The sequence below is a fragment of the Ornithorhynchus anatinus genome, chromosome 12, assembly GCF_004115215.2.
Source record: "Ornithorhynchus anatinus isolate Pmale09 chromosome 12, mOrnAna1.pri.v4, whole genome shotgun sequence".
Lineage (NCBI taxonomy): Eukaryota > Metazoa > Chordata > Mammalia > Monotremata > Ornithorhynchidae > Ornithorhynchus > Ornithorhynchus anatinus.
The window spans coordinates 1,611,655-1,717,189 of record NC_041739.1 but is presented as its reverse complement, the minus strand read 5'-3'; the positions used below and the strand labels follow the sequence as shown (position 1 = coordinate 1,717,189).

Genomic DNA, 105,535 nt, shown 5'->3' with positions numbered 1-105,535 from the left:
CACGTGGGATACTCTGTCCAAACTGATTAGCTCGCGTCTAGAGGAGCAGCGTTGGCTCCGTGAAAAGAGCCCGGGCCTGGGAGTCCGAGGTCATGGGTTCCGATCCCGGCTCCGCCACTCGTCAGCTGTGTGACTTTGGGCAAATCGCTTCACTTCTCTGTGCCTCAGTTCTCTCGTCTGTAAAATGGCGATTAAAACTGAGCCCCACGCGGGACAACCTGATCCCCCCCCCCGGCGCTTAGCACAGTGCTCTGCGCAGAATAACAATAATAATAATAATAATGTTGGTATTCGTTAAGGGCTTACTACGTGCCGGGCGCTATTCTAAGCGCTGGGGTCGATACAGGGTCATCGGGTTGTCCCACATGAGGCTCACAGTTAATCCCCATTTTACAGATGAGGTAATTGAGGCACAAAGAAGGGACTTGCTCCCAGTCACACAGCTGACGAGTGGCAGAGCCGGGATTCGAACTCATGACCTCTGACTCCCAAGCCCGGGCTCTTTCCACTGAGCCGCGCTGCCTCTCTAAGTAAGCGCTTAACAGATGCCACCATCGTTCTTATTATTATTCTCATCCCAGTGCTTGGCCCACAGTACACGCTCACACGCCGCAAGAAAAATGTAAGGAGATGAGAGACACAGTTCCTGTCTCACCTGGGGTTCCCAGTCTAAGGGGGAGGAGAAGAGGCCCCGAATCTCCCATTTTACAGACGAGGGAACTGGGGCCCGGAAGTTAGGTGACTTGTCCAAGGTCACACGGCAAGCGAGCGACAGCACTGGGAGAAGCAGCGTGGCTCAGTGGAAAGAGCCCGGGCTTGGGAGTCCGAGGTCATGAGGTCGAATCCCGGCTCTGCCACTTGTCAGCTGGGTGACTGCGGGCGAGTCACTTCACTTCTCCGGGCCTCAGTGACCTCATCTGGAAAATGGGGATGAAGACCGTGAGCCTCACGGGGGACAAGCCGATTCCCCTGCGTCTCCCCCAGCGCTTAGAACAGTGCTCTAGAGGCACACAGTAAGCGCCTAACAAATACCAACATTACTATTATTAGACGTCAGAGAGGCCCGTGCTCCTTCCGATCCCCCAATCCACACCCGCTTCCTCGCGGGGCCCGCCGGCCAGATAAATCCCTCCCACGGAACGAGCCCGTCCGACCTCAACCGAGTCACGGGGGGCAGTCGACCGACGGGTCCGCCGAACGCCGACGGGGCGCGAAGCCCTGAGCGGAGCGCTGGGGGAAGTGACGACGGGCGCACGGGTCCCTGCCTCCGGGGAGCCTACGGTCCGACGGGGCCCGGGCCGTCCCCGGCGCGGAGGAGCAGCCCGGACCGATCCGGGCACGGCGGGGGATCGCGGCTAAACGCGCCATGTCGCGCAGAAGATCAGCTGATCGATCGCGTCTATTGACCTTTCCCTTCCAGGATATTCGTTCAGCGCTTACTGTAGGTACTAAGCGCCGGGGTGGACGCAAGCTCGTCTGGTCGGACACAGTCCATCTCTCACGGGAGGCCGGCCGTCTTAATCTCCACTGTACAGAAGAGGGAACGGAGGCCCAGACAAGTGACTCGCCCAAGGTCACGCAGCACGGAACCATGATTAGAACCCAGGTCCTTCTGCCTCCCAGGGGTGTGCTTACTCTGTGCAGAGCGCTGTACTGAGCACTCGGAAGAGAGCACCTAGGGAAGCAGCGTGGCTCCGTGGAAAGAGCCCGGGCTTGGGAGTCAGGGGTCGTGGGTTCGACTCCCTGCTCCGCCACTTGTCAGCTGGGGGACTGTGGGCGAGTCACTTCACTGCTCTGCGCCTCAGTGACCTCATCTGGAAAATGGGGATTAACTGTGAGCCTCACGTGGGACGACCTGATGACCCTGCATCTCCCCCAGCGCTTAGAACAGTGCTGGGCACATAGTAAGCGCCGAACAAATACCAACATTATTAAGAGTATAACTAAGTTGGTAACGATAATGTTGGTATTTGTTCGGCGCTTACTATGTGCCCAGCACTGTTCTAAGCGCTAGGGTAGACGCAGGGGAATCAGGTCGTCCCGCGTGGGGCTCGCAGTCTTCATCCCTATTTTCCAGATGAAGTAACTGAGGCACCGAGAAGTGACTTGCCCGAAGTCACACAGCTGACAAGTGGCCGATCCGGGATTCGAACCCATGACCTCTGACTCCGAAGCCCGGGCTCTTTCCACTGAGCCACGGTAAATTACAGATTCCCCGCCCGCGGCAGGTTTACATTCTAGAGACGGACATTTATAGGAATAAAGAGACGACGGATAGGGACCTAAGTGCCGGGGGGCCGAGGGAGGGGTGAATAAAGGGGGCAAGACGGACGCGGAAGGGAGTGGGAGAAGAAATGAGGGAATAGTTGGGGAAGGTCTTTTTGGAGGAGAGGGGCTTCAAAGCTCGGGATCGGAGCAGGTGCGGCGCCTAACTCCCGCGAGAAGCGGCACGGCTTAGACGTTAGAGCCCGGGTCTGGGAGCCGGGAATAATAATCCCGGCTCTGCCGCTTGTCTGCCGTGTGACCCTAGGCAAGTCTCTTCGCTTCCCCGGGCCTCAGTTACCTCTGGTGTAAAATAATAATAATAATAATAATGTTAGTATTCGTTAAGCGCTTCCTATGTGCCAAGCACCGTTCTAAGCGCTGGGGGAGATACAAGGCAATCGGGCTGTCCCACGTAGGGCTCAGAGACTTCATCCCCATTTTACAGATGAGGGAACTGAGGCACAGAGAAGTTAAGTGAAAATAATGATGGTATCTGTTAGGTGCTTACTATGGGCAAAGCACTGTTCTAAGCGCAGGGGTTAAAACAGTAATAATAATGCTGGTATTTGTTAAGCGCTTACTACGTGCCCAGCACTGTTCTAAGCGCTGGGGTACATGCAGGGGAATGAGGTTGTCCCACGTGAGGCTCCCAGTCTTCATCCCCATTTTACAGATGAGGGAACTGAGCCACAGAGAAGTGAAGTGACTGGCCCACAGTCCCGCAGCTGACGGGTGGCGGAGCCGGGATTCGAACCCATGACCTCTGACTCCCCAGCCCGGGCTCTTGCCACCGAGCCACGCTGCTTCTCACAAATGGGGATCGAGACCGTGACGCCCCGTGGGGCAGGGACTGTGTCCAACCTGATTTGCTCGTATCCCTCTCGGCGCTTAGTAAGTGCTTAACAGACGGCATGATGATGATGATGATTATTATCATCATCATCATCATCATCATCAACTGCCTCGACTGGAAGGTCGAAAAAGGTCCGGGAAAATGGGAGCCTGTTGATACTCTGATAATAATCGGTCCAGTGATTACCCTCAATTTAACTCTTTTAAACCACGGCGGATCCGGCCACCGGTCTCTCCGCTGACTTCTTCGTTTTACACTTTCCAGGTGCTTTAACGCAGGCCGGGCACCAGGTGGGCGCTCAGTAAATACCCTTACGACCCGTCCAGTTGGGTGCCCGGCACGGCGCTCTGCCCGCAGCACGCCGTGCGGTGCCGTCCGTGCGGAAAGGAGAGGGGCCCCGGGAGAATTCCTCCTTCCCAAAACCGGTCTGCGATCCAGATCTGAAAGGACTTTGGTAAACAGGGGAGAAAAGTAGATGCTTTTTTCTCTATCTTTGTTCCTGGGGCTGCTGCCGCTTTGCAATATTTACCTACTTGGGTGCCTCAGAGGGCCGAGAAAGAAAGGCAAAAGGTCTTTTAGGACGCTACCTGTCGTTCAGAAGCCAGGAAATGGCAGCTTTGAATCCGGTTCTCCCCGTTACCGCCGTCTTCCGACAGCCACGGGTTGCCTCCGACCTGTCTTTGCAAAACCCGCCCGGGGAAGCTCTCTGCCCCGAAGAGATCTTAGTTTTCCTTCGCCGCCGCGGAGGAGCATCTCGAAAACGTCGCTAGGACCGCTCCTTACCCCCCTTCCTCGTCGGCCTTTTGCAATTCTGGCTTCTTTTCCCATCCCCGGCGGGGATCTGATATTCGATTTTCTAGGTTGATAGTTAAACTTCTCAAAGGCCGGCGACCGGCGGAGGACGCCCGCTACTTCTGAAGGGCCGCCGCCTGACTTCTGACGGAGCGGCCCGCGCCGCGCGCCGCCGTCGCTCACCGATTACAAGGCCGCCCCGGACTTCGGCACGGGCGGCTCGGTCCGAAGTTGCCCCTAGACAAAACAGCTCCGGCCTCGACCTTTAACCTCCCGGGGTTCACCGGGGGGGGCGGGGGGGGAAGAGATGAATAAAACAGAAGGGTGAAGTCACATTTCCGACCCTCTCCTTTCCGTTCCGGGGAAAGTGACGGGAAGGGGAGGAGGCTGTGGACTTGGGGCCGGGGGAGAAATAAAAAATCGGAAGGGGGGAAGTGGTCGGAAGCGGCGCCGGGCCGGGGTTAATAATAATAATAATAATGTTGGTATTTGTTAAGCGCTTACTATGTGCAGAGCACTGTTCCAAGCGCTGGGGTAGACATTGGGGAATCGGGTTGTCCCACATAGGGGGGTCACAGTCTTCATCCCCATTTTCCAGATGAGGTCACTGAGGCCCAGAGAAGGTAAGTGACTCGCCCACAGTCCCACAGCTGACAAGCGGCAGAGCCGGGATTCGAACTCATGACCTCTGACCCCAAAGCCCGGGCTCTTTCCACTGAGCCACGCTGCTTCTCTTGGGGTTCTGATCCCAAGATGGGGGGGAAGCAGCGGGGCTCAGCGGAAAGAGCCCGGGCTTGGGAGGCAGAGGTCACGGGTTCGAATCCCGGCTCGGCCACCTGGCAGCTGCCTGCGGGCGAGTCACTTCGCTTCCCCGGGCCTCAGTGACCTCATCTGGAAAATGGGGGTGAAGACTGGGAGCCTCACGCGGGACAACCTGACGACCCCGGACCTCCCCCAGCGCTTAGGACAGCGCTCTGCCCGTCGTAAGCGCTTAAGAGATGCCGACAATATTAATCCTGACTCCGCCTTCCGTTGCGTGAACTTGGGCCAGGGCACTTTGGGGACGTCATAGCCCTTGGAGACATTTCTGGAACCGCATTCATTCACTCGGTGGAATTTACTGAGCGCTTACTCCGTGCAGAGCACTGTGCCAAGCAGAGACCGTCCCTGCCCGACGACGGGCTCACCGTCTATTTATTCGTATCGGCGCCCGTCTCCCCCTCTAGACTGTAAGCTGGTTGTCGAACAGCAAAAGCATCAGTTATATTGTTGACCGCACTCTCCCGAGCGCTTAGTACTACTGACGTTGGTCTTCGTTAAGCGCTTACTATGTGCGGAGCACCGTTCTGAGCGCTGGGGGAGATACGGGGTCATCAGGTTGCCCCACGTGGGGCCCACGGTAAATCCCCGTTTTCCAGGTGAAGTAACTGAGGCCCAGAGAAGTGACTGGCCCACAGTCACCCGGCTGACAAGTGGCGGAGCCGGCATTCGAACCCGTGACCTTGACTCCCAAGCCTTTCCACTGAGCCAGGCGTGGCACTTAAGCGCTTACTATGGGCAAAGCTCTGATCTAAGCGCCGCTCTGCACCCAGGAAGAGCTCAAAAAAAACCAACTGAGTCTCGGTTTCCTCATCTGCAGAACGCGGGTCCGTTCCCCCTCCCGCTTAGACGGCGAATCCCACGTTGGACAGAGACGGCGTCCGATTTATCACGCGTCGCCGTCGGTGGTATTTATTGAGCACCTACTCTATTCGGCGCTAGGGAAAGAGGGAGTGGGGTGCCCGTCTACAAGTGACCTTCCCCGGTGCTTGGCCCAGTGTGGGCGCGTAACAACTTACCACGATTCCTATTATTTTTACGCCCACAGGGGCAACTCGCTTTTCAACCGGCCCGTTATCGGGCGGGGGTCGTCTCTGCTGCCGGACTGGACGCTCCAAGCGCTGCGTACAGTGCTCCGCACATAGTAAGCGCTCAATAAATACGACGGGAGGAACCAACGACCCAGTTGGGGGGCTCCTCTGGGCCACATCCCCGCCCCCATCCCCTTTGCAGGCCCCACGGTACTTCTGTCCATACTTGTAATTTTATTTGTCTTAAGAAATATCCTATCGGAGAAGCGGCGTGGCTCAGTGGAAAGAGCCCGGGCACGGGAGTCCGAGGTCATGGGTTCGAATCCCGGCTCTGCCGCTTGTCAGTTGGGTGACTGTGGGCGAGTCACTTCCCTTCTCTGGGCCTCAGTGACCTCATCTGTCAAATGGGGATGAAGACTCTTGAGCCTCACGGGGGGGGCCACCCCATTACCCCGAATCTCCCCAGCGCTTAGAACAGTGCTCGGCACATAGTAAACGCTTAACAAATACCAACATTATTATTAAGTCACTTCACTTCTCTGGGCCTCAGTCCCCTCATCTGCAAAATGGGGATGAAGACTGTGAGCCTCACGTGGGACAACCCGATCACCCTGGATCTCCCCCAGCGCTTAGAACAGTGCTCGGCACATAGTAAGCGCTTAGCAAATACCAACATTATTATTAAAGAAACCACGAGACCCCAGTGCCGCCCCGGCCCCGAGTTCTCCGTTCTGAGAGAACCAACGGGCGAGAAGCAGTGCGGTCTCGTGGAAGGGGCAACGGTCTGGGAGTCAGAAGGTCCTGGGTTCTAATCCCGGCTCCGCCACCTGTCTGCTGCGTGGCCCTGGACCAGTCACTTCACGTCTTACGCTTCCATTTGTTCTAGCGGGGCTTAGTGGAAAGAGCCCGGGCTTGGGGGTCAGAGGACACGGGTTCCAATCCCGGCCCCGCCACTTGTCTGCCGTGTGACCTCGGGCAAGCTGCTTCACTCGTCTGGGCCTCGGTCACCTCATCTGTCAAATGGGGATGAAGCCTGGGAGCCCCACGTGGGACAACCTGATGACCCTGGATCTCCCCCAGCGCTTAGAACAGTGCTTGGCACATAGTAAGCGCTTAACAAACACCACCATTCTATGACTCTACTCTCCCAAGCGCTTAGTACAGTGCTCCACGCCCAGTGAGCCATCACTAGAGAAGCAGCGCGGTTTAGTGGCAAGAGCCCAGGCTTGGGAGTCAGAGGAGGTGGGTTCTAATCCCGCCTCCGCCACTTGTCTGCTGTGTGACCTTGGGCAAGCCACTTCACTTCTCTGGGCCTCAATGACCTCACCTGTCAAATGGGGATTTAAGACTCCGAGCCCCAGGGAGGACAACCTGATTACCTCGTAGCTTCCCCAGCACTTACAGCAGGGATGGTTTCTATGTTGCTGAACTGTACTTTCCGAGCGCCTAGTACGGTTCTCTGCCCACAATACGTGTTCAATAAATACGACGGAATGAATGAATAAACAGTGCTTGGCATAGAGTAAGCGCTTAACAAATACCACCATCATGATTAAGCAGCAGCAGAGGAGCAGCGTGGATCAGTGCAAAGAGCCCGGGCTTGGGAGTCAGAGATCATGGGTTCAAATCCCGTCTCCGCCACTTGTCAGCTTTGGGACTTTGGGCAAGTCACTTCACTTTTCTGGGCCTCAGTGACCTCAACTGGAAAATGGGGACTAAGACTGTGAGCCCCACACACGGGACAATCTCATCACTTTGTATCCCCCCCCCCCGGCACGTAGAACAGTGCTCTGCACAGAGTAAGCACTTAACAAATACCATCATTATTATTATTATCATTGTATCTCCCTCAGCGCTTAGAACAGTGCTGGGCACATGGTAAGCGCTCACCATCTCCATCATCGTTATTACGGTGCTCTCCCAAGAGCTTAGTAGAGTGCTCTGCGCCCAGTGAGCTCTCCCAGAAGAGGAGGGACAGCCTGACTTTGGTGGGCCTCAATTAATAATAATAATGTTGGTATCTGTTAAGCGCTTACTATGTGCCGAGCACTGTTCTAAGCAGCTGGGGGGGGATACAAGGTGATCAGGTTGTCCCACGTGGGGCTCACGGTCTTCATCCCCATTTGACAGATGAGGGAACTCAGTTCCCTGAGCTGAATGGGGATGAAGACGACAGTTGAATTCACGGTTGAATCCACAAGAAGCAGCGTGGCTCGGTGGAAAGAGCCCGGGCTTGGGAGTCAGAGGTCTTGGCTCAGTGGAAAGAGCACGGGCTTTGGAGTCAGGGCTCATGAGTTCGAATCCCAGCTCCGCCACTTGTCGGCTGGGTGACCGTGGGCGAGTCACTTCACTTCTCTGTGCCTCAGTTCCCTCATCTGTAAAATGGGGATGAAGACCGTGAGCCCCACGTGGGACGACCCGATTCCCCTATGTCTACCCCAGCGCTCAGAACAGTGCTCGGCACATAGTAAGCGCTTAACAGATACCAACATTATTATTATAGGTCTTGGGTTCGAATTCCGGCTCCGCCACTCGTCTGCCGTGTGACTTCGGGCGAGTCACTTCACTTCTCTGGGCCTCAGTGACCTATTCTGTCAAATGGGGATTAAAAGTGTGAGCCCACGTGGGGCAACCTGATCACCTTCTATCCCCCAGCGCTTAGAACCTGGCACATAATAACCGCCTAACAAACATCATCATTATGATCACTATTGAATGCCAGGTGGGACGGGGCCCGATGAGCGTGGCTCTCCCCCTGCCCAGCCCTTAGCACGCTGCCCGGCCTGCAGGAAATGCTTCAAAACTCCCCGTAGGGGTGTGTGTGTGTGTGTGCGCGCATGGAAAAGGGGGGGTGGCACCGAGTGGGGCCTGTGGGCGAGTGGGGCCTATAGGTGAGGCGGATCTGTGGGCAAGTGGGGCCTGAGGGAGAGTCGGGCCTGTGGGCAAGTGGGGCCTGAGGATGAAGTGGGCCTGTGGGCGAGTCGAGCTTGTGGGCAAGCGGGGCCTGAGGGCAAGCGGGGCCTGAGGGCACATGGGGTCCGAGAGCAAGTCGATTAGACCGTGCGCCCGTCAAAGGGCGGGGACCGTCTCTATCTGTTGCCCACTTGTCCATTCCAAGCGCTTAGTCCAGTGCTCTGCACAGAGTAAGCGCTCAATAAATACTACCGAACGAAGTGTGGCCTGTGGGCAAATGTGGCCTGAGGGCGAGTGGGGCCTGTAGGCAAGGTGGGCACGTGGGCAAGTGGGGCCTGTGGGCGAGTGGGGCCTGTGGGCGAGTGGGGCCTGTGGGCAAGGCAGGCATGTGGGCTGGTGGGGCCTGTGAGCAAGTGGGGCCTGAGGGAGAGTCGGGCTTGTGGGTGAGTGGGGCCTGTGGGCGAGTGGGGGTTGAGGGCCAGTGGGGCCTGAGGGCCAGTTGGGCCAGATGGTCCTGTGGGCAAGTGGGGCCTGAGAGAGAGGAGGGCTTGTGGGCAAGGTGGGCCCGTGGGCAAGTGGGGGCTGAGGGCAAGTTGGGCCTGAGGGAGAGGAGGGCTTGTGGGCAAGGTGGGCCTGTGGGCAAGTGGGGGCCGAGGGCAAGTTGGGCCTGAGGGAGAGGAGAGCCTGTGGGCCAGCGGGGCCCGTGGGCAAGATGGGTCTGTGGGCGAGTGGGGCCTGAGGGTGAGTGGGGGCTGAGGGCAAGTGGGGCCTGAGGGAGAGTCGGGCTTGTGGGCAAGGTGGGCCTGTGGGCAAGTGGGGCCTGAGGGAGAGTCGGGCCTGTGGGTGAGTGGGGCCTGTGGGCGAGTGGGGGGTGAGGGCCAGTTGGGCCAGATGGTCCTGTGGGCAAGTGGGGCCTGAGAGAGAGGAGGGCTTGTGGGCAAGGTGGGCCTGTGGGCAAGTGGGGGCTGAGGGCAAGTTGGGCCTGAGGGAGAGGAGAGCCTGTGGGCCAGCGGGGCCCGTGGGCAAGATGGGTCTGTGGGCGAGTGGGGCCTGAGGGTGAGTGGGGGCTGAGGGCAAGTGGGGCCTGAGGGAGAGTCGGGCTTGTGGGCAAGGTGGGCCTGTGGGCAAGTGGGGCCTGAGGGAGAGTCGGGCCTGTGGGTGAGTGGGGCCTGTGGGCGAGTGGGGGGTGAGGGCCAGTTGGGCCAGATGGTCCTGTGGGCAAGTGGGGCCTGAGAGAGAGGAGGGCTTGTGGGCAAGGTGGGCCTGTGGGCAAGTGGGGGCTGAGGGCAAGTTGGGCCTGAGGGAGAGGAGAGCCTGTGGGCCAGCGGGGCCCGTGGGCAAGATGGGTCTGTGGGCGAGTGGGGCCTGAGGGTGAGTGGGGGCTGAGGGCAAGTGGGGCCTGAGGGAGAGTCGGGCTTGTGGGCAAGGTGGGCCTGTGGGCAAGTGGGGCCTGAGGGAGAGTCGGGCCTGTGGGTGAGTGGGGCCTGTGGGCGAGTGGGGGGTGAGGGCCAGTTGGGCCAGATGGTCCTGTGGGCAAGTGGGGCCTGAGAGAGAGGAGGGCTTGTGGGCAAGGTGGGCCTGTGGGCAAGTGGGGGCTGAGGGCAAGTTGGGCCTGAGGGAGAGGAGGGCTTGTGGGCAAGGTGGGCCTGTGGGCAAGTGGGGGCCGAGGCCAAGTTGGGCCTGAGGGAGAGGAGGGCCTGTGGCCCAGTGGGGCCTGTGGCCCAGTGGGGCCCGAGGGCAAGATGGGTCTGTGGGCACAAGTGGGGCCTGAGGGCGCGCAGAGGCCTGTGGGAGCTCCGACGGCCGCGGCTCGGGGCGCGCGGCGCCAGGGGGCGGGGCCTCGCGCTCCCCGCGCGCCCATTGGCCGGCCGACGCGTCCGTCACACCGGGGGGGGGGGGGAGGGAGGGAGGGAGGGAAAGGAGGGAGGGAGGGAAGGAAAGGAGGGAGGGAGGGAAAGGAGGGAGGGAGGGAGGGAAGCGTCCGACGGCTCGGCTCGGCCCGACCCGCCTCCGCCTCGGGACAATGTCACCCGGCCCGGCCCGGCCCGCCATGGCCCGACACCGGGGGGGGGGGGGGGAGGAGAGGGGAGAGAGGGGAGGGGGAGGGGCCGCCACCCCGGGGGGGGGAAAACCACCCGCCCGTCCGCCAGGGGGCGCCACCCCACCCCCACTTCCGGGTGGGGAGGGGGCTTTAAATGCCATCTTGCCGCAGTTCCCGGACGGGAGGTCAACCCGGCACCCCCCCCCTCCTTTAGTCACGGGACCCCCCCCCCTCCCCCTCCCCCTCCCCCAAATCCAGAAAAAGCACGAAACGTCAAGAGGCGGAGGGCCTTCCCCTCCGCCCCCCCCCCCCCCCCGACCGCGGCCAGTCCCGTCTCCCCGCCGCCCTGCCCGTCCCCCGCGCAGTGCTCCGCACAGAGTCGGCGCTCCAGACGCCTGCCAGATTGCAAAAGTGCAAACACACCGAGCTCCCCCCCTCCAAACCCGCATCCCCTCGCCCGGACGCCCCGGCAACTTGCAAAAACCCAAAGGAAAACGAGCAGTCCCGTGCAGGGGGGGGGGGGGGGGGAGACACATCCCGGAGGGGAGGGGGGGTGCGGTATTACCTGGGGGGGAGGGGGGGCTCTCGCGGCCGCCGGCAGGTGAGGGGGGGGAGGGGGGAGGGGAGGGGGGAGGGGGGTTGCTCGGGAACCTTCCCGGGGAAGAGTCGCGGGAGCAAAACTAAAAGTTCCTCCCTCGGCCGGCCCCAGCACAGTCCAGATCGAAAGCAAAACAAGAAGAGGAAACTGTGCAGCGCTGAGACTGGAAATCCCCCCCCCCCCCCCCTCCTCCTCTTCCTCCTCCCCCTCCCCCCCCCCCCCCCGGCCTGTTTGCGCGACCAGTTGAGCCGGAGGTGGGGGGGGGAGGGGAGAGGGCGGGGGAGCGTCGGGGGCGGGGCCTGGAGCGTCGGGGGGCGGGGCCTCGGCACGTCGGGGGGCGGGGCCGGACGTCGGCCGAGGGAGGGGGGCGGAAGCCGTCGCGGACGCCCATTGGCCGAGCCGCGGGGTGACGTCACTTCTCGGAAGCGTCGGGGGCGGGGTCGCGCACGCCGGGGGGCGGGGTCGCGCGCGTCGGGGCGGGGTCGCGCGCGTCGGGGGGCGGGGTCGCGCGCGTCGGGGGGCGGGGTCGCGCACGCCGGGCGGGCGGGGCCGACGTCGGCCGCCAGCGAGGGGCGGAAGCCCCCGCGGCCGCTCATTGGCCGGGCCGCCGCTGACGTCACGGCTCGGAGACGCCGATTTCCTTTTCACCTTCCCGCCCCCGCCCGGCAGGTGGCGCCTGCGCGGACGAGCCCCTGGGGCCTACTTAGTGAGCGCCCGCTGGGGGCGGGGCGCTGGACTGAGCGCTTGGAAGGCGATAATAATACGGCAATCATAAAGGGACGCCAACCCTGCCCACCCCGGGATCGCAGTCTTGGGGGGGAGGTGGAGACAGGCTGGGTGACCTTGGACCAGTCATTTCCCTTCCTCTGGGCCTCAGTCTTCCCCATCTGTCAAATGGGGATGAAGCCTGGGCGCCCCCACGGGGGACCACCTCATCACCTTGTATCTCCCCCCGCGCTTAGAACAGGGCTTGGCACAGAGTGCGCGCTTAACCAACACCCACAGACTTCGAAATAAATCAACAGGCATCAATATAAAGCAATAGAATTAATAATAATAATAATAATAATGGTATTTGTTAAGCGCTTACTATTGTTAAAGACTTCAAAATAAGCGGGCATCAATATAAAGCAATAGAATTCATGATAATAATAATGATGACGATGGTATTTGTTAAGCGCTTGCTGTTGTTAAAGACTTCAAAATAAACAGGCATCAATATAAATCGATTGAATTAATAATAATAATAATAATAATAATAATAATGGTATTTGTGAAGCACTTACTAGGTGCCAAGCACCGTTCTAAGCGCTGGGGGTAGATACAAGGTAAGTCCCACTTGGGGCTCACAGCCTTCATCCCCATTTTGCAGAGGAGGTCACTGAGGCCCAGAGAAGTGAAGCGACTGGCCCACAGTCACCCAGCTGACGAGTGGCGGAGCCGGGATTCGAACTCACGACCTCTGACTCCCAGGCCCGGGCTCCTGCCACGGAGCCACGCTGTTTCTCAAATACTGTACCTCTACAATGTCTATATAGGTACAGATTTAATATTCTCGTCATTTTATTAATGATGTGTGTATATATCTATAATTCTATTCATTTATACTGATGGTATCGATGCGTGGCTCCGTGGCAAGAGCCCGGGCCTGGGAGTCAGAGGTCGTGAGTTCGAATCCCGGCTCCGCCACTCGTCAGCTGGGTGACTCTGGGCGAGTCACCTCACTTCTCTGTGCCTCAGTTGCCTCATCTGTAAAATGGGGCTGAAGACCGGGAGCCCCACGAGGGACGACCTGATTCCCCTGTGTCTCCCCCAGCGCTTAGAACGGTGCTCGGCACCTAGTGAGCGCTTAACGAATACCAACATCATCATTCTTATTATTACTTTTGCTTTGTTTCCCGTCTCCCCCTTCTAGACCGTGAGCCCGTCGTTGGGCGGGGATGGTCTCTGTCCGTTGCCCAATTGTCCATTCCAAGCGCTTAGTACGGTGCTCCGCACACAGTAAGCGCTCAATAAACGAATGAATGAGTTCGTCGTCAAGTTCGTGTATGGTTGTACTGTCCTCTCCCAAGCGCTTAGTCCGGTGCTTTGCACACACTGAGCTCTCAAGGAATACGAGTGAAAGAACGAATTCGTCCTTAGGCTCGTTTACGGTTGTATTGTCCTCTCCCAGGCACTTAGTACAGTGATTTGCACTCATTAAGCGCTCAATAAATAGGGTTGCATGAATGAATGAATGAATGTTAGTCCTTAAGTCTGTTCATGATTGTATTGTATTGTGCTTTGCACACAGTAAGCGCTCAATAAATACGATTGAAAGAACGAATCTTCCCCTCTTCCAAGCCCTCCTGAGAGCTCACCTCCTCCGGGAGGCCTTCCCAGACTGAGCCTTCCCTTTCCCTCTGCCTCTCCTCCCCTCCCCATCCCCCCTCTCCCTCCCTCTGCCCTTCCCCCTCCCCCTCCCCACAGCACCTGTGCAGATTTGTATATATTATTTATTATTCTATTTATTTTATGCATGATGTGTCTCTATCTACGATTCTATTTATAATAATGCTGCTATCTGTTAAGCGCTTACTCTGTGCCGAGCACTGTTCTAAGCGCTGGGGGAGAGACAGGGGGATCAGGTTGTCCCACTTGAGGCTCCCGGTTAATCTCCATTTTACAGATGAGGTCACTGAGGCCCAGAGAAGTCAAGTGACAGTCACCCAGCTGACAAGTGGCAGAGTCGGGATTTGAACTCATGACCTCTGACTCCCAAGCCCGGGCGCTTTCCACTGAGCCACGCTGCTTCTCTATCTATTTATCTATTTTGATGGCATTAATGCCTGTCTCCCCCTTTTAGACTGTGAGCCCGTCGTTGGGCAGGGAGGGTCTCCATCAGCTGACCGATTGTACTTCCCAAGCGCTTAGTACAGTGCTCTGCACACAGTAGCGCTCAATAAATGCGATGGAATGAATGAACGAGTCAGTCCCTAGGTTCGTTGACGGTTGCATTGTTTGTCCTCTCCCAAGCGCTTAGTACAGTGCTCTGCACACCGTAAGGGCTCGATCAATAGGATTGAAAGAATAAATAATAATAATGTTGGTATCTGTTAAGCGCTTACTATGTGCCGAGCACTGTTCTAAGCGCCGGGGGAGATCCGGGGTCATCAGGTCGTCCCACGTGAGGCTCCCAGTCTTCATCCCCATTTGACAGATGAGGGAACTGAGGGCCCAGAGAAGGGAAGTGACTTAATAATAATAATAATAATGTTGGTATCTGTTGGTATTTGTTAAGCGCTTCCTATGTGCCGAGCACCGTTCTAAGCGCTGGGGTAGACACAGGGGAATCAGGTGGTCCCACGTGGGGCTCCCAGTCTTCATCCCCATTTGACAGATGAGGGAACTGAGGCCCAGAGAAGTGAAATGACTTGCCCACAGTCACCCAGCTGACGAGCGGCAGAGCCGGGATTCGAACCCATGACCCCTGACTCCAAAGCCCGTGCTCTTTCCACTGAGCCATGCTTAAGCGCTTACTAGGTGCAGAGCGCTGGGGGAGATCCAGGGTGATCGGGTTGTCCCTCGTGAGGCTCCCAGTCTTCATCCCCATTTGACAGAGGAGGTCACTGAGGCCCAGAGAAGGGAAACGACTTGCCCACAGTCCCACAGCTGACGAGGGGCAGAGCCGGGATTCGAACCCGTGACCTCTGACTCCCAGGCCCGGGCTTTTTCCACTGAGCCACGCTGCTTCCCTATAAATGCGGGACAGGGACTGTGTAACCACCCCAGCGTTTAGCACAGGGTCCGGCCCAGAGTAAGCGACGCCTTTCTCGATTCTATTTAGTTGCCATTGTTTTTACGAGATGTTCTTCCCCTCGACTCTATTTATTGCCATCGTCGTGCTTGTCCGTCGTAAGCCCGTCTCTATCTGTCGCCGACTTGTTCATTCCAAGCGCTTAGTCCAGTGCTCTGCACATAGGAAGCGCTCAATAAATACGATTGAATAAATACTATTGAATGTATCCGCAGCCGGGGTTGCAGGCTGCCGTGGAAGGGCCGCAGCCGGAAGAAGAGGAAAAACAAAAGTGAAAAGATGCAATCGGAGAAACTGAAAGTGAAGCTGGAAACTCAGGAAGCCACCAAGGGGCCCAAACCCCACTCCCAGCGCTTAATAATAATGTTGGTATTTGTTAAGCGCTTACTACGTTCAGAGCCCTGTTCTAAGCGCTGGGGGAGATCCAGGGCCATCAGGTTGTCCCTCGTGAGGCTCCCGGTCTTCATCCCCATTTGACAGATGAGGTCACTGAGGCCCAGAGAAGGGAAGTGACTCGCCCACAGTCACCCAGCTGACGAGGGGGAGAGTCGGGATTCGAACCCGTGACCTCTGACTCCCCAACCCCGGGCTCTCGCCACTGAGCCACGCTGCTTCTCAGTGCCTGGCACGGAGTCACCCCTTGATAGACACCGTTATCATTACTCCTCATCTGGAGACGAGGGATCGAATAGCTGTTGTTAATAATAATAATGATGGCATTTGTTAAGCGCTTACTATGTGCCGAGCACTGTCCTAAGCGCTGGGGGAGATCCAGGGTCATCAGGTGGTCCCACGTGGGGCTCCCGGTCTTCATCCCCATTTTACAGAGGAGGCCACTGAGGCCCAGAGAAGTGAAGTGACTCGCCCACAGTCACACCGCTGACAGGGGGTAGAGGTAGGATTCGAACCCACGACCTCGGACTCCCCAGCCCGGGCTCTTTCCACTGAGCCACGCAGTGCTGGGGAAAGTGCAATACAGCAATAAAGAGTGATAATCCCTGCCCACAGCAATCTCACTGTCGATGGGGGGAGGCAAAAAATACAGTACAATACAAAGAAACGGACATCGATATCCAGAAATTCATTCATTCAATCGTATTTATTGAGCGCTTACTATGTGCAGAACACTGGACTAAGCGTTTGAAATAAAATTACAGATGCACGCGTAAGTGCTGTGTCTGCATAGATGTGTCTGTTTATAATAATAATAATAATAATAATGTTGGTATTTGTTAAGCGCTTACTATGTGCCGAGCGCTGTTCTGAGCCCTGGGGTAGACGCCGGGGAATCAGGTGGTCCCAGTCTTCATCCCCATTTGACAGACGAGGGAACTGAGGCGCCGAGAAGTGAAGTGACTTGCCCACCGTCACCCAGCTGACGAGTGGCCGAGCCGGGATTCGAACCCATGACCTCTGACTCCCAAGCCCGGGCTCGTTCCACTGAGCCACGCTGCTTCTCTATTCAGTTTACGGTTATACCGTTCTCTCCCAAGCGCTTAGTACAGTGCTTTGCACACAGTAAGCGCTCCATAAATAGGATTGAATGAATAAGTGAATTATTTTCATAATTAACCTTGGGGAACCCCTCCTCCCTAAATAGGGGGAAGCGAGTCCCCCTGCGTCCTCCGGCAAGGCTAAGCGGGTGAGGGGGGTAACTACTTAGAACGGTGCTCAGCACATAGTGAGCGCTTTACAAATACCAACATTATTATCAGAAACAACACTTTTACGGCAAAGTGGATGGAGCGCAGGCCTGGGAGTCGGAAGGCCCTGGGTTCTAATCCCAGCAACGCCACTTGTCTGCTGCGTGACCTTGGACGTGTCATTTCACTTCTCTGGGTCTCGTCGGGACAGCAGCGTGGCTCGGTGGAAAGAGCCCGAGCTTGGGAGGCAGAGGTCCCGGGTTCAAATCCCGGCTCCGCCAACTGCCAGCTGTGTGACTTTGGGCGAGTCACTTTTCTGTGCCTCAGTTCCCTCATCTGTAAATTGGGGATGAAGACGGCGAGCCCCCCATGGGACAACCTGATGGCCTTGCACTGCTTAGAACAGTGCTTGGCACAGAGTAAGCGCTTAACAAATGCCAATATCATTCTTATTATCATCTGTAAAGTGGGGATGGAGCCCACCTGGGGCGGGGACCGAGTCCAACCCCATCTGCTCATCCCCATCCCAGCGTGGCCCGCAGTGAGCGCTTAACAAATACCGTGCTTATTATCATTTATTGTTATTAAGGCTTTGGATCCGCAAAATGCCCGCTGGGGTTTGGCGGGGGCGGTGTTTTTTGTTCTTCGGGATATAAAATAGTAATTATACGGGGCCGGTTTGCCAGGCTAAGGCTCTTTTAGTGCCCCGAGGTTACATCCTGTCAAAAACCAGAGGGGTTGCCCTGTCCTTCATTCATTCATTCATCCGGTCGTATTTACTGAGCGCTTACTACGTGCGGAGCGCTGTACTAAGCGCTTGGAATGGACAATTCGGCAACGGAGAGAAGCCCTGCCCAATAAAGGGCTCATCTCCGCATCCCCGGACGGGTCACGCGTTCAAAAAGCCGTGGCTGGAATCTTGCCGCTTCCGCGACGGGCCGTGGGAAGAACCCGGAGATCGGGGAAGTGGTTGGCTATGCGATAAACAGATACATGAAGACATAAATAATAAATAAAATGCCCCGGGAGGCTCAGAGGCCCGCCGAGGAGGAGCTGGATTTTTTTTAAATAACATTTTTCGCCGTTAAAATCATCCTCTTCAAATCTGGCGCTTCACCAAATACCTTCTGCGGTGCGTCGAGAAGCTAGACGGCTTTGGATGGAAAATGGGGTGTCGGGACCCGGGCCTTAGCTACTAGGGAAGCACGGTGGCCTAGTGGGAAGAGCAAGGGCCTGGGAGTCGGAGGACCTGGGTTCTAATCCCTGCACCGCCCCGGGCTTGCTGCGTGCCGCTTAACTTCTGTGTGCCTCAGTGTCCTTACCTGCAAAACGGGGATTCAATATCGGCTCTCCCTCCTGCTTAATTCATAATAACGTTGGTATTTGTTAAGCGCTTACTATGTGCCCAGCACTGTTCTAAGGTGACGAGGTTGTCCCCCCCGTGGGGCTCCCAATCTTCATCCCCATTTGACGGATGAGGGAACTGAGGCCCGGAGAAGTGAAGTGACTTGCCCAAGGTCACACAGCAGACAAGCGGCGGAACCGGGATTAGAACCCATGACCTCTGACTCCACTCTGACTCTACCACTCTGACTCAGAGAAGCAACGTGGCTCAGTGGCAAGAGCCCGGGCTTGGGAGGCAGAGGTCATGGGTTCGAATCCCAGCTCCGCCACCTGTCGGCTGGGTGACTGTGGGCGAGTCACTTCACTTCTCTGGGCCTCAGTTCCCTCATCTGTAAAATGGGGATTAACTGTGAGCCTCACGTGGGACGACCCGGTGACCCTGGATCTACCCCAGCGCTGAGAACAGTGTTCGGCACATAGTAAGCATTTAACAAATAGCATTATTATACAAGCAAATTGAGATGGACAGCGTCCCTGTCCTGCCACATAGTAAGCACTTAACAAATATATACCATTATTATCATTATTATTATTATTAGGTGCCAGACACTGTACTAAGCTCTGGGGTGGAGACAAGCAAATCGGGTTGGAGCCAGTCCCTGTCCCAGGTGGGGCTCACGGTCTCCAACCCCATTTGACAGATGAGGTCACTGAGGCCCAGAGAATTCAATAGTATTTATTGAGCACTTACTATGTGCAGAGCTCTGTACTAAGCGCTTGGAATGAACAAGTCGGCAACAGATAGAGACGGTCCCTGCCGTTTGACGGGCGCACGGTCTAATCGTTACAGTCTAATCGAAGAAGTAAAGTGAAGTAAGAGAAGTAAAGTGACTTGCCCAAGGTCACACAGCTGACGAGTGGCGGAACCGGGATTAGAACCCATGACCTCTGACTCCCAAACCCTTGCTTTATCCACTAAACCATGCTGCTTTTGCTTTTCTTGTACCCAAGAGCAGACAAGTGGCGGGTGCCTTTTCCCTCTCCCTCTCGGCTACAGAAGGAGTCTGAGGAGCATGGCTTAGTGGAAAGAGCCCGGGCTTGGGAGTCAGAGGTCATGGGTTCTAAATCCGCTCCGCCACTCGTCTGCTGTGTGACTTCAGGGCAGTGACTTGTGACTTTAGGGCAGTCACTTCACTTCTCTGGGCCTCAAATACCCCATCTGTAAAATGGGGATGAAGACTGCGAGCCCCACGTGGGACAACTTGATCACCTTGAGAAGCAGCGTGGCTCAGTGGAAAGAGCCCGGGCTGGGGAGTCAGAGGTCATGGGTTCGAATCCCAACTCTGCCACTTGTCAGCTGTGGGACTGTGGGCAAGTCACTTCACTTCTCTGTGCCTCCGTTCCCTCATCTGTAAAATGGGGATGATGATTGTGAGTCTCACGTGGGACAACCTGGTTACCCTGTATCTCCCCCAGCGCTTAGAACAGTGCTCTGCACCTAGTAAGCGCTTAACAAATACCACATTATTATTCCCTGGGCCTCAGTGACCTCATCTGTCCAATGGGGATGAAGACTGGGAGCCCCACGTGGGACAACCTGATGACCCTGTATCTCCCCCAGCGCTTAGAACAGTGCTTGACACATAGTAAGCGCTTAACAAGTACCGACATTATCATTCTCTGGGCCTCAGTTCCCTCATCTGTAAAATGGGGATGAAGACTGGGAGCCTCTCATGGGACAACCTGATGACCCTGTATCTCCCCCAGCGCTTAGAACAGTGCTCTGCACATAGTCAGCGCTTAACAAATACCAACATTATTATTATTATTATTATTATTATTACAGGCCCTTTCCAGGGGGACACAGGTAAGAACTACAAGTCCCAGAATGCCGCGGGCCCCCCGCGCTGCGCATGCGCCCTAGCGGTTGTGCCTGCTCTAAACAGAAATAGTAAAGCCCAGCTGCAGTTTCCTGGTCAGTTTGAGGTAGAAGGAGGGGCCTGACAGTGCCCTCAGTCAGTCCTATTTATTGAGCGCTTACTGTGTGCAGAGCACTGTGCTAAGCGCTTGGGAGAGGACAATACAACAATATAAAACTCATTCCCTGCCCACAGTGAGCTTACAGTCCAGAGACCCAGGAGGGTTGTCCCTTTACCTGAAAGTGTCCAAGTCCCCCTCCTGTTCATTCAATCGTATTTATTGAGCGCTTACTGTGTGCAGAGCACTGTACTAAGCACTTAGGAGAGTACAATATGACAATAAACAGACACATTCCCTGCCCATAATGAGGTTAGTCCAGAGTCCCAGGAGGTTTGTTTGTTTCTTTACCTAAAAGTGTCCACGTCCCCCTCCAGTTCATTCACTCATTCAATCGTATTTATTGAGCACTTACTGTGTGCAGAGCACTGTACTAAGCGCTTAGGAGAGGATGATATGACAATAGACAGACACATTCCCTGCCCATAATGAGCTTAGTCTAGAGGCCCGGGAGGTTTGTTTGTTTCTTTACCTAAAAGTGTCCAAGTCCCCCTCCAGTTCATTCACTCATTCAATTGTATTTATTGAGCACTTACTGTGTGCACAGCACTGTACTAAGCGCTTGGGAGAGGACAATATGACAATAAACGGACACATTCACAGCCCATAATGGGAGGGTTGTTTCTCTCTTTATCTAAAAGTGTCCAAGTCCCCCTCCAGTACATTCACTCATTCAGTCATCTTTATTGAGCGCTTACTGTGTGCTGAGCACTGTACTAAGCGCTTGGGAGAGGACAATATAACAATACATCAGACACATTTCCTGCCCACAATAAGCTTACAGTGCAGAGGCCCAGGAGGGTTGTCTCTTTACCTAAAAGTGTCCCAAGTCCCCCTCCAGTTCATTCACTCATTCAATCGTATTTATTGAGCGCCTACTGTGTGTAGAGCACTGTACTAAGCGCTTAGGAGAGGATAATATGACAATAGAGAGACCCATTCCCTGCCCACAACGAGTTTACAGTCCAGAGGCCCAGGAGGGTTGTTTCTCTCTTTACCTAAAAGTGTCCAAGTCCCCCTCCAGTTCATTCACTCATTCAGTCGTATTTACTGAGTGCTTACTGTGTGCAGAGCACTGTACTAAGCGCTTGGGAGAGTACAATCCATCAACAGAGACAGTGCTTGCCCACAGCAGACTCACAGTCTCGAAGGGGGGAGTGAAATATGATGGCCAGTTCTGCCTGAACTGGACCACAAAAATACAGTCACTGGAAAGCTGCAGGACCTTCTGTCTAGACCCTGGACCTGGGAGTCAGAAGGACCTGGGTTCTAATCCCGGCTCCGCCAATTCTCTGCTGTGTGACCTTGCGCAAGTCACTTTACTTCTCTGTGCCTCAGTGATCTCCTCTGTAAACTGGAGATTAAGACTGTGAGCCCCATGTGGGCCAGGGACTGGGTCCAACCTGATTAGCTTGTATCTACCCCAGCGCTTAGAACAGTGCTTGACACAAAGTAAGTACTTAACCAACACTATTATTATTATTATTATTTCATGTCTGTCTCATTTATGCCATCTGTAAAACGGGGACTAAGATTGCGAGTCCTGTATGGGTCCAAAATGATTATCTTGTATCTACCCCAGCTCTTAGCACAGTGCCTGGCACAAGTGTTAAATTCAACAAATAAAACAAAAAGAAAACCACTGTCCCGCAAGGTTCGGTCTCAAAGAGATAAAAACGTCTTTCCCCATTTTCCAGAGGAGGAAATCGAGGCCGGGGGAAGTTAAACGACTTGCCCAAGGTCCCCGAGCATGACGGGAGTAGATCTGGAACTAGAACTCAGGTCTCCTGACTGCCTGCCCCATGTCTTTCCACCAGGCCACAGTCCATCCGTCCTGCTTCCCTCTTCTCCCCTGCAGCCAGTGGCCTCGGTCTCTGTTTCCTCATCTGTCGAATGGGTCTAATAATCCCCACTTCTCCCTGCCTCTCGGGCACACTGTGAGAATAAAATGAGATCATCGATGACCCAGCCCTGGGGAAAAGTCAAAGCACCGGACGGAGGCAAGGTGTTATTATCTCGATGAGCTTTTTATCTGTCCAAGAAAACGTTCCGCTTTTTCGCATTAGCATGAACTCATTTTTGTACCGAGTGCCCTTTGTGTGGGGTTGGGAGGACGTGTGGCCTGCTCTTCACGCTCTCCTGCCCACCACTCCTGTCACCTCTCCCCAACAACTTCCTAATGGTATCTTGCACAGGACTTAAGCGCCTAGTACAGTGCTCTGCACACAGTAAGCGCTCAATAAATACGAGTGAATGAACCGACGATCAACTGCATCAGGGGGCTGTGGCTTCAGTTCCCCCTTCCCCCCACTCTCGGGCAGCTGTGGCATCAGATTTGACCTTGGCATTCGTGATACAATAACAAAGGTCAGAGACTTGTTTGTGTCAACTGCGTTACCAGGAAGCAAACGCACCTAGTTTTTTCCCCACTTGATAATTCTAAAAAATAATTACGATATTTGCTAAGCGCTTCCCGTGTGCCAAGCACCGTCCCAAGTGCTGGGGTAGATACAAGGTAGTCGGGCTGGACACAGTCCCTGTCCCACATGGGGCTCACAATCTTAATCCCCATTTTACAGATGAGGGAACTGAGGCACCGAGAAGTGAAGTGACTTACCCACAGTCACACAGCTGACGTGGCAGATGCGGGATAATAATAATAATGTTGGTATTTGTTAAGCGCTTACTACGTTCAGAGCACTGTTCTAAGCGCCGGGGTAGATGTAGGGTCATCAGGTTGTCCCACATGAGGCTCACAGTTAATCCCCATTTTACAGATGAGGGAACTGAGGCCCAGAGCAGTGAAGTGACTTGCCCACAGTCACACGGCTGACAAGTGGCAGATGCGGGATTCGAACCCTTGACCGCCGACTCTCAAACCCGTGCTCTTGCCACTAGGCCATGCTGCTTCTTGCCTCCCAGTTCCCCCCAGCTCACTCTCTTTACCTCTTCCAAACAACCTACTAACGGTATCTTGCTCAGGACTTAAGTACAGTGTGCTGCACACAGTGAGCGCTCAATAAATACCACTACTTGGTTGACTCACCCTTTTCCAGCCTATTGTGGTATCTGTTAAGTGCTTACTAGGGGCCAAGCACTGTACTAAGCATTAGGTTGATACAAAAGAATGAGGTCGGACACAATGCTTGTCCCACACCAGTCTCAGTGGAAAGGAGGACAGGTTTTTAATTCCCTTACGGATGAGGAAACCGAGGCACAGAGAAGGTAAATCACGGGTCAAGGGTTCTAATCCTGGATCCGCCACTTGTCTGCCGTGTGACCTTGGGTAAGTCACTTCACACCTCTGGGCCTCAGTGACCTCATCTAGAGAAGCAGGGTGGCTCAGTGGAAAGAGCGCGGGCTTGGGAGTCCGAGGTCGTGGGTTCTAATCCCAGCTCTGCCGCTTGTCAGCTGTGTGACTTTGGGCAAGTCACTTCACTTTTCTATGCCTCAGTTACCTCAACTGTAAAATGGGGATTAAAAACTGTGAGCCCCACGTGGGACAACCTGATCACCTTGTATCCCTCCAGCGCTTAGAACGGTGCTTTGCACAGAGTAAGCGCTTAACAAATACCATCATTATTATTAAAATGGGGACTGAGACTGTGAGCCCCAGGGGGAACAGGGACTGTGTCCAACTAGAGTAATTTGTATCTACCCCAGCACTTAATATAGTGCCTGGAACATAGTAAGCACTTAGATACCATAATGATGATTATTATTATTGTGATATTTGTTAAGCACTTACTATGTGCCCAGCACTGTTCTAAGCTCTGGGGTAATAATAATAATAATAATAATGTTGGTATTTGTTAAGTGCTTACTATGTGCCCAGCACTGTTCTAAGCACTGGGGTAGATACAGGGTCATCAGGTTGTCCCATACTGGGCTCACAGTCTTCATCCCATTTGACAGATGAGGTCACTGAGGCCCGGAGAAGTGAAGTGACTTGCCCACAGTCACAGAACTGACAAGTGGGAAGCAGCGTGGCTCAGTGGAAAAGAGCCTGGGCTTCGGAGTCAGAGGTCATGAGTTCGACTCCCGGCTCTGCCACTTGTCAGCTGGGTGACTGTGGGCAAGTCACTTCACTTCTCTGTGCCTCAGTAAACCTCATCCGTAAAATGCGGATTAACTGTGAGCCCCACGTGGGACAACCTGATTCCCCTCTGTCTACCCCAGCGCTTAGAACAGTGCTCTGCACATAGTAAGCGCTTAACAAATCCCAACATTATTACATTATTAAGTGGCAGAGCTGGGGATTCGAACCCATGACCTCAGACTCCCAAGCCCGGACTCTTTCCACCGAGCCACGCTGCTGTCCTCCGACTCCCAGACCTGCGGACTTTCTCACCACAGGGAAAATTCCTCACCATTCATTCATTCAATCGTATTTAATGTTAAGCGTATTTGTTAAGCGCTTACTATGTGCCGAGCACTGTTCTAAGCGCTGGGGTAGACCCTGCGCTTATTGAGCGCTTACTATGTGCAGAGCACTGCAGACCCTGGAGACTGACTTTCACCCTCCTGGGAAGTTGCTTTGGCGACCAGCCTCCGGGTCCCCTCTTCCCCGGCGGCCTCCGGCCTCCCGCCATAGCGGAGAAGCAGCAGCGAGCGGCCCAGTGGGTAGAGCACGGGCCGAGGACTCAGAAAGACCTGGGTTCTAATCCCTGCTCTGCCTCTTGTCTGTTGTGTGTCCTCGGGTGAGTCACTTCGCTGTGCCCCGGTCACCTCATCTGTGAAAGAGCGATTTACAACGGTCAGCCCCACGTGGGACGTGGATGGTGTCCATCCTCATTAGTTTAGGGCTCAGTACAGTGCTTGGCACAGAGTGAGTGCTTAACAAATGCCATAAAAAATAACAATAACGCACAGCACACGTCCACCTTGGGCGGAACTCTCTTCCGGCGTTCCTCCTCGCCCAATTCTTGAAATAATTCATAGTCCCTGTTCTGCAGGCCTTTCCGATCTAAAGGAGGTTTAATGGAGCCACAATTCCAACGCTGTTGATAAACACTTAGTACAGTGCTCTGCACATAGTAAGCACTCAATAAATACCGATCACTGGTTGATCTAATCTTTTTCTTTCGGTTCAAAGTGCTCGAGACGAGATAGCTCCGCAGGCTGCGTGGAACTCTTTTAGACCGCGAGCCCGCCGTTGGGCAGGGACCGTCGCTATCTGTTGCCGAAAGCGCTTAGTACGGTGCCCTGCACCCAGTGAGCACTGGATAAATATGACTGAATGCTGCTTCTTTTCATAGTCTCTACTTCCTCCTCTTCCTCAGCGGTTCATTCACTCAGCGGGTATTTACTGAGTGCTTACTGCGTGCAGAGCATTGCAGTAAGCACTTGGGAGAAAGGAATACGGTAATGTCGTGAGTTCGACTCCCGGCTCTGCCACTCGTCAGCTGTGTGACTGTGGGCAAGTCACTTCACTTCTCTGGGCCTCGGTTCCCTCATCTGGAAAATGGGGATTAAGACTGTGAGCCCCACGTGGGACAACCTGATTCCTCTGTGTCTATCCCAGCGCTTAGAACAGTGCTCGGCACATAGTAAGCGCTTAACAAATACCAACATTATTATTATTATTATTATTATTAATAAACAGACACGTTCCACGCCCCAAATGACCTTAGAGCCTAGAGGGGGAAGACAGACATTAATAGAAATAAATAAATGACAGATATGGACGGAAGGGCTGTGGAGCTGAGAGCAGGGGGTAAATAAAGGCAGCGAGGCAGGGCGACGCAGAAGGGAGGGGGAGAAGAGGAAAGGAGGGCGCAGTCAGGGAAGGCTTCTTGGAGGAGGTGGGTCTTCAGTAAGGATTTGGAGGAGGGGGAGGGGAACCGTCTGTGGGATTTGAGGAGGGAGGGAGACGTTTCAGGCCAGAGAGGGGACGAGGGCGAGGGTTCGATGGCGAGAGAGAGGAGATGGAGGGACTGTGAGGAGGTTGGCGTGGCCGGGGGTGGAGGAGGAGAGCAGCCAGGTGAGGTGGGAGGGGGCGACCCGATGGACGGCTTCAAAGCCGACGGTGAGGAATCTTTGTTTGGCTCCGTGGAAAGAGCCCGGGCTTTGGAGTCAGAGGTCATGGGTTCGAATCCCGGCTCCGCCACTTGTCAGCTGGGTGACTGTGGGCGAGTCACTTCACTTCTCTGGGCCTCAGTGACCTCATCTGTAAAATGGAGATTAAGCCTGTGAGCCCCACGTGGGGCAACCCGATTCCCCTGGGTCCCCCCCAGCGCTTAGAACAGTGCTCGGCACATAGTAAGCGCTTAACAAATACCAACATTATTATTATTATTATTGTTTGAAGTGGCTGGGCCACCCCCTCCCGGCAGCAAGGCTTAGTGGATAGACCAACGGGCCTGGAAGTCAGAAGGACCTGGGTTCTAATCCCAGCATTGCCCCGGCATGACTCAGTGGAAAGAGCCCGGGCTTGGGAGGCAGTGGTCATGGGTTCGAATCCCGGCTCCGCCACTTGTCAGCTGGGTGACTGTGGGCGAGTCACTTCACTTCTCTGGGCCTCAGTTACCTCATCCGGTCATATGGGGATGAAGACTGGGAGCCCCACGGGGGACAACCTCATTACCTTGTATCTAACCAGCGCTTTGAACAGTGCTTTGCACATAGTAAGCGCTTAAATACCATTATTAACTTATGTCCACATCCGTCACTGATTTATTTCTATTACTGTCTGCCTCCACCTCTAGACTGTAAGCTCATTGTAGGCAGGGGATGCGTCTCATATTATTGTAGAACAAGCGCTTAAACCCTAGTACTTGCTCTTTCAAGTGCTCAGTACAGGGCTCCGCACACAGTAAGCGCTCACTAAATACGATTGACTGACTAACCCAAAGTCTGCACACTTTGCACGGCCTTTGGTATTCAATAAAATGTTTCCAGTCTTGATGACAGTCTTAGAGAAGCAGCTTGGCTCAGTGGAAAGAGGCCGGGTTTGGGAGTTAGAGGTCATTCATTCATTCATTCGTATTTATTGAGCGCTCACTCTGTGCAGAGCCCTGTACTAAGCGCTTGGAATGGACAAATCGGTAACAGATAGAGACAGTCCCTGCCCTTTGATGGGCTTACGGGTTTCCGTCTGTCTGTCTCCCCCGATTAGACTGTAAGCCCGTCAGAGGGCAGGGACCGTCTCTATCTGTTGCTGACTTGTTCATTCCAAGCGCTTAGTACAGTGCTCTGCACATAGTAAGCGCTCAATAAATACTATCGAATGAATGAAAAACAATTGCAATAAATAGAATCAAGGGGCTGTCCATCTCATTAACAAAATAGCGTGGCTCAGTGGCAAGAGCCTGGGCTTGGGAGTCAGAGGTCATGGGTTCGACTCCCAGCTCTGTCACTTGTCAGCTGTGTGACTGTGGGCAAGTCACTTCTCTGCCCACTTGTTCATTCCAAGCGCTTAGTACAGTGCTCTGCACATAGTAAGTGCTCAATAAATGCTATTGAATGAATAAACTTCTCTGGGCCTCAGTTACCTCATCTGTAAAATGGGAATGAAGACTGTGAGCCTCACGTGGGACAACCCGATGACCCTGCATCTCCCCCAGCGCTTAGAACAGTGCTCTGCACATAGGAAGCGCTTAAGAAATGCCAACATTAAAATAAATAGGGTAATATTCTAGTGTATTTTCCCAAGCGCTTAGGACAGTGCTCCGCACATAGTGAGCACTCAAGAGAGGCAATTGAATGAATGAATGAACGAACGAATGAATGAAGAATAAATGAACGAACGAATGAATGAAGAATGAATGACTGAACGAACGGGGAGGGGGTTGGGGGTGCGGCCTGCCATTTCGGCGCCCGCTCGTCTCCCATTGGCCCGCTGCCCTTGGCCCCTCCCCCGGCCCGCTCCCATTGGTCCCCTCTCATTAGCCTATCCCGCTCCCTCCCATTGGCCCCTTCCCCGAGCCCAGCCCGACTTCAGCCGAGCGCCTCCCCGAGGCCAACCCGAACCCTGCCCGAGTTCAGCCGAGCGCCGCCCGAGTTCAGCCGAGCGCCTCCCCGAGGCCAACCCGAACCCTGCCCGAGTTCAGCCGAGCGCCGCCCGAGTTCAGCCGAGCGCCTCCCCGAGGCCAACCCGAACCCTGCCCGAGTTCAGCCGAGCGCCTCCCCGAGGCCAACCCGATCCCCGAGCCTCTCCGCGAGCGCCCCCTCGAGTCCAGCCCGCGTCCAGCCCCACCTTCAGGCCCGTCTCCCCCTCTAGACGGTGGGCTCGTTGTGGGCAGGGAACGGGTCTTCCCACTCCCTTATTCTGTCCTCTTCCAATAATAAAATAATAATGTTGGTATTTGTTAAGCACTTACTATGTGCAGAGCACTGTTCTAAGCCCTGGGGGGAGATCCAGGGTCATCAGGTTGTCCCACTTGAGGCTCACAGTTAATCCCCATTTTACAGATGAGGTCACTGAGGCTCAGAGAAGTGAAGTGACTTGCCCAAAGTCACACAGCTGGCAAGTGGCAGAGCTGGGATTAGAACCCATGACCTCTGACTCCCAAGCCCGGGATCTTTCCACAGAGCCACGCTGCTTCTACGCTTTTAGACAAATGATGAGGATAAGAATAATTATTTATTCATTCAATCGTATTTACTGAGCGCTTACTATGTACAGAGCACTAACAATGGTATTTGTTAAGCGCTGTGTGCCAAGCACTGTTCTAAGTGCTGGAGGGGGGCAATACAAGGTCATCAAGTTGTAATAATAATAATAATGTTGGTATTTGTTAAGCGCTTACTATGTGCAGAGCACTGTTCTAAGCACTGGGTGAGATACAGGGTAGTCAGGTGGTCCCACGTGGGGCTCAGTTTTAATCCCCATTTTACATATGAACTGAGGCCCAGAGAAGTGAAGTGAGTTGCCCAAAGTCACACAGCTGATGAGTGGTGGTCGGAATTAGAACCCACGACCTACGAGATGTTCTTCCCCTCGCCTCTATTTATCGCCATCGTTCTCGTCCGTCCGTCTCCCCCGATCAGACCGTAAGCCCGTCAAACGGCAGGGACCGTCTCTATCTGTTGCCGACTTGTTCATCCCAAGCGCTTAGTACAGTGCTCTGCACATAGTAAGCGCTCAATAAATACTATTGAATGAATGAATGAATGACTCCCAAGCCCGGGCTCTTTCCACTGAGTTACGCTGCTTCAGGATAGAGGATACTAGATAAATGCATTAGGAGAGGCAGCAATAAGTCCACGGGCCGTTTTGGCGTCCAACTCCGGAACAGCGTTGTTCTCTAGGTGATTAAATCCCACAGAAAAGCCGGGCCAAGGTTCCTGATTAGAGCAAGGGAGTAATAATAATAATAACAGTGGTATTTGTTAAGTGCTTACTATGTGCCAGGCACTGTACTAAGCGCCGGGGTGGATACAAGCAAATCGGGTTGGACGCTGGCCCTGTCCCGCGTGGGACTCACAGTCTTAACAGTCACAGATTCACAGTCACAGAGAAGCAGTGCGGCTTAGTGGAAAGAGCCCAGGCTTGGGAGCCAGAGGTCATGGGTTCTAATCCTGCCTCCACCACTCGTCAGCTGTGCGAGTTTGGGCAGGTCACTTCGCTTCTCTGGGCCTCGGTTCCCTCATCGGTAAAATGGGGATGAAGCCTGCCAGCCCCGTGGGACAACCTGATGACCTTGCAACCCCCCCCAGTGCTTAGTACGGTGCTTGGCACATAGTAAGCGCTGAACAAATACCATCGTTATTATTATTACTCATCCCCATTTTACAGAGGAGGGAACCGAGGCCCAGAGAAGGGAAGTCACTTGCCGAAGGTCACGCAGCAGACAAGGGGCAGATCTAGTGGATTTATTTCCCGGTGGCTGGAGGACGTTAGCCCAGGTTTGGGCGGACGTCTAGAAATGGTGGTCCCCTCCGCCTCCGGGGTGAAACCGGACTCCCCCAGACCCCCAGGCCCCCCGGCATCAGCACAGGCCACGAGCACCGCAAACAGACCCCACACCCCACCCCAGCCCGGAGGGCCGCAGAGGCCGCTGCGAAACTCCCCTCGCTGGGAACGGGGGAATTGGCCGTTTCCAATCCAGCACCTGACCTGGAGGTCAGAGAGAACTCCAAATGATCCGGCTAGAAAACCGCTGGCTTAAACTTCCGTTGTAAGTTTATTTTATCTTTAAGACATACAATAGGGAGATGGATCATTTTCACTGTAAAAAAAAACCAAGACAACAAGGGATCACGATAATAAACCTTGGGATTTTTCCTCAGTTACCCGTTGACGTTTAAATTGGATTCATTTGGAGGTCGCTAGGCTGGAAACCCTTTCCTGACTTCAAAGGCGGAGTTGTTTTCTCTCCAGATCGCTCACCTAGAGCAACGGGGACCGTGTCCCACCGGTCGGGGCGGTCTGCACCCCGGCGTACAGCACAGTGCTTAGCACGGGGCCGGCGCTCAATAAATGGCAGGGCCGACGCGAGTGGGTGATCCGTGACGGGAAGCTCCAGGATAAACCGGAGGTATCCCTTCCAGGGGGAAGGGGTGCGAGGGGCGTCTTTTTGTTTCTGGTGGCTGTGAATAACCCTCCCTTGAAAGTTATTTTAAAATCTTACCCGGGGCCCGGGGCTGTGAGCGTCGGAGGCACTTTCCGGGTTTCTCCCTCGGGTCTGAGGCTTGAAGAGGGAACCGTCTGCGGTCTCGCTCGAAGCACCTGAGCTATTCCGAGGCCACGACCCGAGCCCTTCTCTCCGCTCGCTGGGAGCATGTGTGGGTTGAGGCCTGTTGGCCGAGGTAGGAGGCCACAGGGCTCCTGGACCCAAGAGATTCCCCTTATCTCCACTGCAAACCCCGAGGGCCGGCGGCTATTTTCCGGCTGGTTGCCTGGCTAATCTGCTCCGGACGGTGACCTTTCTGAGGGTCATCCTTAGGTTTTCTGCTAGCCCGCCCCCGGCCCCTCAACCCATCCTACACAGCGCCCATCCTCCTGAACTGCACGGCCGGGCGGTGCCAAGCACTGAGCTCTCCCAAGCGCTTACTACAGTGCTCTGCAACTGACCAATCATCTCTACCGCACGGTTATTGGGTACAGAGCACTATCCTAAGCCCTGGGGAGAGCACGATAGAGTTGGTAGACGCGTTACCCGCCCACGATGAGCTTAAAGTCAACTCTGTCTGCACCCAGTAAGCACTCAAAAGATACGACCGATCAATTGATTGATAGAGGGCCAACTCAGGGCAACTCCACCTAGGCTGCCTGATGATGGGCAGCTGACATTCATTTGCTACCAGACGCAATTTCCGTTCTTTACCCGACGCCGACATCAACCGGATCCCAGACCCTAGAAGAACGCTCCGCGGGCCGCCCGGTCTGAAAACGGCATCCGGTTAAGTGACCCGATTCCTCCCAAACAGCTCCCAAAGCCAGTCGGGGGAAGCCAGCCCTCTGGCCTCTGTCAGCACCATCCGTCCGGCAGCGAGACTTCCCGGTAAACGCCAACCCCGACCCCGTTTTAATAAACCGGTTCCACGACTTTAAAAGGCAGAAAAGCCCGCGCCTCCTCATCCTTCCAAAATTCCTTGAAAACAATTCCCGACTCTGTACCACAGACGGGGCTCGGCTCTAGACCGGCGGATGAGAAGCGGGGACGATGGGATCGTCCTCAGGCCCCGAGCCGTTTCCTTTCTACGCTCCAACCGGTCCCGACGGGTGAGGTTTTCGACTGCCAGACATCGCGTCCGTGAGGTAGCTACAGGGTGGTTCTATCGCTCGTGTCAGGGTACTCTTGGGGGGAGATGAAGGGGAGAAGGGGAGAGAGGAGGGGAGGCCCAGAATTTAGTAGCAAAGGGACGCAGCAGCAGTCATCCCCGCCCCTGCCTCCTGAGCCCCGGGGGGACGACGGGGGTCAGTAAGGAAAGTAGAGCTCCTTGGTGAGCATGGACACGATGCACGGAATCTGCTTCTTTGCGTTGAACGTGGCGTCCAGGGAATACGACTCGAACTCGGTGGCCACCTTCCGGTTCACGCGGGTGAGGATGTGGAGGAGCTCCAGGGTGTGAGCGTGTTGCTTGAGCATCGCGCACAGCGCCTGGATGAACCAGGAGCCGTTCATGGAGTTACGCCAAGAATAGTAGCCTAGGAGACACAAGGGTTGGGACGGGAAGTCACGTCGGCCCCGGCCGGCTCTCCCCCGTCCATCGATCGACGGTACTTCCCGGGCGCAGAGCACCGTGCTAAGCGCTGGTGCAGAGTCGGTAGACGTGCTTCCTGCCCAGAAGGAGCTTACAGTCTAGACAGGCCTTCAAATAAATTATGGCTATGGACAAAAGAGCTGGGGGATTGAGAGTGGGGTGAATAAAATCCAAATACCAGGGCGATGCAGAATGGGGAGGGAATAGGGAGACCCTGAACGAGAGTGTGAGGAGCCTCGTCAGCTGTAGAGAAGCAGCGCGGCCTAATGGATAGAGCCCGGGCCTCGGAGTCACAAGGACGTGAGTTCCAAACCCAGCTCCGCCCCGTGTCTGCCGAGTGGCCTTGGGCAAATCACTTCACTTCTCTGGACTTTAGTTACCTCTTCTGTGAAATGGGGATTGAGACCGGGAGCCCCATGTACTGTGTCCAGCCTGATTAGCGTGTATCTACCCGTGTCTGGCACATAGTAAACGCTTAACAAACACCATTAAAAAAAAATATATATATATATATATACACACACATATGTGTATATATGTATACATATATATGTGTATATATACATATATATAATATATATAGTATACAATATATGTATATACACACATATATGTGTGTGTGTATAATATATAATAAATTATATATAATACTGATGTATATATATACGTATAGCTATTTACTGAACTATGGATAAGGTAATCCCTGCCCGGTATCCATTTACACTCTTCTTACCATCGGCTTTAAAGCAGTCGATCACCTCGCTCCCTCCTACCTCACCCCGCTGCTCTCCTACTACAGCCCAGCCTGCACACTTCGCTCCTCTAATGCCAACCTTCTCACTGTACGTTGATCTCATCTATCTTGCTGCTGGGGAAACTGTGAGCTCCACCTGGGACAAGGGACCTGATTTGTTGTAACCCCCCCCCCCAGCGCTTAGTACAGTCCCCGGCACAGAGTAAGTGCTTAACAAATACCCCAATTATTATTATTGTCCCGGGGATATTATTAGCCCCAGCCGACCCAGAAGTACGCTCTGAGCGGCACGCAGGTCACGTGACAGAACGTAATGCCGTCCTCGGATCTTTGTGTGGAAACCCTGCAGAAGTTAGAGGCCTGGCCTGGGGGTTCTGACCCGCCCCCTGGCACCCGAGCCGTCGTGGCCCCGTCCCGCGTCACCATGAACCCAGGCACCATTTCTGAGTGGCCCAAGGCTGAGCGTTGCAAGTAAATACACCAGACTAAAAAGTCCCCGGTGCTGCCTCTGAGCCGGGTGGGGACTCTGCTGAAGGAAACCAGACGTCTGTTCCTCCAATCCAGTGCTCCAAGAGGACATAATAATAATAATAAGGGTATTTATTAAGTGCTTACTGTGTGCCAGGCCTTGTACTAAGCCCTGGGGTGGATACAAGCAAATCCAGCTGGACAGAGTCCACGTCCCACACGGGGCTCACATCCTTCATCCCCGCCTTCCGGATGAGGCGACTGAGGCCCAGAAAAGTGAAGTGGCTTGCCCGAGGACACACAGCAGGCCCGTGGAGGAGCCGGGATCAGAACCCAGGTCCTTAGGTCTCCCGGGCCCGGGCTCTAGCCACTCACTAACCCACGCTGCTTCTCCAGGACCGGAGGGGGTTCGGCGGCATCTTACCGGGGGCCGTAGAATACGCGTACAGGAAGTCGGCCTCGACGGGGATTTTCTGCTCCGATCCGTCGTCTGCGCTGGAGCTGTCCGCCTCGACGCCGCTGTCCAACTCGGTGCCCCGACAGGCCTGAGGAGATCACGAACCCCCCCTCGGCGTTACCTTTCCAGACACCGCACCGGTGCCTCTTGGGGAGGGAGGAGAAGTGGCCGTTGAATCCCCTTAGCTCGCTGTGTGTCTGTTTTACTGTACTCTCCCCAGTGCTTAATCCAGTGCTCTGCACCCAGTAAGCGCTCAGTAACTGAGATTGACTGACTGCCTGGGAAACCAGATTTCTGGAAGACGCGGTGAACAACTGAGATGACGTTACGCTTCATTTAGGACTCCGTTCCCTGGAGGTTCAGGTCGGGAACTGAGCCCCCTCCCGAGAGGGAAACGGGGAGAGGGGCTTTGTCTGCAGGGAAGGACCCAGACGCAGCGAACCTCGGTCGGCGAATGCTGTTTCAGTGTTCATCCAGGACTTACTAAGTGTCAAGCACTGTGATGGACTCTAGGATAGATACGAGACAGATCGGACAGTGACCCCTGTCCAATATGGGGTTACCAGGAAGAGAGGGTAACGATAATAATAATATGTCTGCTAATTCCGTTGAACTGTACTCTTGCAAGCACCTAGTACAGTGATCCGACGTAGTGGCCACTCAGTAAATATCACCGACTGATTCTCTGTGCCTCAGCTACTCCATCTATAAAATAGGATTAAGACGGTCAGCCCCGTGTGGGACACGGCCTGTGCCCAAATTAATAATAATAATAATAATAACAATTCTAATGGTATTTGTTAGGTGCTTACTATGTGCCGGGCATTGTATTAAGCGCTGGGGGGGATACAAGCAAATCAAGTTGGACGCAGTCCCCGTCTCACGTAGGGATCACCGTCTCAATCCCCGTTTTACAGATGAGGTAACTGAGGGCCAGAGAAGTCAGGTGACTTGTCCAAGGTCACAGAGCAGACCAGTGGTAGAGCCAGGATTAGGACCCATGACCTTCTGACTCCCAGGCCTGCGGTCTATCAGCTACACCATGCTGCTTCTTTAAACCTGATAAACTTGCATCTATGCCAGCACTTACCCCAGTGCTCGGCACATAGTAAGCGCTTAACAAATACCATTTAAAAAAAAAAAAAAAAAGCAGAGCGGCTGGCCCCAGGTCACACAGCAGGCAATTGGCAGCGCCGGGATCCGAACCCGGGTCTTCTTTGCTCTTAGCTCCGAGACGGACAGGAGGCAGGTGACCCTCGGGGAGAAGGGAGGACAACAGAGAAGCCCCCGCCGAGAGAGGGAGCCGGGAAGCGCGGAGCTGAGCGGGCCGCACCTGGACGATGAAGAGTTTGGGCTTCCCCACCAGACTTCGGCAGTTGTCCCCTCGGAAGAGGCTCGCTAAGCTCTTCAGCTCCAGAGAGCCGTCGGTCCCGAAAATCACTCCTTCTTCCCCGTGGCTTAGCAGCACACACACAAAACTGCTCCTCTTGCTGTGGTCCTCGTGGGCAACTGGAGAGGCAGAAACGGGAACTTAGCTCGACTGTAAGCTCGCGGTGGGCAGGGAACGTGCCTGTTTATGGTTACACACCAAGCGCCTGGTACGGTGCTCTGCACCCAGTAAGCGCTCAATAAATACGACTCAATGAATAGCTACACAGTTTCTCTACAATGGCACCCCGGCACAGAGCAGGATGGCGTAGTGGATGGAGCACGGGCCTGGCAGACAGAAGGTAATGGGTTCTAATCCCGCCTCTGCCACCTGCCTGCTGGGTGACCTTGGGCAAGTCACTTCACTTCCCTGGGCCTCAGTTCCCTCCTCTGTAAAATGGGGATGAAGACTGGGAGCCTCACGTGGGACGACCCGATGACCCTGGATCTCCCCCAGCGCTTAGAGCAGTGCTCTGCACATAGTAAGTGCTTAACAAATACCAACGTCATCATTATTATTATTCTTACGTGGGACGGGGGCTGTGTCCAACCCGATTTGCTTGTGTCCACCCCAGTGCTTCCCGTCTCAGGGTGGCACCTGGTGAGTTTCCAGTCCGCTACCCGTCCCGACTACGGGAGGGAGAGCCCGGCGGAGGCCAGTGGCTAGCGAGTGGCCGGCCACCGGCTACAAGTCCAATCTCCCCGGTGCCGGGCCGCGGCGGCGCGGGAGAGAGTCGGGGGTGGAGCCTCGAGTTTATTGCGCGGAAGCCTGCGACAGTAAACCGCTTCCCTATTTTTTAATCAAGACAAATCTCTGGATCCACTACCCGAACGATGGCAGATGGAGGTGGGACGTTCCGGGAGAGATGCGTCCATGGCGTCGCTATGGGTCGGGCACGGCTCGACAGCGTAAGACAACCACAACGACCCCAGTGCTTAGTGCAGTGCTGGGCACATAGTAAGTGCTCAACGAAGTCCACAATTTTTATTATTATCACAAGCTCGGGGACACAGGTGAGGCAGTGTGGCCTGATGGAAAGGGCCCAAGGGGGAGAGCCAGGAGACCCAGATTCTAGTTCCAGCCGGGCCACCGGCCTGCCGTGTGGACAAGCCCCTTCACCCCTCTGGGCTTCCGTTTCCTCCTCCGTAAAAACGGGTAGAAGATACCTTTACGCTCTCCCTCTTCGGCTGCAAGCCCGTGTGGGACAGAGATCGTGTCTGATCTGCTTCCGCTACATCCATCCGGTGCTTAGTACAGCCCTCGGCACATATTAAGCGCCCATCAATTACCACAGTTATTATTACTATTATTGTTATTATGAGCACAAAGAGGAGGGATGTCTAACTCTATCGGGCTCTCCCAAGCGCTTGGTACGGAGCTCTGCAAAAAGTAGGCGCTCAGTATATAGTAACCACTGAGGATGAGTTCAAGGTCCCCATAAAAACGAACCAAAAACCAACCAGAGAACTTAGACGAGGATGAAGCTAACCTATCCCCGGACACGATGAGGATAGGGATGGGGTCAAAAAACTTCTATTTGCTTCAAACCTAAGCAATCCAAGATTTAAGATCAGTGGTGTCTTTTTCATTTTAATAGTATTTAAACAATTATCACGTGCCAGGAACCGTACTAAGAGCTGGGAAAGACACGAGCTAATCAGGTTGGACACGGTCCACGTCCCACTTGGGGCTGCTCACAGTCTGTAAAATGGGGATTGAGACTGAGCCCTATGTGGGACAGGGATTGTGTCCCACCTGATTTCATGTATCTACTCCAGTGCTTAGAACAATACTTGGCCTATACTGAGCGCTTAATAAATACAAACATCATCATCATAAATAATCACTATTTTACAGATAAGGACAGAGAGAAGTTAAGTGACTGGGCCAGGGTCACACAGCGGAGCGGTCCTCTGACTCCCAGGCCCAGGCTCCACGCAACCTTTCCCGGCAGGCCAAGATCCCTCTTTCCTCTGGGGAATTCCGACTTACCGGAGGTGAGTAACTCCAGAATCTCACGCCTTTTCAGGTCGTTTTTACACCTGACTTCGTATTTCAGCTTCTTGAAAGTGTCTCTGAGGCTGGCGGCGTCCACGTCTGTGCCGGACCGACAGCCCATTCCTGGAGACAGAGGAGGAGCGCTTTAATCTGCGCGTTCCGAGCGACTGATCGATCAATCGGTAGTACTTAATGGGCGCTTACTATGTGGAGAACACCGTATTAAGCGTATGGGAGAGTACGTTATAACAGAATTAGCAGACAGGCTCCCTGCCCAGTCTGAAGATTCCTCGACTCTTTTAGTAAGCTCCTTGTGGCCGGGGAGTCATGTCTACCAACTCTTTGGAACTGTATTCTCCCGACTGCTCAGTACAGGGCTCTGCAGATAATAATAATAATGTTGGTATCTGTTAAGCGCTTACTATGTGCAGAGCACTGTTCTAAGCGCTGGGGGAGACGCAGGGGAATCAGGTTGTCCCACATGGGGCTCCCGGTCTTAGTCCCCATTTTACAGATGAGGTAACTGAGGCACAGAGAAGTTAAGTGAGTCGCCCACAGTCACACAGTTGACAAGTGGCAGAGCTGGGATTCGAACTCATGACCTCGGACTCCAAAGCCCATGCTCTTTCCACTGAGCCACGCTGCTTCTCTAGGAAGCAGATAGGAAGTACTCAATAAATACCATCGACTGATTGATTATAGGCTAACTTAAGAGATTTCAGGTAAGTCGCTGAGTGCCCAAAGAGTCATTCACTCATTTAATCGTATTTATTGAACGCTTACTGTGTGCAGAGCACTGTACTAAGTGCTTGGGAGAGGACAATACAGCAGTAAGTGACAATCCCTTGCCCACGACGAGCTCAAAGCCGCGACCGGGAGGGAGGGCGGGGGGGACGGACATCAGCGGCAGCAGAGGAGCGGAGTGTGCGGGCCGGGCCGGGCCGGAGAAGGAGAGGAGGGAGGTGAAGTGGGAGGGGGCCGGGGAATGGACAGCTTTCAAACTTTTGAGAAGCTTTTGTTTGATATGGAGGTGGATGGGCAACCACTGGAGTTTTTTTTGAGAATAATGATGTTGGTATTTGTTAAGCGCTTGCTATGTGCCGAGCACTGTTCTAAGCGCTGGGGCAGACGCAGGGGAATCCGGTTGTCCCCCGTGAGGCTCACAGTTAATCCCCGTTTTCCAGTTGAGGTCACTGAGGCCCAGAGAAGTGAAGTGACCTGTCCACAGTCACCCAGCTGACAAGCGGCAGAGCGGGATTCGAACCCATGACCTCTGACTCCCAAGCCCGGGCTCTTTCCACTGAGCCGTGCTGCTTCTCTAAGGGTGACGTGTCCTGAACCCTTCTGTAGAAAAATGATCCGGCCAGCAGAATGAAATGTGGACTGGAGCTGGGGGAGATGGGAGGCTGGGAGGTCCAAATGCTATTGCAGGGGTCACTGCGAAATCCTCAAAAATGGCAACAGGCCCCTTCCCCACCCTGACGCAGCGCTCAGTAGAATGCCTGGCATATGGTAGCGTGGCTCAGTGGAAAGGGCCCGGGTTTTGGAGTCCGGGGTCATGAGTTCGAATCCCGGCTCTGCCACTTGTCAGCTGGGTGACTGTGGGCGAGTCACTTCACTTCTCTGGGCCTCGGTTCCCTCTGTAAAATGGGGATGAAGACTGTGAGCCCCACGTGGGACAACCTGATTCCCCTGCGTCTACCCCAGCGCTTAGAACAGTGCTCGGCACATAGTAAGCGTTTAACAAATACCAACATCATTATTCTATAGTAGGTTCTTAACAAGTACCCTATTAAAAAAAAGTCTGCTCAAGGGAGCTTTTCTCCGTCGGCGGAATTCCCGGTGATAAAAGCTGCCCAACTACGCCCCGTTGAGTGACCGGGAGAGTTCGATCATTTCCTCTGCCAGGAACCTCTGGGGTTTTAAAAGAAGAATGGCGAAAAACCAAAACTTACTTGTGTCTGGGTGGAAGTTCTTGTTGTTGATGATTAAACATATCCCCATGTTTGGGTAATCCATCCTGTACCTGTCGTCCAGCGAGGCTGAGGACCCCAGGAACTGCTTCCCGGGCACCTTCCTGGAGGAATAATAGTAATAATTAATATTATTAAGTGTTGTTAAGAGCTTACTACATGCCAGGCACTCTCCTAAGCACGGGGGCAGATACAAATTAATCAGGTTGGACACAGTTCCTGTCCCGCACGGGGCTCACACTCTCAATCCCCGTTTTTACAGATGAGGTAACCGAGGCCCGGAGAAGTGGAACGACTTGTTCAAGGTCACACACAGCAGACGCGTGGCGGAGCGGGGATTAGAACCCGGGTCCCCCTGACTCCCGGGCCCGCGCTCGGTCCACTAAACCACGTTGCTTCTCTGGAGGAACCAAACGGAGAGGTGAGACTCCCCTTCCTGGCTTTCCGCTGAATGAATTTCCTACCGTGGCTTCACAAGCCACAAGCGATGCAGACTTTCTGACCGGGCCAAGGAATGCAGAAAAGGCGAAGCACGGATTAGTCTTCACGTCCAGGCCACGGGTGTGAGCGGGGAGACGGACACTCTGGTTGGACCCTGCGCCCCTGACCACCCCCAAAGCGGGCCAAAAACCGTTTCTCCCGGCACACGGCCACTGTGGGAAGAATGGCCCTGAACCGCCTAAGTTCCTTGTGGGCAGGGAACGTGTCTACCAATTCTGTTATAAATAAATTTTGGTATTTGTTAAGCGCTTACTATGTGCAAAGCGCTGCTCTAAGCGCTGGGGGGATACAAGGTGATCGGGTTGTCCCGCGTGGGGCTCACGGTCTTCATCCCCATTTTACAGATGAGGGAACTGAGGCTCAGAGAAGTGAAGTACTTGCCCACAGTCACCCAGCTGGCAAGCGGCGGAGCCGGGATTAGAACCCATGTCCTCTGACTCCCAATAATAATAATAATGTTGGCATTTGTTAAGCGCTTACTAAGTGCAGAGCACTGTTCTAAGCGCTGGGGGAGATAGAGGGTCCCACATGAGGCTCACAATTAATCCCCATTTTACAGATGAGGGAACTGAGGCCCAGAGAAGTCAAGTGACTTGCCCCCAGTCACCCAGCTGACAAGCGGCAGAGCCGGGATTTGAACCCATGACCTCTGACGCCCAAGCCCGGGCTCTTTCTACTGAGCCACGCTGCTTTTCAGTTTCCATCCCCATTTTACAGATGAGGTCACTGAGGCACAGAGTAAGTGCTTAACAAATACCCCAGTAATTACTATTATCACCTCACCCGTCAAATGGGGCTGGAGACTGTGAGCCCCAGGTGGGACGGGGCCGTGCCCGACCCCATTTGCCTGTATCCACCCCAGCGCTTATTACAGTGCCTGGCACAAAGTAAGCGCTTAACAAACACCTCAGTTATTATTATAGAACGGCCAGGTGGATAATAATAATAATAATAATAATGTTGGTATTTGTTAAGCGCTTACTCTGTGCAGAGCACTGTTCTAAGCGCTGGGGTAGACACAGGGGAATCAGGTTGTCCCACATGGGGCTCACAGTCTTCATCCCCATTTTACAGATGAGGGAACTGAGGCCCAGAAAAGTGAAGCGACCCGCCCACGGTCACCCAGCTGACGAGTGGCAGAGCCGGGAGTCGAACCCATGACCTCTGACTCCCAAGCCCGGGCTCTTTCCACTGAGCCAGGCTGCTTCTCAGTTTCCATCCCCATTTTACAGATGAGGTCACTGAGGCACAGAGTAAGCGCTTAGCAAATACCCCAGGCTCAGCCACAAACACCCATCGCCGACTCAACTGCCGGGCTCTGTGGCGCGGAGAGAACGCATAACCCATTCGCTCCCCCTCTGGAGGGGAGACGGGGAGGAGGGGGAACGGGAGCGAAACGAAGCCCTTACCCCTGTGAGCTGTGGAAGGATTTTGAGTCGACCATCACCTCGCCCGACGCCGCTCCTCCCTCCACCTGGGGGGCCGCCATGATTGCCTTGGCGCCGGCCGGAACCTGCGTGGAGAGAAAGGCGAGGCGGAGATAGGGCTCGAAAGCCAGATTTTGCACTTTATGGTTAAAAGGACGAGGAGCGGCATGGCTTTGTGTTTAGAACCCGGGCCCGGGAGCCAGAGGGACCCGAGTTCTAATCCCAGCTCCACCACTTGTCTGCTGAGGGACCCGGGGCAAGTCGCCACTTCTCCGGGCCTCAGTTCCCTCATCTGAAAAATGGGGATTGAGACCGCGAGCCCCATGCGGGTCAGGGATTGCGTCCAATCCGGTCAGCCCGGATCTACCCCAGTGCCCGGTACAGTGTTTCGCCCACAGTAAGTGCTCGATACGACTGAATGAACACAGTAATAATAATAATAATAATGATACTAATCACAGTATTTGTTAAGCGCTTACTATGTGCCAAGCACCGTTCTGAGCGCTAGGGTCGAGGCGAGGCATTCAGGTTGCCCCACGTGGGGCTCACAGTCTCGATCCCCATTTTACAGATGAGGCCACTGAGGCCCAGAGAAGTGAAGTGACTTGTCCGAGGCCACCCAGCTGACAAGTGGCAGAGCTGGGATTCGAACCCACGACCTCTGACTCCCAAGCCGGTGCTTTTCCCACTAAGCCACGCTGCTTCCCTACAGACGCCACGGTCGCTATTATTGTCATTATTATAATTATCATTACTCACCGAGGGCCGAACCCCGGAGCGGGCGTCGTCCCGGTGAGCGTGGCTACCAGCAGACGGACGGGCAAAGGCCGGTCACCCCCGAGAGCGCCACGCACGCCGGTTTTGATGTTTTCGGCTATCTTGATTTATTGGGTGCGCGCCCAGGAGCGGGGAGGGGGTGGGAGGAGGGCTGGCAACCAAGGATTGGGAATTCTCGATTGCCCCAGAGGTCGCCCAGCGGCGGGTCCGGCGCCCAGAGGGGCGCCGGCCGCTCCCGGAGAGGGCACGGCGGCTACAGTGCTCGCCCGGGGCCTCCGGGAGCATCGCCTCGTCTCCGTTAGCTAATGCGATGAGCTCATTCCCTGCCAGGCCGCCTCGGTGCTCATCGGAGCAGGTGATCTCACCCCGTCCTGGAGAAACAGGGATTCTCCAGGACCGTTGCCTAGGGAACGGGGAGTCAGGCTTTTGGAATGGCTCCCAATAACTTAGAGCCCCGAGGGAGCTTATCGAACGAAAAAGGAAACCTCAAAAAACAACAAAGAAACTAAGCCCGGTGACTCCCGTTTCCACACCTTTGTCCCAAGACCAACAGAGAAATCTAGGTGTGCCTCAGTTCCCTCATCGGGGAAGCAGCGTGGCTCCGTGGAAAGAGCCCGGGCCTCGGAGTCCGAGGTCATGGGTTCGACTCCCGGCTCTGCCACTTGTCAGCTGGGTGACCGTGGGCGAGTCACTTCGCTGCTCTGGGCCTCAGTGACCTCATCGGTAAAATGGGGATTAACTGTCAGCCTCACGTGGGACAACCTGCTCATTCAATAGTATTTATTGAGCACTTACTATGTGCAGAGCACTGTACTAAGCGCTTGGAATGGGCTGGTCAGTGACCGACCGAGGATTAGAAAAACCGGGAACAGTCCAACCAGACAGGGCTGTGGGAAGAGACGGCCGGGATAATAATGTTGGTATTTGTTAAGCGCTTACTATGTGCAGAGCACTGTTCTAAGCGCTGGGGTAGACGCAGGGGAATCAGGTTGTCCCACGTGGGGCTCACCGTCTTAATCCCCATTTTAATAATGATAATAACAATAATGTTGGTATTTGTTAAGCGCTTACTATGTGCAGAGCACTGTTCTAAGCGCTGGGGTAGATATAGGGTAATCAGGTTGTCCCACGTGAGGCTCACTATCTTAATCTCCATTTTACAGATGAGGGAAATGAGGCACAGAGAAGTGAAGTGACTTGCCCACGGTCACCCAGCTGACAAGTGGCAGAGCCGGCATTCGAACCCATGACCTCTGACTCCCAAGCCCGGGCTCTTTCCACTGAGCCGCGCTGCTTCTGGAGATGGAGGTACAGTGAGAAGGCTAACACAGAGAAGCAGCGTGGGGCTCACGGTCCTATTTCCCATTTTACAGTTGAGGGAACTGAGGCCCAGAAAAGTGAAGTGACTCGTCCAAGGTCACGAGGCACACAAGTGACAGAGCCGGGATCATTCATTTATTCAATAGTATTTATAATAATAATAATAGTGTTGGTATTTGTTAAGCGCTTACTATGTGCAGAGCACTGTTCTAAGCGCTGGGGTAGACATAGGGGAATCAGGTTGTCCCACGTGGGGCTCACAGTCTTAATCCCCATATTACAGATGAGGGAACTGAGGCACAGAGAAGTTAAGTGACTTGCCCACAGTCGCACAGCCGACAAGTGGCAGAGCTGGGATTCGAACTCATGAGCCCTGACTCCAAAGCCCGTGCTCTTTCCACTGAGCCACGATCTTGATGGTACTGACAGCCGACCACTTGTTTTGTTGCCCGTCTCCCCCTTTTAAACTGTGAGCCCGTCGTTGGGCAGGGAGGGTCTCTATCTGTTGCCAAACTGGACAGTCCAAGCGCTTAGTACAGTGCTCTGCACACAGTCAGCGCTCAATAAATACGACTGAACCAACTGAATGCATGAATCCCGGCTCCTTCGCCTCTGCTGGGGGACCTTGGGCAAGTCTCCTCACTTCTCTGGGCCTCAGTTCCCTCCTCTGCACAATGGGGATTCAATTTAAGATGGGTTTGGGAGTCAGAGGTCATAGGTTCTAATCCCAGCTCTGACACTTATCAGCTGTGTGACCTTAGGCAAGTCATTTAACTTCTCTGGGCCCTCAGTTCCCTCTTCTGCACAATGGGGATTCGAACGGCAGGGACCGTCTCTATCTGTCGCCGACTTGTCCATTCCAAGCGCTTAGTACAGTGCTCTGCACATAGTAAGCGCTCGATAAATACTACTGAATGCATTTAACATGGGCTTGGGAGTCAGAGGTCATAGGTTCTAATCCCAGCTCTGACACTTATCAGCTGTGTGACCTTAGGCAAGTCATTTAACTTCTCTTATCAAATCCCACAATTAATATTATTACTAGGGTCGCTTGGGAAATTTAGCAGAAGCCCAAGACGGGTTTTCTGCCCTCAAGGAGCTTCCACTTTATTTCCAGTTGGAAGGCGAGCCTAGGATAGATAAAATTTATCGAGGTGGACGGATGTTGGTGAGCTCCTCTGCCCTCTCCCTCACTGGACATGGGTAAAGATCGCCCGCGGCCCTGGATTTTTTGGTATGGCATTAAGAAATTAGATCAGAACCCAGATCCCTTGACTTTTAGGCCCGTGCCCTTTCCACTGGGCCACGCGTGGTGTCGGCACTGTTTTCCTCCTCTATTCGTGTCATTTTCCTAACGGTATTTGTTAAGCCCTATGTTCATTCATTCAATAGTATTTATTGAGCGCTTACTATGTGCAGAGCACTGTACTAAGCGCTCGGAATGGACAATGCGGCAACAGATGGAGACAATCCCTGCCCAGTGACGGACTGGGGCACGGTACTGAGTGCTGGGGTAGATACAAGATAATCAGTCCGTGTCCTAATCGGGTTCACCGTCTTAATCCCCATTTTACAGACGAGGTAACTGAGGCCCAGAGAAGTGAAGTGACTTGCCCAAGGTCACACAGCAGACACGTGGCGGAGCCGGGATTAGAACCCAGGTCCTTTTGACTCCCAGGCTCGGGCTCTATCCAATAGGCCAAGCTGATTCTCCCTGTGGATGCCCTGCTATTAGCAGCAATTGGCAATTTTAAAAATTATTTTTAATGGCGCTCATTAAGCTGGCACTATGTGGCAAGCACTGTCCTAAGCGTTGAGGAAGATAGGAGTTATTCCGGTTGGACGCGGTTCCTGTCCCTTATGGGGCTCTCAGTCTGAGTAGGAGGGAGAGCAGGCACTGAATCCGGATGAGGAAACTGAGGCCCAGAAAAGTTAAGGGACTTTCCCAAGGTCATACAGGAAAGCGAATCGACAGAGCCGGGCTAATAATAATAATAATAATAATTATAATGTTGGTATTTGTTAAGCGCTTACTATGTGCCGAGCACTGTTCTAAGCGCTGGGGTAGACACAGGGGAATCAGGTTGTCCCACGTGGGGCTCACAGTCTTCATCCCCATTTTACAGATGAGGGAACGGAGGCACGGAGAAGTGAAGTGACTCGCCCACAGTCGCACAGCCGACGAGTGGCGGAGCTGGGATTCGAACTCATGAGCCCTGACTCCAAAGCCCGTGCTCTTTCCACTGAGCCACGGGGATTAGAACCCAGATCCTCTGACTCCCAGGCCCAAGCTCTTTCCTCCTCCATTTGTGGCGCTTTCTTCAACTCTGCTCAACCCCCCCCGCCCGAGTCCACAGTCTTTCAACCCCGACCTGCAGCGTGGCTCCGTGGAAAGAGCCCGGGCTTGGGAGTCAGAGGTCGTGGGTTCTAATCCCCACTCTGCCACTTGTCAGCTGTGTGACCTTGCGCAAGTCACTTCACTTCTCCGTGCCTCAGTTCCCTCATCTGTAAAATGCAGCGTGGCTCAGTGGAAAGAGCACGGGCTTGGGAGTCCGAGGTCATGAGTTCGAATCCCGGCTCCGCCACCTGTCAGCTGGGTGACTGTGGGCAAGTCACTTCACTTCTCGGTGCCTCAGTTACCGCATCAGTAAAATGGGGATGAAGACTGGGAGCCCCACGGGGGACAACCTGATCCCCCTGTGTCTACCCCAGGGCTTAGAACAGTGCTTGGCACACAGTAAGCGCTCAACAGATACCAGCATTATCATTATTATTATTACTATGTGCAGAGCACTGTCCTCAGCGCTTGGAATGTACAATTCTCTGGGCCTCAGTTACCTCATCTGTAAAATGGGGATAAAGACTGTGAGCCCTATAATAGTAATAATGATAATTATTTGTTATTAATAATGTTATTTGTTAAGCATTATGTGCCATGCACTGTTCTAAGCGCTGGGGTGGATACCAGGTCATCAGGTTGTCCCACGTAGGGCTCACAGTCTTCATCCCCATTTTACAGAGGAGGGGACTGAGGCACCGAGAAGTGAAGTGACTTGCCCCCAGGTCACCCAGCTGACAAGAAGCGGAGCCGGGATTAGAACCCACGACCTCTGACTCCCCAGCCGGGCCTCTTTCCACTGAACCGCGCTGCTTCTCGTGGTATTTGCTAAGCGCTTACTAGGTGCCGAGCACTGAGCGCTGGGCTAGATACAAGGTGATGAGGTTGTCCCACGTGGGGCTCACAGACTTCATCCCCATTTTACAGATGGGGTAATTGAGGCCCTATATAATAATAATACTTATGGTACTCGTTAAGCGGTTCGTGCCAAGCCTTGGGGTGGACAGGGTTGGACCCAGACCCTGAACCCCATGGGGCTCACACTCTTACCCCCATTTTCCAGATGAGGAATCTCAGTCCCAGAGAAGCGAAGTGACTTGCCCAAGGTCACACAGCAGACAAGTGACGGAGCCGGGGATCGGAACCCATGACCTCTGACTCCCGGGCCCAGGCTCTAGCCACTCCAGGCTGCTTCTAGGGACTGTGTCCAACCTGACTAACTTGTATCTGCCCCAGCGCTCGGTACAGTGCTTGGCGCACAGTAAGCGCAGTGTCTGGCACATAGTAAGCGCTTAACAAGTACCATTATTATTGTTGCCTCTCCCAACCGCCCGCCGCCCTGCAGTTGTGGGTTAAGAACACCTGTTTCCCAGGGTGAGCGGGAGGGGAAAAGGGGAATACCGAGGGGAAACCCGGGAACCACAGACCCACTATTTTTATCTTTAATTTTTTTTAATGCCACGCGGTAAGCACTTACTACGTCCAGGGACTGTACTAAGCACTGGGGAAGATACAAGACCCACTATTTTTATTTTTTATTTTTTTTAATGGCATGTGGTAAGCGCTTACTACGTCCAGGCACTATACTAAGCACTGGGGTAGATATAAGAAACCCGACACGGGCCCTCTGTTTTCCTTTTTAATTTTTTTTAATGGCATGTGGTAAGCACTTACTATGTCCGGGCACTGTACTAAGCACTGGGGTAGATACAAGACCCACTATTTTTCTTTTTAATTTTTTTTAATGGCATGCGGTAAGCACTTACTATGTCCGGGCACTGTACTAAGCACTGGGGTAGATACAAGACCCACTATTTTTCTTTTTAATTTTTTTTAATGGCATGCGGTAAGCACTTACTATGTCCAGGCACCGTACTAAGCACTGGGAAGATACAAGACCCGCTATTTTTATTTTTTATTTTTTTTCATGGCATGTGGTAAGCGCTTACTATGTCCAGGCACTGTACTAAGCACTGGGGTAGATACAAGAAACCTGACACAGACTCACTCTTTTCCTTTTTAATCTTTTTTAATGGCATGCGGTAAGCACTTACTACGTCCAGGCACCGCACTAAGCACTGGGAAAGATACAAGACCCACTATTTTTCTTTTTAATTTTTTTTAATGGCATGTGGTAAGCGCTTACTATGCCCTGGCACCGTACTAAGCACTGGGAAAGATACAAGACCCACTATTTTTATTTTTTATCATGGCATGTGGTAAGCGCTTACTATGTCCAGGCACTGTACTAAGCACTGGGGTAGATAAAAGAAACTCGACACAGACCCACTATTTTTCCTTTTAATGGCATGTGTTAAGCACTTACTATGTCCAGGCACTGGACTAAGCGCTGGGGTAGATACAAGAAACTTGACACAGACCCACTATTTTTCTTTTTAATGGCATGTGTTAAGCACTTACTATGTCCAGGCACTGGACTAAGCGCTGGGGTAGATACAAGAAACCCAGAAACCACAGACCTACTATTTTTAATTTTTTTTAATGGCATGCGGTAAGCACTTACTACGTCCAGGCACTGTACTAAGCACCGGGGTAGATACAAGATAATGGGGTGGGACCCTGTCCCCTGTCCCGCATGGAGCTCACATTTTAGGGACGAGGAAACTGAGGCCCAGAGAAGCCAAGTGACTTGCCCAAGGTCACATAGCAGAGAAGTGGCGGAGCAGGGGAAGACCGCGAGCCCGTCGTCGGGCAGGGACGGTCTCTCTCTGTGGCCGGATTGTCCATTCCAAGCGCTTAGTACAGTGCTCTGCACATAGTAAGCCCTCAGTAAATACTATTGAATGAATGAATGAGCGTATGAATTAGAACCCATGACCTTCTGACTCCCAGGCCCAGGTTCTATCCACTGGGCCGTGCTGCTTTTCACCTCATAAGTGTGGTATTTGTTAAGCGCTCACTATGTGCCAGACGCTGTACTAAGCGCCGGGGTGGATACGAGGAAATCGGGTTGGACACAGTCCTCTTCTTCCGCTTCAGCGCCGCCGCCGTCAGCCATGATGAGACAGCCGGAAACCATAATAACGGTGGTATGTTTTAAGCACTTACTATGTGCAAAGCACTGTTCTAAGCGCTGGGGGATGCAAGGTATTCCATTCCATTCATTCAATGGTATTTATTGAGCGCTTACTATGTGCAGAGCACTGTACTAAGCGCTTGGAATGAACAGGTCGGCAACAGATAATCAGGTTGTCCCCCGTGGGGCTCACAGGCTTCATCCCCATTTTACAGATGAGGGAACTGAGGACCAGAGAAGTGAAGTGACTCGCCCACAGTCACACAGCTGGCAAGCGGCGGAGCTGGGATTCGAACTCATGACCTCTGACTCCCAAGCCCGGGTGAAGCAGGGTGGCTCAGTGGAAAGAGCCCGGGCGTGGGTTCTAATCCCCACTTCGCCGCTTGTCAACTGTGTGACTTTGGGCATGTCACTTCACTGGGCCTCAGTGACCTCATCTGCAAAATGGGGATGAAGACCGTGAGCCTCACTGGGGACAACCCGATCACCTTGTATCCTCCCCAGCGCTTAGAACAGTGCTTGGCACATAGTAAGCGCTTAAATACCAACATTATTATCATAATAGTACTCACGCAGGGATTTGTTAACTGGAAGCAGCATGGCCCAGGGGACTAGTGGATTGAGCTCGGGCCTGGGGGGGGCGGCGGTCAAAAGGACCTGGGTTCTAATCCTGCCCCTGGGTCAAAAGGACCTGGGTTCTAATCCTGATCCTGACTCTCCCTTTCTCCCTCCCGGCTTTCCAGGCTCCTGCTCTCATCCATCTTCTGCCCATCTTCCCCCCACTCATCTCCCCGTTTTCCCAATCCCGTTACGGAGCAAGGGACGGGGAGTGGGAAGACCTGGGTTCTCGGCCCGGTTTCACAGAGAAGCAGCGTGGCTCGGTGGAAAGAGCCCGGGCTTGGGAGTCAGGGGTCATGGGTTCGAATCCCGCCTCCGCCGCCTGTCAGCTGGGTGACTGTGGGCGAGTCACTTCACTTCTCTGGGCCTCAGTTCCCTCATCGGGAAAATGGGGGTGAAGACTGTGAGCCCCACACGGGACAAGCTGATGACCCTGGATCTCCCCCAGCGCTTAGAACGGCGCTCTGCACATAGTAAGCGCTTAACAAATACCAACGTTATTATCCGTGCCTCAGTTTCCCTATCTGTAAAATGAAGACACGCCCCCCCCCCCCCCCCCCCCGGGCTATTGGCTTTTCCCCTGAGACTGAGGCAGGGGGATCTGACCCGGCTCTGCCACTTGTCAGCTGTGTGACTGTGGGCAAGTCACTTCACTTCTCTGGGCCTCAGTTACCTCACGCTGCAGAGAAGCAGCGTGGCTCAGTGGAAAGAGCACGGGCTTTGGAGTCCGAGGTCATGAGTTCGAATCCCGGCTCGGCCACTTGTCAGCCGTGTGACTGTGGGCAAGTCACTTCACTTCTCTGGGCCTCAGTCACCTCATCTGTAAAATGGGGATTAAGACTGTGAGCCCCATGTGGGACAACCTGATTACCTTGTATCTACCCCAGCGCTCAGAACAGTGCTCGGCACATAGTAAGCGCTTAACAAATACCAACATTATTATTACTATTATTCATCTGTCAAATGGGGATGAAGATTGTGAGCCTCCCGTGGGACAACCTGATGACCCTGTATCTCCCCCAGCGCTTAGAACAGTGCTCTGCACATAGGAAGCGCTTCACAAATACCAACATTATTATTATTATTTGATCTATCCCAGGGTTTGGCACGCGGTGAGCCGTTAAATAACGGTATTTGTTAAGCGCTTGGGTGTCAGGCCCTGTTTGATCAATCCTATTCTGTTTGCCGAGGTGTGTACCAAGTGTTTGGGAGCGTACCATATAACGATAAACGGATCCATTCCCGGCCCACAAAGAGCCCTAAACGCTGAGGTACACAACAAGCTGACACGGAGTATACTGTCTTAAATCCCCATTTTCCCGATGGGGGTCACTGAGGCCCAGAGAAGCGAAGCGACTTGCCCCAGGAGCCAAGATGCATAATAATAATAATGTTGGTATTTGTTAAGCGCTAACTATGTGCAGAGCACTAACAATAATAATGTCGGTATTTGTTAAGCGCTTACTATGTGCCGAGCGCTGTTCTAAGCGCTGGGGGAGACACAGGGGAATCAGGTGGTCCCACGTGGGGCTCCCAGTCTTCATCCCCATTTTCCAGATGAGGGGACTGAGGCACAGAGAAGTGAAGTGACTTGCCCACGGTCACCCAGCTGACGAGTGGCAGAGCTGGGATTCGAACTCATGTGCAGAGCACTGTTAATAATAATAATAATAATGTTGGTATTTATTAAGCGCTGACTATGTGCAGAGCACTGTTCCAAGCGCTGGGGGAGATACAGCCACGTGAGGCTCCCCGTCTTCATCCCCATTTTCCAGATGAGGGAACTGAGGCCCAGAGAAGTGACTTGCCCACAGCTGCCATGGGGCAGAGGCGGGATTCGAACCCATGACCTGTGACTCTCCAGCCGGGGCTCCTGCCACTGAGCCACGCTGCTTCTCCTTTGTGCGGCTATGGCACCCAAAGGGCGCCGCATTCACTCAGAAGACGGTATTTATTGAGCGCTGACGGGGTGCAGAGCACTGTACTAAGCGCTGGGGAAGCAGCGTGGCTCAGTGGCAAGAGCTTAGGGCTTAGGAGTCAGAGGTCGTGGGTTCGAATCCCGGCTCGGCCGCTCGTCAGCTGGGTGACCGTGGGCAAGTCACTTCACTTCTCTGGGCCTCCGTTGCCTCATCTGGAAAATGGGGATGAAGACTGGGAGCTCCACGTGGGACCTGATGACCCTGTAATAATAACAATAATAATAATGTTGGTATTTGTTAAGCGCTTACTATGTGCCCAGCACTGTTCTAAGCGCTGGGGTGGATACAGGGGAATCAGGTTGTCCCCCGTGGGGCTCCCAGTCTTCATCCCCATTTTACAGATGAGGGAACTGAGGCCCAGAGAAGTGAAGTGACTCGCCCACAGTCACCCAGCCGACAAGGGGCAGAGCCGGGATTGGAACTCATGAGCCCTGACTCCAAAGCCCGTGCTCTTTCCACTGAGCCACGCTGCTTCTCTGTATCTCCCCCAGCGCTTAGAACAGTGCTCGGCACGTAGTAAGCGCTTAACAGATAGCAACATTACATTACAATTGAGCAGGAAGAGAGGCAGCGTCGGGGCCCGGGGGGCTGCAGGGGGGGTGGGGGGATGGGGGAGGGGGGAGCCAGGACACTCACCGTGCTAAGGGGCTACTTCCAGTCCACTCCGGGCTAGTTCAGAATCCAGTCCGGGTCTGCTAAGGGGCCACTTGCAGTCCACTCCGGGCCAGTTCCGAATCCACTCCGGGTCCACTTGCAGTCCACTCCGGGTCAGCTCCGAGTCCAATCCGGATCCGCTTCGAATCCGCTCCGGGGTCGCTAAGGGGCCGCTGCGAGTCCACTCCGGGCTAGTTCAGAATCCAGTCCGGGTCCTCTGAGGGACCACTTCCAGTCCAGCTCGGGTCAGTTCCGAGTCCAATCCGGATCCGCTTCGAGTCCGCTCCGGGTCAGTACCGAGTCCAGTCCGGGTCCGCTTTGAATCCGCTCCGGGTTCGCTAAGGGGCCGCTGCGAGTCCACTCCGGGCCAGTTCCGAATCCACTCCGGGTCCGCTAAGGGACCACCTCGAGTCCACTCCGGGTCAGTTCCGAGTCCAATCCGGGTCCACTTGGAATCCGCTCCGGGACCGCTAAGGGGCCACTTCCAGTCCACTCCGGGCCAGGTCCGAATCCACTCCGGGTCTTCCAAGGGACCACTTCGAGTCCACTCCGGATCAGTTCCGAGTCCAATCCGGATCCGCTTCGAATCCGCTCCGGGTCCTCTTTGAGTCCACTCCGGATGAGCTCCGAATCCGCTGGGAGTCCGCGCCGGCTCAGCACCGAGTCCGCTCGGAATCCGCTCCAGGTCCGTTTGGAGTCCGCTCCGGGTCCGCCCTCCCGCTCCAAGCTCCGTGGCCGCGGTGGGAGGGGGAGAGTGAGGCCCGCGGCGCAAGCCCCGCCCCTTCTCCCGCCCAACCCACCAATCCCCGCCCATCCTCACCAAGCCCCACCCCCACCCACCAATCCCCGTGCCGTTCCCCTCCCAGCCCCGCCCCGCCCACCAATCCCCGCCCGTCCTCACTAAGCCCCGCCCCTTCTCTCCCAACCCCGCCCCTGCCCACCAACCCCCCGCCCACTTTCACTAAGCCCCGCCCCTCCCCGCCCCCTGTCGACTCAACCTTCTCCCCTTCTCCCTCCCCTGTCCATCAATCCCCGCCCATCCTCACCAAGCCCCGCCCCTCCCCGCCCCGCCCCCAATCCCCGTGCCGTTCCCCTCCCAGCCCCGCCTCCCGACCACCAATCCCCGCCCCGTCTCCCTCCCAACCCCTGCCCACCAAGCCCCTGCCCACCAAGCCCCCGCCCATCCCGCCCCGTCCACCAATCCCCGTCCACTCCCCACCAAGCCCCGCCCCGTCTCCCTCCCAAGCCCTGTCCATCAATCCCCGCCCATCCTCATGAAGCCCCGCCCCTTCCCCGTCCCACCAATCCCCGCCCATCCTCACCAAGCCCCGCCCCCCGTCCACCAATCTCGCCCCTTCTCCCTCCCAAATCCACCAATCCCCGTCCCGTCCCCAGCCCCGCCCCTTCCCCAGCCCTTCCCGTCCCACCAATCACCGCCCATCCTCACCAAGCCCCGCCCCTCCCCCGCCCACCAATCCCCGCCCCTTCCCCCTCCCAACCCCTCCCGGTCCCACCAATCGCCGTCCAGCCCCACCAAGCCCCGCCCCCTTTCCCGCCCGCGGCGCGCGCGCCCCCGACCGGAAGTGGCGGTTGGTTTGGGCGCCAAAAGCGAGGCGAGGGGCGTCGTGGCCTGAGGCGGCGGCCGCCATCTTGCCGCCTCTCTCGCCCTTCCCGCCCACCATTCCTTCATTCAGTTCTAATCCCACCTCCGCCGCTTGTCAGTTGTGTGACCTTGGGCAAGTCACTTCCCTTCCCTGGGCCTCAGTGACCTCATCTGTAAAATGGGGATGAAGACTGGGCGCCTTCACGTGGGACACCCTGATGACCCTCTATCTCCCCCAGCTCTTAGAACAGTGCTTGGCACATAGTAAGCACTTAATAAATTCGATTCGATTCGATTCGATAAATTCGATTAGACCGTAAGCCCGTCAAACGGCAGGGACCGTCTCTATCTGTTGCCGACTTGTTCATTCCAAGCGCTTAGTACAGTGCTCTGCACCTAGGAAGCGCTCAATAAATACTATTGAATGAATGAATGAATGAATGAATGCCATAATAATAATAATTATTATTATTTAGCTTAGCTGGGCCTCAGTTCCCTCTTCCGAGAAGCAGCGTGGCTCAGTGGAAAGAGCCCGGGCTTGGGAGTCAGAGGTCATGAGTTCGAATCCCGGCTCTGCCACCTGTCAGCTGGGTGACTGTGGGCGAGTCACTTCACTTCTCTGGGCCTCAATTACCTCATCTGTAAAATGGGGATCAAGACTGTGAGCCTCCCGTGGGACAACCCGATTCCCCTGTATCTCCCCCAGCGCTTAACACAGTGCTCGGCGCACAGTAAGCGCTTCACAAATACCAACATTATTATCATTCACTTCTCTGTGCCTCCGTTCCCTCATCTGTAAAATGGGGATGAAGACTGTGAGCCCCACGTGGGACAACCTGATTCCCCTGTGTCTACCCCAGTGCTTAGAACAGTGCTCGGCACATAGTGAGCGCTTAACAAATACCAACGTTATTATTATTATTAATAAGCAAAATAAATAGGGTGATGAAGATCTATACAGTCGAGCGGACGAGCACGGTGCCGAGGGGATGGGAAGGGAGAGGGGGAGGAGGAGAGGGAGATGGGGGGAAAAGAGGGTTTAGCTGCGGAGAGGTGAAGGCGGGCGGTAGAGGGAATGGAGGGAGAAGAAGAGTTCAGTCTGGGAAGGCCTCTCGGAGGAGGTGAGTTTTAAGTAGGGTTTCGAAGAGGGGAAGAGGATCGGTCCGGCGGAGGCGAGGAGGGAGGGCGTCCCGGGACCGCGGGAGGCCGCGGCCCGGGGGCCGACGGCGGGACGGGCGAGACCGGGGGACGGCGAGGAGGTGGGCGGCGGAGGAGCGGGGCGGGCGGGGCGGGCGGTGGAAAGAGAGAAGGGAGGAGAGGTGGGAAGGGGCCAGGTGACGGAGGGCCTCGAAGCCCAGAGTGTGAAGTTTTTGTTCCGTGCGGAGGTCGATAGGCGACCACCGGAGGTGTTTGAGAAGGGGAGCGACGGGCCCGGATCGTTTCCGCGGGAAGATGAGCCGGGCGACGGAATTCTTCTCATAGCGTCGCCAGGCTTGAAATGCCATCTCTGCCTGCGAATGGGGAGCTCAACACCCGGCTAATGCGGGATTTTAAAGAGTCGAGAATCACTGCGGACCGAGTACGGAGAGGAATCTCTGAGCGGCTGCCGTCCGAGAATGTCGGTCACGTCTCTTACTACAACCGGGACGACGGGGCAGGCCGATTCAACGGGACTTTTGGCCAGTGGCTGACATTCTCGCTCCAAATGGCAGGCGGGGGAATGTGACAGGGCAGAACCCAAACACCAGCCGCTCCGTCCTCTCCCAGATCCTGCAACGCAACACGCCCGCTCCTCGAACTCCACACCCGACGACCCTGTCGGTGGCCCTCGCTGGCCAAAGACGCGTGAGAGCCACGCCGTCCACCTCTGGCCGTGAGCTCTAAGCTTTGGAGTACCTGCTGTGCGCGGAGCACTGTACTAAGTGCTCCGGGAGAGTTGCCGGAGACATTCCCTGCCCACCACAAGTGTCATCTGTAAAATGGGGATTCATCTGGAAATGGAAACGAGTGGCAAATTGGGGATTCGAACGCAGGTCCTCTGATTCATTCATTCATGCATGGATTCATTCATACGTTCATTCAACAGTATTTATTGAGCACTGACTATGTGCAGAGCACTGGACTAAGCGCTTGGAATAGACAGTTCGGCAACAGATAGAGACAATAATAATAATAATAATGTTGGTATTTGTTAAGCGCTTACTATGTGCCGAGCACTGTTCTAAGCGCTGGGGTAGACATAGGGGAATCAGGTTGTCCCACGTGGGGCTCACAGTCTTAATCCCCATTTTACAGATGAGGGAACTGAGGCACAGAGAAGTGAAGTGACTTGCCCACAGTCACACAGCCGGCAAGTGGCAGAGCTGGGATTCGAACTCATGAGCCCTGACTCCAAAGCCCGTGCTCTTTCCACTGAGCCACGCTGCTTCTCGATAGTGCTTGGCATAAAGTAAATATTTAACAAATACCACCATTATTAATATTATCATCAGGAGGCTCCGAGAGCTGTTCACAGTCAGTGACTTCTCTCCACAGAACCCTGCCCGTAGTAATAATAATGTAAATAATGTTGGTATTTGTTAAGCGCTTCCTATGTGCAGAGCACCGTTCTAAGCGCTGGGGGAGATCCAGGGTCATCGGGTCGTCCCACGTGAGGCTCCCGGTCTTCATCCCCATTTTACAGATGAGGTCACTGAGGCCCAGAGAAGTGAAGTGACTCGCCCACGGTCACCCAGCTGACAAGTGGCCGAGCCGGGAGTCGAACTCATGACCTCTGACTCCGAAGCCCAGGCTGTTTCCACTGATATTCAGTTATTGGCTTTTCTTGATCACTTACCGTAAAAAGAACACCGTGCTACATTCATTCAATAGTATTTATCGAGCGCTTACCGTGTGCAGAGCACTGTACTAAGCGCTGGGGAGAGGGCAATACATTGTACAACAGAAAGCGCTCAATAAATATGATGGAATGAATGAATAAATTCCCTGCCCACGATGGGCGTAGAGGCTAGAGGAGACTGGAGAGGAGCTGTGCTGCGGCCTTGAACGCGCTCACACAGGCTGGCGGGGCACTGGGCGGTTGCAGGAGGTTGAAAGGGCCCCGCTGCCCATGCCTTCATTAATTAATTAATGTTGGTATTTGTTAAGCTCTTACGACTACTGCTAATAATGTTGGTATTTGTTAAGCGCTTACTATGTGCAGAGCACTGTTCTGAGAAAGCGGCGTGGCTCAGGGGAAGGAGCCCGGGCTTGGGAGTCAGAGGCCATGGGTTCGAATCCCGGCTCGGCCACTTGTCAGCTGGGTGACTTTGGGCAGGTCACGTCACTTCTCGGTGCCTCCGTGACCTCATCTGTAAAATGGGGATGAAGACTGTGAGCCCCACGTGGGACCACCTGATTCCCCTGTGTCTACCCCAGCGCTTAGAACAGTGCTCGGCACACAGTAAGCGCTTAACAAATACCAACATCATTATTATTATTAACATTATTACTAAGCGCTGGGGGAGAGACAGGGTCATCAGGTTGTCCCCCGTGAGGCTCACAGTCTTCATTCCCATTTTACAGATGAGGTCACTGAGGCCCAGAGAAGTGAAGTGACTTGCCCAAAGTCACCCAGCTGACAGGGGGCAGAGCCAGGATTAGAACCCGTGACCTCTGAGTCCTAAGCCCAGACTCTTTCCTCTCGGCCACGCTGCTTCTCTAAGCACTGTTCTAAACGCTGGGGTAGATACAAGGTCATCAGGTTGTCCCCCGTGAGGCTCACAGTCTTCATCCCCATTTTACAGATGAGGTCACTGAGGCCCAGAGAAGTGAAGTGACTCGCCCACAGTCACCCAGCTGACAAGTGGCAGAGCCGGGATTCGAACCCATGACCTCTGCCTCCCAAGCCCGGGCTCTTTCCACTGAGCCACGCTGAATAATTAATAATAATAATAATAATAATGTTGGTATTTGTTAAGCGCTTACTATGTGCCGAGCACTGTTCTAAGCGCTGGGGGAGACATAGGGGAATCAGGTCGTCCCACGTGGGGCTCACGGTCTTAATCCCCATTTTACAGATGAGGGAACTGAGGCACAGAGAAGTGAAGTGACTCGCCCACAGTCGCACAGCCGCCAAGTGGCGGAGCTGGGATTCGAACTCATGAGCCCTGATTCCAAAGCCCGTGCTCTTTTCCACTGAGCCACGCTGCTTCTCTACAGTATTGTGAAGTGCTTACCTTGTGGCAAGCACTGCTCTAAGCGCTGGGGTCGGTACAAGTTAATAATAATAACGTCGGTATTTGTTAAACGCATACTATGTGCAGAGCACTGTTCTAAGCGCTGGGGTAGATACAGGGTGATCAGGTCGTCCCACGTGAGGCTCCCGGTCTTCATCCCCATTTTACAGTTGAGGGAACTGAGGCCCAGAGAAGTGAAGTGACTCGCCCACAGTCACAGAGCTGACGAGTGGCAGAGCCGGGATTCGAACTCATGACGTCGGACAGCGTCCCGGCACCTCCCCGAGCACCCGTTTCCTTTCCGTCCAGGTTGTCCGGGACCGGCTCCCCGAAGCCCGGGAACCACGATTTGGGCCTTCGATGACTCGGGAACCGACGGCCGGGAAGTGGGAAGAGAAACTGAAACGCATCGAAAAGCGAGCGGGCCACTATGAAAGGAATCCGCTGGGCTCCGCGTACAAACCGAGATTGGCCAGACCGGAGGATCCCGCCTCCGTCTGGAAGCTCTTCCGTCGCCAAGCGCAGGCTTTTCAATTTGTCAAAACCTGCAGAGAGGTAAGCCTTCTAGAGGCGTTTTCCACGTAAATAAAGGCTTCGCTCAACCCCTACCCCCACCCTTAGCCCCACAGCACTTACCTACCTATCGACCCTACTTACTGTTGGTATCTGTTAAGCGCTTACTATGTGCCGAGCACTGTTCTAAGCGCTGGGGGAGATACGGGGTCATCCGGCTGTCCCCCGTGAGGCTCGCAGTCTTCATCCCCATTTTACAGACGAGGCAACTGAGGCCCAGAGACGTGAAGTGACTCGCCCACGGTCACCCGGCTGACAAGTGGCCGAGCCGGGATTCGAACCCATGACCTCCGCCTCCCAAGCCCGGCCTCTTGCCACTGAGCCACGCCGCTTCTCTAACTTCTCTGTGCCTCAGTTACTTCATCTGTAAAATGAGGATTAAAACTGTGAGCCCCACGTGGGACGACCTGATCACCCGCGCTTAGAACGGTGCTTTGCACACAGTAGGCGCTTAACGAGTACTTACAGCTCACCCCCTCCGAGAGGCCTTCCCAGACTGAGCTCCCCTTTTCCCTCTGCTCCCTCTACCCCCCACTTCACCTCTCCGCAGCTAAACCCTCTTCTCCCCCTTTCCCTCTGCTCCTCCCCCTCTCCCGTCCCATCCCCTCGGCACTGTGCTCGTCCGCTCGACTGCACATATCTTCATCACCCTATTTATTTTGTTAATGAGATGTACATCACCCCGATTCTATTTAGTTGCCATCGGTTTTTATGAGATGTTCTTCCCCTCGACTCTACTCATCGCCCTTGTTCTCGTCTGTCCGTCTCCTCCGATTAGACCGTGAGCCCGTCAAAAGGCAGGGACTGTCTCTATCTGTTGCCGATTTGTCCATTCCAAGCGCTTAGTACAGTGCTCTGCACATAGTAAAGTAAGCGCTCAATAAATACTAGTGAATGAATGACATTTATATTAACGTCCATCTCCTCCTCTACATTCTCTAGACTGTAAGCTCCTTGTGGATACCTTCACAACGTCACAAGAAACCTCCCTCCCCTTACTCTCCAACCTGCTTACCCTGTTGTATTTGTCAAGTAAGCGCTTAACAGATACCAACGTTATTAAGATTATCATCCAAACGGCCACCACGTCGATCCAAGCACTTCTCCCCTCCCGCCTTGATGACTCTATCGGCCTCCTCGCTGACCTCCCCGCCTCCCGTCTTTCCCCTCTCCGGTCCACACTTCACTCTGCTGCCCGGATCGTTTTCCTACAAAAACGTTCATTCGTTCATTCAATAGTATTTATCGAGTAATGTTGGTATTTGTTAAGCGCTTACTATGTGCCGAGCACTGTTCTAAGCGCTGGGGTAGACGTAGGGGAATCAGGTTGTCCCACGTGGGGCTCACAGTCTTCATCCCCATTTTACAGATGAGGGAACTGAGGCAGAGAGAAGTTAAGTGACTCGCCCACAGTCACCCAGCCGACAAGGGGCAGAGCTGGGATTCGAACTCGTGAGCCCTGACTCCAAAGCCCGTGCTCTTTCCACTGAGCCACGCTGCTTCCCTATTCCCCCTTCCCTATCGAGTGCTTACTATTCATTCAATAGTATTTATTGAGCGCTTACTATGTGCAGAGCACTGGACTAAGCGCTTGGAATGGACAATTCGACGAGAGATAGAGACAATCCCTGCCCATCTGATAGGCTCACGGTCTAATCGGGGGAGACAGACAAAAACAATAGCAATAAATAGAATCAAGGGGATGGACACCTCATTAACCAAATAAATAGGGTAATAAAAATATAGACAAATGAGCAAATGAGCACAGTGCTGGGGGGAGGGGAAAGGAAAGGGGGAGGAGCAGAGGGAAACGGGGTAAAAGCTTTGCCCACTTTTAGACAGTTTCCAAGCTAGGCACGGACGGGGTCGGACCGTGTTTCCCCGCTCCTCAGGAACCTCCGGTGGTCGCCCGTCAAACAAAAATTCCTCACCGTCGGCTTCAAAACATTCAGTCACCTTTCCCCCCTCCTCCCTGACATCGCTATTCTCCCAGGCCACACACTTTGCTCCCCTAATGCTAACCTTCTCACTGCACCCCGATCTCGCCTGTCCCGCCACCGACCTCTTGCCCACGTCCCGCCACTGGCCTGGAATTTCCTCCCTCCTCATATCTGACGGACAATGACTCTTCCCCCCCCGCTTCAAAGCCTTATCGAAGGTCCACCTCCTCCAAGAGGCCTTCCCTGACTAAACCCTCCCTTCCTTTTCTCCCACTCCCTGCTGCGTCACCCTGACTTGGCTCCCTCCCGGCCCCACGGCACTGACGTACGTATCTGCAATTTATTTATATTAATGTCTGTCTCTTCCTCCAGACTGTAAGCTCACTGTGGGCAGGGAATGTGCCAGTTTATTGTTACATTGTACTCTCCCAAGCAATTAGCGCTGTGCTTTGCACACACTGCCGGGCAGGGATCGTCTCTCTCTGATGCTGAATTGTCCATTCCAAGCGCTCAGTCCAGTGCTCTGCACCCAGTAAGCGCTCAGTATATAGGATTGAATGAATGAATAAATATGATTGAATAAATAGAGAGGCAGGGCTCTCTCTTGCAGACCAACTTACACATCCCAGAAGCAGAATTGGGAGCCTCTTAGTTCATGGCTGGGTCCATTCGGATCTCCACTGATAATAATAATAATAATGTTGGTATTAGTTAAGTGCTTCCTAGGTGCAGAGCACCGTTCTAAGCGCTGGGGGAGAGACAGGGTATTCAGGTTGTCCCACGTGAGGCTCACTGATGAGTTTTGAATATCTGATGACCTCCTGGGCCGGGCGGAAGACACGCCTTCATTTTTCCACAGCATCCTCTCCCCCACCCACCCTGAAAACACAGTGGAGACTCAATCAGTGGTGTCGATTGGGCATTTACGGTGTGCAGAGCACTGTATTAAGTGCCTGGGAGAGTACAGTGTAACAGAGTTGGTAGACATGCCCCCTGCGCGCATTGAGCTTCCAGTAGATCTAGAGAAGGGCCCGTAATCGGGGAGCTGGAATCAGAGAAGCCAGGGAGATGCAGTGCTTCTGATTTTCTCTCCTCTCGGAGCACTGCCTATAATTCAGTTTTCTATTGATCCAGTCGGCCATTCTTTGGGAGCAGTGGCCAAATAAAGGACCGGCAGAGGTAGCGCGGAGCTGGAAATCAGCTTCTGGGGACTTGGGGAAATGGGATTTGCGTTTTATGCACAATTTGGAACCCGCTTTTTGCCCCTGCCAAGGCCGTCCACGTGTTCGCTCTTGAAGACAGCGTGGGCGACGGACACCGGATTTACCTGGTGACAACGTACTCTGAGCTCTGGCATTACTACAAGGCCCGGTAAGAACTGTGGGACAGTCGGTAGTATTTTTGGAGCGCTTACTGTGTGCAGAGCCCTGTCCTAAGCGCTTGGGAGGGCACAGTACAACAATAAAAAGGCACATTCTCTGTCCACAGTGAGTTTAGGGTCTAGAAAGCATAACCAGTGGTCTGAATGCCCCTTTCGCTGTATTCTGATTCCATCTGCCGGGGGCCCCTAAAACTCTGGGCCGGGGGAAGGAAGGAAGGCCATGCAGGCAGAAGTGACCCCCCCCCCCCCCCCCCCCGACTCTTGAGCACCCCCTCTTCTGCGGACCCTAATTCTCCCGAGGGCCGTTTTCTCAGGCCTAACGAGGCAGCGCCTTAACCACTGAGCTTGAGGAGCGGCGTTAGCGAAACCTGAGGAGTGAAGAGGATGCCCCTGTCCGAAGGGAAATCCGAGGAGCTCCTCTGTTTCTGAAATGGGCGTTAGAGGCGGCGACTGATCCTCCAGGGAGTTGGCACTGGCTACTGCCTCACGATGAGGGGGCGGACGCTTTGTCCCATCAGATAGCCCACTCTTATCGCACAGTGGCAGCAAACTAAAACAAATGCTTTAGTCAGCGAGTGGTCAAAAAAAAATTCCGTGACGCCATCATTCAATAAATCTTTTCAAAAATCTCTAAAGAGTTGTTCATACTTGAAGAAGACAACTATCTATCCAGCGAGGGAGATAGATTTAGGTACATGGAAAATCATAAAATTGTATTTATATAGACATATATATAATTTTGTGTGTCTATATATGTGTCTCTATATGTGTATATGGAGAGAGAGAGATATACGTTACAGTGGCCTCAGGCAGGGCCGTAGATATCTGCTTGTTCTCTATAAAATCTCCTACCTAGAAGCCTCCGACTCGCACTTGAAAATTTGGCCACCTTGATCCTATTGTTGTTTTAGAATCATACACTTCGCGCAGCCTAGTTGGGCTATTTGACCACCACGACTCCATCTTGGAATTTTTGTGACTTAGGAAAAATAAGAAATTTCTCATGCACTGCTATGAGGTTATTCCTGAGAACACCGTGTGCAAACTTTATTTCGATCTGGAGTTTGATAAAGCGGCCAATCCGGGAGCAGACGGGCCGAAGATGGTGGCCCAGCTAATAGAGGTAAGACTCCGGTCGTTATCTTCCTCCTGCTTCTCAGCCCCTGCTCTTCTCTTCCTCTGCCTCCCGCCGGCAGCTCCTGGAGGAGGCCGGAGATGAAACGGCTGTCATTTTTTGTTTTGCTTTTTTTCAATGGTATCTGTTAAGCGCTGATGTGTTTCGAGCGTTGTTCTGAGTCAGCTGTGTGACTGTGGGCAAGTCACTTCACTTCTCTGTGCCTCAGTGACCTCATCTGTAAAATGGGGATTAACTGGGAGCCTCCCGTGGGACAACCCGATGACCCTGTATCTCCCCCAGCGCTTAGAACGGTGCTCTGCACATAGTAAGCGCTTAACAGATACCAACATTATTACGAGGTTGGAAACGGTCCTGTCCCACACAGGATTCACAGTCTAAGTGCTGCTCTTTTACAGTTGAGGAAAGTGAGGCCCAGAGACGTGAAGCGACTTGCCCACAGGGCAAGCACGGGGCAGATATGGGATTAAAACCCAGGTCCTCTGAGCCCTAGGCCTGTGCTCTGTCCACTAGGCCACACCACTCCCCGTTTTGTCCATTTTGCTGCATCGGAGGAGGGTTGGCCATCGGGATGGTGGGGTGCCTCACAAGAGGCCTAACACTGAGGTGTGGGCCGGGGGCGGCCCACCGTGGCTTTCACTGGGCTCTCGCTGCCCTCATTGCCTCGGGCAGTTGATAATAATAATAATGTTGGTATTTGTTAAGCGCTTCTTATGTGCAGAGCACTGTTCTAAGCGCTGGGGGAGATCCAGGGTCATCAGGTGGTCCCACGTGAGGCTCCCAGTCTTCATTCCCATTTTACAGTCGAGAGTTAGGGAGCAGCCCTTTGCTGGACCAGCCCCCCTCGCCCCCGACCCCGAACGGAGGCCAAAAGGGACCACTTTGCCGCCTCGAAACGGAAGCCTCTTTCCTCCTCCTGAAGATTAGGCGACTGCCATTTTCCCAAGCCTCCGCCTTGTGAGGATTTCATTCATTCAGTAGTATTTACTGAACGCTTACTCTGTGCAGAGCACCGGACTAAGCGCTTGGAACGGACAAATTCAGCAACAGATAGAGGCCACCCCTGCCCAGTGACGGGCTTACAGTCTAATCGGCCCGCCTGCACCCCTGTGACCCAGCTGATTGCTGTTCCGTTCATTCATTCAACAGTATTTATTGAGCGCTTACTATGTGCAGAGCACCGTACTCAGCGCTTGGAATGGACAATTCGACGACAGACAGAGACCATCCCCGCCTAATGACGGGCTCACAGTCTAATGGGGGGAGACAGACGGACAAAAACAAGGCAGCGTCATCGCGATACATAGAATCAAGGGGATGGACACCTCTTTGACAAACTAAATAGGGTCATAAAAATATATACAAATGAGCAAATGAGCAGAGTGCTGAGGGGAGGGGGAAGGGAGAGGGAGCAGAGGAAAAGGGGGCTTAGCTGAGGGGAGGGGAAGGGGGAGCAGAGAGGGAGCAGAGGGAAAAGGGGAAGCTCAGTCTGGGAAGGCCTCCTGGAGGAGGTGAGCTCTCAGTAGGGCTTTGAAGAGGGGAAGAGAGTGGGTTCAGTTCCGAGACAAGTCCACCCCCTCTCGACCCCCACGAGGGGAGGGGGCGAGCGGGGCGGAACCCCAACGGCTTCCTAAAGAGAGCGTTTTCGTCCTTTCTCTAAATTCCCTGGGAGAGGCCCTTTCTAACTTGGGAAGACCCTCCGGAGATCTTACCACCTAAACCCCGTGAAATCTGCTTCCCACTCTGGGCTGTCCTACGGTCCTAAACTGTCCGAGGCAGGACTGGGGGCGGCTGGGAGAGGAGGCGTCGACTGAAGAGAGCGACGTTTTTGTCCTCGGCTCCGGGGAGCTTCAATCTGAAGGCCTCCCGCCGCACTGCCGCGTCTTGCAGCCCCGCGTGCGGTAAGAGTGATTGATGGCAGTGGAAAAAAAGCAAACTTCCCCCCGGAGCGCTCTCCTCCCTGGCGATCTGGGCCCTAGTTCCTGCCTGATTCATTCAATAGTACTTATTGAGCGCTTACTATGTGCAGGGCACTGTACTAAGCGCTTGGAATGGACAGTTCGGCAACAGATTGAGATCATCCCTGCCTAATGACGGGCTCACAGTCTAATCGGGGGAGACGGACAAAAACGATACCAACAGAACTGGCCTGGGCCGGTCCGGAGCGGCTGCCCCCGGAGGCTCGGGTGTCAAGCGCTTAGTACAGTGCTCTGCACACAGTAAGCGCTCAGTAAATACCCTTGAATGAATGAATAGCGGGCCTCTTGAAGAATCATCTCACCCGTCCCACGCAGCCCCACTTCCTCCTCATCCGGAGTGAGAAGACGGTGATCGGCCTGCTGTTTCTGAGCCCTGCTAGAAATATTTTTCTATCAGAGAGGAAGCCAGGTCATTACAGAAGGGATGAGGACCTCCCCGCCTATCTCCTCGCCGGTCTGTCGGTCAGTCAATCAGCGTGGCTTAGTGAAAAGAGCCCGGGCTTGGGAGTCAGAGGTCGTGGGTTCTAATCCCGCCACCGCCACTTGTCTGCTGTGTGACCTTGGGCAAATCACTGCACTTCTCGGTGCCCCAGTTCCCTCATCTGGAAAACGGGGATTAAGACTGTGAGCCTCACGTGCGGCAACCTGAATCCACCCCAACGCTTAGAACAGTGCTTGGCACATAGTAAGCGCTTAACAAATACCCACATTTTTATTTTTATTATTACTGCTAAGCACTTGGGAGAGCACTTATGTCCATATCTGTCATTTATTTCTATTAATGCCTGTCTCCCCCTCTAGACTGTAAGCTCGTCGGGAGCAGGGAATGGGTCTGTTCTATTGTACTCTTCCAAGTGCTCAGTCGTTAATTGAGCGCTTACTGTGTGCAGAGCACTGTCCTGAGCACTGGGGAGAGTACAGAAAAACAATAGAACAGACACATTCTCTGCCCCCAACGAGTTTACCGTCAGTCTAGCAGCGGCAGGGAAGAGAGTCAGGGCGGGGACTCGTTTACTGCACGGAAGGAGGGGATCGTCAACCGCTTCTGTATTTTTCCCAAGAAAACTCTCCGGATCCACTTACCAGATCGATTGCAGATGGAGAGCGGGGCCGTCCGAGAGAGATGTGTCCACGGCCGTCTCTGTGGGTCAGACACGACTCGACAGTATAAGGCAACGACAGTTTAGGGTTAGGCACGGCCACCGTCCCGGACGGCCGTCCCCGCCACATCCCCATTTTGCAGCGTCTGCTTGCTGTGTGACCTTGGGCAAGTCATTTTGCTGTGCCTCAGTTCCCTCCTCTGTAAAATGGGGATAAGAGCGTGAGCCCCATGTGGGGCAGGGACTGGGTCCAACCTGATTAACTTGAATCTACCCCAGTGCTTAGATCAGCGCTTGGCCCAGAGGGAATCCTTACGAAGAACCATAATTATAACAAGTACCATACGCACGTCCTTGGCCTGTCGGCTTTTCTCCAAGTCGTTTCCCTTCGGCGTGGCCCGCTTCGAGTGTGTGCCGCCGGACGAAATCATCAGGTGAATCTGTGAGGGAGAGAGGGGTGTTTTAAAGGGCGTAGAATCGGGGGGCAGGAAACCGAGTTTCCTAAACACTCCGTAGTTAAGTAGCAAATCAAAACCGACGGGCGAATCTCCAACCGCCCCGAGACCCGTCGACTTGCCGTGCCAGGAGAGACGTCCGACGGGAAAGCCGTTGGAATGCCTTTGCCTTTCCCAGCATGTTTCTAGAGCACTGCAGGAATCATTTGGGGTGCCTTGTTCCGCTGAAGACGTTTTAAACCTGGACTCCAGCACCGATGAGAAGTTTAGCCGCCATCTGATATTTCAGCTCCGCGACGTGGCCTTCAAAGACAACGTTCATGTCGGTGAGGAGGGGTCGAGCGCACCTACGTGCTTCCATGGGCAGGGCCAGAAGAAGCTGGCAACGGGTGGCCCCCTTTGGGCTTGCTCCCTCCACCCTCCGCCCGCCCTTCCCCTTTTGACCCGGGCGGAGGGCGGAGCCGTTTTAGGGGGCGTTCCTCAGGGTCAGGCTCCCCCACGATAATAATATTATCAATAACAAAACGGCTCCCCCGTTTCGTCCCCCGTTGTCCTGCCTGGACACCCCTGCCTTTTGGCCCCATTCTGTGCCAGCTGTCAATCAATGAGTCATATTTAGTGAGCGCTTACTGTGTGCAGAGCGTTGTACTGTGTGCTTGGGAGAGTCAACAGTGAGCAGACACATTCCCGGCCCACAGCAGGCTTGCAGCCGCCTCGGGCCTCGACGGAAAAGGGTGCCGTAGATTGTGCCGGGGGGCGGCTGCTGGACCCCAGAGTTCCCACCTCATCCCAGCTGCCTGGAGGGAGGTCTCGTCCCCCTTCCCCCTCCATCCATCCTTCCACCCCTTCCCCCGTCCGTCATCCCCCCCACCTGATCCTTCCCGTCCCCCGGGACTTCCACCCCACCGGTTTCCTACCCCGCAAGCAGTCTTGGGCAGATAGGGGGAGGACCAGCCCCATTTCAGCCCTTGGCCACGACCTTAAACTGGGTTGGACTGCATCCGGCCCCATTTGCTGGAATCCAAGCGCTTAGTACAGCGCCTGGCCCATAGTAAGTGCTTAACAGACGCCGCAATAACTATTAAACCCCCTTGGTCCCCAGTCCCACCTTCTCACTCCCCTTCTCCATCTTGCCTTCCTGAACGATGATGATAAATAATAATAATGTTGGTATTTGTTGAGCGCTTACTATGTGCAGAGCACTGTTCTAAGCGCTGGGGTAGACACGGGAATCAGGATGTCCCTCGTGGGGCTAATAATGATGATGATGATGGTGGGGTGCAGAGGGGGAGTACGGGGGGGCATGTTCCTGACCCATCGATTTGCCCAAAGTGTAGACTATCCCTGCTGCCAGGAGTGATGATGACGATGATGGTATATGTTAAGCGCTTACTATGTGTAAAGCACTGTTCCAAGCGTGGGGGGGAGTCAAGGTGATCAGGTTGTCCCCCGTGGGGCTCACGGTCTTCATCCCCATTTTACAGATGAGGGAACTGAAGCACAGAGAAGTGAAGTGACTTGCCCAAAGTCACACGGCTGGCAAGCGGCAGAGCCGGGATTAGAACCCACGACCTCTGACTCCCAAGCCCGGGCTCTTTCCACTGAGCCACGCTGCTTCTCAGGAGGCGCCGGACTGGGCCCAAACAGGGTATTGGCAGAGATTTCTTACTACTGCCAGCTTCTGTCTTTTATTCCCAGACACTGAACAACAAAAAAAAATCCTCTTTTCAGTTTTTTAATTATAAGGTGATGCCTGGTGATCTAGTACTGACTGATTAAAACCCTTTACTTTCATTTCTTAACTGCCTTCCCTTTTAAAAGAAAAGCATTTGTTGACTCAGTTATTGGAGTTGGCGAACCCTTGTTCATTCATTCATTCATTCATTCAATAGTATTTCTTGAGCGCTTACTATGTGCAGAGCACTGGACTAAGCGCTTGGAATGAACAAGTCGGCGACAGATAGAGACGGTCCCTGCCGTTTGACGGGCTTACGGTCTGATCGGGGGAGACGGACGGACGAGAACGATGGCGATGAATAGAGTTGAGGGGAAGGACGTCTTGTAAAAACCGATGGCAACTAAATAGAATCGAGGCGATGTACATGTCATTAACAAAGTAAATAGGGTATTGGAAATATATACAGTCGAGCGGACGAGTACGGTGCCGAGGGGATGGGAAGGCAGAGGGGGAGGAGCGGAGGGAGATGGGGGGAAAAGAGGGTTAAGCTGCGGAGAGGCGAAGGGGGGGCGGTAGAGGGAGTGGAGGGAGAAGGGGAGCTCGGTCCGGGAAGGCCTCTCGGAGGAGGTGAGTTTGAAGTAGGGTTTCGAAGAGGGGAAGAGGATCGGTCCGGCGGAGGCGAGGAGGGAGGGCGTCCCGGGGGCCGACGGCGGGACGGGCGAGACCGGGGGACGGCGAGGAGGCGGGCGGCGGAGGAGCGGAGCGGGCGGGGCGGGCGGGAGAAAGAGAGAAGGGAGGAGAGGTGGGAAGGGGCGAGGTGACGGAGAGCCTCGAAGCCTAGAGCGAGGAGTTTCGGTTCGGAGCGGAGGTCGACAGGCGACCACCGGAGGTGTTTGAGAAGGGGAGCGACGGGCCCGGATCGTTTCCGCGGGAAGATGAGCCGGGCGGCCGAGCGAAGGATAGACCGGAGCGGGGCGAGAGAGGAGGAAGGGAGGTCGGAGAGGAGGCCGACACGGCGGTCTAGCCGGGATATGACGAGAGCCCGTAGCGGTGAGGTAGCCGTCCGGGTGGAGAGGAGAGGGCGGATCTTGGCGATATTGTTCCGCAGGTGAAGTTAAGGGGATAGAGGCCGCAGGCCGAAACTGCAAATGCCGTCAACGGACAGGTCGGGGCCGGGAGGGTTCGTCTTATGTTCTTCCACCTGTCCCGCGGTTTGCCCCGTGCGCTTACACTGGGGGAGAAATCGGTGCGGCTTTGTCATGGCTACATTTTCACTGCGCCCAGAGATTTGCACAAAGCCAAGGAACGGTGGTAATTAGGCAGTCATCTAATCTACTAGGTTGTAAACGCCTCCAGGGCAGGAGCTGTGTTGTAATAATAATAATTAATTATGGTATTTAAGCGCTTAACTATGTGCCGGGCATTGTACTAAGCGCTGGGGTGGAGACAAGCAGCGTGGCTCAGTGGAAAGAGCCTGGGCTTCGGAGTCAGAGGTCACGGGTTCTAATCCCGGCTCTGCCGCTTGTCAGCTGTGCGACTCTGGGCAAGTCACTTCGCTTCTCTGTGCCTCAGTTCCCTCATCTGTAAAATGGGGATTAAGACTGTGAGCCCCAGGTGGGACGACCTGATTCCCCTGTGTCTACCCCAGCGCTTAGAACAGTGCTCTGCACATAGTAAGCGCTTAACAGATACCAACATTATTATTATTACAAGGAGATCGGGTTGGACACAGTCCCTGTCATGTGGGGCTCATGGTCTCAATCCCCATTTTACAGATGAGGGAACTGAGGCCCAGAGAAGTGAAGTGACTTGCCCAAGGTCACCCAGCTGACAGGTGGCAGAGCTGGGATTAGAACCCATGACCTCTGACTCCCAAGCCCGGGCTCTTTCCACTGAGCCATGCTGCTTCTAATATCATAATAACGATTATGGTATTTATTAAGCGCTCTCTGCGCCAAGCACTGTGGTACGTTTCCAAGGACCCACTTGAGAGCTCTATACGGGATCGATAGGTGCACGCTCGAATTTCAGATGAAGTGCAGTTAGGGAAGTGGAAATAAAGAGTTTTACCGGCAGCACATGGGACGGGAATAAACGGGGTGTGTCAAGGACCGGACTCCCCCCAGAACCAACTCGGCCTGGGTGTGCATCGTCATCATCATCATCATCATCATAATAATAATGTTGCTATTTGTTAAGGCTTACTATGTGCCGAGCACTGTTCTAAGCGCTGGGGGAGATCCAGGGTCATCAGGTTGTCCCACGTGAGGCTCCCGGTCTTCATCCCCATTTTACAGATGAGGTCACTGAGGCACAGAGAAGCGAAATGACTCGCCCACAGTCCCACAGCTGACAAGGGGCAGAGTCGGGATCCGAACCCATGACCTGTGACTCCCAAGCCCGGGCTCTTTCCACTGAGCCACGCTGCTTCCTAGGCGTGCTCGGCGAGTGCCGACGGCTACGTTGACCAGGCCTGCGTCCGTGGGAATGAAGGGGTGGCCGACTCCGGCCCCGCCGCCCCGGGCTTCCACCGCCCCCACGGAGGAGAAACGGTCAGCCCCGTCGGCCGCGGGGCCGTGGTCGGACCTAAACGATCGAGGAGACCTCCTGTTTCATTTCGGCCTGGCAGAGCGATCCCCAAAACTCAGGACTTCCCAAGACTTGAGGGGGTCTGGGCGGAGCCAGGCTCGAGCGGGAGCGGTGCTCTGCAGGGAAAAAAAAGCAGCAGAATCTGCTGTTTAATGATAATTGTGGCATATGCTAAGCGCTTACTATGTGTCAAGTGGCAGTGCGGTGCTAGGCGCTTAGTACAGTGCTCCGCACACAGCAAGCGCTTAATAAATACCATTGAATGAATATGCCAGGCACCGAGCTAAGCACTGGTGGGGGAATACAAGCGGTTGGGGTTGGACCCAATCCCTGTCCCACGTGGGGCTCACAGTCTAAATCCCCATTTTACCGATGAGAGAACTGAGGTCCAGAGAATTCATTCATTCAGTAGTATTTATGGAGCACTTACTATGTGCAGAGCACTGAACTGAGCGCTTGGAAGGTACGATTCGGCAACAGGTAGAGACCATCCCTGCCCGATTCATTCGATCGTATCGATTGGGCGCTTACTATGTGCAGAGCACTGAACTGAGCGCTTGGAAGGTACGATTCGGCAACTGATTGAGAACATCCCTGCCCAATTCAATCGATCGTATCGATTGAGCGCTTACTATGTGCAGAGCACTGAACTGAGCGCTTGGAAGGTACGATTCGGCAACAGGTAGAGACCATCCCTGCCCGATTCATTCGATCGTATCGATTGAGCGCTTACTATGTGCAGAGCACTGAACTGAGCGCTTGGAAGGTACGATTCGGCAACTGATAGAGACCATCCCTTGCCCGGTGACGGGCTCGAGTGAAGTGACTCGGCCGAGGCCACCCAGCAGACAAGTGGCCGAGGCAGGATGACTCTGACTCCCAGGCCCGCGCTCTATCCACTAGGCCACACTGCTTCTCTTTATGCCGACCAGGTTCTAGCCTCCTCTCCAGCCCCAGCCGGTGCGGGGTTGGCAATTTAAGGGCTCTGTGAGACAATAAACTCTAAACAATAAACCCTCGACTGCCTGCCTGCTTTGGGAGAGAGCGGGGTGCCAGGCCACGTTCGCGGCCTCCTCTGCGTCGCCTCCGTCCACCCCACCCCACCCCACCCCGTTCTGCTGTAGAACAGCAGGAGAGTCAAACTGAAATCCTTTTTGAGTCACATCTCCTCCACTCCCCCCCGCCCCCCGGCACGTTTTCTGTTTTCAGCCAGGCCACGGACGGACTCTTAAACCCTGCCACCTCTCTCTCCCCAGGACGCTTCGTGCGAGCGGCTTTGCGGCCCGCCCCGCCGCCCCTCGAGGAGCAGCCCCGTGCCGGGACCCCAGCCGGCCCGGCCCCCTCCTCCTCGGCCGGCGACGTGGCGGAGGAACCGGGGCCCTCGGGCCAGGGCGGGAGAGACCTTTCCCGCTTCCTGGTGGACGGCAAAGCCGGAGGCCAGCAGCTGTTCGTGGACCTGGGTGAGGGAGGGAGGGGCGCCGGTTCCCACCAAGAAGATGGCCAAGCGCGGGTGAAGTTCGAGACGGACAGATGGGCGCGGTGGGTCAGGACCAGCCAGCTCACGCTCGGCCCTCTTCTTCCTCCTCCACCCACCCGCCCAGCCCTGTGCCTCCCTGAGGTCCTGGTGGCCAGCCAGTCTTATTTACTGACCACTTGCTGTGTGCAAAACGCTGAAGTAAGCACTTGGAGGGTACAGAGTCGTTAGACACGTTTCCCGTCCACAAGGAGATCACGGTCCAGAGGGGGAGGCAGGCGTAACGAAAAGAGGGGTGCGTACGTAAGTGCTGGGAGGCCGAGGGAGGGGTGAATTAGGGGGACAAATCTAAAGGCAGAGGTGACACAGGAGGGAGAGGGGACTCTCCAAGCGCTTAGTACGGTGCTCTGCACATAGTAAGCGCTCAATAAATACTATTGAATGAATGGATGAAAGGGGAGATGAGGGCTTAGTCGGGCAAGGTCTTTTGGAGAAAATGTGAAAGCTCGGGAAGGTGGGGAGAGTGATGGTCTGTCAGCTACGAAGGGGGAGGGAATTCCGGGCCAGAGGGAGGATGTGGGCGAGGAGTAGGAGGTGAGAGAGTAGGAGGTGAGACGGGCAAGCACGAGGTCGGCGTTAGAGGAGCAACGTAAACATGGTGGATTGTAGTGGTGGAGAAGCTGCGTGGCGCAGTGGAAAGAGCACGGGCTTTGGAGTCAGGGCTCATGAGTTCGAATCCCAGCTCTGCCACTTGTCAGCTGTGTGACTGTGGGCAAGTCACTTAACTTCTCTGTGCCTCAGTTCCCTCATCTGTAAAATGGGGATTAAGACTGTGAGCCCCACGTGGGACAACCTGATTCCCCTGTGTTTACCCCAGCGCTTAGAACAGTGCTCTGCACATAGTAAGCGCTTAACAAATACCAACATTAGTAGGAAATCAATCAATTGTATCTATTGAGCACTTACTGTGTGCAGAGCGCCGTACTAAGCACTTGGGAGGGTACGACATAAGGAAATCAGAGAACTGGCTCGGGGGCCACGTACCTGTGAGTGACAGGAAGATCAGTAAGATTGCTGCTGACCTGACCCGGACAGTCCGGCCCCCAGGTCCCCACGGAGCCCGGAGCGGGGTCCTCGTGCCGGGAAGCCGGGCACCGAACCGAGCACGGGACCGGACCCGGGCCGGCCAGGCCCGTGACAGGAGGGGAGGGGTCAGGATTTATCAGCAAAGTTCCCCCAGGGAGAGGTAAGTGGAAAACGCTCACTCGACCGACTCTGTCCGCAGGAGTTTATACAAGGAACAGAAACTTCCGGCTGTACAAGTCATCCAAACGAGGAAAGAGCGTGACTTTGGAAGTAGCTGAAGATAACAGATTTTTTCCGACCCAACCGAAAAATGTTTCTGAAGAAGAAAGATATTTCCTCAGTTCCCTGGTCAGCAACATCAGGTAAAAGGGACCCCCAGGCCCCAGAATGCAACTTTTTTCCTCGAATACCGCATCGGCCTCCGCTGACCTCCCTGCCTCCAGCCTCTCCCCACTCCAGTCCTTCACTCTGCTGGACAGATCCTTTTTCTAAAAAAAAAAAAAATTCCCGCGTCCATCTCCTCGTGCCTCAAGTGCCCTCCCACGGTTGCCCGTCCATCTCCACATCAAGCAGAAACTCCTTACCATCAGACTCAAAGCCCTCGATGAGCTCTCTCCCCCTACTTATCCTCGCTCCTCTCCCACTCGCAACCCAACAAATAATGCTATTTGTTAAGTGCTTACTATGGGCCGAGCACTGTTCTAAACGCTGGGGTAGATATAAGGTGATCAGGTTGTTCCACGTGGGGCTCACAGTCTTAATCCCCCTTTTCCAGATGAGGGAACTGAGGGCCAGAGAAGTGAAGCGACTTACCCAAAGTCACACAGCTGATAAAAGCGGTGGAGCTGGGATTAGAAGCCACGACCTCTGACTCCCAAGCTCGGGCTCTTTCCACTGAGCTACGCTGCTTCTCTGCCTAATATCTACCCACTCCTCATCCTTCACTTTCACCTTTTTTCCTCCTGCCTGGACCTCCCTCCCCGACCTATTTGACAGACCAGCACTCTTCCCCATTTTCAAAGACCAACTGAAATCCTGTCTCCTCCAGGAAGCCCCCCCGACTAAGGTCTTATCTCTACCTTATTTTCCCTCCTTACTGCCTCATCCCCATTTCTACCCTCCCAGCACATGCACTGCTAAACTGTGAACTACTGGAGAGCAGGGATGGTGCCTACCAAAGCTACTCTTCCAAGCACGCAGCCCTACCCCCAGTAAACCGATTGATTGATTGATTGCTCGCTGGTGACTAAACTGTAAGGCCTGAGTGATTACTCACTGGCCAAAGAAAATGACCCCCGGATAAAAAAAAAGAAAACCCATCCATTTTTAGAAGCCACCTGGCCTATTTGAGTCAGGAGACTTTGGGGCTGGGAGTCAGAGACTTGGGTTCGAGTTTCAGTTCTATCAGTGTCCTGCTGGGTGACCTAAGCAAGTCACTTAACCTCTGTGGGTCTCAGGGAGAAAATAACAGTAATAATAATGATGGTGTTAAGCGCTTACCATGCTGTCAGTGCGCTGGGGTAGATACAAACTAATCAGGTTGGACACATTCCCTGGGCTCACACTCAAGTTAACTTGAGGCCCAGAGAAGTGAGCTGACTTGCCCAAAGTCACACAGCGAAGTGGTGGACTCGGAATTAGAACCCAGGTCCTCTGACTCCCAAACCCAGGCTCTATCCCGTAGGCCACATAGGAATGAAGAAAATAATTTCTATTCCTCCTTCCCTTGTTCTCTCCCCCCTCCCTCCCTTCTTTCCTTCCTCCTCCGCCTCCCTGGGCATGGTGAGGGCAAAGGGTGATCGCTGGCACGGAAGGGTCAGTGTGGCAGATTAGACTACACAGATCCACGATTATTAATTCAAATCTACTGATGCAAGAATCACTCGGGTCCGCGGAAGATGCCACATCCTTTATCAGGGAAGGGACTGAAAACCCTAGGGGTCACCTCAGCCCTTGTTTCTACCCCAGCCCTTTACACACTGATTAGCCCAGAGTGAGCGCTCAGTAAATCCCACCCGGGCGTAATCCCCCCACTTGGGGGAAGCCCTGACTGTTAGGGGTAACGGAGTGCCAAGTGCTGAGCGGTTTGGAGGGCACTCACATTCCCGGTCTGCCTGGGCGTGCTTTTGGGCTGGATGCTGGCATATCCTGCCTTTTTTCTTTTTTTCCCATCCCATTCTCTCTCTCAGGTTCTCAGAGACTTTACGAGTTCTAACCTGCGACCCCCCTGAGGATAAGGAGCGGAAAACTCCCCACCGGACCAGTTCCGGCCCTCCCGGTACCTTCGACTCTGCCCCTTCTCCTGACCCTTAGACGCCCCCGCCCCAAAACGACGAGATCCTGCCCCCAAACCGTCCGAGGTGGCGCACTGTGCCCCGTCTTCCGATTTTTTAATCGGTCCCAAATCGGAAAAGTACCGCAGCGCGCCTTTCCCTCTGGCTGGATCGGGGAAGCCGGAGCTAACGTCCAGCCCCGTACCGGCGCCCGGCCTTTGACCGGAGCCGGGCAGGGCCGGTGGAGTGATGCTTTCCCTGCCTCGGGCCCGGGGGTTGGGCGGGCGGGGGCGTGATCCGGGCAGTGGAACGGCAGAGAGGGGAAGACCGGCCTAGGGAAGCAGGGGAGACCTGGGGGGGGTAAAATGATTACCCGGAGCCCTTAGTGGCTGTGGCCGTTCCTCCTCTGTCCCCCGCAGCAGCCACCGTGGGAGGCTCTTGTGCTTCACCGTATCCGGAACTTGATGAGTTTGTCCTTTCTCTGGTGGATAAAGGCGGCGTGAAAGGCGGTAACTACGAGGGTGGGGCCGACCTGGCCGGGGACGGGGTCGGGAGGGGGAAGCAATGACTGATAATAGTAATAATTAAATGCTTAGTGCAGCGCTCTGCCCACGGCACTCAATAAATACGACTGAATAAAGGAATACTAATTAAGTACTTAGTACAGTACTCCGCACGTAGGAAGCGCTCAATAAATGACCGAATGAATATTACGGTATTTGTTAAGTGCTTACTGTGTGCCAAGCACTGTTCTGAGCACTGAGGTAGAGACAAGTTAGGTTGGATAGAGAACCTGTCCCACATGGGGCTCTCACTCTTAATCCCCATTTTACAGGTGAGGTCACTGAGGCCCAGAGGAGTGAAGTGACAAACTCAGGCAGCGGCCAAATGGCAGAGCTGGGATTAGAACGCAGGTCCTTGTTCATTCATTCATTCAACAGTATTTATTGAGCGCTTACTATGTGCAGAGCACTGTACTGAGCGCTTGGAATGAACATGTCGGCAACAGATAGAGACGGTCCCCGCCGTCTGACGGGCTTACGGTCTAATCGGGGGAGACGGACGGACGAGAACGATGGCAACTCCCAGGCCCGGGCTCTAGCCACTGAGCCACGCCGCTGGCCGTCCGGAAGGGAAGAGCAGATCGTCGGGCAGGGTGGGTCTGGTCCAGCCTGGGGGGAATCATTTTGCCCTTCGGTCTCCCCTTCAGGAATTCGACGTTGGAATTATTTTTTCCCCGAAGAGTTACTGGTGTACGACATCTCTAGATACCGCTGGTGTGCCAACGTCGGAAGAGCCCACAAAAGCAATAATATCATGTGAGTGGCGGGTCGACGCGGGCATTTAACTCGTTGGAACTATCCCAACTCATTTTCAGTGAACAACTCTGGTAGGGTGATGTGCCATCCAGAGGTGAGATCGAAGGAATCCTGGTAGGAGATATCGTAGAGTGATGGGGGCAGGGATGGTGCCTATCAAATGTTTCGTTTAGCGGATAGAGTAGAGGCCCGGGAGTCAGTGCGGCCCCGAACCTTCACGCTTCTGTTTAACTCGGAAGGATTCTGGTGGACCTGAAAAACGAGATCTGGTACCAAAAATGCCACGACCCCGTGTGCAGAGCGGAGAACTTCAAGTCCGAAGGTGCGTGGGCCCTTCTCGGGCTTCGGCCGTTCGGCAGTCAGGGGGCCGGGGTCCACCGGCGCGGCAACTGAAGGCCGGACGCGCTCCTGTGTTCGGTACAGGCTCCCCGCTGCCCGCCGCCGTCTGCCTCCCGTTCCTCTTCAGAGAGGTAGGTGCCGGCGCGGGCCTAGAGGGAGCCGGGCGAATCCCGCCGGGATGACGGGGGGCGACCGGGGATGGGACCCCCCTGCCCTAACCTCACTCAGCAAATGCTTCGTATGCCAACGGGGGCGTGGCCTTTTCAGACCTCTGCCGACCCAGACGCTCCGGGGGACGGTGGCCGGGCTGGAGCCGGAGGGAGGGTCCGGGGTCCGGCGCGGGCACGGCTCTCTCTGAGCCGGATCCGGGCCCCGGCTGAGGAAGTCGGGGACCGGGCGTCCGTCTGCAGCGGGGCTGGCGGAAGCCACCGGGAGGGCCCGTGGCTCTGGGCGGCGGCGGGGTCGGGGGGAAGGGGCGGGCCCCGGCGGCCCCCGTCGCCTCTGACTTCCGTCCGAACGAATGGCCTCTCGAGGAAGAGGAAGATGTCGGGTTAACCCTGGCGGAGAGTCGGCGGCCCGGAGGGAGGGCGACGCCGCCCGCCGCGGACTGGGACGTGAGCGACGAAGCGTCCCTGCTGGAGGCCGCCGCCGCCGCCGAGTCGGCCGCGGCGGCCCAGAGCGGCTCGCCGCCGCCCGCCTGCCACGCCGGAGCGGGAGAGCTCCCCGACGCCGTCCTGGTCGCGGCGCTGCAGGAGCACGAGGCTCGGTCCCACTAGCCGTCCGGCCACAGGCGGCCCACCACAGGACCCGGAGGCGCTCGGACCGGCCCCCGGCTCACGGCGAGGGGAAGGGGAGTCGCCCCTGACTGCCTGCCCTTCGGGGGCTCGAGGCTGGTCTTCTTGGGCGACCCCCGACCCTCTCAGTGAGCTCTGACTGGCAGGAAGAGGGTGCTGGGGGACCCCTTTAGCGCGTTCACTGGGGTAGTTTCCACCGGAGGGGAAACTCGGGGCCAGCCGGGGTCCAGTTGGCCCAGGACCTAAGGGTTGTATGAAAGGGCCGCCCTGCCCTGCCCTTTCCCTCAGGTCTCTCCCGGCCCCCGGCCCCGCCCGAGGTCCGTCCGAAGGCAGGTCGTGGTGCCGGGGGTTTTCAGCCCAGGAGAGCAATGAGAAAGGTTACACTTTATTTATATCCACTCTACACACACCATACACGCTCGGCACGTGACCCGCTTGCTGGCTAAAGTGTTTTTAACACAGAATAAAGCGACGCGTGGATTTACGCAGCAACGTACTCAACCGCGTCCGCCTCGTCCCGGTCGGTGAGCCGCTTTAAGCGTCTGTTGATGTTCTGCAAGTGGTTTTCGGCCTTGAGGACGCTTCTGGATTCCACCAGGAGAGCCGGCAGGCTGGAGGGCCCATACTGGGGAAGAGAAGAAACCAGTTCTGGCAGCAGTGGGAGCACCCAGGAGGACCTGGGTTCTAATCCCGGCCCCGCCACTTGTCTGCTGTGTGAACCTGGGCAAGTCACTGAACTTTTCTGGACCTCGGTTACCTCATCTGTAAAATGGGGATTAAGACTTACGAGCCCCAAGGGGGACGGGGACACTATTCAGCCCTATTAGCTTGTATCCACCCCAGCGCTTAGTACAGTGCCTGGCACATAATAAGCGCTTAACAAATACCACAATTATTATTTAGCTACAACTGAACACACTCTCCCCCGCTCCTGCCAGCCGGACTTCAGCGAGGGCCGGAGGTCTATTTTGAATTTTTTATGGTGCTTTTAAGCACTTACTACGTGCCAAGCACAGTACTAAGCCCTGGGGTAAATAATAACAATAATAATAACGTTGGTATTTATTAAGCGCTTACTATGTGCAGAGCACTGTTCTAAGATCTGGGTTATGCAGGGTAATCAGGTTGTCCCACATCAGGCTCACAGTCTTAATCCCCATTTTACAGATGAGGTAACCGAGGCACAGGGAATTGACCTGTCCGAGGTCAAACGGCAGGCAAGCGGCAGAGCCGGCATCAGAACCCCTAACCTTCTGACTCTCGGGCCCGTGTTCTATCCACTAAGCACAGAGCTATGTACTGAGCGCTTGGGCAAGGACAATAGGTTTCGAAGGCCGTCGCTTCGGCTCCCGGGAAAGCGTCCCGACGGTCGAACCGACTTCTCGCTCTCCCTCGCCATGAGATCGGCCCCCCGTGAGGATCGGCGTAGCCACCCCCCCGACACCTCCCCCGGCACCCTTAACGAAGCTGTTATTTCCCCAGAAGGAGAACCCCGCCTACCCAGTCGGTGTGGGGATCATCCCCTCTGGTCCTCCCGCCCCCCAGCCCCCGCACCGTTTCCTTCTGCGCCGGATTCCTCTCCCTGAAATCCAAACACCGGTGCCGCAGCTGCTTTAGGTCGGCCAGGAAGTCGGCGGCCCGGGCCAGGGAGGCCTTGCGCTGGCTCAGCTCGGCGTGCTCCCGGCGGAGGCGGCTCAGCTGGGGCTGCGTCCTTCCACAGACACGGGGACGAGGCGGTGAGGGGGCACGCGAGGGCCCACGGGGTCTCCGTGCCCCTTGGAAGGCGGCCACGGGCACCCCGCCTCTGGGAATGCCGGGGACGGGGAGATGGAGGAGGTAGGCCCGCCCCCACCCCGGGGTCTCCCTCACCTCACCGCGCGTACCGCGCGCCTTACCGTATGAGCTCCTCTCGGACCTCCAGCAGACGCTTCCGTTTCTGGTTGATGTCTGCGACGACCTAGGCCAACCACCCGGGAGGAGGAGAGGTCGAGGCGGGGAACGCCACCCGGGGAACGGCTCTCCTCCCCTCCTAGGCCGCTCGCCGCGGGGCCGGACTCTCGGGCGGCAGAAATCCCCAACCCCTTTCTCCCGCCCTCGGGTCGGGCCCCGAAACACCACCATCTCACTGCGCGCGGAGAGAGACGCGGTTGAGCCGTTTGGCCCCTTTCCCTCTCCGCTCGGTCTCCCCTCTGATGCTGCCGCGGTCTCTCCCGTCCACCTCATCCCCAGACCCCTCGGGCCTCCCCGGGAGGGTTACGTGGCCAGTAGGACCGGAGCATCGGTTCTGCCCAACAGAATGCCGAACATTCGCCCTAACTGGGAGGACCGGGGAGACGTCCTTCCACAGTCAGGCAGTCAATCGTATATATCGAGCCCTTACTATGTGCAGAGCACTGTACTGAGCGCTTGGGAGAGTCCAATATAACAGTAAGCCACATTCCCTGCCCACAACGGGCTTATAGTTCTACTGAGGTTCTTTGCTCTGCCCTGCCAGCTCAGGGCAGCACCAAACTGGGCAAGCAGGGGGTTGGGGCTGTCCACGCCACCCCCACCGCTCAAGGGGACGTGGTGCCCGTCGGGGGCCGGGTCGGCCGAACCAATCCTCCATCCCTTGAGACCGTCGAGGATACTTTGAAAGGGCAAATCTTCCTCTACTTCCCAACTCCTAAACGGTGGTTTCGGTCATCTGTGCGGAGAATGGTACTGCCCGTCGTCCTCTCCCAAATGCTTCGGGCAGTGCTCTGCACACAGGGAGTGCTCCCTCAGTCGAGGGAATTTATCGAGGGCTTACATCAACTGACTGACTGAAAAAATGAGGCACACGAGCACCCGCCTGGAATAACAAAAGCCCTTTACCTTGGCATTTCTTCTTTTCAAATTGGTCAGGTCCTGGGCGTCCGTTACCTACACCCGTCCCGGAGAGAGGTGCGTTTACAGGGAGAAACAGGCCAGCTCCGTGTAGGCAGCCGAGCCCTCCTCCTTCTCCTCCTCCTCTTCCTCCCGATTTCCCTCCCTCTCTCGCGGTCATCCGGACGGACGGATGGGGGAGGACAGTTAATAACCATGATAATAACGATAACTGTCATATTCGTTAAGGGCTTACTACGTGCCAGGCCCTTTACCAGGCACCGGGGTGGACATAAGCAAATCAGGTTGGACACCGTCCCTATGTACAATAATAATAATTATAGTATTTGTTAAGCATTCATTTATTCGTGCAATCATATTTATTGAGCGCTTCCTGTGCGCAGAGCACCGTACTAAGCACTTGGAATGGACAATTGGGCAACAGATAGAGATCATCCCTGCCCAACGACGGGCTCACGGTCTAAATGGGGGAGACAGGAAAACAAAACAGAACAAAACGAAACAAGTAGTCTGGCGTAAATATCACCAAGATAAATAGAATCATAGATATATACCCATCATTGACAAAATAAATAGAGTAATAAATAACATATACAAATATAAACAAGTGCTGTGGAGAGGGAAAGGGGGAAGAGCAGAGGGAGGGAGGAGGGGGAATGGGGAGGAGGAGCAGAGGGAAAGGGAGGGGGCTCAGTCTGGGAAGGCGTCCTGGAGGAGGTGAGCTCTCAGTAGGGCACTGTACTAAGCACTGGGGTGGATCCAAGCAAATCAGGTTGGACAGGGTCCCTGTCCCACGCGGGGCTCACAGTCTCAACCCCCATTTAACAGATGAGGTCACTGAGGCCCAGAGAAGTGAAGTGGCTTGCCCTCGGTCACACAGCAAACGGCGGAGTCGGGATTAGAACCCGTGACCTTCTGACTCCCAGGCCCGTACCCTACCCACTATACCATGCTGCTCCGAAGCCCCGGCGAGCTGGCTGTTCGCCCTGCTGCCCTGCGTTTCGCAAGGCTGAACCCCGCGAGATCTCAGGCCACGAACCGAGGAGGAGAACGAGAGGTCGGGCCACCGTTTAGAGCTTCAGGGCGGGTCGACAGCCATTGGGAACAAAGGCCAATTCGTGGCCTAGCGGAAAGAGCCCGGGCTTGGGAGTCAGAGGATGTGGGTTCTAATCCCGGCTCTGCCGCGTGTCTTCTGTGTGATCTTGGGAAAGTCACTTCACTTCTCCGTGCCTAAGTTCCCTCATCTGTAAAATGGGGATGAAGACTGTGAGCCCCAAGTGGGACAGCGTGGGACAACGCTGTGAGAAGCAGCGTGGCTCAGTGGAAAGAGCCCGGGCTTGGGAATCAGAGGTCATGGGTTCGATTCCCAGCTCTGCCACTTGTCAGCTGTGTGACCGTGGGCAAGTCACTTCACTTCTCTGTGCCTCAGTTACGTCATCTGTAAAATGGGGATGAAGACTGTGAGGTTCACGTGGGACGACCTGATGACCCTGTATCTCCCCCAGCGCTTAGAACAGTGCTCTGTACATAGTAAGTGCTTAACATATACCAACATTATTATTATTATTATTACAACCTGAGGACCTTGTATCCACCCCAGTGCTTAGAACAGTGCTTGGCACACAGTAAGCACTTACTAAATACTAACATTATTATTATTATTGTTATTATTATTTTTCACTTCACTTCTCTGGGCCTGAGTTCCCTCCTCTGTAAAAATGGGGATTAAGATGGTGAGCCCCACGTGGGACAGGGACTTTGTCCAACCTGATTACTTTGCATCTTCCCCAGCAATCAGAACAGCGCTTGGCGCATAGTAAGAACTGAACAATTACCATAATTATCATCATCACTTCCGGGAAGCTTACCATTTGAGTGAGCTGCTCCTTAAAGTCTGCATAGAAACTGTCAATTGCTTTCTTGCAGATTTTAGACTCCACTTCCTGCCTGTAAAGGAGGAGAGGTCACTCTGACCCTGTCGTCCCCCCATGCGTTCACTCGCTCGTATTTATCGAGCGCTTACTCTGTGCAGAGCACTGTACCGAGCGCTTGGAATGTAGAATTGGGCAACAGGAGAGAGACAACCCCTCCTGGGTCTCCTCCCGTCTCTGGGACTGCTCCTTCTCCATTTCTTTTTGCGGGCCCCCCTCCTCCCTCCCCTTAACTGGGGGGCTCAGTTCTGATTCCCCTCTGCTCTCTATCCTACACCCACTCCCTAAGAGATCTCACCTGCTCTCACGGCTTCGACTACCATCTCCGTGCGGCTGATTCATCACCCTATTTATTTTGTTAATGAAATGTACATCGCCTCGATTCTATTTAGTCGCCACTGTCTTTACGAGATGTTCTTCCCCTCAACTCTATTTATCGCCATCGTTCTCGTCCGCCCGTCTCCCCCGATTAGACCGTAAGCCCGTCAAAGGGCAGGGACTGTCTCTAGCTGTTGCCGATTTGTCCATTCCAAGCGCTTAGTACAGTGCTCTGCACATAGTAAGCGCTCAATAAATACTAGTGAATGAATGAATGAATGATTCCTAAACCTCCCTCTCCAGCTCCAACTTCCCTCCCTTGCGCAGCTGCGCATCTCCCCCCGCCTTGGGGTCGAGCCCCCGACTGTGGCACTGTCCTCGACGACCCATCTCTCTCCTTCAACCCAAATCCTCCATCCCTCGTCAGATCCCGTCGGCTCGACCTTCACGCCGCCGCTAAGGTCCGCCCTTTCCTCCTCCAAAGAGTAAGCGCTCGATAAATACGACCGAAGGAATCCACGTTACCGTGTTAATCCAAGCACTTCCTAGAGAAGCAGCGTGGCTCAGTGGAAAGAGCCCGGGCTTGGGAGTCAGAGATCATGGGTTCGAATCCCGGCTCCGCCACTTGGCAGCTGTGTGACTGTGGGCAAGTCACTTAACTTCTCTGGGCCTCGGTTCCCGCATCTGGAAAACGGGGATGAAGACTGAGAGCCTCACGTGGGACAACCTGATGACCCTGTATCTACCCAGCGCTTAGAACAGTGCTCTGCACATAGGAAGCGCTTAACAATTACCAACATTATTATTATTATCCCTCCTTGATTACGGCCTCGGCCTCCCTGCTGGTTTTCCTGCCTCGGATCTCTCTTCCCCACTCCAGTCCGTGCTTCACTCTGCTGCCCAGATCATTTTTCTACCAAAACGTGCAGCGCGTGTTTCCCCACTCTTCTGTAACCTCCAGTGGTTGCCCACCCACCTCTGCATCAAACAGAAACTCCTTACCATCACTCAACTTGCCCCCTCCTACCTTATGCTGCTGCTTTCCCAACCCACACACTTTCCTCCCCTAATGCCACCCTACTCACCCTACCCCTATCTCATCTATCTCCACCGACCTCTCGGTCCACGTCCTGCCCCGAGCCTGGAACGCCCTCCCTCTTCATATCCAACAAACGATCACTCTCTCCACCTTCCACGTCTTATTAAAAGCACATCTCCAAGAAGCCTTCACATCCAACAAACGATCACTCTCTCCACCTACAAATTTTTATTATAAGCATATCTCCAAGAAGCCTTCATATCCAACCGAAGGTCACTCTCCCCACCTTCAAATTTTTATTAAAAGCATATCTCCAAGAGGCCTTCGCATCCAACCAACGATCACTCTCTCCACCTACAAATTTTTATTAAAAGCATATCTCCAAGAAGCGTTCACATCCAACAGATGATCACTCTCTCCACCTTCCAAGTCTTATTAAAAGCACATCTCCAAGATCCTTCATATCCAACAAAAGATCACTCTCTCTACCTTCCACGTCTTATTAAAAGCATATCTCCAAGAAGCCTTCGTATCCAACAGAAGATCACTCTCTCCACCTTCCAGGTCTTATTAAAAGCACGACTCCAAGATGCCTTCCTCGACAAAGCCCGCGTTTCTTCTTCCACTCGTTTATTCGGTCGTCTTTATTGAGCGCTTACTAAGACTGTACTAAGCCCTTGGGAAAGGACAATACAGCAATAGAGAGAGACAATCCCTGCCCGCAACAAGCTCCCAGTCTAGAGGGGCTGTGTTGCTAGTCCCTTCTGCTGATGCTCTTGCTGTTGGATTTGTGCTTTTATTCGCCCCCTGCCCCCAGCCCCACAGTGCTTATGTACATATCTGTAATTTATTCATACTGTCTGTGTCCCCCTCTAGACTGTAAGCTCGTTGTGGGCAGGGAACGTGTCTCCCAACCCTGTGATATAGTCTACTCTCCCAAGCGCTTGGTACAGTGCTCTGCCCTAAGCGCTCAATAAATAGGACTAACTGACAGCTGTACTTGGATGTCCTGCCGGCACCTCAAACTCAACATGCCCAAAACTTCTCATCTTCCCACTCGAGCCGTATCCTCCCCAAGACTTTTCCAACACCAACTAGCCCGCCCCCCGAGTTACAAGTCCACAGCCTTGGCATTATCCTCTATTCTCAACAGAGTCTACCCATTCATTCAATCGTATTTACTGAGCGCTTACTGGGTACAGAGCACCGTACTAAGCACTTGGGAGAGTACAATAAACAGATGTATTCTCTGTCCACAGCGAGCTTACGGTCCAGACACTCTGTTTTACGTACCGGGGTGGAGGGGGCTCGGTGGGGTCCCGTCGGGTCCTCGTACCGTGCTCTACCCCGAAAGGAGGGCCCTTAGGCTTACTTGTACATCGTGACTGCGTCCTCAAATGCTGACAAGATGACACGGAGGTCGGTGAGGCCCCTGGGCGGCCGTCTCACGCCGTCCGGACCCTGGGCCGGCTCGCCGTCCTCACTCTCGCCGGCTACAACACGAAGAGCGGCGGCAACGACGGGTGAGCCGCCCACCCTCAGCTGGCCCCTCAAACTCACACTCTTTGGGTCAGTTGTCCTCTCCCAAACCCCGCTCCCCCCGACCACCGCTCCGGCCACTCCATTAGGATGACTCTTACAGACGGGAACGCCCCAGATCCCGACGATCCGGAGAAATCCAAAGCATTTACCGGGAGTCAAGGCTCCAGCTTCTAATTTCTTCCTCTTCTCTCCTTGACATCTCTCTCTCCTCTTGAGGATCTTCTGGGAAGAACGACAAATGAGCAGAGAAGAATAGTGGTATTTATTGAGCGCTTACTATCAATCGAATCGGTGGTATCTACTGAGCACCTGCTATGTGCCTTGAGTGTTTACTACTATTACTAATAATTATGGTGTTTGTTAAGCGCGCTTACTATCAATCAAATCAGTGGTATCTATTGAGCACCTATGTGCCCGGAGTGTTCACTACTATTACTAATAATTATGGTGTTTGTTAAGCGCGCTTACTATCAATCAAATCAGTGGTGTCTATTGAGCACCTGCTATGTGTATTACTAATAATTATGGTGTTTGTTAAGCGCTTACTATGTGCCAGGCACCGTACTGAGCGCTGGGGTGGATACGAGCAAATCGGGTTGGACACGGTCCCTGTCCCACGTGGGTCTCACAGCTTCAATCCCCATTTCACAGATGAGGCAACCGAGGCCCAGAGAAGCGAAGTCACTTGCCCGAGGTCACACGGCAGAGAAGTAGCGGAGCCGGGATTAGAACCCACTCCCAGGCCTGTGCTCTATCCATTATGCCATGCTGTTTTTCATGAAGCCCCTGACTATGCGCAGAGCACTGTACTAAGCACTTGCGGTAGATACAAGAGGACTGGGTCGGACAGCCCCATCCCAGGCCTGTTTTCGCCCCGGGCTGACAACACTTTAGCTACTTCTCCAAATGCCCCGAGGTAAGATGATGGGGGACGGAGGCGGGGGCAAAAGAAGGGGCTTAGGGGAGGCAGCTAAACTGTCCTCAACTGCTTCTGGCCGATTCCCATGGACCGCTGACCGTCCGCTTCACCAAAGCCGCTCGATGACAGAGGGAGCGGGGAGCGGGGGAGCGGCAGGACCCAGACCCACTTCCCGACCGTCCCATCTGACGTCTGAAGGCTGCGAGACTCTTCGAGATGGCCACCGCGGCCATCTTTCCTGACCGCCCGCACCTGCCTCTTCCTCCCCTCCAGGAAAGCTCTCTTAGCCCTGAGTCCGTGAGACCTCGAGCAAGTCACTTCACTCTCCGGTCCTCAGTTTCCTCATCTGTAAAATGGAGATCAGACACCGTCAGCCCCACGTGGGACATGGACTCTACCCATCCTAATTACCTTGTATTTTGTATTTCCCTCTCCATTCCCCCTTCTCCCGCCCTCTGCTCTTCCCCCTTCCCCTCAGCACCGTGCATATTTGTACATATTATTTCTCTATTTATTTTGTTAATGATGTGCATATATCTACGATTCTATTTATCTTGATGATATTTACACCAGACTCCTTGTTTTGTTTTGCTCTGCCGTCTGTCTCCCCCGTTTAATAATAATGTTGGTATTTGTTAAGCGCTTACTATGCGCAGAGCACTGTTCTAAGCGCTGGAGAGATACAGGGTCATCGACCTGTCCCACGTGAGGCTCACAGTTAATCCCCATTTTACAGATGAGGTAACTGAGACCCAGAGAAGTCAAGTGACTCGCCCACAGTCACACAGCTGACAAGTGGCAGAGCCGGGAGTCGAACCCATGACCTCTGACTCCGAAGCCCAGGCTCTTTCCACTGAGCCATGCTGCTTCCTTGACCATGAGCCTGTCACTGGGCAAGGATGGTCTCTATCTGTTGCCCAATTGTCCATTCGAAGCGCTTGGGACAGTGCTCTGCACATCGTAAGCGCTCAATAAGTACTATTGAATGAATGAATCTACCCCGGGCCTTCCCCTCTCAGGCTGGAACGGTTTCCAGTCCTCTACCAGTCTCGGCTACGGGAGGGAGAGTCCAGCGGAGGCCTGTCCATTCCATTCCTAGCTTGGCCAGTGGTTAGCGGGCGGAAGGTCATCCGCTACAAGTCAAAACTCACCGGTGCCGGGCCGCAGCGGCACGGGAGAGAGTCGAGGGCGGAGAATCGTGTTTACCGCGTGGAAGGAGGCAACTTCTGTGTTTTCACTAAGGAAACTCTCTGGATCCACTACCAGAGCGATTGCAGGTGGGGAGCGGGGCCTTCTGGTAAGAGATGCGTCCGTGGTGGAGCTATGGGTCGGAAACGACTCGATGGCATAAGACCCCAGGCCTTACTATAATAATAATGGCATTTGTTAAGTGCTGACTATGTGCAAAGCACCGTTCTAAGCGCTGGGGCGGATACAAGGTGATGAGGTCGTCCCACGTGGGGCTCACAGTCTTCATCCCCATTTTACAGTTGAGGGAACCGAGGCACCGAGAAGTGAAGTGACTTGCCCAAAACAGTGCCGTACACAAGAGTAAGCACTAAGCAGCCTGGCCTAGCGGATAGAGCCCGGGCCCGGGGGTCGGAAGGCCGTGGGTTCTAATCCCGGCTCCGACACTCGTCTGCCGTGTGACCCTGGGCAAGCCATTTCTCTGTGCCTCAGTTCCCTCACCTGTAAAATGGGAATTAAGACTGCGAACAGGGACCGTGTCTAACCTGAATACCTTGTATTTATTCATTCATTCATTCAAGAGTATTTATTGAGCGCTTCCTATGTGCAGAGCACTGTCCTAAGCGCTTGGAATGAACAAGTCGGCAACAGATAGAGACGGTCCCTGCCGTCTGATGGGCTTACGGTCTAATCGGGGGAGACGGACGGACGAGAACAATGGCAGTAAACATCTTGTATCTATCTCAGTGCTTAGAACAGTGGCTGGCGCCCAGTAAGCGCTTAACAAATACCATCATGATTATCATCTTATTACTGAGGCTGAGGTCTCTCCCCTCCACGCATCGCCTCTCCCCTCCTTACCTCACGCCCTCCGGCTGGCCTTGGGGGTCCCGGTCGGGGTCCCTTCTGGGAGGGAGGAGCGGCCGGCGGGGCCTCGGACCGCTCGGGGGGGTTGGAAGCGGAGGGGGTCCGTCCGTCCTGGGGTCCCTTGAACCTCTTCACGAGGTTGGTGACCTTGGCCGAGGTGCTGGGATCCGAAGGCCCGGTGGAGGCCGGCTTGGCTTCGCCGCTCCGGGGTTCGGCCTTCTACGGAGAAGTTCGGCGACAGGGGACCGGTTCGTTCGAAAGGCGTCCGCAACATCCCGCGGCCCTCCCCGCCCGGCCGGGAACCGAGGGCCTTAGGTGGCCACTGGCTCTTCCGGTTCACCGGGCCCCGGCCTAACGGCTCGTCAGGAAAACAATGGTCGCCCTTCCCACCGGCCCCGCAGACTCTGGGAGAAGGGCTTCTGTGAAATCCTCAAGGGTGTCCACGGCCCCCCAGCGAGAGCTACCAATCAATCAATCAATCAATCAATCAAAGGTCTTTATTGAGCGCAGAGCACCGCGTAAAGCACTTGGGTGAGAACAGTAGGGCTGACGCAAACCCTGCCCTCAAGGAGCTCCCAGCTGAGCCACAATAATAATATAGTATTGGTTAAGCACTCTCTAGGTGCCAAGCACTGTACTAAGCATTGGGGTAGACACAAGCTAATCAGGTCCCACATGGGGCTCCCAGCCTAAGTAGGAGGGAGACCGGGTATTGCAGCCCCACTCTGCAGACGAGGGAACTGAGGCACAGAAGTGAAAGTGACTTGCCTGAGGCCACACAGCAGACAAGTGGAGGAGCCGGGATTAATGTCCTTCTTCCCCTTTAGACTTTAAGCTCGTGGTGGGCCGGGAATGTGTCCGTTCTATTGTCATAATGTACCCTCCCAAGTGCTTAGTACAGTAAGTGCTCAATAAATATGACTGATTGATTAGAAGCGACGTGGCCTAGTGGCCAAGTGCTTAGTACAGTAAGTGCTCAATAATTACGACTGACTGATTAGAAGCAGCGTGGCTTAGTGGATAGAGCATGGGCCTGGGTGTCGACAACCAGGCCCATACTCTATCCACTAGGCCACGCTGCTTGTCAAGACAAGATACGGAGATACGGATACTCTTCCAACACCATCCCCAGCCCCAACTCCCCTGCAGCTATTTCCTTTCTAGGAGGAAAATTCTAGGCCCCGAGGGCACGGAGCAGCCCCCCACTCCCGCTTCTCCCCTGACAGGTGAAGAGACGGGCCTCCAACCAACACGGCGCCCGACGCCCTTACCCGGGCGGGTCTGTCCTCGGGACGATCCTCTGCCTCGAACTCGATGCGGGATGCTCTCAACCTGTACCAAAGAATAACACGTCGGCTCCCTCTTCGTCGGGCGGCAGCGTGGGCGGGCGGCGATCCGGCCGGCCGGTCCACGGCGTTCGGGACCGGGATCCTCGGGTCGGGGAGGAACCAGGCTCCGGGGCAGGCGGGTCCTCCGGATCGGGCCCGGGGCCGGAGGGTCCCGAGCCTCCGAGCCAACACCTCTGGCCCCTGGGGTCTCGGGCCTCAAGCCCGTCTGCTTCCGCACAACCAACCTCGTGCAGGCTCTCGAGGAGCAGGCCCACTGTCAGCCTGTGATTTAGACTGTAAGCTCGTGGTGGGCAGGGAATATGTCTATTGTTGTATTGTGCTCTCTCAGGCACTTAGTACAGCGCTCTGCACATAGTAAGCGCTCGATACGATTGAATGAATGACTGAACGACCGAATGGGAGAGGCTGAGGAGGAAGACCCTCCCGCCCACGGAGACTCCCGGGCCCGGCCCCCCTGAAGAGGACCTGACAGCTCACACTGCAGCCCCCTCTCTTTCCTCCCTCTCCACCCCTCAGACCCCCTAGGGGGAGAAGCAGTGTGGCTCCGTGGCTAGAGCACGGGCCCGGGAGTCAAAAGGACCTGGGTTCTAATCCTGGCTCTGCCCCTTGTCCGCTCCGTGACCTTGGGCAAGTAGTCCCCTTACTTCTCTGTGCCTCAGTTACCTCATCTGTAAAATGGGGATTAAGAACGTGAGCCCTCTGTGGGACTGTGTCCAACCTGATTAACTTGTATCCAACCCATCGCTTACAACAGGGCTTGGCACATAGTAAGCGCTTAAAAAAAACACCCTAACTTTAAAAAAATTAGCATTGTTAGTATTATTATAGGGTGTTTTCCGGGGCCTTGCGGCTCCCTGTCTTTTCTCCCTCACCCCGCCACCGCTTCTGGCCACTTCTTGGAGCCGTAAGCTCTTCTTGACGTGGCCAGGACGGCAGAGTTGGAACCAGCTGTAGACAGAGTTCGTCCCGGGACTCTGTGGGAAAAAGTCTCCCACCGCAATCCCCGAATCCCAAGGAGACACGGTACCTCGGGGCTCCTTTCGGGAGTGGCGTGGACGCCGGGGGCGGGGAGCCGGCCAGCGGCCTGGGGTCCAGGAAGGTGTCTTCCTCGTCCGTGTACACGGCCGTGCTGTGCAGAGGGTGGGCTGCGGAACAATGGGGAAGGGACGGGCTTTCTCCCGTAACCGTGCCGGCGGGAGGTCGGCCCGCCAGTCGGGAATGGAGGGAGGGGGACAATTCGGAGGTCCCTCGCCCGCGAAGATCCCCTTCTCTGCCCTCCCACACCGGGGGCTTGGCGTCTTCGGCCCCAGTCGGAATCACAGGAGAAGCAAGAGGCCCAAGCCAGCCCCCGGGGTCCCTCCCTCTTTCATCCATTCATTCGATCGTATTGATTGTGTGCAGAGCACTGTTCTAAGCGGTTGGGAGAGTACAGTGCAACCAAAAACAGACACATTCACCGCCCACAGTGGGCTTACAGTCTAGAGGTGGGGAGACAGACATTGATATATAAAAAAAAAATGACAGATACGTACATAAGTGCAGTGGGGCGGGGAGAGGAGAAGAACAGAGGGAGCAAGTCAGGGCAATGCAGAAGGGAGTGGGAGAAGAAGAAAGGGGGGGCTTAGTCAGGGAAGGCCTCCCGGAGGAGATGGGCCGTCAAGAAGGCTCTGAAGGGAGGAAGAGGATTTGAGGAGGGAGGGCGTTCCGGGCCAGAAGCAGGAGGTGGACGAGGGGTCGGCGGCGAGACAGGCGAGATGGCGGCCCAGGGAGAAGGTTGGCATTAGAGGAACGGAGTGTGTGAGCTGGGCCGTAGTAGGAGATCGGCGAGGTGAGGTAGGAGGGGGCAAAGCGAGTGACTGCTCTCGCCAGGAGATTTCTCCTCGGCCGCTCTGAGCACCTTGAGGTGCTCCGCTCCCTTCCCCTCCCCTCGGGCCCGTTTCCTATCGACTCTCCCCACAGGCCGCAGTCTGGCGGTCCGAGGCGCGAGGCACCGAGAGCTGGCCCCTGGCCCCCGGCCGGTCTGTAATAATGATTAATGATAATACTAATTTGGTATCTGTTAATAATAATAATAATGTTGGTATTTGTTAAGCGCTTACTATGTGCCGAGCACTGTTCTAAGCGCTGGGGTAGACACAGGGGAATCAGGTTGTCCCACGTGGGGCTCACAGTCTTCATCCCCATTTTACAGATGAGGTAACTGAGGCACCGAGAAGTGAAGTGACTTGCCCAAAGTCACACAGCTGACAAGCGGCCGAGCTGGCACTTACTATGTGCCAAGCGCTGTGTAGATACAAGGTCGTGAGGTGAGCCCCGTGGGGCTCACAGCCTTTATCCCCGTTTTCCAGATGAGGTCACCGAGGCCCCGAGAAATGAAGCGACTCGACCAAAGTCACACGGCTGACAAGTGGCGGAGCCGGGATTGGAACCCACGATCTCCGACTCCCAAGCCCGGGCTCTCGCACTGAGCCAGGCTGCTTCTCTACCACCACGGGTACCCGCGCCTACCTACAGGAACCCAACCGGGCCTGGGCTTAGTCTGCGCTTCGGGGCTCCGGCGTCGAGAGAGACCCCCCTGGGGGACCCAACAGAGGCTCCGGACCTCCAGGCCACGGGATGCGAGAACGCGGGGACCCGCTCACCTCCTCCAGAGACCCCCGGGGACCCTCCGGCTCCCCAGACCCATCCCTTGGCCTCCTCGGGCCGGTGACCACCCCAACGGATCATCAGAATCTCCGCCACGTCTGCCGGAGAGGGAAGGGGGTGTTTGGAGAAGCAATGTGGCCTAGTGGCTAGAGTCCGGGCCTTTTTTTTTTTTTTTAATAGTATTTAATGTTGGTATTTGTTAAGCGCTTACTATGTGCAGAGCACTGTTCTAAGCGCTGGGGTAGACACGGGGAATCAGGTGGTCCCGCGTGGGGCTCACAGTCTTCATCCCTGTTTTACAGATGAGGTAACTGAGGCACAGAGAAGTTAAGTGACTTGCCCACAGTCCCACAGCTGACAAGTGGCAGAGCTGGGATTCGAACTCATGACCTCTGACTCCAAAGCCCATGCTCTTTTCCACTGAGCCACGCTGCTTCTCATTGAGCGCTTACTATGTGCAGAGCACTGTACTAAGCGCTTGGAATGGACAGATCGGGCCTGGGAATCAGAAGGACGTGGGTTCTAATCCCAGCTCCGCACCTCGTCTGCTGTGTGACCTTGCGCAAGTCACCTCACTGAGCCTCAGTTCCCTCGTCCGTAAAATGGGGATTAAGACCGTGGGCTCGATGTGGGACAGGGACTGTGTCCCACCCGATTATCTTGTACCTACCCCATGCTTAGAACAGTGCCTGGCACATAGGGAGTGCTTAACAAACACCGTTATTTAAAAAAAGAAAGATAAACCTACCAAAGGAATGGTCGGGTTCGTCCTCTTCCAGATCAAGCTCGTTGGCTTTCAGAATCCTCGACAGGTCCGGCTCCTCGGGCGAAAGGAAATTCCGGGGATGCGCAGCCTTCTTCGGTAATTCCTAAAGAGCGATAAAACCAGCCCCGCTGCCTGAGGCTTCCCTTCACTCATTCATTCGTATTTATTGAGCGCTTACTGGGTGCAGAGCACTGTAGTAAGCGCTTGGAAAGTACCATTCAGCCAACAAATAGAGACAATCCCTGCCCACAACGGACTCACAGTCTAGAAGAGGGAGGGACGGTCTAGATTGCCGGTGACCGGGGTCTCCCCTCAGGGAAGAGCGGACGGGTCCCGGCCCCGAGGGCGAGGAGGAATCGGGGTCGGGGCGGATCGGCGGCTGCCGTGGCATCGCTCGTGCCCTCTCCTGCCCCTCGGGTTCCCACTGGTCCCCGAGCGTGACGGGTGGGTAGGCAGGCAGGGAGGTGGCACCCAACGCTTAAAACAGTGCCTGGAACATAGTAAGCGCTCAATAGATATTACTACTACTATCTGGCAAAGTGCAAGTCAGTGGTGTGTCCCATGTAGGACAAGCGGTTGGCCAAAGTGGCCGTGGCACAGTCAATAATAATAATAATAATAGTGGTATTTTCTGAGCGCTTACTATGTGCCAGGCACTGTACTAAGTGCTGGGGTGAAGCAGCATGGCTTAGTGGATAGTGCACAGGCCTGGGAGTCAGAAGGACCTGGGTTCTAATCCCAGCTCTGCCCCTAGTCTGCTGTGTGACCTTGAGCAAGACACTTCACTTCTCTGGGCCTCAGTTCCCTCATCTAATTATGTTAATAATAATGTTGGTATTTGTTAAGCGCTTACTATGTGCCGAGCACTGTTCTAAGCGCTGGGGTAGACATAGGGGAATCAGGTTGTCCCACGTGGGGCTCACAGTCTTAATCCCCATTTTACAGATGAGGGAACTGAGGCACAGAGAAGTGAAGTGACTTGCCCACAGTCACACAGCCGACAAGCGGCAGAGCCGGGATTCGAACTCACGAGCTCTGACTCCAAAGCCCGTGCTCTTTCCACTGAGCCACGCTGCTTCATCTGTCAAGTGGGGATTAACAACTGTGAACCCCATGTGCGACGGGGCCTGTGTCCACCCCAATTTGCTTGTATTCATCCCATTGCTTAGTACAGTGCTGGGCACAGTAAACATTTGACAAATACCATAATAATAATAAGAAGAAGAATGATTATATCATTATTAATGAATTGCATGTAAAAACTCATCTCCTTAAAGAAAGTCATTTACCCCTCTTCCGGATTGGTGGTCTCTTCCTAGTTTCTTCTTGGATGTTTTCTTGCTATTAATATTAAGGGGCAAAACAAAAACAGTGATTAGAGGCCTTACGCTGATAAAAGAAGAAAATCCAACACACCCTCGACTCTTTTAAGCCTTCACTAGCCCATCGGCCCAGGAGGAGGCTCCTGGACTAAAACACACGGCAGGGCTCCCCGCCACCCCAAGATCAGTCAGTCAATCCTAATGATTGAGCACTTCCATTCGATCATATTTACTGAGCGCTTAGCATGTGCAGAGCACTGTACTGAGCTCTTCGGATCGGACAGAATAACAGAAGAAGCCCATTCCGAACTTAGTCTAGAGGGGGAGATAGACATTCATATAAATAAATGAAATTAGAGATATTTACATGAGTGCTGTGGGGCTGGGGGCGGATGAATAAAGGGAGCAAGTCAGGGTGACGCAGAAGGGAGGTGGGAGGAGAGGAGGGTTTAGTCAGGGAAGGCCTCCGGGAGGAGATGGGTCTTGGATAAGGTTTTGAAGCGGGGGGAGAGGAATGGTCTGGAGGAATTGAGGAGGGAGGGCGTTCCAGGCCAGAGGCGGGAGGTGGGCGAGGGGTCGGTGGTGTGGTCCCACCCAGCCGAAGTCACCCCTGCGGAGGAGGGGGACAGATTTCTGCAACGTGGATTCCCACCCGGCAACCAACGGCCCCGGGGCTCGAGGAGCTCGGACGGGAAGGTGGAGGAGCGAGGAAACGCACCAGGTGAGACCCCCCCCTACTCACGTGCTGTCTCCTCTGCGAGGCATCGTCTCTTCTTGGCCCCCCAGGGAGCCGCCTCTCCCTGGACCAAGCCTGCCGGGGACAAACGGGGAGCTGGTCAGCGGGGGGGACCACTAAGGGCACCGAAATCAACGCACCGAACCACGCTGGCTCGGCCCCAAGGCCCGCCCAGCCCACTCAGTCATATTTACTCATTCATTCACTCAACGGTATTTATTGAGCGCTTACTATGTGCAGAGCACCGTACTAAGGGCTTGGAATGGACAATTCGGCAACAGAGACAATTCACTGAGCGCTTCCTACATGCAGTGCACTGAACGTGCTCGGGAGAGCGCAGTGTAACAGAGCTGGTAGACACGTTCCCTGCCCGCACCGAGTTTACAGTCTAGACGGGGAGACGTTAATATAAATAAATTATGGAGACGGACACGAGTGCTGTGGGGCTGAGGGAGGGGGGGAAGAAAGGGTGCAAATCCAGAAGGGAGTGGGAGAAGAGGAAATGAGGGCTTAGTCGGGGAAGGCCTCTCGGAGGAGATGGGCCTTCGATGAGGTTTTGAAGGCGGGAAGAGTGGCCGTCTGGTGGACACGGAGACCGGGCCGGAGGCGGGATGTGGGCGAGAGGTCGGAGGCCAGACAGATGAGGTACGGTGAGTAGCTCGGCCCCCGTTCTCGCCTGTCGCGCCCTCGACCCCCGGGCCACGTCCTCCCGCGGTCCCGGAACGCCCTCCCTCCTCACCTCCGCCGAACTCATTCTCTTCCCCTCTTCGAAACCCTACTTACAGCTCACCTCCTCCGAGAGGCCTTCCCAGACTGAGCTCCCCTTTTCCCTCTGCTCCCTCTACCCCCACTTCACCTCTCCGCAGCTAAACCCTCTCCTCCTCCCTTTCCCTCTGCTCCTCCCCCTCTCCCTTCCCATCCCCTCGGCACTGTGCTCGTCCGCTCAACTGAATAACTAACTAGGGTATTCGTTAAGTGCTTACTATGTGCCAAGCACATAGTGACCCGGCCCGGACCGCGCGGCAAGCCCGACTCCCCCGTCCGCAGGGGGCCAGCAGAGACTACGGAGTAGACGGGACGGAAGCCGGACGGCCGGGGTTCGAGGGCAGAGACGGAGCAGAGGACGGGGAAGCGGCGGACGCGGACGGCCCGTTGGAAGAGTTTGGACGTGAAGAGGAGGATCTTTTCCACCAGCGACCCGGGCCGGACCCTCGCCCACGGGCCCGCCCGAGCCTGCGGGACCCCCGACGGCCCCGGGCTCGGAGTTAAACCCCACTCGGGCTCCGGGTTCGGGGTCCTAGGCGACCCTCCCCGGCACCCACCCGATGCGGCCCGGCCCGAAGCCCGATCGGCGGCATTTACCGAGCGCTTACTATTGCCCGTTGACTTCTTTTGAGGCCTGCCTCTCCCCTTCTTGACCGTGAGTCCGTGGAGGACGGGGATTGTCTCTCTCTGTTGCTGAACTGTACTTTCCAAGCGGTCTGCACACAGTAAGCGCTCAATAATTACGAGTGAATGAATGAATGCAGGGCACTGTACTAAGCGTCTGGGAGAGTACAATGCAACAGAATAGACACGTTCCCTGCCCAGATGAGCTTACAGCCTAGCTACACCTTCCTTCCCCTCAAGCCTCCCAACCCACCGCCCACCTCCAACTTTCTTACCCTTTAACTACCCCCCTCTTCGGTTTACCACCCACCCCCACTTTCCCTCCCCTCCAGCTCCCCAATCTGCCCCCCACCCCCCTTTCCCTCCCCTGCAGCCCCTCGACTTACCAGCTACCCCCACTTTCGCTCCCCTGCAGGCCCCCAATTTACCCCCCATCCCGACTTTCCCTCCCCTCCAGCCCTCCAATTTACCACCCACCCTACTTTCCCTCCCCTCCGGCCCCCCAATTTACCCCCCATCCCGACTTTCCCTCCCCTCCAGTCCTCCAATTTACCACCCACCCTACTTTCCCTCCCCTCCAGCCCCCAATTTACCACCCACCCCTACTTTCCCTCCCCTCCAGCCCCCCCATTTCCCTCCCCTGAAGCCCCCCAATTAACTCCCCCACCCCCAATTTCCCTCCCTTCCAGCCCAACTTACTACCCACCCCCACTTTCTTTCCCCTCCAGCCCCCCAATTTACCCCCCACCCCTACTTTCCCTCCCCTCCGGCCCCCAATTTACCACCCACCCCTACTTTCCCTCCCCTCCAGCCCCCCCATTTCCCTCCCCCGAAGCTCCCCAATTAACTCCCCCACCCCCAATTTCCCTCCCTTCCAGCCCAACTTACCACCCACCCCCACTTTCTTTCCCCTCCAGCCCCCCAATTTACCCCCCATCCCCAATTTCCCTTCCCTCCAGCCCCCCAACTTCCCTCCCACCCCCAATTTCCCTCCCTTCCAGCCCCCCAATTTCCCCCCCACCCCCACGTTCCCTCCCCCGCACCCCCCAACTTACCTCCTACCCCCACTTCGAGAGAAGCAGCCTGGCTCAGTGGCAGGAGCCCGATCTTAGGAATCAGAAGGTCCTGGTTTCGAATCCCGGCTCCTCCACTTGTCAGCTGGGTGACCTTGGGCAAGTCACTTCCCTTCCTCTGGGCCTCAGTTCCCTCTCCTGTAAAATGGGGATGAAGAAGGTGAGCCCCACGGGGGACAACCTGATGAGCTCGGATCTCCCCCAGCGCTTAGAACAGTGCTTTGCACAGAGGAAGCGCTTAATAAATACCAACATTATTATTTTTTCCCTCCCCTGCAGCCCCCCAATTTGGCGTCCCCCCCTCACCGGCCGTGGGGGCGAAGAGGGAAGGGTTAGGGAAGGGAGAGTCCGGCGGGAGCCCGTGCCCAGCGCAGGGTGCAGCGCGCAGGGTGCAGCGCGCAGGGTGCAGCGCGCGATGTCGCTCGGGGCCGGCAGGGGGCGCCACGGCGGGGCGGGAAGCGACCCCACCCAAAGCGCGGACGGCAGGATCCACCCCCCGGAGCCGGATTCCTTCCTCCACCCGGAGCCGGACTCCCTGAGCGATCCCCGCTCCGGGTTTTGGCTTCGACCGGCGGCGGGCCCGGCTTGGAAAGATCACGTGGGCGCTCGGACTCCGCCGGCCGGACGCACCCACTCCGCCCGGGCGGGGGGGGGAAACCACCAAAGTCCCACCCTGGGCTCCACCTCCCCCCCTCCGCACACATACAGATGCCTAATTCTTCGCATTCCCGGCTTCACATCCGGCTCCGGGGAGGATGCGGACGAGAAGCACCTTCGGAAACCCCGCTAGAGGGAACACTCATCCCCCCCTCTTTCTGGCTGCAAATGGAATCGCCCGGGCGGCGAGGCGGGCGGTAACCGATGACGTCACGGGCAATCCGCCTCCGGGATTGGGCGGGCCCGGCCTCGGCCGTCCTTCGACAGCCAACCGCCGCCGGGGATGACGCGAGGGCGGAGCTGGCGCCTGATTGGCTGCGCCGGCTGTCAGGAAGGGCCGGCGTGGGCGGGGCGGATTGGGAGGGGAGAAACGGGTCACGTGGTGGGGTTTTTTCTTCTTTTTTTCTCAATGGTAATTACTATTATAGGAATAATGATGATGGCATTTGTTAAGCGCTTACTATGTGCAGAGCATTCGTCTAAGCGCTGGGGAGGATCCAAGGTCATCAGGGTGTCCCACGTGGGGCTCCCAGTCTTCATCCCCATTTTAATAATGATAATGTTGGTATTTGTTAATTAATTAACTAATTAATTAACTAATGTTGGCATTTGTTAAGCGCTTACTATGTGCAGAGCCCTGTTCTAAGCGCTGGGGGAGATACAGGGTCATCAGGTGAGGCTCACAATCTTCACCCCCATTTTACAGATGAGGTCACTGAGGCCCAGAGAAGTGAAGTGACTGGCCCACAGTCACACAGCTGACGAGTGTTAAGCGCTTACTCTGTGCAGAGCCCTGTTCTAAGCGCTGGGGTAGATCCAGGGTCATCAGGTGGTCCCCCGTGAGGCTCCCAGTCCTCATCCCCGTTTCGCAGATGAGGTCACTGAGGCCCAGAGAAGTGAAGTGACTGGCCCAAAGTCACCCAGCTGACAAGTGGCAGAGCTGGGATCCGAACCCACGACCTCTGACTCCCAAGCCCGGGCTCTTTCCACCGAGCCCCGCTGGGTATCTGTTAGTCGCTTACTCTGGGCCCAGCAACTGTTCGAAGGGCTGGAGTAGATACAACTGTCAAATGGGGATGAAGCCTGTGAGCCCCACGTGGGACAACCTGATCACCTTGAATTTACCCCAGCGCTTAGAACAGAGTAAGCACTTAACAAATACCATCATTACTATTACAAATCAGTCAGGTTGGACACAGTCCCTGTCCCCCGTGGGGCTCACAGTCCCCATCCCCATTTTACAGATGAGGTAATTGAGGCCCAGAGAAGTGCGGTGACTCGCCCGAGGTCACACAGCTGGCAAGTGATGATGATGATGATGATGGTATTTGTTAAGCGCTTACTATGTGCCAAGCCCTGTTCTAAGCGCCGGGGGGATACAAGGTGATCAGGTTGCCCCACGTGGGGCTCCCAAGCTTCATCCCCATTTGACAGAGGAGGTCACTGAGGCCCAGAGAAGTGAAGTGATTTGCCCACAGTCACCCAGCTGACAAATGGCAGATCCAGGATTCGAACTCATGACCTCTGACTCCCAAGCCCGGGCTCTTTCCGCTGAGCCCCGCTGCTTTTCTCTACCCCAACGCTTGGCACATTGTAAGTGCTTAACAAATGCCATTATTATTATCACCGACATCAACGTCATTATTATCTGCATCGGCCTTCCTGACCCCAACACTGAAACCTCACTATCGTTTTAGGCTCTTCCAACTGATTATTCATCCATTCATTCGATAATATTTATTGAGCGCTTACTAGGTGCAGACCACCGGACTGAGCGCTTGGACACTTCGGCAAGCAGATAGAGACAATCCCTGTCCGACGACGGGCTTACGGTCTAATGATTATCATCGTTAGCAATTATTGGGTGCCCACTGTCTACAGAGAAGCAGCGTGGTTCAGTGGAAAGAGCCCGGGCCTGGGAGTCAGAGGTCATGGGTTCCAATCCCGGCTCTGCCACTTGTCAGCTGGGTGACTGTGGGCCAGTCACTTCACTTCTCTGGGCCTCAGTGACCTCCTCTGTCAAATGGGGATGAAGACTGTGAGCCCCACGTGGGACGACCTGATTCCCCTGTGTCTACCCCAGCGCTTAGAACGGTGCTCGGCACATAGTAAGCGCTTAACAAATACCAACATTATTATTATTATTAGAGTGCTCTATACTGAGTGCCTCTTCTGTGCCAACCACTGTTTGGGGAGCTTATTGGGTGCAGAACACGGCACCAGGAGCTTACTATGTGTCTTTACTGGGCAAAAAAGCACAATGCCAGGAGCCTATTTCTCCCACTCCCTTCTGCACTGTCCCCGTCCTTGGATCTGTACCCTTTATTCCCCCCTACCTTATCTCCACAACACTTATTATTAATAATAATAATGGTATATCTTACTATGTGCCAGGCACTGTACTACTACTACTACTAATAATAATGTTGGTATTTGTTAAGCGCTTACTATGGGCCGAGCCCTGTTCTAAGCGCTGGGGTGGACAGAGGGGAATCAGGTCGTCCCACGTGGGGCTCACAGTCTTCATGCCCATTTTCCAGATGAGGTCACTAAGGCACCGAGAAGTTAAGTGACTTGCCCACAGTCACACAGCTGACAAGTGGCCGAGCCGGGATTCGAACCCATGACCTCTGACTCCAAAGCCCGTGCTCTTTCCACTGAGCCACGCCAGCTGGACACAGAACACAGTCCATGCCCCACGGGGCTCACAGGCCTCATCCCTATTTTACAGATGAGGTCACTGAGGCCCAGAGAAGTGAAGTGGCTTGCCCAAGGCCACCCGGCAGATCAATGGCGGAGCCGGGATTGGAACCCACGACCTTCTTTCTCCCAGGCCCGGGCCCTATCCATTACGCCGTGCTGCTCCACTTACGCACATCTCCATAACGTATACATTCCAAGCGCTCAGTACAGTGCTCTGCACATAGTACACGCTCAATAAATACTATTGAATGGATGAATGAATTTATTTATCGTAATGTTTGTCTCCCCCTCCAGACTGTAAGCTCACTGTGGGCAGGGAATGTGCCTAACAACTCTAACAACTAACAACTCTGTTAACTGACACATTAACTAATACATTAATGTTAAGTAATTTTAATGTGCTAATTATGAAATTAATTAATACATTAATATAATAGTAGGCACTCAATAAATACTATTGAATGAATGAATTTGTTTATCATAATGTTTGTCTCCCCCTCTAGACTGTAAGCTCATTGTGGGCAGGGAATGTGCCTAACAACTCTAACAACTAACAGCTCGGTTAACTAATACATTAATATTAAGTAATTTTATTGTATTAATTATGTAATTAATACATTAATATAATAGTAAGCACTCAATAAATACTATTGAATGAATGAATTTACCGTAACGTCTGTCTCCCCCTCTAGACTGTAAGCTCATTGTGGGCAGGGAATGTGCCTAACTAACTCTAACAACTCTAACAACTAACAACTCTGTTATAAGGTACTCTCCCAAGTGCTTAGTACAGAGCTCTGCGTACAATAAGCGCTCAATAAATACAATTGATAAATGAATGTGAACGGTGTCCTTTAGAAGACACTTGGGAGCACACACTCTAAGTAATAATAATTATTATACGGTATTGAAGCGCTTACTATGTGCCAAGCACTGTTCTAGGCGTTTGGGGGGATACAAGGTCATCAGATTGTCCCCCGTGGGGCTCATAGTTTTAATCCTCATTTTACCGATGAGGTCACTGAGGCACAGAGAAGCAAAGTCGCTTGCTCAAGGTCACACAACAGATGAGTGGCAGGGCGGAATTCGAACCCATGACCTCGGACTCCCCAGCCCGGGCTCTTTCCACCGAGCCCCGCTGCTTCTCTAAGTAGGAGAGAGAGACAAGCCCAGACTATGTACTGGGAACAGGAGGAAAAAATCGATAAGAATGAAAATAAATGCAAAATTAAGGAGGCTCTGAGAACCATCGTGGTCTAATGGAAAAAGCAAGAGTCTGGGAGTCAGAGGATCTGGGTTCTAATCCCAGCTCTGCCACCTGCTTGCTGTAAGACTTTGGGCAAGCCACTTCACTTCTCTCTGCCTCAGTTTCCTCGACTGTAAAATGGAGATCAGAAAGCGGTTCTCCCTTCTACTTAGACGGCAAGCCCCTTGGGAGACAGGGACCGCGCCCAGTCTGATGACCTCCTATCTACCCCAACCCTTAGAACAGTGTTCAGCACATAGTAGGCACTGATTATAATGATAATAATGATAATAATAACAACAATAATGATGATGTGAGTAGAGGTGGGATCTGCTTAGAGAAGCAGCGTGGCTCAGTGGAAAGAGCACGGGCTTAGGAGTCAGAGGTCGTGGGTTCTAATCCCGGATCCTCCACCTGTCAGCTGTGTGACTTTGGACAAGTCACTTCACTTCTCTGGGCCTCAGTTACCTCATCTGTAAAATGGAGATGAAGCCTGTGAGCCCCACGTGGGACAGCCTGATGACCTTGCATCCCTCCAGCGTTTAGAACAGTGCTTGGCACATAGTAAGCGCTTACCACCTACCGTTATTATTATTAGCACGGGCTGGGGAGTCACAGATCATGGATTCAAATCCCGACTCAGCCGATGGTCAGCTGTGTGACTTTGGGCAAGTCACTTCACCGGGCCTCAGTGACCTCATCTGGAAAATGGGGATGAAGACTGGGAGCCCCACGTGGGACAACCTGATCACCTTGGATCCTCCCCAGCGCTTAGAACAGTGCTTTGCACGTAGTGAGCGCTTAACAAATGCCAACATTTATTATGATCATTATTATTATTAATTATTATTATTATTATTCTGCGCACCAATTTCTCCATTCAGGGGTGTCCGGGGCGCAATTCCCGGATCGACCAGCAGAGGGCGAGAGGGATTCAAAGTGGGGATTGTTCTCCCTCCTACATTCCTTCATTCAATAGTATTTATTGAGCGCTTACTATGTGCAGAGCACTGTACTGAGCGCTTGGAATGGACCATTCGGCAACAGAGAGAGCCCATACCCGGCTAACGACGGGCTAGAAGCAGCGTGGCTCAGTGGAAAGGGCACGGGCTTTGGAGTCAGAGGTCATGAGTTCAAATCCCAGCTCTGCCACTTGTCAGCTGGGTGACCGTGGGCGAGTCACTTCACTTCTCTGTGCCTCAGTTCCCTCATCTGTAAAATGAGGATGAAGACTGTGAGCCCCACGTGGGACATCCTGATTCCCCTGTGTCTACCCCAGCGCTTAGAACAGTGCTCGGCACATAGTAAGCGCTTAACAAATACCAACGTTATTATTATTATTATCATTATTAAACGGGGGAGACAGACAACAAAACATGGAGTCAGGCAGCCCCATGGATCCCTTTTTTAAAATGCTATTTTAATAACGTTGGTATTTGTTAAGCGCTTACTATGTGCCGAGCACTGTTCTAAGCGCTGGGGTAGATACAGGGTCATCAGGTTGTCCCACGGGAGGCTCACAGTTAATCCCCATTTTACAGATGAGGTCACTGAGGCACCGGGAAATTAAGCGACTTGCCATTTTCATTCAATAGTATTTATTGAGCCCTTACTAGGTGCAGAGCACTGGACTAAGCGCTTGGAATGTACACATCGGCAATTGATCAGTGTTTTCTGGGTGCTACTCAGTGTACTACGTGCTGAGGTAGTTACAAGCTGATTAGGCTGGACACAGTCGGACGGGCAAACCCCCATTTCCCAACAGCGTCCCCAAACCCCCAACCTGTCTCGTCTTAGGCCTTCGAGTCGCCTCCTACCCACGGCGACGCCAAGGACGCATCTCTCCCGGAACGCCCCACCTCCATCTGCGATCGTTCTGGTAGTGGATCCATAATTTAACCCTCCAATTTCCAATGGTGCCCCCCCATTTCCAATAGCACCTCTTGATTCTCAACCGCACCCCCATTTCCCAAGAGCACCCTCGATTTTCAACAGTGCCCCCCGATTCCCCACAGTGCCTCCCAATTTCCACTAGCATCTTTCGATTCCCAACAGCACCCCCCAATTCCCAACAGCACCCCCTATTTCCAACAGTACGTCCCCAACTCCCGACAGCTCCTTCCAGTTTCCACCGGGACCTTCCAATTCCCAACAGCATCCCCCAATCCCAACAGCATTCCCCAATCCCAACAGCATTCCCCAATCCTAACAGCATTCCCCGATTCCCAGCAGCATCTCAGGCCCCGATTCGGGAAACACATTCACTGCAGTCTCCCAAGTGCTTAGTACGGTGATGTTGTCTTGTTTTTGTGGATACTGTCTCGTTTTTGTTTCGTTCTGTTTTGCTTTGCTGTCTCCCCCATTTAGACCGCGAGCCCGTCGTTGGGCAGGGACCGTCTTCGTCCATTCCAAGCGCTCAGTACGGTGCTCTGCACATAGTAAGGGCTCCGTGAATACTATTGAATACAGTGTTTAGTAGTCAATAAACACCACTGATCGGGGGGACCGGAGGGCCGTGCAGAGCGTCCCAGGATCGTCCACGGTGGTGAAGGGGGGGGGGACACCTCATGGGGAGCCCCGCGATCAACTACGACCGAAAGCTGATAAAAGCGATTAAGCGGGATGGTTCGGACCACGGCTGCTCAAACGCCCCAAGTCCGGAGGCCGTCCGGGACACTCCCCGAGAGGTGGGGTGCTCTCGGCACACGCCCTGCGGCGGGCAGAGGCCTGGCCCCGATCCCAACAGCTCCGAGAAGCAGTGTGACCCGATGGATGGAGCCCGGGCCTGGGAGTCAGAAGAACCTGGGTTCTAATCCCGGCTGTGCCACGTGTCCGCCGTGTGACCTCGGGCAAGTCACTTCCCTTCCCTGGGCCTCAGGGAAAATGGGGATTAAGGCTGTGAGCTCCACGAGGGACAGGGACTGTGTCCAAACTGCCGACACCGTATCTAACCCCAGCACTCGGTACAGTCCCTGGCACGTAGTAAATGCTTAACAGATACCATTTTTGGGGGGGGGGGGAGGGCACCA

At 54.6% G+C, this 105,535-nt stretch overlaps 3 protein-coding genes and 1 long non-coding RNA gene across 5 annotated transcripts; 1 reads left to right on the top strand and 3 right to left on the bottom strand.

Annotated features, from left to right (window-relative positions):
• Positions 1–30,240: 30,240 nt before the first annotated feature.
• Positions 30,241–52,080, bottom strand: CASP3 (caspase 3). Of its 2 annotated transcripts, none has more exons than XM_029076645.2 (7): positions 51,995–52,080; positions 41,272–41,375; positions 39,344–39,465; positions 37,383–37,511; positions 35,295–35,470; positions 33,929–34,049; positions 30,241–32,226 (listed from the first exon to the last, which is right to left on the bottom strand). In XM_029076645.2, the coding sequence occupies exons 2-7, from the start codon at positions 41,349–41,351 to the stop codon at positions 31,997–31,999; spliced, it is 858 nt and encodes a 285-aa protein (XP_028932478.1). In that variant the 5' UTR covers positions 41,352–41,375; positions 51,995–52,080; the 3' UTR covers positions 30,241–31,996. The 2 variants fall into 2 exon arrangements, with proteins under 2 accessions (XP_028932478.1, XP_028932479.1); XM_029076646.2 differs by lacking the exon at positions 51,995–52,080 and adding an exon at positions 42,049–42,601.
• A 534-nt stretch (positions 52,081–52,614) lies between these two features.
• On the top strand, positions 52,615–78,443 carry PRIMPOL (primase and DNA directed polymerase). The gene is made up of 13 exons (XM_029076642.2): positions 52,615–52,697; positions 58,142–58,387; positions 61,619–61,716; positions 62,711–62,849; positions 66,574–66,721; positions 71,919–72,122; positions 73,422–73,584; positions 75,412–75,500; positions 75,915–76,004; positions 76,706–76,814; positions 77,054–77,136; positions 77,238–77,284; positions 77,687–78,443. The coding sequence occupies exons 1-13, from the start codon at positions 52,632–52,634 to the stop codon at positions 77,927–77,929; spliced, it is 1,725 nt and encodes a 574-aa protein (XP_028932475.1). The 5' UTR covers positions 52,615–52,631; the 3' UTR covers positions 77,930–78,443.
• LOC114815504 lies at positions 62,741–66,081 on the bottom strand. Its single transcript, XR_003763291.2, has 2 exons — positions 65,924–66,081; positions 62,741–62,925 (listed from the first exon to the last, which is right to left on the bottom strand). It is a non-coding gene; the product is annotated as an uncharacterized LOC114815504 (long non-coding RNA).
• Positions 78,317–97,918, bottom strand: CENPU (centromere protein U). Its single transcript, XM_029076644.2, has 14 exons — positions 97,883–97,918; positions 95,445–95,513; positions 94,670–94,721; positions 93,363–93,483; positions 90,996–91,113; positions 89,891–89,951; positions 88,614–88,838; positions 85,795–85,864; positions 85,476–85,596; positions 82,684–82,762; positions 80,804–80,851; positions 79,843–79,904; positions 79,502–79,658; positions 78,317–78,572 (listed from the first exon to the last, which is right to left on the bottom strand). Exons 2-14 carry the CDS (start codon positions 95,465–95,467, stop codon positions 78,429–78,431), a joined length of 1,281 nt encoding a protein of 426 aa, XP_028932477.1. The 5' UTR covers positions 95,468–95,513; positions 97,883–97,918; the 3' UTR covers positions 78,317–78,428.
• Positions 97,919–105,535: the final 7,617 nt, after the last annotated feature.

Coding starts and splice junctions, on each gene's coding strand:
- CASP3 (XM_029076645.2), bottom strand. CDS start 41,351: ATGGCGGCCCCCCAGGTGGAGGGAGGAGCGGCGTCGGGCGAGGTGATG. Junction 35,471..37,382: donor TCTGGAGTTACTCACCTCCG/GTAAGTCGGAAT, acceptor CTGCCTCTCCAG/TTGCCCACGAGGACCACAGC. Junction 32,227..33,928: donor CGCGTATTCTACGGCCCCCG/GTAAGATGCCGC, acceptor TGTGTCTCCTAG/GCTACTATTCTTGGCGTAAC.
- PRIMPOL (XM_029076642.2), top strand. CDS start 52,632: ATGAGCTCCGAATCCGCTGGGAGTCCGCGCCGGCTCAGCACCGAGTCC. Junction 58,388..61,618: donor TTGTCAAAACCTGCAGAGAG/GTAAGCCTTCTA, acceptor GCCCCTGCCAAG/GCCGTCCACGTGTTCGCTCT. Junction 72,123..73,421: donor GCAGCTGTTCGTGGACCTGG/GTGAGGGAGGGA, acceptor CTCTGTCCGCAG/GAGTTTATACAAGGAACAGA.
- CENPU (XM_029076644.2), bottom strand. CDS start 95,467: ATGCCTCGCAGAGGAGACAGCAC. Junction 88,839..89,890: donor CCGAGGACAGACCCGCCCGG/GTAAGGGCGTCG, acceptor ACTTCTCCGTAG/AAGGCCGAACCCCGGAGCGG. Junction 85,865..88,613: donor GGCCAGCCGGAGGGCGTGAG/GTAAGGAGGGGA, acceptor TCTTCCCAGAAG/ATCCTCAAGAGGAGAGAGAG.